The sequence below is a fragment of the Sminthopsis crassicaudata genome, chromosome 1 (genome assembly GCF_048593235.1).
Source record: "Sminthopsis crassicaudata isolate SCR6 chromosome 1, ASM4859323v1, whole genome shotgun sequence".
NCBI classification, from domain to species: domain Eukaryota; kingdom Metazoa; phylum Chordata; class Mammalia; order Dasyuromorphia; family Dasyuridae; genus Sminthopsis; species Sminthopsis crassicaudata.
The window spans coordinates 71530757-71667804 of record NC_133617.1 but is presented as its reverse complement, the minus strand read 5'-3'; the positions used below and the strand labels follow the sequence as shown (position 1 = coordinate 71667804).

Here is a 137048-nt window from a genome sequence, read left to right as displayed (position 1 = left end):
AGGTGAAGAAAATTCTATTATCAACGTATTGGTCTTTGTAACTTATGGTCTTAAAGAGTTTTCTTAGAGTACTAAGATATAAGTGACGGGCCCATATTCACGTAATTATGTGTCAGAGATAGGACTTGAACCTAGGTCTTCCTGGTTTTGATACCAATTTGATACCAATAAAGTACTCTGCCTCTCAATAAGTAATGAGAATAATTAGGTAAAATAGTGAAGAACCAAATGGTGCTGTCCACTCCTACCACCCCGAACTCTGACTGCTCCCCTGCCCATTCCAGACCTATTCATTCCCTGCCCTTGCAACTGTTTCTCCAGTGTCTGTAATTCAAAGTCTCCCAACATCTCTATCTGCCCCACTTCCCGGCATTTGAATGACCTTAATTATAAATGATCAAAGATGAAAAAAAAAGATATAATTCCTGTCCTTGGGGTTTGAAGTATGGGACAAAACATTTCTGAAGAATTGATACTGTTCATTAAATCCTGGCAATGAATGACATCCTCGCAGACAACTGTCTGACTCCTTCCACATTTTTATTTTAAGCTTCTTGGCCGTGTGATCTCTTAAGTGTGCTGGGATGTCTATGGCAAAAAAAAAATATATATATATATATTTTTTGATGATGATAATGATGATGATGATGATGATCCATCATCATACTATTTCTACCTGGGGTACACATGGGCAATATTAATAGGCTGCAAATTGTGGCTAGCTGCTGTTGCTGGTTGTCATGGAGTCTAGAAAGCCTGAAACCAAATCCAGAGTTGTGTCCCTTCTGTTCTGAGATTCCTTGGTTACAGGCTTGGGGCTATCAGATACAAAAAGGAATCTACACCTATCCTCCCCCAAAGTGTTGATTGCACAGATACTGGTAGATTTGGAGTCCTTGATTATCTGTGCTGGTTCCTGGTGGATTATAGTGAATGTTGCTGGTGGAGACTTGTGGCGAGTGGGCAGTAGCGGAAGATTCCTCTGGGGATTAAAAATTTATCACCCTGGGACAGATCTCAAAGAGCAAATCCTGAAGCTGCTTGCTGCTGAAGTGATTCCTGACCTCCCTGCTTGGGGTGAACAGACTTGGGCAAAATGAAATATCAATGATCAGTGACGTAGGGATGCCCACTAGGAAAAAGAGCTCTGAATTCTCAGTGACTTATATTCTTCCTTAGGAAAACTGCATCAAGGAGAAGAGGAAGAGGGGATGGTTTTGGATTCCTGACAGTCAAGTTTCAAAATATGTAGAGATGCATGTTGGATGCAAGCAGGATGCAGCACAGAATCAAAGAAATTTCAGAGAACTGGAGTAAAATGTGTCATCAGAGAATTGTATGCTTGTGTGAGGTATGTGTGTTCCCCATGTAGTTTATGTGTACGTTAACATAGACCGGCGCTCCTCAAACTTTTTAAATAGGGGGCCAGTTCCCTCAGACTGTGGGAGGGCCAGACTATAATAAAAACAAAAGCTCACACTCTGTCTCCATCCCTCAGCCCATTTGCCACACATAACTGCATAAACGTCCTCAGTGGGATACATCTGGCCCACAGGCTGTAGTTTGAGAACCCCTGAATAGATAGTTAAAATGTAGCTCAGGAGAAAGCGCAACATTTTCTCTGTCTACAAGTTTGCCTTCAAGGGAGACCTTGAGAGGAGCCAGAGAAAGGGCCAATATTGGACTAGAATTAAATCTGCCTCACTAAATATTATTATTCTAGAGCAGATGATTATTAGATTCAAACTGCTTCTCTGGCCTCTATCCCTTAAAGGAAAGTAATGCAGTTTATATACAAATGCTTATTTCTGTCCTATCTAATGCTACATAATATTACACAAAAGACCATTATAAACAGTGACTCAGGAATCATCCTTCATCCAACTAAAGAAGAAACAGAAATCAGGGATGTTCTACAAATTAAAATATACTAGACAATCCACAGAATAAATGGGTTCTCCCACTGGGTGTGAGATATCTCAGCTCGACTGAGAGAAAGAGTCCCCAGGTAAGACTGGGAAATTTCCCAAAATCTCTGGGGAGGCAAGCTGCAAATCAAAGACATGCTGGAAGGAGCTGGTTTTTCTCTACATGTCTTCCATACTGCCTTCTTTCTTTCCAACTTTCTCCCTGAAGGTTTGGAACCATTCATGTCCCATCTTGAAGGAGGAAAAAGCCTCCTCCCAATCTTCTGTGACAACTCCTCCCCTCATACTGGCCAGTAATTATTGTCTCCATCAATGGAGAATGATGCAAATAATGCACCAGGTTTGAACCTCTGGTTTTACTCCGAAGATAGGCTCGTCGATTGTCAAAGCACTTTGGATAGAACCTCTGGAGCTAACTTGGGGAGGAGCCAGATAAGAACTGTACCGAGTGAACTGTATCTGGAATCTGATATGACTGCATGGGTGGTGGCGGTGGGATGTTGGAGGACACTCACAAATAAGAGATCACAGATCCATTTAAATAATTTAGTATTTAAGATATAGTTTTGGCAGCAGGATCCTTGGATCCTGTATGACCAGTTTTATGACTTGATGTAACTTTCTTTTTTTTTTTTTAATTTTATTTAGAATTTTTTTCCACAGTATATATGCATGAGTATTTTTTTTATAATATTATCCCTTGTATTCATTTTTCCAAATTATCCCCCCTCCCTCTACTCCCTCCCCCCATGACAGGTAATCCCATACATTTTACATATGTTACAATATAACCTTGATATAATATATGTGTGTAAATACCATTTTCTTGTTGCACATTAAGTATTAGCTTCCGAAGGTATAAGTAACCTGGGTAGATAGACAGTAGTGCTAACAATTTACATTCACTTCCCAGTGTTCCTTCTCTGGGTGTAGTTGTTTCTGTCCATCATTGATCAACTGGAAGTGAGTTGGATCTTCTTTATGTTGAAGATATCCACTTCCATCAGAATACTTGATGTAACTTTCCAGGTTGCTTTCTGAAAAACTTTCGGTAATAATACAGGTGAAAAGTGTAAAAATAATAAGAAAAAAATAACATAAAATAGAGTGCTTGTTTCCTTGGAGTTCAACCAGATTTCATAATTTTTAGGGTTTTTTTTTTAATTTTCAAAGCATTTTAAAGTTCTTTTGATTTCCATTTTTTCTGCATGATAGAGAATGTGGAACAATTTTCTTTCTTTTAATTTATTTATTTACAAAATATATGCATGGGTAATTTTTCAACAATGACCCTAGCAAAACCTTCTGTTTCAACTTTTCCTCTCTTTACTCCCCTCCCCTAGATGGCAAGTAGTCCAATACATGTCAAATATGTATAGGTTAAATTCAATATATGTATACATATTTATACAGTTATCTTGCTGACAAGAAAAATCAGATCTAAAAAGAAAGAAAAAAACCTGAGAAGGAAAACAAAATGCAAGTAAACAACAACAGAAAGAGTGGAAATGCTGTGTTGTGGTCCACACTCATTTCCCATAGTTCTCTTTTGGGGTGTAGCTGATTCTCTTCATTACTGAACAAGTAGAACTGGTTTGAATCATCTCATTATTGAAGAGAGTGTGGACCGATTTTCAAGGAGTAGGTTGCATTTAGGATCATGGGAATTATGGACCACAGAGGCCATCGAATCCAACCTCCTCATGGTATAGTTGGGAAAACTGAGTCACAGATAAAGTTCAGTTTGACTTGTTTTAGGTCACAAAGACAGTCAATAGTATATCCAAACCTAGGCTTGCCAGCAACAGACCTCATACTTCTTTCATTCCATGCTGCTCTTCTCTCCTTTAGACATTAATTCATTTGTGGCTTTGGATCACTTTTCCACTGGGAAAGGAGCATATACTTAGAGGATGCTTTAGTTCTTTATTGACTCTGGACTGCAGGAGTTTGGGGCTTATTTTTTGTTTTTGTTTTTTGCTTTTTTTGCTGAGGCAATTGGGGTTAAGTGACTTGCCCAGGGTCACACAGCTATGAAGTGTTAAGTGTCTGAGGCCAGATTTGAATTCAGATCTTAATGACTACAGGGCTAGTGCTCTATCCACTGTGCCACCTGGCTGCCCTAGTTTGGGGATTATTGTTATTTCGTCAGGCACATTTACAGAAAATATTTCTCTTAATCTGATTCTTTTCTTTCTTTCTTTCTTTCTTTCTTTCTTTCTTTCTTTCTTTCTTTCTTTCTTTCTTTCTTTCTTTCTTTCTTTCTTTCTTTCTTTCTTTCTTTCTTTCTTTCTTTCTTTCTTTCTTTCTTTCTTTCTTTCTTTCTTTCTTTCTTTCTTTCTTTCTTTCTTTCTTTCTTTCTTTCTTCCTTCCTTCCTTCCTTCCTTCCTTCCTTCCTTCCTTCCTTTTTACCTAGAGATATTGCTTTTAAAATCAAACATATTCATGTTGTCTCCACTAATTTCTTCCATTTGGTAAACAAAGAATAATAACAACCATTTTTCAACCTGCACAGTTGAAATACACTGCTTCTTTTTAGCCAATCAAGTCAACATGCATTTATTTCATCCTTCCTAAGTGCCAAGCACTGTGCTAAGTAAGTACTATGTTTATAAAGAAAGGTAAGAGGCATTCCCTACTTTCAGGGAACTCATAATTTAATGGAGGAGACAAAATGCAAATAAATATGAACAAACAAGATACAGATATGATAGGTAGTCTCAGAGGGAAGGCACTAAGTTTAAGGGAGATTGTATTCTTTTAAATAGTATTTTATGTTTCTAAATACATGCAGAGATATATTTCAACATTCACCTTTGCAAAACCTTGTATTCCACATTTTTCTTTCTCTCCTCCCCTTTCACTTCATCAAGACGGCAATCAATTTGATACAGGTTAAATATGTGCAATTCTTCTAAACATATTTCTATATTTGTTAAAACTACATTCTTTTGATGTTTGACAGTCCGATGTAAGCTCAGACACTTCCTAGCTTTATTTCCTTGGACAAGTCATTTAACTCTGCCTCAATTTCCTCTGTAATATGACTTGGAGAAGGAAATGGCAAACCACTTCATATTTTTGCCAAGAAAACTCCAAATAGGGTCATGAAGAGTTGGGCATGAATAAACAACAACTGAACAACAAAAGTTTGTTGTAACATTTTGTGAAAGGTATGAATCTAAACCATTTTCTCTTTTTTATTCAGCTTTTTAGATCTTACAACATTATTTATTGACAGATGATTAATTTCTTCAGCTCTCTTAGCTGAGAGGTACATCAATCTCATACAGATTGGTTGAATTTTCTATTTTTGACTAGAATCAAACCTTTGTAATGTTTACAATGTTATAATTCAGGCAGTAGGGTGAATCCATCTTCACCAATTCTCTGGTCATGGTTTTTCTTGATACTGCCATTTTTCTTATTTTCCATATGCATTTTGTGGCAGTTTTGTATAATTCTATGAGATAACCCATTGGTGCTTGATTAGTTCTATGTTAAAACTATAAAATGATTTAAGAAAAAGTGTTCTCAATTGTTCCCAATCCATTATTGTCCAAATATATCCTCTGACCAATGGAATATAAAGTAATTATTTTTAATAATATAGTTTATACACCAGTTTTTATTACATATTGATATTTTTCTCATAATAAACAACTAATTACTGAGGAGATTCAGGGTTTTTTCCCCTTTTGCCTATTCCAAAGTCTAGTTTTTCAAGGAAATATCTAACCTTATCCAAAAATTTACCCCCATCTAGACCATCTGATCTAGGTAGAGTCGCTGCCCACCCTACTGGAAAAATGTTACCAAAAAAAAATATAATCTGGGTGAAATCCAGCCCTTTGCGTTCTAGTTAGACAGGTCTGAGTGAACAGAATTATATCCGCTAGCCCCTCATTAAAATAGACCTACCTCTTATTATAATATTCATTCTCTGGTCAGAGTTGATTTCCACGAAGGGAACACCCTCTCCTCCAAGGGCATATGAGCATTGAGTGGGTTTCATGAGGTGTCTTTGGCATTTGACCCTTTTTATTAATTCTCCCCTAAAAGGATCCAAACTCTTTATAAATCATAACATGTAAAGTGTGCTTGATCACTGAACTGACTTGACTAAGGTCCTCAGCTCTGACAGTCTACACCTCTGTCAATCTGTCAATCAATGCATTTGTTGTATTTCCTATGTACCAAGCACTTTTCTAAGTGCTGAGGATACTAATGTGATGAATGAAATCATCCCTGCCCACAAGGAGCTTACATTCTCATAGAGAGGACAATAAATAAATATATAATATATACAGTTTAAATATAAAGAGAATATAGACAAAGCAGTTAAGTGCAAGGTAGTCTGGGAGGGAGGGCATGGGAAGTGGGAGAACTTGGAAAAGGTTCCATGCAAATGATACTTGAGTTTCACGTTAAAGAAGGAGAGGGAGTCTATGAAGTAGAGATGAGGAGATAATACATCCAGACATAGGAGATAATGAGAAGAGTCATTTGACCAGATTATAGAATGTAGGAGATAGGGGAAGAACCAGATATATACTACAGAAACATGTATGCAAAAATAGGCAGTTAACAATCACAGATTTCTGATGATTTGATTCTGTCATCTTTTATGACTGTGACCAGCATGTATAAAATGCTAGATTTGGGAGCAGCTAGCTGGTGCAATGGTTAGAGCCTGATTCAGGAGGACCTGAGTTCAAATCTAGCCTCAAATACTTAACACTCCCTAGCTGTGTGACCTTGGTAAGTCACTTAACCCCAATTGCTTCAGCAAAAACAAATAAATGAATGAATAAAATAAAATGCTACATTTGGAGTTACAGACCCTGAGTTCAAATGCTGGCCCTAATATTCACTATTGGGCAAGTCATTTAATCTTGTTGAACCTCAGCTTCCTCACTTGCAAAATGAGGGGGTTGGATTAGATTGTCCCTAAAGTTCCTTCCAGCTCCAAACCTGTGATTCTTGTCTCTCTATATGTGTATTTCTCTTAGTGCCCATTGTCACCTTCTCAAATCCCCTCTCTCACTACTTCTTGGGAATCTTAAAGAGTTGGATCTATTCCACTTTCGATTAATGACAGATTCCAGATTCCATCTGTCATCCTCTGCTTCCCCCACTGTATCAGGAAGCTCTGAGCCTTCTTGAATTCGCCTGCAGAATCTTTCTACACATCTTAGTTCGGGACAGGCAGTTCCCACCTTCTTCCTCTCTGCTGCCAGCCTCTTACATTCCCAAAGCTTCTTGTAACATTCTCCACTCCTTACCACTCCCACTTATTTCCTTCTTTTCTTAGAGTTCTGGGAGCTGGGAGGAAACTTAGAGGTCATGAACCACTCTCTCTAACACCTTTTATTTTTCAGACTCAATGTCTTGCCAAGGAAATGCTCAAAATTCTCCCCCCGTTGCTCTTACTTCTTTGTGGTCCCCCCTTGTTTTCATCTACTCCCACCACAAACCCTGTCCCTTTCTTATGCTTTCTTATGTTCTCTGGAAGAGCCTCCCACTTCCCATCTGCAAAATCATCTCCTGATCTTCAACTCATAGTCAACTCTGAATGCCCTCCTCCTCTTGCTGGGGAAGGAGAATGACTAGGCAGGCAGTACATCTCCTTGTGTCTTTATTGGGGCTTCAATGAAACAAAGATCAATTAATCAAAAAGCAATGACTAGTCTCAGTAATCCAATGATCCAAGATGATTCCAAAAAACTCATGATGAAAAAATGCTATCTACCTCTAGAAAAAAAACCCAAAAAACTTTTAGATTTTTCATTTCTTTCTTTCTTTTTCTTTCTTTCTTTCTTTCTTTCTTTCTTTCTTTCTTTCTTTCTTTCTTTCTTTCTTTCTTTCTTTCTTTTCTTTCTTTCTTTCTTTCTTTCTTTCTTTCTTTCTTCCTTTCTTCTTTCTTCCTTTCTTCCTTTCTTCCTTTCTTCCTTTCTTTCTTTCTTTCTTTCTTTCTTTCTTTCTTTCTTTCTTTCTTTCTTTCTTTCTTTCTTTCTTTCTTTCTTTCTTTCTTTCTTTCTTTCTTTCTTTCTTTCTTTCTTTCTTTCTTCCTTCCTTCCTTCCTTCCTTCCTTCCTTCCTTCCTTCCTTCCTTCCTTCCTTCCTTCCTTCCTTCCTTTCTTTCTTTCTTTCTTTCTTTCTTTCTTTCTTTCTTTCTTTCTTTCTTTCTTTCTTTCTTTCTTTCTTTCTTTCTTTCTTTCTTTCTTTCTTTCTTTCTTTCTTTCTTTCCTTTCTTCCTTTCTTCCTTTCTTCCTTTCTTCCTTTCCTTCCTTTCTTCCTTTCTTTCTTTCTTCCTTTCTTCCTTTCTTTCTTTTTTTGTTTTTTTTTTCCTTTTGGTCTGTGTTTTCTTTCACAATATGACTAATCTGGGAATATGTTTTACATGATCGAATATGTGTAATTTATATCAAATTTCTTATTATCTCAAGAAGGCGGGAAAGGAGGAAGAGAGAAAATTTAGAACTCAATATATTTTTTTAAATGTTAATGATTATATATGTAAAGCCAATATTGGATTGTTTACTATTTCAGGGAAGGGAGAGAGGAGGAAGAAAGGGATAGAATTTGGAATTGACGATTTAAAAACCCACCAATGTTAATGATTATATATGTATAATGATTATACATGCATAACCTATATTGGATTGTTTACTGTCTCAGAGAAGGGAGAGGGGAGGAAGAAAGGGATTAAAAAAAAACTCAGATGTTAAAAATTGGTTTAATATGTAACTAGAAAAATAATTTTTTTAAATGAATGGTAAAAATTGTCTTTACATGTAATTGGGGAAAATTTGATTTTTTTTTTTTTTTTGAAAAAAAGAATGAGAAGCCATTAGAATTTTTTTATGGATATCTTTTGATTTTATATCATCTTTATTTGCAAACGTGTCCTCTCCATTTCCCAAGAGGTCATCTCTTGTTCTAAACAATTTAAAAAAAAAAGCAAAAGGAACAAAATGGTTCCACTTAAAAATTAAATTTGACATCCTTAGTCATCCACTCCGAGAAAAAGGAGGTACGTATGTTTTCTTTTCTTTTCTTTTGGATCACATTTGGTCATTATAATAACACGGCCTGAAACAGAAACCTCTAAAGGTCAGGGAATCATATCTGATTGGTATAGGAACCTGACATTTCGTAACTGAGAAATCACACACTGCTGGGCTTAAGGGTTAGATGGCCTGGCAGTGAGTACTGCCATCTGCCTTTTTGTTTTTCAGGGTTTCCTATTCATTCTAATGATCATCATGGAAGTCATTGAGGTTACTCTTGTTTTGATCATCTTGCCTATCGTAAGTACACACTCTTGAAATGTTTCCAAGAGTTTTGCCAAGCCAATGTAAATATGGGCAGAATCTGTGATTTCAAGAACTGAAGGGGAGCTACCATATAGAAACTTTCCCCACCAAGAGAGAGAATACCCCTGTCATGGCTTAGGAGCCAAATTCTAAGTAACCACCTGAGGCACAGAGAAGGTAGGGGACTTGTTCAACCTTGTATCAGAAGTAGGATTTGACTCCGGTGGTCCTGACTTAGTAACAATAATAATAATAGTTGTTCAGTTGGCTAATTCTTCCTGGGTTTGTTGCCAAAGCTAATGGAATGATTTGCCATTTCCTTCTCTAGCTCATTTTATAGATGAGGAACTGAGGTGAACAGGGTTAAGTGACTTACCTGGACTCACACAGCTATTTGAATTCAAGAAGTTGCATTTTTCTGATTCTAAGCCCAGTTCTCTATCTGCTATACTACCTAGATACTTAATAATAATAGTATTTATATAGTGCTTCAAGGTTTATAAACCACTTTACACACATTATCTCAGTTTATCCTCACAATAACCCTGAGAGAGAGATAGGTTATTATTATCCCCATTTTTACAGAAAGATAACTGAGACAAGCAGAATGTCTGAGGTGAGATTTGAACTCAGGTATTCCCAGATCCCAAACCAGCCCTCTACTATTATACCATCTCGCTGTTTCTATGTATCCCTCTATGCCAAGCTACTCTCATGTATATAACTTGCCAATTTATATCCTTTTTATACAATTTATATACTTTCCTCTAAAGACAGATTCATATTCAGGTGATTTTTTAAAATAACAAGAGCTGTGATGAGACACTATTATTTGCTGAAATGTGACTTGCCAAATTTGGTGAATGTTGCCAAAAATACTAAAGCTTCCTAGAGTCTAGGGAAGAATGGGACTCCACTGAAAAGACTCTACAAAAGTCCTACAGAGTAGGAAGGAATTTTAGCAGTCATTTAATCCAACCCATACCTGAAAAGGAAACCTCCTTCCCACCTGTAGAGGCTAGATTGCTGCAGTTAATGTCATGAAAACCTGAGTTCAAATCCTACCATTAAGACTTGTTAGTTGTGTGATCCATCTTCAGTTCCCATAGTCCTCTATCTGGGTGCAGATGGCTCTCTATCATAAATCTCTTGAAACTGGCCTCAATCATCTCACTATTGAAAAGAGCCATGCCTCCAGAATTGATCATCTCATAATCTTCTTGTTGCTGTGTACAATATTCTGTTGGTTCTACTCACTTCATTTAGCATCAGTTCATGCAAATCTCTCCAGGACTTTCTGACATCACCCTGCTGATTGTTTCTTATAGAACATAATTTTCCCATTTTACAGTTGAGGAAACTAAGGCAAACAGGATTAAATGACTTGCCCAGGATCCCACAACTAAAAAGTATTTGAGGACAGATTTGAACTCAGAGTTTGTTTGTTTGTTTGTTTGTTTTTTTAACTCAGATTAAAGGAACTCTACAACATGGAATATTGGACGTCAGAGCTGAAAGACACTCCCCCTAAGACATACATACAAAGCATAGGATATCAAGGCTTGTAGGGACCTTAGAGAACAGATCATATAGTTTGTTGTGGTTGGGAAAGAATGTCATAGAATAGAACATAGAATGTCAGAATTAGGAAGTTCCTTAGAATGCAGTAACAAAGCTGCAGCTGGGGTTCAGTGATTGGAGTGCTGGGCCTGGGCTCAAGAAGGCTTATGTTCTTGAGTTCAGATCCAGTGTCAGATATATGCTGTTTATGTGATTCTGGGCAAATCATTCAATCCTGTATGCCTCAGTTTCCTCATCTGGACAGGGAATGGCAAACCACTCCAGTATCTGTACCAAGAAAACTCCAAATATGGTCATGAAGAGTCCGACATGAGTGAAAAGACTGAACAACCAGTATTATCTCTGCAAGAAATCTTAGTGGTCATTTATCCCAATATCTCCACTTTATAGAGAAGGAAAGCAAGCTCCGGGGAGGTTCAATTCAATTCAATAAATATTTATTCAATATGTACTACATCTAAAACTTCAGAATCTGGGTACCTGAAGGCATCTAGGTATCCAAGTAGATAAAGCTCTGGAACTAGAAACATCTTCTGTAAAGTGCTAAAGAGCTGAATGTGGAGAACTGATGAGACTCCAGTCCTATTTGTTATTATTTATTAACGAGAGCTAGCAAGCCTAGTGCTAGATTGATCCTTTAGTAGACTTTGTCCTCTATCCCCAATCCAAATGGCCTTTTGGCTTCTACTCTGTTTGAGAAGAAACACTTTAATATTATACATTTAATATTTTAATATTATACATTCTATTTACATTAACATAATTTTTATATATGACAATAATCACTGACGTTTACATTGCTATTGAGTCATTTTCTAGTCTCATCAAGTCTCTGACCCCATCTGGGTTTTTTTTTGGCAAAGATACAGGAATGGTTTGCCATTTCCTTCTCCAGCTCATTTTGCAGGTAAGGAAAATCTTCCTGACTCCAGCCTCCAAACTCTCTCCATTGTACTACCTCACCAACTGACATTTATACACAAAAGGCTTCAGGGTTTGTAAAGTGCCTTACATAAAGCTATTAGAATCCCCATTTTACAGATGAGGATGTTAAAACCAGGAGTAGTTAAGTGACTTTTTTGTGGTTTCAGAGTTAAAAGTCAGAGATTTGAAGCCAGGTGAATTTTGATTCCCAGGTCAGCACTCTAAATACTAGACCAGGGTGCTGAGGGAAGGAGGTCTGGTGAATTGAGAGTCCAGGAGACAAAGCTGCCTCCCAAGCCAGTGGTCCATGGGCCAACCAGAAACAGATGGACAAGACTTTTCCTCACAAAGGGCACTCTGTTCTTTTGTTGGGTTCCAAGCTGGAAGTGATTTTCCTTTCAGTAACTCAAAGATAAGGCAATCAGGCTTGTTTGTATATAGAGAGCTTCCTTTGAAAAGGATCAGTGCTAGAATTAAAATTATCCAGTTCTGTAAACCAGGCTATTTTGGGCAGATCATTTTCCCTTTCTCCCAGAATCTCTATCGGATGAGGAAATCAAATTCACTCATGGAGCTTCTGGCTTGAGTTCTTTGCAGTGTCTTGGCTCCAAATGGGTGCTTAATAAATAATTTCCGACTTGATTTTTTTTTTTTTTTTTACACAATCAAGAAATATTTGAAATTCTAATGGTCCTAAAAATTGACTGAGTTCCTAGAACTAGAGGAACACTAGGTGGCGCAGTGGAGAGACCCTCTAGACCAGAATCAGGAAAACCAGAGTTCAAAATTCATCCTCAGACTAGTTTTGTGATCTTGAGCAAGGCATTTATTTACCCTTAGCTCCCTCATCTATAAAATAGGGATAATAGTACCTAGTTCTCAGGGATGCCTGAGAATAAAGTGAGATAATGTTTTTAAAACACTTTTGCAAGCCTTAAAGTGTTATATAAACATTATTATTATTACTAAAGCTTTCCTGTAGAAAAAGTGCGTCTGGTCTTTTTCTGCTTCTCACCAACTAGGGCACTAAAGTGAAGCACAGTTTTTATCCAGACCACAAGGCTAGTCTTTTTCTCTCTGGGTAATATTTGGTTTTCTGACCCCACACATACTGGCATGTGGTAACTGCCTCTGCAGTTTCTTGTTAGGAACTCAACACCTGGCTTTCACAACTCTTTGGGCAAGCCATTTCCTCTTCTGAGAGGCCTCAGCTTTCCTTCTCTCCTAAATGATGGAGTTGGACATAATGATTTCTTTTTATTTAACATTTTATTTTCCCCAAACAATTTTAATTTTTTTTTTTTTTTAGTTTTGACTTTCAAATTCTCTCCCTCCCTAATCTTCTGCCTCATTGAGAAGGCAATCTGAAATAGATTATACATGTGCAGTCACACAAAACACATGTCCAGAATAGTCATTTCAGGACACAATGATTTCTTAGGGTCCTGTTATCTCTAAAATGTTCTAGACTTTTATGTTATTAATATTTTTATTAATGATATTTTATTTTATTTTTTGCTGAGGCAATTGGGGCTAAGTGACTTGCCCAGAGTCACACAGCCAGGAAGTGTTAAGTGTCTGAGACCAAATTTGAATTCAGGTCCTCCTGGTGCTCTTTCGGCTACATCAACTAGCTGCCCCATAATGATATTTTAAATAATTTGAGTTGCTTACTTGTTCATTAAACACTTATTAAGTGCCTGTTTTGTGCCATGCACTGGGCTAGGAAATGGGAATACAAAAACAAACATCAGTCTCTGCCCTCAAGGAGCTTATGATCTAGACCTAGATGGAGTAGATAATATGTGTGTACATAGGGAATTATAGAGATATGTTATTTTATATATAGTTATATCTCCAATAGAAAAAAGATAATTTTCTGAGAAAGGCACTAGTAGCAAAAGGGGTTATCAAGGAAAGCTTCATGTAAACGGTGCCACTTGGACTGAGCCTTGAAGAAAACAGGGGATTTTAACAGGTAGAGGTGAACTGGAGACAAAGTCCAGAAGCAGGAGGAGATTTATGTTTGGGGAATAGGAAGAAGACCAGTTTGTCTGGGTGTAACATAAAAGGCTGGAAACAGATTGAGGCCAATTTAATTGGTGGACATTGGAGTCAATGTCCCCATTTGTCATCCAAAAAGGGTTCAGAGACTGAATAATATAATGACTAAGTATAATCTTAAAGGATTCATGATGCAACATGTTATCTGCTGCCAGACAGAGAGCTGATTGATTTATATTGCAGGATGATGTCTATTTTCTTCTTTTTTCTCTTCTCTTTTTTTTTTTCTGATATGGCTAATATGAGAATGTATCTTGCATGACTAAACATTTGTGTCATAGGCTTTGTTTTTCTTGCCTTCCCAATGGATGGGAAAGGGAAAGGGGGTAGGGGAGAGAAATGATTTGGAAACAAAAATAAAATAAAATTTAATTTTAAAAAAGTTTGGAGGTGTTAGTTTTTGTGTTCCCCCCCCAAAAAAAAGGCTATGAAGGGGAAAAAACAAGGGGGCATTAGAAACATGAAAACGATGTCATTGTACCCACAGGATGAAATGACGGTCTCACATTCAGAAAAAAAGACAAAAATTCTAACATAATCATGGGTTACCTGTGAAACTGAGGCAAACAGGATTAAGTGGCTTGCCTAGAGTCACAAAACAAGGAAATGTCTGAGGCCAGATTTGAACTCAAGAAGATAATCTTCCTGACTTCACAGCTAGCACTTTATCCCCTGCAGCACTACCTAGCTGCCCCATAGAAAGAAGGGTACCTGAATGAAATGTGTGACAGTCTTACTGTTTTCTGCTCTGGCCAAATTCTACAGGGAAATCATATTCAGTTTTAGGTATTATATTTTAGGAAGAATGTGTACAAGTTGGAATGAGCAGAGAGGGGCATGAGGATGGGATGAGGGGACTGGACACTATGCCATATAAGGGTCTATTGTAAGAACTAGGGCTTTTTAGCTTGGAAGAGAGAAGACTTAGGAAGGAGTGTGAGAACTACTTTCAAATATTTAAAGGAATGTCGCAGAAAGGAGGCAATAGACTTTTTCTCCTGGCACTCAAGGTAAAACTAGCAAAGGAATAATTAGACCAATTTATTCTCAAAGGAAGGAATCCCTTGGAACCACCATAGCACACAAAGCCCTGGGACTGGAGTCTGGGGAACTCATCTTGCTGAATTTAGTTCTGACTTCCAAACACTTATTAGCTGTGTGAACCTGGGCAAGTCATTTAATCCTGTTTGCCTCAGTTTCCTCATCTGTAAAATGAGTTGGAGAAGGAAATGGCAAACCACTTCAGGCTTTTTGCACATAAAACCCCAAATGAAGCCACAAAAGAGTAGGACACAACTAAACAACAAGGAAACACTTCCTAATGATTAATTAGAATTATGCAGAAGCAGAACCAGCTGCTTCAGAAGGAAGTGTATTTCTCTCTTGTTAGAGGTTGTCAGAAGAAGACTAGGTGAGCACTTGTTAGTTATATGGTAGAGGGGATTCCTGTTCAGTTGTGGGTTTAATTAGGTAGCTTCTGAAGTCCCTTTCCACTCTGAATTTTTGGAATTTTGTCACAATTACCCAGCTGAAAACCAACTTGTTCTCTTCCTTTTATCTAATTTCAGGCCCAATTATTGTCCATTTGCAAGTCCTCTACTAGTAGATTGGGGGTTAGATAGTTATAATGGAATTTATTGAAAAGGTAAACAAAGGAGTTTATATTTCACCCTAGAAATCACTGGAATTAAATGAGAAAAATCACATGGTTACAGGCAGGTAGAAGGTACATAACTATGGATCTGGAATCAAGAGGACCTGAATTCAAATCTAGGCTCAGGCATTAATTAGTTATGTGATCTTAGGCAAGCCACTCAATTTCTGGTTTGCCTCAGTTTCCCCATCTGTAAAATAAGGCTAATCATACTACCTATTAATAATAACCTACATAATTAATAATAATCTTTCAGGTTTGCTATAAGGATCAAATAACATAATTATAAAGTGCTCAGCAAAAGTAAGTGCTATATAAATGTTAGTTGTTATTGTAACTGTGACTATGGAAACTTACTCTGGAAGCCATTGTATAGGATGGACATTGTATAGAAGTGGGAAAGAGATTTGAAGTAGGGAGATCTTTTAGAAAACTGTTGTACTAATTTAAGCAAGAGATCATGAGGGAATGAAGTTGGTGGTGGATGTATGAATAGAGAGAAGGGGAGAGTGTGAAAGCTGAAAGAGAAAGATTTGGCAAGTGAATGGATGGATATGTGGGGTTAGAGAGACTGAAAGTCTCAGGATAATGTTGAGGTATAGACTTGTGAGACTGGTGATTTAATGTTCCATCTTTGACAGAAACAAAAAAGTTTATAAGAAGTAAGGATTTGGGGATAAAGAAGTTAGATTCCAATAGTATTTTCACCTTTTCTTGTTTGCTTGATTGTTTTTTCTTTCTCATTTTTCCCCCGTTTGATCTGATTTTTCTTGTGCAGTATGATAAATGTGGAGATATATTTAGATGAATTACACGTGTTTAACCTATATTGGATTATTTGTTGTCCAGGGGAGGGAGAAGTGGAGAGGGAGGAAAATTTGGAACACAAGGTTTTGTAAGGTTAATGCTGAAAACTATCTTTGCATGTATTTTGAAAAATAAAAAGCTATTATTATAAAAAAAGAAGCAGCTGGATTCTGGTTTTAAACATATGATATTTGAGATGTCTCTGGGACATCCAAGAAATGTTCACTAGGCACAATGATGAAATTAGACTGAACAAGAAAAGAGACTGGAACTGCTGATATAGTCATCTGCATAAAGATGATACTTAAACCCATAGGAGTTGTTAAGATGATCAAAAGAGAAGAGAGCTCAAAACAGAACTCTGAAGAACACCCATAGATAGAGGGCAGAAAGTGAGGATAGGATTAAGTGACTTGCCTGAAGTCCCACAGCTGGTAACAATCTGAGGCTGGATTTGCACTCAGGTTTTCCTGACTTCTAGCCCAGAGCTTGGACTGTTCCACCGTTCCACCGAGCTGTCCTTGACATTTCTAGGAGTGTTTTATATTGGGTTGTTGTCAGAATTCCTTCTATTTTCATTTTATCCTCTGGTTCTAAAAGATGATAGCAAATTTTCATTTGTGGTTTCTTGAGATATAGTGCCCAAGTCTTTTTTTTTTGGGGGGGGGTATATATATATGGAGAAGGGAGAAATGAGGCATAGGGAAAAAATATTTTTTTTCTCTTCCATTTTATGTGCCCAATCACCAAGTCCTTGACTTAAGCGTATGTTAACATTTCCTCCTCCACATTCTTGGCTTTCCCCTTCTTTTTTTCTGCTTGTAACAGACAATGGCTAGACAAGAACTATTGCTCTGTCTGCTTTTGCGCTTCGCCCTTTTGAGAGTTTTGCAATGATATATATTTCCCAATAGGTCTCCTCAAGGAACTAACTTGGTTGGGGGGATGCCATTTTTCCTCTATCCTCCATCATTGCTAAAGGAGAGAGGCTCAAAAATTGCTGGATTTGTCATCTTAATCCCCAAGTTCAACAACCTAAGCTTACAGTTGTTCCTCAAATATCATTTCTCACTGGCCCAATTGACCTCTTGTGGCACTTTGGCTTATACCTGCTCCTCCTTTCTTGGTGAGGGGGGAGGGATTATTTTAGATCAGGACTTCTTAAACTTTTTCCATTCGCCATCCCTTTTAGTCCAAGAAATTTTTACTTGGTACTTGGTAAATAGGTATATAAAATAGGTATTAAAATCAAGCACTTACTGATAATAAATTACAAAGAAATTTATTTTAAAAGAATTGGTAAACATATCATTTTACCATTTATTAAAGATGAAAGCAAAATTGCACACTAATGTGATTTTATTTATTCTTTATTTTGACATAATTAAGTTACAAATATTTGATACCTTTTACTGTTACCAAATTTTTCACGAGCCCCCCCACCCCCCATTCATTTATATGATCCCATATGGGATTGAGACCCATAGTTTAAGAAATTTTGTTTTAGAAGGGAGAAATGTCAGAATTCCCCTGCCAAGACCCCTTCTCTCCCTTTTTATTATTGATAGTCTATTTCACCTCTTCATTTTGTTTCTGCTCATAAATGAAGATAATTTTTGGCAAAGAAAAGGCCCTTATGAATTTGTTACATATGAATAGTTACTGAACCCCATCATTTGGTACCGCACCCCAATATTTGTGCCCGATCCCAAACTCATCATTTGGTGTTGAAACTGCTTTCTTGAATCATCACTAGTAGGAGACAACGTTTTCTAGAGCTAAGGTCCAGCAATCAAACTGTGCCATGAGTTTGGCTTAACGACAATACTTTGTGCTCACCCTCTGGGTAACTCTGTTGCAGCAAAATCCCAGAATTATTTCCCTAAACTCCCTGAAGTGCTTCCTGAGCTCCGACAAGCACCTGCTTGTCCCAATCATGTCTCTTCTAATGAATCAAACTTGCATCATTGTTGCTGTTACACCCTCATTGCCACACTGCAGTTCATTGAGTAACTGTCTAGCCACTGCTCCGTGTACCAAGACTTAGTCTTATCGCAGGGGGTCTCCTTAATACCAGAGCAGACCCAAGTGTCCAGTTTTCCTCACTCAATGGAATATTTTATTTTTCAAAGTTAATAGTTGGCGTAAAACCTCTGTGAGCTCTTTGAATTTTCTAGAGTTTGCTTCATAACTTCTGCGGCTCTTTGGTCATTTATTTTCTAGTTTTGACAATTCTTTTCTCTGAGGATCTCTACTTGTTTGCTGTGATTTTGCTCCCATTCTGGGTTTTTCACCTAGGCTTTTCTCCGTTCAAGGTTTTTGTTCTTTGTATTTGCTGGGCTTTTTTCCCATTTATTTATTTTTCTAGGTTGGGAGTGTGTATTCTAGCTTCTGAAAGAATTATATGGCTCTGCCTCCTGCAGGACACTAGATGTATTTTTTGTATAGTAGTCTTAGATTGGAAGGAGGAATTTATAACTGATTGTCTTTGGTTTGCATTTTCATTGTTCTTTCTGGCACATTTCCAGAACTTTTCTGGGATATCTATGTGAGAACCTACATCCTCCAGGTCCTAGTATTTATATCGTCAGCAAAAGAGACTGATAATGAGCTATTTGTAGGAGGAGAATCAGGGTAACCAGTGTCAAGAAAATTATGAGAAGAAAGTATTCTCCAAAATAACAATTAAGAGATCAGTGGTAACTATGGAAAGAGCAGTTGCCATTGAGTGATGAAGTCATCAACTAAATTGCAAAGATTTAAGAGAGTGAATGAGAGAAGAGGAAATGGAGGAGGGGAATGTAGTCAGCCTTTTCAAGGATCTTGGCTGAGAAAAAGGATAGATAGAAGAGGATAACTAAAGGAGATGGTAGTGGCCAGTGAAGGGTATTTTTTTTTATTTGTTTCTGTGATCAGAAGGATGATTTCAGAGAGGGCTGGAGAGATTTACATGAACTAATGCTAAATGAAATGAGCAGACCCAGGAGATCGCTGTACATGGCAACAGCAAGATCATATGATGACTAATTCTGATGAATGTGGTTCTTTTCAACAATGAGATGATCCAGGCCAGCTCCAATGATCTTGTGATGAAGAGACCCATTTACACGAAGAGAGAACTGAATATGGATCACAACATAGTATTTTCACTCTTTTTGTTGTTGTTTGCTTGCATTTTGCTTTCTTTCTTATTTTTCCCTTTTTGATCTGATTTTTCTTGTGCAGCAAGATAATTGTATAACTATATCTATACATATTTTTAACATATTTAACATATGCTGAATTACCTGCCATCTATGGAAGGGGTGAGGGGAAGGGGTAAATTTGCAATACAAGGTTTTGCAAGACTTAAAGTTGAAAAATTATCCATGTATATGTTTCAAAAATAAAAAGCCTTAATTTAAAAAAATTGTTATCCACCAACCCTCCAAAACACATTTTTATATCCCAGGGCTATCTGTCCCCGCAAGAAATTCGAGGTTGTCAGAGCATTCTAGTTCACTTCCTGGGGCTAGTTAAGTCAGCACTCTAGGAGGGTTTCCCTGGAGAGCAAGAAAAACTCTGATCTTAAAATTTTAGAGTGTTTCCCAGTGGAAAGCTACTTCCAGGGAGCTGAAGGTTAGTGATCACCTTTTTGTTGAAAATGGAAGTGAACACCCAGGGAAAGAACTGTGGGGACTTAGTGTGGATCATAACATAATTTTTTGTTTCCTACTTACATTTTCTTTTCTTTCTCATTCTTTTCTTTTTGACCTGATTTTTCTTATGCATATTGATAATTGTGGAAATTTGTATAGAAGAATTGCACATGTTTAACATATATCGGATTATTTGCCATTTAGGGGAGTGAGGAAAGGAGAGAAGAAGAAAAATATGGAATGCAAGGTTTTGCAAGAATGAATGTTAAAAACTATTTTTGCATGTGTTTTAAACATAAAAATCTTTATAAAAATTTTTTTTAAAATGTAAGTGAAAATAATACTTTTCATACTACTTCAGGATCCAGCTAAAACAACAGGGCACCAGCCCATCTGAGACATTTTTTTTAATTAGAGCTTTTTATTTTCAAAACATATGCACAGATAATTTGACAACATTGATCCTTGCATAGCTTTGTGCTTCCAATTTTCTCCTCTCCCCCCACTCTCCCCTAGATGACAACTCAATATATGTTAAACACGTTAAAATACATGTTAAATTCAATATGCATAAACATATTTATACAATTCTTTTTCTGTACAAGAGAAATCAGATAAAAAAAGAAAGTAAATGAGTAAGAAAACAAAAGGCAATTGAACAACAACAAAAAGAGTGAGAATGTTACTCTGTGATCCATATTCAGTTCCCCCAGTCCTCTCTCTGGGTGTAGATGGCTCTCTTCATCACAAGGTCATTGGAACTGGCCTCAATCATCTCATTGTTGGAAAGAGTCACATTCATCAGAATTGATCATCATATAAAATTGATGTCGTCATTGTGTACAATGATCTCCTGGTTTTTCTCATTTCACTCAGCATCAGTTCATGTAGGTCTCTCCAGTTCTCTCTGAAATCATCCTCCTGATCCATAACATTTATGTACCATAACTTATTCAGCCATTCTCTAACAGATGGACATCCACCCATCTGAGACGTTTTGATGAAATGTAAACTAAAGATTGATTATCCAAAGCATCTGCGCCCTGCAGCTGGTCTCTAGGAAAGAAGACAGGATCCTAATAATATTTAAGTAAATCTGCTTGTTTGTTTCAAGCTTCTTACCCTAAGTAAATTAAGGGCCATTACTATTTGTTAGAGAGAATTCTGGGAGCAACTGCATCACAAGGAAGACTCATCAGAGAAGCCTCCTGAGTTTTATGGAGAGGGACTTTTCTTCAGAAGACTGAAAAGTCAGTGATAATGATAATCAATTATATTAATCTAGTATTTTACAGATATTAGCTCCTTTAAGCCTCAGGTCAATCCTATGAACTAAGTACTGCAGGTACTCCTATTCTGTTTTACAAATGAGGTCATCCAAGCTCAAACAGATTAAGTGACAAACTCTGTCACAAGCAAGACTAGAGCCAGGTTCCTTCTCCCCCAACTTCCAGTTCCATGCCCTTTTTTCATTATTGGTGGCTTCTCCCCACCCCTCCCCTTAACCAGAGCAAAAACTGAAGCAGGTTACACCTTGGTGCCTTGGGGCACTATATTTAGCTGTGAAGCCCTTCACTGATATAAAGCCCAGCATCAAATTATCAAGAATAATTAGCTAAAATAGGAAGTGGCCAGACTGAGGAGGAAGAGTGAACATTTCTTCGATTCCTTCCATCCCCGTGTGGCCACCTCTCTGGCAAGGGGTGGTCCCTCTTTTATCCCCCCAAAGGCTGTGTCTGACTAGCCATATTCTGATGGAAGTCATGCTTCATGTTACTCGCCCCAGCTGGTGTACGGCACTCACCCCTGGGGCAAGAATTCCTGACTGGACCTTAGACAAAGAAGAAATTAATACAGTGAGCATCATCATTTCCTAGGGCTTACTTGATGAATCAGTGTGTGATCCTTGTGCGTTTAGACAACATCTGCACACTGAAAATCTAGTCAATCAACTAGCATTTATTAAGAACCTATGCTGTTTTGCAGTTTCAATAGACTTGGGATGGAAAATGTCATCCACATCCAGTGAGAGAACTATAGGGACTGAATGTGGATTGAAGGATAGTATTTTCACCTTTTGCTTGTTTGTTTCTTTGTTTTTTCTTGTGATTTTTTTTCCTTTTTGATCTGATTTTTCTTATACAACATGATAAATATGAAAACATGTTTAAAAGAATTGCTTATATTTAACCTAGAAAAACTATGTTTCAGGAGCTGTACTAATGCAGGAAATAGGTGAAAAAGAAGGAGGAGAAGAAGGAGAAGGAGGAGGAGGAAAAGGAGGAGGAGGAGAAAAGAAAGAAAGAAGAAATATCTCCTCCATACCCCTATCCATCCATTCTCTCCACCTCCCACCTTCTTACCCCCAAAAAAACTGCTTTTGCCCTCAAGGACCTCACAATCTAAAGTATGCCAGAGGAGAATCTGGCATGATGAGAGAATGCCTGAGAAACCTATAACTTTTCCTTCTAGCCCAAGCTCTGGTCTTGTTTAGTTCTTTTGGTGTGGTAGGAAAAATGATGGACCTGGCTTTTCTCCCTTCTGTTTCTCCCTATGTGATCTTGGGACAAACTCAGGTCTCATAAGAAATTGTACTAGATGATCCCTAATACACTGGACAGCCCAGTGGGTAGAGCACTGGACTTGGAATCAGGAAGACTCATCTTCCTTTTTTTTCAAATCTGGCCTCAGATATTTACTAACTGTGTGACTGTGGGCTCTTTACTTATCTCAGTTTCCTAATCTGTAAAATGAGCTGAAGAAGGAAGTGACAAAACAAGTCCAGTATCTTTGCTAAGAAAACCCTGAATGGATCATGAAGAGTTGGAGACAATTGAACAATAAGTCTCCCCCAATCCTAAATCTAGGATTCTATTCCCAGGGAGTTCCCAGCTCTAAAAGGAGCCAGTGGTGCTGTTAGAAGATGGTGGTGGTGGGAGGTGAAGGAAAGGACAGAAAGAGAGACAGAGACAGAGAGAGATAGACAAACTCAGACAGAGTCAGAAACACACAGAGAAAAACAGAGATACACAGAGAGAGAGAGAGACAGAGAGAGAGACACAAAGAAATACAGAGAGAGAGAAAGACAGAGAGAAGAGAGTCTTTCAAAAAAACCCAGAGGGTTTTTTTCCAATTTTTTTTAAATTAAAGCTTTTTATTTTCAAAATTTTCATGGGTAATTTTCATGGGTAAATTTCAGCATTAAACAACAAAATCTTGTGTTTTAAATTTTTCCTTCTCTTACCCCCACCCTCTTCCCTAGATGGCAAGTAATCCAATATATATTAAACATGTGCAATTATTCTATACATATTTCTACAAATATCATGCTGCACAAGAAAAATCAGATCAAAAAGGAAAAAATGAGAAAGAAAATAAGATGCAAGCAAACAACAACAAAAAGACTAAAAATACTATGTTGTGATCTACACTCAGTCCCCACAGTCCTCTCTCTGGGTACAGAAGGCTCTCTTCATCACAAGATCATTAAAGCTCTCCTGAATCATCTCGTTGTTGAAGAGAGTCACAGCCATCAGACTTGGTCACTGTATAGTCTTGTTGTTGCCATGATCTCCTGGTTCTGCTCATTTCACTTAGCATCAGTTCATGTAAGTCTCTCAAGGCCTTTCTGAAATCATTCTTTTGCTAGGTTTTTTGACTTGTAAAAAACAAACAAACAAACAAACCAAAAAACCTCATAAAAACAAAACCAAGCAGTTCCCTAGTTGGACAGAAATTATATAAGTTCTTAAAAAAAAAAAAAAAAAGAGAGAGAGAGAGAGAGAGGTTGTAGCTGAATGACTGTAAAGATTGTCAACTTGGGTAATCAAGCAGCCTTTTGTAAAAAGGCCAAGCCCCCTATATTATCAGGAAGGAGGAATACCTTCTTTCCTCATTCCCTTTTCCCATTTTGTGATGCAATTTATTTATTTATTTTTTTGAGGCTGGGGTTAAGTGACTTGCCCAGGGTCACACAGCTAGGAAGTGTTAAGTGAGATCAGATTTGAACTCGGGTCCTCCTGAATTCAGGGCTGGTGCTTTATCCTCTGCATCACCTAGCTGCCACCTAGCTGCCCCCTTGTGATGCAATTTAAATGCTCCTGGAATTTCATCCCCGACACACACACACACACACACACACACACATCCCCACCACCGTGTCTGTATTACAGTTGCCAGAACAGTGTGCTCCCTTACCGATCTATGCTAAACTGGGGTGACAGAGACATCCAGGGCCATTCCCCCAGGCCAAGGACTGAATGGATATTACCATCAGCTTAACTGGCTCCAAAGCCATGCTTTTCTTTTCTTTTATTATTATAGCTTTTTATTTACAAACTAATATGCATGGGTAATTTTTCCAACACTGACCCTTGCAAAACCTTCTGTTCCAACTTTTCCCCTTCTTCCCACCCCCCCCCAAGCTGGCAGGTAGTCCAATACATTTTAAATATGTTAAAATATATATTAAATCCAAAATATGTATACATATTTATACAGTTATCTTGCTGCACAAGAAAAATCAGATCAAAAACGAAGGAAAAGAAAAACTGAGAAAGAAAACAAAATTCAAGCAAATAACAGAGTGAAAATGCTATGTTGTGTTCCACACCTTGTTCCCTCAGTTCTCTCTCTCTTCATCACTGAACAAATGGAACTGGTTTGAATCATCTCAATGTTGACAAAAGCCACATCCATCAGAACTGATCATCATATAATCTTCTTGTACAATGATCTCCTGGTTCTGCTCATTCCATTCAGCATCAGTTCCTGTAAGTCTCTCCATACCTTTCTGAAATCATCCTGCTGGTCATTTCTTACAGAACAATAATATTCCATAACATTCACATATCATAACTTATTCAGCCATTCTCCAGATGATGGGCATCTATTCAGTTTCCAGTTCCTTGCCACTACAAAAAGGGCTGCCACAAACATTTTTGCACACGTGGATCCCTTTCTGGCTTTTAAGATCTTTTTGAGATATAATCCCAGTAGAAACCCTGCTGGATTTAAGGGTATGCACAGTTTGATAATTTTTTGAGCATAGTTCCAAATGCAATGCCATGCTTTTCAAGACTCTTGGTAGTCAAAGTAAAGAGAACACCAAACAGGTCCCCAATAAGTGTATTTTTAAAGGAGAATTTTTCATATGTGTGTAATAAAAACTATTCCAAAAGCCCTTTCCACTCATGAATCTTTCCTCCCTATCCTCTGCTCCTGACCCAGTTTTTCTTCACATTCTTACTGGAGGGCAAGATTGTCAAATACGAATGTCCAAACTGAATATTGCTTCATGAGTTCTAGTTCTCCTCACAATAGAGGGCTTGAAGAAAACAGTTTCTAAATTAGAGAGGACACAGGAAACTTATTGGGCCAACTTGGCTCTTCCTTCCCTCCAGATGTTTAATATTAGAAAGACCAAGTACATAAATTGATGCAAAAAAAGTTATACTTTTACTTAGAAATAAAAAATGTATCTCATCTCTATTTTCTTTTGCCTTATGGATGCAGTTTGGTCCTTTAACTGACCACAGCTCTAATAAACTAGAACACTTATCAATGACTAACTCGTAGTATATTTTTAACAAATATTTACTGACTGAGTGAATACTTGGCACTGGAGAAATAAAAAGTACATTCTTCCTAACCTCATTAAGGATCTCATTAAGGTCTCATCTTACGTAGCTAGAACACAGTCAGAGCATGACCTTACCCTCTAAGGCAGAGCCAGTAACAAAATACAGAAGGAAGGAGATTAATTAGGAAGACAGAGTTTTCCATCAATTTTTTTTAAATTTTCCAAATGTATTTTATTTAAAGAAACAGAACAAGCAAAAAGAAAAACAGAAAAGAAATACAAAAAAAAAAAAAAGAAACAAAAGAAAACATTATCATGTGCCAGCAGAACATTAGGGAGGATGTCAAATATTAAACATTTTTGATAAGGGTCTAATATCCAAGATACAAACAGTGGCAAAATCATCAGAAGAACTTAATTTACCCAGAATTGTTATTTTCAAAAACTAATTCTTGTTTCATTAAAAAAAATTAAAAGTAAATAAAAATTTCAACTTTTCTCTTTCTCTATATGATACGGTCATTAGTTGTTTACCATCTCCCTGGCTGATGTGAAACCCCCAGGAATCACAAAGGATAGAAGTACATATATAAACATATATGTAGGTATGTTTGGGTACACAGATGATGTGTAGATAAACAGGTAGATAGATACTTAGATAAAATGATTTCAACTCAATTGCAATCACCCATTGCCAGTATCTGGGATCAGGAACTAAAGTGTACTAGCCGCAGTACCATTAACCTTTGCTAGTAATGGAGGTTTTTGCCCTGTTAAAAAATGTAAACTTTTTTAAAATAAATCTTTTCAACAAAGGAAAAAGGAACAACAACAGCTAACATTTACATAGCACTTACAATGTGCCAGGCACTGTGCTAAATACTTTAAAATTATCTAATTTGATCCTCACAACAACCTTGGGATATAGATGTTATTATATTATTCCCATATTACAGATGAGGTAACTGAGGCAAGCAGGAGTTAAGAAATTTGGCCAGGGTTCCATAGTTAATGAGTGTCTGGGGCAGAATTATGACTCGGATTTTCCTGATTTCAGGTCTAATACTCTAAGGAAAAAGATAATTTAAGCAACTCCTGTCTCATAATATAAAATTGATTTAAAAAAAAGAAAAAGAAAAGAAATCCAAGCAAATTAAAAATAACAGCTGCAGACTGCTATCGTGTAATATCAGATTTAAGTGGGTAGCATCCCAACCCAGTGCTCTAAATGTAACTCACAGTTCAGAATCTGGTTCTCTGCTGGGTAGACACCCCCCCACACACACACGTACAATTTCTCATCTGTGTCCTTGCAGATATCTTTAAAACAAGACAAGAAGGGGATGCTCAGTACTACATGATAAAAACCCACAGTCACATTCTAAGTAGCAGTGTCAACACTTTGCCACCCCCTCTCAGTTCACTCCCTCTGTGCATTAATTATCACATCCCCAATTTATGTGGATAGTTCATCCATCCTTGGTAGGGCTTTGATTGTTGCTTTTCAGCTCTGCAATGCAGACTCTCACTACTCAGAATCCTCTGCCATTGTTTTTCTTTTCTTTTTTCCTTCTTTTTGTTACTTTTGGCGCCCATATTCATGGATTTGCTATTACCACCTACTTGCACTGCTGTAACTTTGTCTTTTTTCTCTTCCCTTCCTCTCCCTCTGCCTTTCCCCTTTCCTTACTTCAGTATCTCTGCCACAAAAAAAACCCAAATGGGGTCACAAAGAGTCAGACATAACTGAGAAAAACTGCATTTACTGCCTGTGTAACTTTGAGCAATCCTGGCTCTGTTTCCTCATCTGTAAAAATGAGGGGGTTGTTCTTATCCAGGTTCCTTCTAGGTCTCAATCTGTGATCCCTATGTTACTTTTTTCTTTTTGAGATTGTGTAGATTTTTGAAATGGAAGGGATCTCAGAGATGCTCTCCAGTCCAACTCATTTAACAGATGAGGAAACTCAGATTGAGGAAGGAAAAATTACTTGCCCAGAAGTCACACAAGTACTACATATATGAGGAGGAACTCATACATGTATGAACTCAGATCTTCTTTACTCTGATCCAAGCATCCTTGTCCACCCCAATTCCCCCAATTGGATTTGTAAACATGGCAGTCAGAGATAAGAAGGGAAGGAATCTGCTCATAGGTTTTTCTTTCCTCTGATTGTGGGGAAACAGATATTTTTCTTGTGGATTTCTTTGAATGTAAACTTGATGAAGACACTTCCTGTCGGATGTATTTAAGAATATATCAAATACTGAAAATATTTTTTGATGTTGTAATCATATTTTGCCTCCCTGCCCAAATGAAAAGATAACTTTATTTTGATGGGGAGAGGGATAAGAAAGAGGTTTTTGTAGAGTTTACAGCCTTGATGGATGTGTCAGGCTAGTTCCCAAGAAACACCAGTTGGACAGTAAAAGACAGCCTGTTGTAACCAGCTGGCAGAGCTGAGGCAACGGGGCCTGTTCTGACAGTGCTGTTTTTCTGCATAAAGGAAGCTGCAAATGCCTTGGGGTAAACATTTCTCCCTCAGTCTCCAAGCTCCCCAGACCACCCTAGCCTCCTTTTCCTTTCAGCCCCAATGGCTCTTCCCACAGGGAAAATGGGCCTCCATGGTTCTATAGTTCTCATTATAGACCCAGGAGAAAGCTGTTAATAATTCCACTAAATGTTTTCACTAACTGACCTGACCTTAGCTGTAAGAATCAGCGGTCAGCAGAGACTGTCTGTTGCTTCTAGGATTAAAAAAAAAAAAAAGGCCTTGATTAGCCTGACATTTAAAGCCCTGCACAATCTGATACCCTCTTGTTTTTTTCTGGCCTATCTCAGAGTTTGCATCTCAATATCCTCTATATTTTGGTTAAAAGACACCACTAGCCTTTCCCTAATTTAATTGTCCTTTTTTCAACATCTACAAGTGGGTTCATCATGTGCCTGGGTGACAATGATACCTCCCACCTTCCTATTGAAATCTTTCTCTCCTTTCTAAGGCCAGCTCTGGGATCTCCTTGCTCCATCCCATAAACTGGAGTTTGCTCCTTATATTTGCAGTCTAATTATTTGTGAACATGCTATAACTTCCTTAAAAAATTGGGAGCTCTTTCAGGGCAGGGACATTGCCACTTTTTAGCATAGGACTATTGTCCATAGTAGGTGCTTAATTTTAAGTTGGCTGAATCAAATCAAATTAACAGCAGACCTGGCATATCACATTGTCTATGCCAAGTACATCGATTGATCCTTATGCATTTATTGAGCACTTAGTATGTGCTAGGGTCAGTTGGGTGGTGCAGTAGGTAGGGTGCTGGGTCTAGAGCTAGTCTAAGACAGAGATAAAAATCTGGCCTCCAACACTTACTATCTGGGTAACCTTGCACTGTTTGCCTCAGTTTCCCCATCTGTAAAATGAACTGGAGAAGGAAATGTCAAACCATTCCAGTATCTTTGCCAAGAAAATCTCAAATGGGGACCTAGAAAGCCGAATGCAGCTGAAAAATAACTGAATAACAACCAGCATAACAGCAGTAGCAATGTGCAAGGCACCATGCTAGGTTGGGGATGGGGGGGGTGGGGATGAAGGGGAAACAAAAACCAGTTTCAGCCCTTGAGGATCTTATTGTCCAGCCCGGAGAGACAACTTTACGTAGCTCCTTACAAAGTAATTTGGAGGGAGCCATTTAGCTCTTTTATGGCTTGCAAAGAAGTTTGCATGTACTATCTCCTTTTATTCTTTCAAAACTATTATCACTATTTTAAGGATGAGGATATTTTTGCAGACATAAATTAAGTGGTTAATCCAAGGTCACACAGCTGGTATTTTAAACTGGATCTGAATCCAAGTGTTTCTGACTCCAGGTTAGAGTTCCATCTATCATGTCACTGTTGGTCACTAGCAGCTGGGGTTTAGGAGTGGAGACAAGGAGATCAGAAAAGACCTCAAGGCCATTTTCAATGGGAGCCTAAATTTAAGCTTGGGATTCTTCACCTTTTTCTGGAATTAGATTCCTTAGATACTTGATGATAAACTCTCTCAAAATAATATTTTTAAATAGTTGAATTAAATAATTGCTCAATTACAGTTAGAGATTAATGGAAAAACAAAGATGCAATTTTCCCATCCAAGTTCACTGACTCCTTGGAGGATTATGAACCCTAGGTTAAAAAAAAAAATTAGCCCATAAACTATATTATGATTTTAACCACACTCCCCAACATCTGCTATGAACAGGAAGAAACAGCTCCATCTCCCACAATGGAGCATTTGTAAAGCCAACAGTGGGTGTCCAAGGAGAATCATCCCACATGAGGCTATCTGCAATCTCTCCTTTTTCCAGACATATTCACCAGCTGTTTGAAAGCTTCAAACCCATCAACAAATTGGGGGGGGGGGTGTCCACCCCAAGCACGGGAGACTTCCTCGAGGAATCTGCAGGGGAGAATAATTTGCTCCAACAGCCACGAATCAGGTGCTATGGAACACTTAGAGCTTGGTCAGATACCAAAGACATCAGAATCATCCACTGCATGCTGGGCCATCACCAGTTGTCCCGAATTTTGTCCTGCCTTTGGCCTGATAGCTCTGGAAGACAGATCCAGGCTGACAACTTGGTGCAATTCTGCCTCATTTAAATCTTACTTCTGTCAAGTGAAGAATATGACATCCCTGGTCCTCTTTCAAATGAATAATGAATGCGAAAATTCTCACTTTTTAGAGATCTTCTCCCCTTTAGGTTATTACCCATTTCTTTAGAATGTCCCAACTAAAAACTGTACCCTGAGAAAATCAACCTAAAGTCCTCTCCAGAAAGAGGTGTGGTTCTGTCCCTTTGCCCAAGCAGACTTAGGAAGAGAAATGGTGGATGTTTATAAATTACCTCTTCCCTTCTCCGCTCCCCACTTGGAATGAGAACAGGATGCTGTTTCAGGCAAGTCTTTTTCTGCAAGGAGGAACTCAGGGTGTTCCCAACAGGAAGCTGCGAGTCCCACACCCTCGGCATAAAGCCTAATTTTCCCCCATGGATCATAGATTTGGGGCTGGAATGGTCCTTGGAGTTAATTTTATTGAACCCTTTTATTTTGCAGGTGAAAAAACTGAGGTCTAGTGAGGCTTCATAGCTTGCCAAAGGTCCCGCAGGTAATTAAATGGCAGTACTGGAATTTGAATTCAGGTTTTTTGATGTTAAAATCTGGTATTTTTTTCCTATTAGCTTGGGTACACTCCTGAGAGATGTGCGGACAACTAGTGGGTCACATATTCTTATAATTTAGAGGTGGAAGGCAATTACCCTAATGGGTCTGAGACACAACTAAATCATATCTGAAATTAGAGACTGAACCAGGTGTGTGTTGGAGACAGCTGGACCTGATTTGCAAGAGCTAGTTGTTAAATTCTCAGCATGAGCCTTTATACCTCAGAAATTAGCAAATGCTCCAAATCAGTTTGGTTTATTATTTTTTTTTTTTGGATAATCTAGACTTAAAAAAACAATGGTGAAAATATTAATAATTCAGATAAACAAAGTGTGCTGTGTAAACATTTTTTTTCTTCTGGAGAATTAGTTATTTTTTTGGTCTAATCTCTCTTTTTAAATTAAAGCTTTTTATTTACAAAACATATGGATGCATCATTTTTCAACATTTACCCTTGCAAAGCCATTGATCCTTATGCATTCCAAATTATCCCATGCTTCCCCCCAGCCCCTGGGGGTTATTAAACATTTATCAGCATCTTCTTTGATATGCCTGACATTTTTACTGGGAGGAAAATAACTAAGACTTTTCTTCCACCCATCCTCCAAAACACACCTTAACCTTTGTAAATCTGCACGGGGTATTCTCCCTCCTGAGATTATATATGTTTAGAAACTCCCTGAAGAGAAGTTTTAGGGGATTTTTTTGTCTCCCTATCCTAGTGCCTAGCACAATCTCTTACAAATCCCTTCAATAAAATGATTGCGAAATGATTTGAATTAAAGGCAGGCACCCATGCTCAGCCTTCCATTGGACCTACAAAGGGGATTATGTCTGGTTTTTACTAATCCTCAGGTTCTGATGGATAGCCAGGACAACTCTTTCTCAATGGCTCAGAAGAGCTCCTGTGCATTCTTCATAAACATAATTTACCCAGGGACCAAGGGGAACTGCCAGACCTTTGCTCAATTTCCTTTTCTGGTAGGAAGTAAAGGTTTACAACGCCCAACTGTGCTGGGACCAAACTTTCTGGGGCCCCCAAGTCAAGTCCGAGGTCTCCATCTTGCCTCTGTAACTTCACAGTCTGTCAAAATGTCCATTATTTTATTAAACTCAAGACGTACGATAAAAATGTGATTTTCCACATTAACACCATCAATGGTTCTATAATGAAATCTTCAGTGGGGTGAGGGGGACTGGGGAGATGGGATGGAATGAAAGCAGGACCCTAGTAGGGACAAATGAAAACAATTGACAATTCTGTCAATTGAAAGGCACTTTTCATGTCCCCGAAGTGAGAAGAAAGCACTGGCCAAGCTTTTCCCTTTTGGGTTTCCAATGTTCTAGAGGAACTAAAAAAAATTGACTTTACTGCTCTGTATTTTCCCAAGCAGTCGGGAGGATCCTTGGGACGAGAGGGGGCAAAGGCCTAGGGACATGTGCTCCCATCAGCTTCTCCACGGAGGATACTGGTCCAAGGGCAGCCAAAGGCCAGGGTTGCTGCCTCTTCTGGTCAATGGGTTTCCTCATCATAGTGATCCCTTTGAAAATCCAAGAGGAGGCCCACTACCATGCGGGACTTTCTGGTGGATTTAGAAAATGCTCCTGATTGATGGTGGAATGACTAGGGCCTTCCTCCCCTCTCTGGGCCATTCTCCCTTCTTCCTCACTAGCTGTTCATCCACCTGGCTGGGGACACAGCTGTAGCTTGTTAAATCCCGCCTCCATCCCACCACTCCCCCCAAACAAGGAAACGTCAGGTGCACATCTGATCCCCCCCCCCCCCCCCCGGGGCTTTCAGTCAGTACCAGGCTTGCAGCCAGCACCAAGACCCGCTCTTCACAGGGCTCCAGGCGGATCCCTTCAGTATAGAAATAGGAGGCGGGCCGGGCTCTCTGGGTGAATGGGCAAGGAGGCTCCTAGGGAGAAATAAGGAGCAGAGTTCTACAGGCATGGGGGACAGAAGCAGAGGCCCTGAGCGGGGCTGCAGCCCCCTGTTTGTGAGGGGCCCGGGCTGGCTCTCACTGCTCCCGACTTCCACGGCAGCGGTGGAACCTGGCAGGAAGAGGGGCAGGGCCCCGTGTTAGCAGCTGCAGCTGCTGGCCTGGGCAGGGGGCCCATCGCTGAGCGTCGCGCCCTTGCTGTTGCCCATGGCTCCCGACCCCGCTTCCAAGCTCTCGTTCATCTTCTCACAGATGATGTCCACCAGGCGCTCAAATACCTGCTTCACGTTGATGTTGTCCTTGGCACTGGCTTCAAAGAACTCAAAACCTGCATCGAGCCAGAGAAGGCTGGGGTGAGACACCGGTGCAGGGAGCCCCCTGCCCCTCCCGAGGCAGCTCTGAGGGGGAGCTGCCCGGCCCCAACAAGCGCACTCCCGGACAGAGAGAAGGAGCCACAGGGAACAGAATGTTGTTCCTGGGGAGTCAGACACCCTACTTCCCGGCTATGACTCCGGAGGCCATCCTCTGAGCCTCCAGAGGCAGGGCAGACTGGACCAGAGATGGCCTCCCCCTAGGGGGAAGGGGAGAAGCCCATTATGTGGCAACTTCCTCTTTTAACTAACCCTTCTTACTGAGCAGGGGCCAAACTCTGCTCTTTCTACACTTCAGGAGGACAATTATTTTCACTAACTTCTATATGTGGGGCACCCTAGACAAAGCCCCAGTTAGTCCACCCTAGTTACGGCCCTGACAGTCAATCATTAGCCAGTAGGGAGGTGCTCTGCAGGGGAGTCCGGAAGACCCCAAACCAGGATCAAACCTCAGGCCCATGCTATCTGTGTGTTAGTGATTTGATTTCTGTTTGCCTCAGTTTTCTCATCTGTGAAATGGCAATAGCGTTTGCCCCTCAGGGTTGTTATGAAAACCAAATGAAATGACAGTGGAAAGCACTATATAAAGGTTAGTTCTGACTAACACTTGGGGGAGGGTGTGACAGTCTCTGAGCCCTGGCCAGATCACACTGGGGTCACACACCCATCTGGCCAACATGTTTGAGGAAGAATAGCATGGCCAGGAGAGAGGGGCCTGAATGGCAAGAGGGAGAGCCAGCACAGGCAGGGATTAGCAGAAAGAGCCCTTTGGTCTAGATAAGGGAAGGGGAGACAGGAGGGCTGTGGAAGGCCAGGAATATTCCCTATTTTATCTTTGTATCCCCAATCTTCTACGTGTACTGTTCAGTCAGGTCAGCTCTTCTGAGCTTTTGCCTTTTTCTTGGCAGAGATACTGGTTTGCCATCTCCTCATTTTACAGATGAGGAAACTGAGGAGAGAGTCGTCAGATGATTTGGTCACAGAGCTAATAAGTGTCTGAGGTTGGATTCGAATTCAGATCTTCCTGACCCCAGAATTCTACCCACTGCTGCTTCATATATGACTTGTCAGAGATATTGTAGAAGAGGGTACCACTTGGTTGTGGGTCAGACTAGGTGACTAGAGGTCCCTTCCAATTCAGAAACTGAATGAATGTATGAATTATGGGCAATATTCCAACATTTATTTACCCAGATATTGATTACCTACTGGCTAGCTCCTCCTGCCCCACCTCCATTCTTGGAGCTTATTTCATTCGTTATTCACTAGATTGCTGAATAATGTTAATGTTAATATGGGAGGGAAGGGGAAGGACACACTGTCCAGTTCTATCACTTGATCAGGGTTGAGAATTCCCTCCATCTTCCATCCCCCCATATATGCATACACACACACACACACACACACACACACACATATATGTATGTATACAGACATATCTTTTAAAAAACATGTTACAAAAGGATGACTCATTGGCTAAGGGAGGAGAGGAGGGAGAAAGAGATTCAGAAGCGAAAGGGATGTAAAGACAAAAGAAAGTGACAAAAATAGGATTGAATCAAACCTTATAGTCAGGGAGTTGCCCAAGGCATATGAGTGAAGGGACTCGCCCATATATGTGTCAGAGGCAGGAAGCCAGGGCAAGCCCTCTACCTATTATGTCAGTCTTAAACTCAATGGTAATATTTACCTGAGTAGAATGAAACTAAGAATGCTAGTTAAATATATTTCAAATGTTTAACATGTATTAGACTACCTGCCATCTAGGGGAAGGGAGTGGGGGGAAGGAGGGGAAAATTTGGAATAGAAAGTTTTAAAAGGGTCAATGTTGAAAAATGGCTTATGCATATGTTTTGTAAATAAAAAGCCTTAATTAAAAAGAGAGAGAGAGAGTGAAAAAAAAAAGAATGCTAGTTAAAAGAAAAAAAAAAGTTCATAGAATTAGATTAGAACACAGAGAACATGAAAGATATTATCTTCCTCTGTATTATTCTCAATTTCCAGAAATTCCCAGAGTTTTAGGGGGCAGATATAATTCTTATCCCAGAGAAATTACTACAGATTTGTATTGAAGGAAAAATCAAGAGTAGAAATAGTTGTACAGGCTGTTTCTCTAGTCAGGCTTGGCCCAGAGATTAGTGCAGTGGGAAGTCAGTTTTGGGGTGCAGGGGTGGGTCATCTGTCCCTCCAACCATCACTAACCTAGGTCATCAGCGAGGTGCTTGCCATCTTCTGTGGACACGACCCGCTCATCTTCCAAATCACACTTGTTCCCAACGAGGATGACCTGGGCATTATCCCAGGAGTATGTCTTAATCTGTGTGGCCCTGGAGAGGAGAGGAAAGCAAAAAATATTTCTTCTCAATGACCGTGTCTGCCCCCAGGACAAGCCAGCCTGGCCAGGGCTCTGAATGTCTATCCCTGGTCACCCGCTCAGTCTAGTCAAAAGTGGGTTAGGGAGATACTCATGAGTGGACTGAAGAAAGGACTGACAAAGTTTAACAGCAGAGTTCACTTTTTGCAGCATTCATTCACGGCCGTGGCTCATGCCTTAAGCTGGGTGGGAAAGGACCATCTTCCTCTTCCCAAGGGCTCTGGGGGCTTTGGGCCTGCTTCATTTGTCCTTTTCAGTGCAAGGAAAAGAGTCTCAGACTGAAAGCTTGAGCAATGAGGACCTTAGAGTTCTAGATTCTGAGGCAGATGTTGCTACCTGTCCCACAGAGAAGGAGACAGGATCAGAGGAGGCAAGCAGGCAGGGCTTTGGACGTGGAACCTGGTGAAACCAACAGCTGTGTAGGATTTGACCTAAAATTGTGAGTTTAATCCTTCTCTCCTCCCCAGACTTGGGGTATGAGGCATTAAGCCTCCTATGTGTCAGGAAAAAATAAAATATATTCTTGTTGTACCTTAAAGTAAATATTCCTTTGTAAAAGCTAAAACAATAGCACTAGTGTTAAGCAAACAACTCTGAAAGACTTAAGAACTTTGATCAGAGTTTGATTCTGAGGCTGTGATTGGAACACAAGGTTTCACAAGGGTGAATGTTGAAAACTATCTTTGCATGTATTTTGAAAATAAAAAGCTGTTATTAAAAAAGAATATCAATAAAATACTTCAAAAAGGAAAAAAGCACTAAAACTTTTTAAATGGAAATTGAAAAAATCTTAATATCTTTAATCAGCATTTGAAAATGAAAAATCAAAAACGTTAAAGTAATATTAATAAAGCATCCTAAAGAATAAAACAAACATTTCAATATCATTCACAAATTATATTGTAGAGGTTCGAAAAAAAAATGAGGAAAAGTCTGGTGGTCTACATGACTTAAGAAGCAGCACCTAAAATTAAGCACCATTCTCTGTGAGGCTGGATTGAGTCCCCCTTGTAGGCAGACATTCCCATCAACTAACAGACACCCCAGCAAGGAATAGGACATGTGAGTCTAGGGCCTGGCATCTGGCATTGAAGAAAGGGAGAGAAGGGCAGAGTGACTTACCAGTCCTGGACAGCATTGAAGGATTCCTGGTTTGAGACATCATACATTAGCAGGAAGCCCATGGCACCCCGGTAATAGGCAGTGGTGATAGTCCGATAGCGTTCCTGCCCCGCAGTGTCCTGCAAAACACAGAAATGAGGTAACTCCTCATCCTCACCCCTGCTAAAATTCCCAAGCCTAACACATCTAGCTCCAGTGCTACCAGAATCCCAAGGTTCCCTCATATCAAGGTTCCAGAGATGGCCTCACAGCAGACAAATCCTCTGCAAATAAGAGCCTCGTCTAATGTAAGAGCCTCCTTGTACCTATCCTCAAGCCAGGTGAGGACAGCCTATAGAGCAGCCTTAGAGGGATCTTGATGACTATTTTTTTCTTTTTTTTTTAATTATAGTTTTTTATATATAAAACATATGCATGGGTAATTTTTCAGCATTGACCCTTGCAAAAACTTCTGTTCCAACTTTTCCCCTCCTTCCCTTCACCCTCTCCCCCAGATGGCAGGAAGTCCCACACATATTAAATATGTTATAAAGTAAGTATATGATAAATACTATATATATACATACACATATTTATACAGTTGTCTTGTTGCACAAGAAAGATCAGATTTAGAAAGAAGGTAAAAATAACCTGAGAAAGAAAACAAAAATGCAAGCAAACAATAACAGAAAGAGTGAGAATGCTATGTGGTGGTCCATACTCATTTCCCAGTGTTCTTTCACTAGTTGTAGCTAGTTCTGTTCATTACTGATCAATTGGAACTGATTTGGATCCTCTCATTGTTGATGGCTATTTTCAAGTAATTAAAGGACTGTCACATGTAAGAGGAATTCTTGTTCTGTTTGGCTTTAGAGAACAGCCGAATCAGGAAAAACAGGTGAACTGGCAAAAATTAAGGCAAATGCAGGCTTGATATCGGAAAGAACTAACGAACTTTTTTTTTCTTTTTCTGAGGCTGGGATTAAGTGACTTGCTCAGGGTCATACAGCTAGGAAGTGTCTAAGACCAGATTTGAACTCGGGTCCTCCTGAATTCAAGGCTGGTGGTCTATCCACTGCACCACCTAGCTGCCCCAGAACTAACGATTACAGTTGTTCAGAATGGAATGACCAGCCCCAAGAAGTGGTGGGTCCTGTCCTTTGAGATCTCTGAGGAGAGCCTGAATGGACTACTTCATTTTTGGATACACGATGGCTGCTGAGGTCCCTTCAAAATCTTGAGTTCTGTGATAGAACTTTGAGCTTAGAGAGCCCTGATCTTGGGGAGATGTGATCTAAATACTGGAGCCCCCAGTTTGGGGGCTGACAAAGTCCATGTTCCCAGGGGAATGCCCAGTAAAGGGAGTGGCCAAAGTTCTGGGAAATCTCCTGTTGTGGGAAGGGTAAACATGGTCTTCTATACCCCTCAGCAATCCCAAGGAATCACAGAACTAGGGGATTTCTCGCCCAACCATCAGGTGGAAAGGAATCTCCATGAATTTCATCCCCTCCCAGCTAAAGCTCTACAATCCTGTGAAACTCCTGAGGCAGCCCACTCCCCTGTGCCTCATCTCTAATTGTTTTTGTTTGTTTTTTTTTTCTCAACAATATTCTATTTTCCCAAGTACATGTAAAAATGATTTTTAGCATTTATTTTTGTAAGACTTTGTATTCAAAATTTTTCTCCTCTCCCTTACCTCTCCCCTACCCAAGACGGCAAATAATCTGATATAGGTTAAATATGTTCAGCTGTAATTGTTAGGAATCTTTTCCTGGAATGGAACTTAAAATTGTCTCTTTGCAGCCTTCACTTCTTACCCCTAATTCAACTGGCCCTTGGGATCAAACACATGACAGCCCTTTCAGGACCTGAAAACAGCTATCTTGCTGCCTCCTGCCCTTCTCTTTTCTAGCTCCCTGAACTTCGAGGAGAGAAAGCTTCCCTAAACTCCCTGTCTGAGAGTAGAGACAGCTTCAAGCATCAGATTGCTCCTAACCTGACGGCAAAGTCACGTCCCCTTAGATCCAGGGAAACTCAAGACATACAAACCTTAAAAGCCTTTCACAACATCAACAAGCCCAAATGTAAAGGATGCCCAGAGATACTCTGAGAACTGGGTAGGAGGGGTGAATGTTTCCGACTTCAGCTTATGTTTATTCCAGGAAGCAATGATTCCTGGGTACTTAGCCTCCCCCCACCCCCATGCACGAACACACACACACACACACACACACACACACACACACACACACACACACACACACATTGAGCCAGGCCTCCTCCCAGCACCTACCACACACCCACAGCCCTGCTATTTGAGCAGGAAGCTCTGGGTTACTGTGGCAACCCCTGCCAGCCCCAGAGAGAGGCTCCAAGGTACCCCACAGATGGGAGAGGAGGATGCGGAAACTAGAGGATGGACTGATGGCTCCTCAGGTCCTTTCTGGAGGAAGAGGAAGGAAAGACCGTGCAGGGCATGAGCCTAATTTTACAGTCCCTGTCTGAGCCGGGGATGAGAAAAAGGAATTCCCCATGCCCCTTTTCAGCCCCCACTTATGACTGTGGTCCAGAGTCCTTTCTGCCTTTTCAGGCCATGGCTGCTGAGGAAAAATGGGTAGCCTGGGCAGAGGTCTCACATCAAACAAAAGGAGGTGGAGGAGGGAAAGGCCCTCCAGGAGGGGCAGGGGGTCTCGTTCCAAACAGAGAGAACACTAATCTATGCCGTGCTGCTGGCATCTCACAGTGGTCCCCAAAGCTCTGTTAATTTGTGAGTCACCTGGACATCACCCACAGCCCTAGAACACACACATCTCTGACAATAGCCATCTGGCACTGCTGGTGCTGTTGCCATGGCAACCAGGCCAGGGTGACAGAGACCTGGGAGCCCAGGACTGCTGCACCAGCTCCTGCCAGGGAAACAGGAGAGCCAGTGAGGGTATGGGACTGACTGCCTTTTATTGGCTTAATTCCAGGTTTCAGTTCTGCTTCTGGGTATTGCTGGCAAAGTAAATTAGCTGTATAGAGATAGGGCCTCCAAGTCCCTTTGTCAGACATGGAACTCCCTGAGGGCAAGACCCAGGTCTCCCCACTCAGATTAGGGGCTCCATGAGGACAGGACCTACTTATGGGACTACAAGGCCCATCCACCACACCCCAAAGGCACACTCTGACTCAGCAGTCACCTGGTTAATTCTACTTCAGCCTTCCATTTCCATAGCAACTTCCTGTGATGGGGTGGAGTGGTGGCAGGAGGTGATATGCCCTCCTAGTGGTCACCTGGCCAGGCTCAGTGCCCCGGGCCCTATCTTTGCTTCTCTCTCCTCCTCGGGGACACAGGTCAGTCACCTTCCCCTACACACACACACACACACACACACACACACACACACACACACACACCCTTGTACTACCCATTGGTAGGTCCCATCTCCCTGCCATCGTGGCTTCCACAGAGTCCAGTCACCAGGCTGGCACTCACCCAGATCTGCAGCTTGACCCGCTTTTCATTTCGGTAGACAGTCTTAACTTTGAAGTCAATGCCCACCGTGCTGACGAAAGCCGAGGTGAAAGAATCATCAGCATATCGGAACAAGAAGGAGGTCTTCCCCACGCTGCTGTTCCCAATGATAAGCAGCTTGAACATGTAGTCGAAATTCTGGTCAGCAGCATCTTTCTGGGCAATGTGGGGGTCTCCAGCTGAGGCCATCTGAGAAGAGGAGAAGGCTTCTTTTTAGCTGAGGGACCCCTGGCACAGACTTCTATTCCAACCCCTAGGAGAATTTTCACAGGGAGTGATTTTTCCCAGTGGTCAGTGGGGAGACACCCTCTGGTGTGACCCATCGGGACAGTGAGGGTCAGGGGACAAGAGGACTTGAAGGGGGTGTGACCAGCGTGGACTTTGCCCCCAGATACCCGGATGTTGCTACCTGGAAAGGTATAGAAAAGGGAAGAGAACCAGCCACCTGGCTTTCACCATCCCTCCCCCCAACTAGTCTCCCCCAGTCAGCAGCCCGACTTTGTATTGACTTTGGCACCTCCTACTGCCACGATGATCTAGGCAGCCCTTCCGGCCTCTCCATCATCAGCCAGGTAAAATTCTCCAGGACTTTAACCCTTCCCTACCACCAGCCATCCTCCTGCTATCTTGCCCTACTTGAGGGAATTCAGTTTTTCCTGCTGAAAACCCCCCTTTTCTATTTCCTTGCTGGCATCATTCTCAGCCATGTTTCCAAACTCCCCAACTTGGTTTTGTCAGAGACTGGCTCCTCATTCCTTTTCATCTCTGACTTCTTGGAAGATACAAGGACTTCCTTTAGAACCCGCTCATTTCCTCAGAGATTTCTCAGAGCTAGAGAAGCTCTCTCCTCAGAGGCAAGGCTAGGTAAGGCCGCCCACTACTAATCATTCAAATGAGACTGCACTTCCAGGTGTCCATAGTTATGGAGATTGCCAGGGTGCTCCAGACTAAGAACTTTCTCCCACCCCTCTGCCCAAGGCACTAGACTTGGGTTGGGGGCTGGGAATTGGGGAGGAGGCAAGAAGATTTTTGAGTTTCCCAGAAGTTTCACTCCGTTTCTCCCCAGGTTAGGTGAGGCTCCTGATGATTTTGTTCTTAAAAGAGGGATGGTGATTTTTTCTTGAGCCATGAAAGGAGGTCTATGTGATGAACAGTTTCTAGTTATTACGATTGTAGCTATGGATATATTCCCCCTGCCCCAGGTTGAATGTAAGCTCTTAGAAGACAAGGTTGGTTTCATTTTTTTCTTTCCATCTCCAGTACGTAGCCCAAGCTTTGACATACAGTAGATGCTCGTTGTTTGCGGACGGAGATGGGGGGTTGTCCCAGGGAACACTATGCCGCTCACAGGAGCCCGCGTGGCAGTGGAGACTATCTATACCGCTTCATCCCACTCACCGGCCCAGCCGCTAAAACTCAAGGCCCAAGCCCTCCCAGGGCCAGGCAGGACCTGCTCTCATCTGGAAGAACCAGTTTGTAGAGAGAAAGGAGGGGATGGAAGGAAGAAGGAAACCTCTAAGAGTCTGGCTGGAGTCAGTGCGTCTCATGCCCTTCACCCGCTCCCTCCCAGAGCAGACCCTTCCTGCCCCCGCCGGATGACAGTCTCAGTTACACCCCCAAACAAGCGCGTCCCCCCCAGACTTTGTCCTTGTCGCCCTCCTCCCCACCTCCACCTGTCTGTACTGCGCTCCTGGGGAGGTCTCCCTAGCAGAAGTCTGGAGTCTGGGAGAGGAGACGTCTCCCGGTTTCCCCCACTCACCATCCCTGTGTGGTACCCCCACGCAAACGGGGCTGGAAAAGGGGGATCCTCGGTCCAGAGCCCCTTCCCAAAGAGGAGCCCCGCGCCTGCTCTCCCTCGGACGGTTTCAGTTTGCGGACCTTTGCGCGGCTGCAAGCGGAGGAAGACCCTGCCCCAGTCACCTCATACAGGGTCTAACTGCCCTCTTTCCCCCGCCCTCTGCCCTCAAGTTCTAGCAGCAGAACCAGTCTGGCTGTCTGGGATGGTCCCAGCCTCCACCGGCCTTCCAGTCTAGTCCGGAAAGTTTCTCGGCACCGCAGGGGCAGGGAGGTGCGGGGTCCTCACCTCTCTGGGGGCCGGTCGGGGTTCGGGTCGGGGCTAGGGGCGCCGCGGACACGCCGAGCGCACCCTCCGCCTACTCGGAGCACGATCAAGCCAGCCCAAGCTCCGCAGCCGCCGCCTGCTCCCGGATCCCGGCTGTACTCCCAGCCCGGCCCCGCCCCACCCAGCCCCGACCCAACCCAAACGGGAAAGAGGTGGCGGGGAGGACGGGGGCGGGGGAGCGGGGGAGGGCCCTCCCGGACAGGCCCCCTGGTGGCCAAGCAAAAAGGTCCCCCAAGATCGGGGTGACGCGCCTGCCTCCCCTGGCTCTCGGCCCAATCAATTTATATCGACTATAATTAGCTCAGCTCTAAAGCGCTATGAGATTTCCAAGAAATTGTGTTCAGAACAACTAAGACCTGGGGAAGACAAGTATTATTACTATGTGTGGTGTGTGTGTGTGTGTGTGTGTGTGTGTGTGTGTGTGTGTGTGTGTGTGTGTGTGTGTGTGTGTGTGTGTGTGTTTTAAACAAGTAAGCGAATTGAGATCTGGAGAGCTGTGACTTGGCTAAAGGCACAGTCCGAAACCAGAACGAGAACTCGGGCCTTCTGAAAAGCCGGCGCCTTTTACATCACACGGCCCAATTTCATTTATGGACTTCAGCCTTAATTTGTTCCGTCTCCCTTACCCTGAACCTGGGAAGTAGTTTTCATCCCTGCGCATCCCATCCCACTTTGCCCCAACCAAATCTGCCTACTATCCTTGGCCTTGGTCCCCTTCTCTGCCCCGATACTCAGGTCTGTCCCTTCTGGCCACTTGTAAGGTTCCTCAGCCAGACCTTCGTCCATGTCATTGGGGTGTGTCCCCAGGCCCCATTCTCCAACCTCTTATCTTCTCTCTACACTCTCCCACTTGGTGGTCCTTACAGCCTTTATCTTCTCTGTGCCGATGAGTCAAAGATCTCTTGGGCCATCTTGTCTACATCCCTGTTCCCACTTTTATCTTCCCTCATTAGACTGTTAGGCTCTAACCCTGGGAATCCAGACCCAATAAGTGGGGTTTTTCCTTACCTTGCCCAGAACCAGGCCTCCAAGTCACCTTCCAACCATCTTCTCCTGAAGCTGCCATGCTCTTCATTGCCCTCTTCTCCCTTTCCAATATCATTTGTTTTGTCTAATATTAGAATGTTAAGTTTCTTGAGAAAAGAAACTGTCTTGCTTGTGATTGTATTCTCAGTACTTAGCACACAATTAGTGGATCCTCAATATGTGCTTTATGTATCCTTTTGCTTTCCTGAGCTTTGGTCATCATCAGCAGTCTACTGGACACTTCCAATTGGACTACCCTCTTGGCATCTCAAATCAAAAATGGATCTCATTGTTATCTTCCCTGTCTCCCTTCCCCAAACTTCCCTATTTCTGTAGGGAGGAACATCTCACCCAACATATCCAGTCAGTTGCCAAATCCTGTTTCTACAGCCACATCTCTTGAATATCCTCCCTTCTCTCAGCTCATATCTCCACCACCCTCATCTGGACTCCTACAACAATCCATCTCTCTGCTTTGTCTACCCCTACTGAACCCCATCCTTTGGATAGCTTGCAGATCTGGCTCTATCCCTATTCCCCTACTCAGCAGACTTCACTAGCTCATTCTTTCTTGTATAGCTGGAAACAAGCTAGACCCCTTACCTTTCCACACTCATGCTGTGTTCCTTGCACAAACTCTTTGGTCAGATTGTCTTTGCTGAGCATATACTTCACCTCTAATCACTATCCATCTTCCCATTTTTCCATGTCTGAAATAAATGCTTCTCTAACTCTTGGAGTCCTTGGCTTCCTTCAGAACTACTGTTCTCCAGCTGCTAGTGCCTCATGTCCCACTCCCACTTCATCTCTTATGTTTTGTATACACAGTTTCCTCCTTAGAATCTAAGTTCCATGTGCTTTTTTCCCCTTGTATTCCCCATTTTCTCTTGAGGAGAAGGTGCTTGGCACAAAATAGGGGTTTAAAAAATTCTTGTTGACCTGGATTCAAATACTGCTTCTGTCACTTGTAGCTGTGAAACTTTGAGTGAGTCACCGCCTTTCCCAGCTTCAGTTTCCTAATCTAAAATTGGAAGAGAGAAACTCAATAGTTTCTTTGAGAGAGAGGGGCTCCCTCCCAGTTCTAAACCATGCATGACCTTTTGATTTTCCACCTTCAATTCTCTTCTTCACCACCTCCTCTAGGAATCCCAAGTTCCCTTCAGAGCTCAATTTGTGCAAAATCCTACATGAGGACTTTTTTTTTTTAACTCACCCAGTTAGAGCTTCACCATATTTTCCAAAATTAAAATAATATCTCTTTTCTATTTATTAATCTGTGTACAAGTAGTGGCTGTACCACTCCTCAAGGAATTGAGGGCAGGTAATTTTTTCATAGTCTCAGGCAGTGCTTTAGTGCTCAGCACAGAGTAGGCACTTAATAAATACTAGTTGAATAGAAGTAGGCCTCAAGTCTGTCTAGCTATTAAATGAATGCATTTGGATTAAATGTGTATCCTTATACGTGGAGGCTTCAGAAGAATAGGAATTGAATTTGAAGGATGAATCGGATTTGATATAGTGGAAAGAATCTTGGCTCTGGAATCAGAAGTCCTGGGTTCAAATTCTACCTTTGAGATTTACTACGTGTGACCTCAAACAAATCACTTAGCTATCTTTGTGCCTCAGTTTCTTTAAGTATAAAATGAGGGGGGTTGGACTTACATGACCTCTAAAGTCCTTTCCAGCTGTACCTCTCTTTTTCAAGATCCCTTTAAGCTCTGAAATTTTATGATCAAAAGACCAGATCGCCTGGAGCCATCTCTCTGTTAGGCTAGTGCTTGGTCATATTCTACCCCAACCAGGACAAGTGACCCAGATTAGATAATGAGAAGATGCTGTTCTGCTGTGAGGGAGGGGATGTTGTATATACAATTGTCTTCCCTAATTCTAATCTTAGTCAAACCACAGGCAGTTGTGAGAAACCCTTTTTTAATAGGAAATACATGATACAGAATCACAGTTGCAGAAAGTCTCCCATTCTGGCCCAGGTAACAAGTGCCACATCCAACACCTGGAACAGCCAGGGGAAAGAAGTAGAGTGTCCTGAATCAGAAAAGGCAAATAGCAGCATGACAGGAATTTGAAGCCATGGCCCTGGAAGGACAGAGGATAAGGGAGGAGGCAAGACCTCCTCTTTCTTGGCTGCTTGATCCACAGAGTCAGCTGAGCAGAGTCCAAGTGAATGTGGTCTCTGTGGGTTAGATCTGGGCCCACAGGGAGCTGGAACCCCTCCTCTGGGCAGTGAGAAAAGGTTCTACTTCCTACAGGCTTTGGAGGTGCAGTGCCAGGAAGGCAAGGCAGATGCCATTGCTAAGCAGATTCCCCAAGTTGCAGAGGGAGGAGAGGCCATGATAGTGGAAGAAGGTCTGCCGAAGGGCTCGATACTTGGGATCTTGCTCTCGGAGCCGCCGATAGGGGTCTTGGCCTTGGGCCTGGGGAGGTCCTGGAGGTTCCCCACCTAGACCTCTCTCCTTCTCCATTGCTTGCAAGGCCCACATAGCAGCTGTAGTCTTGGGCTCTAGCCATCGAGCATTCAGGCCCGACAAAGACAGGCTCAAAGCCAGCAGGCCCAGCTGGAAAGGAAGTACAGTTAGCTGGGGGGCTGGCCCTGGGACACTGGCCAAGGCCCAAGGTCAGAGCTGAGGCCAGCCTCGGGGATCAGTCTTCCAGGGATTTCAACACAGCAAGACAGGAGAGAGAGGGTGAAATCCTGGGTCCTGCCAACCACCATTATTTACATAATTTTAGTCAGGCAGTCCAGAAGCATTATATTACTCGGGGACAAACAAGAGAATATGTGCCCTATACCTGGCAAGGTAAATACAGTAACTTCAGCAAAAAGGAATTTGGAGCACTATCTTGGGCATTTGAGAAGGCGTAAGAGGAAGCAGCCCGATTTCCCCCTCACTCCCATCAGGCTTGAGAATGAGGAGCCAGTGAGTGGGACCCACTCCCCCAGGGAAAGGCCTAAACCCTCCTGCAAAGACTTAAGTCCCCAGCCAGGCAGGTTTCAGAACAATGCACTGGGTGAAAAACTGAAGCCAAAAACGAGGCTCAGTCATCAGGATCAACTCCAAGAAAGAAAAGCTACATAAAGTGGGAGCCAAATGCTTGAAAAACTGCAATGTCCAGAAGTCTCCCCAAGCCCATGTTTGCTAGTCTTCAGCCTCCCAGGTCTCCAGCCCCCGCCCACAGCCACATGTACCTGACCAACTTCTGCCAGGGTAAAGTTGAGCTTCACCAATGGGTGATGGAACAAGAAGATACCCAGGCTGATGGCGGCACAGACCAGGGAGACGTGGAAGTAGAAGGGGAAGAGTTTGCTCTGGACTAGTCCAAAGGTGTGGCGAGGCAGCCCCCGGAACAACACAAAACCTAGGGGTAGATAGAGTGGGAGAAGAGTGTGGAGGAGGCTAGTTGGAGACTATAAAGAACACACTCTGACTTTGCAGCTTGGTTCTTTGTGACTGGGACAAGTCATTTTCTCTGAAACCTTATCCTCCTCTTTAAATGGAAAGGATTTGACAAGGGAACAGGTCAGCTTCAATTCCTGGAAATTCCCATCTTTTGCACCTAACCCAGGCTCTCAAATGGGAAAGAGAAGGAAAGGTTAGGAAGGAACAGGTAAAAATCCCAGAGGCTTTTACTCCCGGGCCTCACTTTGCTGGGGGATTAAGGATGTGCATTGTTGCAGACAAGTTCAGAGGAGAGTGAGGCAGGAGGTTGGATGGGCTGGGTATGTTCAGAAATGACTGAGGTATAAGTGAAAGGAACTAATTAGAACTAAACTAAGGTGGCTGGAGGCTTAGCATGGGACCTGGCACACAGTAAGTATAAAGAAATTCTAGTTGATCAACTGTTGGAAAATTCCAGTTAAAGGGGACCTGGGAGGAGGGGGGGAGGGGAAAAGGTTACTCGGGGGTTAATTCCCTTTTGAACATCCCTGACAGATGATCATACACCCAGGTACTCCTTAAACACCTCCACGAAAACATTTTAAACTTTTTTTTTAACATATTTTAAAAACCTGATTATTTATAATGCAGAATGCGCATTATATGCAGGTCTGAGGCTTCCTACAAAGGCTGCAAAGTTTTGTTTCCCCCGCTCGGACTCTTCCCTAACTCCGGTTCCTTCCAGCTCCAAGCCCCGGGAAGCCGCGAACTCCGGAGTCCCCCCTCCCTTCCCCGCCCCGGCTCAGAGTCCAGGTCTGGGGGGAGGGGCGCGTACCTGAGATGAAGGTAACCCAAACCTGCATGCCCCAGGCGCCGGACAGGACCAGCACCTGGGCCACCTTGGCCAAGCCTCCCGGCTCCAGCTCGGAAGCCATCCCGCAGCCCGGCTCCGCACCTGGGGGACAGGGAGAAGAAAGAACTGGGCTCAGAGTCCGGCGCGCCCCCTCTTCCAAGGAGAGAGCCGGGGTCCCCGGGAGGAAGAAGCCGAGGCCCGGTTCCCTGCGCCGACAGAGGGAAGAGAAAAGGCCGGGCCGGCGGCGGGGCCGGCGCAAGGAGAGATCTCCCGGGCCGGGGTCCCGGGACCCCTCCCCAGCTGTGCGCGTGCAGGGGGACCTGGGACGTCCCGGGCTGCTCGGAGCCAGGTTCTGTATTCTATGTTCCCCACCTCCCCCACGAGGGGCGCCCCGTCCCGGGACAGGCGGTACCTGAGCTCCGCTCCTGCCCCGGACCCCGAGCCTCAGCAGCAGCAGCCCTTCCTGCCCCACCACCTTAATGCTTCAGCCCAAGCATTCCTGTCCCGCCTCCTCGCCAAGCTTCGGACCAGTCTCATCGCGAACTCTGCAGCGTTTACCCCACCCCTTTGTTTTTTGACCAATCAGTAAGAAGAATATCTCCATAAGACCCACCCACCTTGTTTCCTACCCCACGGCCCCTCCTCTTATCTCTTCTACGACTCAGGGATGATCCAATCACTTTTCGCCTCAGCCACTGATGAAGAACACAACCAATAGGATTTCGGAATCGCCTCCGTGGGGGTAGAGCTACACACAAAGGCTCCGCCCCTCCTCTGTGACTCTTGACTCTACCAGAGTCTACCCCTACCTTAGCTCTGTATGGTGTCTCCACTGGATCAAATTTCATCGCTCCAGCAAGGGACTTTTTTCGTGGTCCCTGATGGGCTTAGAGTATGAGCAACTGGTAGGTATTTCAATTCTGTGAATATTTATTGAGTGCCTGCTGTGTTCTAGGCCCCCAGCAGGAGGAACCCAGGGCAGTTTTGCCTTACCCCCAACTCCCCCCCCAGCAGGGGCCACGCAATGAGGACTCTATGGACCCGACTCCCCTCCAGATGTTCTCTCCCAGGTGCAAACATCTGGCCTTGGCATCCCTAGGATGGAGTTCCATCTTAATGGCTGGGTCGGGAGGGGGCGGGGAAGAGCGGGAGGGGACAGAATTCCTGTTGTGGGTTCCAGGGGTGCTTCCAGATGTGGACAACTGTCTAGGGCTGGGGGGGGATGGGAAGAGGTGGCGGAGCAGGTGGGGGGCGCCTCCTCCGTCCCCCTTACCCACCACTGAGTCTTCTCCTCCTCCACCCAAGTGACTGTGTCCTGGCTGGAATTCCTCGGGATCCTGACAACTCTGGAGTGTCCAGTCACTCTCCATGCTCATCCTCCTCAAGGGAATGTGCACTGCAGATTCATTCCAAGCCTGACAAGCTGGGCGTTGTTGGCTTTCCCTCTCAGAAGCCTTGGGGTTTGGGTAAGTGGGGGGCGCAGCTGGGGGATCTGGGGGCCCAGCATCTCGCTGCAGTGTCCTGGGCAGGGCTTTGGGAATGAACGGGGAGCGTGGCCTGGAATGGGCGAGGTCCTGGCGGCTTGGAAAGAAGGAGCCCGACCTCTCCCAGTAACTCTTGAAGAGTGATGAGGGCCCCTTCATTGAGTTGATTTTGACTTAAGGGTGGGGGGTAGTGATTCCTGAAGAGTCATTGATAAACCCTGTGTTATATACAATGACAGGTGTGGTTCATAACATCAACTCAGATTCCCAGAAGCTGAAAAATGATAAGAAGGACTCCCTGAAGGATGGACATCTCAGTTTCAAGGTCATCCCTTTGCGCTCTCAGAGTCCCACCTTTCTGTGTCACGTAGTGTAGTGGGGGGACAGCTTGATTCACATCCCAGCTCTAAGATGACATCCAGAGGGTCGGTCCGTGGTAACTCGGCTCGTTGGGTTTCTTTCTCTGTAACATGGGCTGCTGGAGATGCGGCCCAGCCTTGAAGAAGGTTGTGAGAAAGCGTCTGTGCCCTTACGCTGCTATAGAAGTGAAAGCTGTTAGTTTAGAAGCAGTGATTCAGTAGGTGAGAATCGGGCTCTTAGAGCCACAAAGTAGCTATTTGAACCTGACTGAGCCCGGGAACTCTGTGAACCTCAATCAGTTTCCTAGGACTTAGTTACTGTTACAGAAGGGAAAGGCCTTTGATCTGTTTTGGGAAAGGCCCATCCCCACCCCTGCAAAATCCTCCCTTTCGTAGGGTTGGAGGACTGGGGCTGCTGGGATGGTCTGTGATGTGATTATGTCGTCCCGACCCTGCAGAAGTGGCTGATCTCTGAGGAGACTGTTTCCTCAAACCAGAAGCTGAATGGCAGTTCAAAGGGGAATGCGACCAGGAGCCGGAATGGGAATGGGAATGGGAACAGAAACCGGAGTCGGAGTAGGAGCCTGAGCCCGAACCCCAGGCCCCCAATGGAAGCCAGTGACCAGGTAGATGCATGTGTGGATAAGTCCAATGGGTGCCCACATATGTACACCAATAAATGGCTCACGGGCTTCTTCAAGTGCAGCCTAGTTTCTCTGCCCCCATGCCTCAGTTTCCCTCCTGTGATGAATGAATGAGGAGACCTTACAGGATTTAGGGGGGGAGGAGAAATTCAAATTGGGATAAAGTTGGGCCCTAGAGGTTGTTGAGCCTTGGGAAGTAGTTGGGCCCACGGTCTAATATGCGCTCTACCCTTTTCCCCCATGATCTACCATGCTGGTCCTCAGAGGAACTTGGAGACTGACAATTCTAAGGCCCAAGGTAAGGTAACCTGGGACCAATGGAGTAGGGAGGATGAGGTCAATAGTCCAAGGAACTGGGGGAAGCAAGGGCTTTTTTTTTTTCTGTGGAATAGGGAAATTCAGATTGCTCTCTCCTTTTCCAGAACTTAACTTGCCTGATGGGATGAGATGGAAAATAGGCACTGTGATCTCCGATCCCCCAGGCAAGGTGTCCACCATCATGATTCCTGACACACAAAAGCTCTTAAGGATAGACTTGGATTGTCTGAAAAGTCAGCTTCTAGCCCAGACCAAGGTGAGCAGCACATCTCCTTCCCTTTTATCCTTTCTGATGTTGACCCTAAAACTTCTGATCCTGCTTTCGGACCCTTCCTGTTTCTAGGCCTTTGAGTTCTTGAACCACTCTGTGACCCTTCTGGAGAAAGAAAGCAGCCATCAGAGGGTTAAAATTCAGGCGCTAGAAGGTGAGGTTGGGTCTGAGGAGTCAAATCTTGAAGATTTGTAGGATGGGGAGGGGTTTCCAGGGCTTCATACCCATCCCCTCATAAAGTAGGTGTGGGATTTAAGGGAACTTCACAGGGTGATCCCCTTTCTTCCTGGAGGGCTTTATAGAAGGAGAGTCGGAGAGGAGGCCATGGTCAGGAGGTAAGGGTCAGGCTAAGATCAATTATCACACTCTCCATTCTTCTTTTGGCAGAAGTGATGAGCCTGTCTTGCTGTCCAACCCAGGATGACCTCATGAGACGAGGGGCAGAATTAGGGAGGCAGGAGCTCTGGCGGGCACTGGCTCGGGGCTTGCAGGAGGTGAAGGAAAATCTTCGGGGGAGTGAGGAGGTCCAGCGGGGCCGTACCACCCGTTCTCTACTACAGCTGGGCCAGGAGATTCGGGAAAGGTGTGGATCCTGGCTGGAGTGTGTCTCTCTGTGTGTGTGTGTGTGTGTGTGTGTGTGTCTCTGTGTGTGTGTGTGTGTGTGTGTGTGTGTGTGTGAGTAAGAGAGAGAGAGAGAGAGAGAGAGAGAGAGAGAGAGAGAGAGAGAGAGAGAGAGAAAGTGTGCTGAAAGATTTCTGAGAATAGAGAGACCTTAGAGTGAACAGGAGAGCTAAGGAAGGAAGAAGAGATGGGGAAGTTGTGGGAGGTTGAGTTGGTAACTCTGTGATTGTTCGTTCATTCCCTCTCCCCAATCTCCCCCCACCCCCAGCAAGAAGTTCCTATGGGAGGAGCTGGAAATGCTGCAGGAAGAGGTGACCTACATCCAACAGAAACTCAGTATGTCTCCCCACCCCCACTTATCACCCCTTTGTCCCCTTCCTCCATCGCTTTATCCCCATCTCCCCTTTGTCAGAGGGCTCTAGCTTCTGGGATGAGAACAGAGATCTTCAGACCCCCCTCCATCCCTGAGGAATGAATGGAAATTAATATTGGTTCAGTTTTTCTCTTCTTATACCTTCAAGATCTCAATGGAGGGAGGAGAATCTTACTATTTCCTGAATCCTCCTTCATTCTTTTCGTCTCCATACCTTTATTCAGAATCACAAGAAGAAGAAATCACCAAAAACCTGGTGAATATCAAGAAAATGCAGAAGAATCAGGTGAAATGTCGAAAGGTGAGGGAAAAGTGGCTCTGGGGGTGAGAAGGGACGATGACCAGGGAGGAAGAAAGCAGAATGTCTATAAATCTTTATTTAGGGATATTTCCCTTCTACCTCCAGCTGGGCCAAGTCTGAGGGCTGAGCTGAGAATTTCTGAGGTTTGTGGGGGAGAGAAGGTGAGGAAAGGGCCTTGTCTTGGCCCCTTATCCACTTCCCTATCCTCAGGTCCTAACAAAGATGAAACAGCAAGGGGGCATGGTGGTATCTGAGGATGAAAGTAAATCCAAGGACTGGTGGGGACAGGAGGAGTTGGAGGAGGAGCTGAATGACATATGGTAAGGAAGAAATTCAGGATGGCAAGATCCATTCCTTGAGCCCAGGTTTTCATAAGGTCTCCAAGGACTTGTATTCCTTCAGATCCCCTTCAAGTCCCTAGTTAATGCCAACTCTTAAATAAGACAAGTTACTCCCTCTCTCCAAGTCTCATTTCCTCATTTCTAAAATGGGGGGAAGGAATTAATTGGGCTAAATGATATCCAAGAACTTTTCCAACTCTAAAACGTTCTTGTGAGCCTAAGACATATTGGGAGGTCACGTGATGAAGAGCCCATTGTTGGAACTCTATTATGACCTGGGTCTCACACCTTACTACTCACCCTGTCCAGATTCTGGGTGCTTATTCCAGCCCTTTCCTCCACTAGGTCAGCCGTGAACACTCTTCAGAATGCCATTGAAAGTTTATCCCTGACTGGAGTGAAGCACCGTGGAGTCCTCAGGAGTGAGTGCCCAGGGGGAGGAGAGACTCTGGAGAAGAGAAAAATACCTTCCCCCAAGACTACATTCCAAATACCCCTTCTGGAATTCCCTGGCACAGGCCGGAGGGTACGACGATGTGTGACTCCACCGCCACCACCAGCCTGGGCAACAGATTCGGATTCGGATGCCAACCCACCTCACAGTCCATAGCCGATAGCCCCGACCCATGCAAGACTCCTTCAGTATGGACCCTGACAAACTCCCACCCCTGAACCACCCCCCCCCTGGCCCCCAGCCCTAGATGTGGCTTCTTCAGGACCTCTGACCCCAACCCTTGTTCTCACCAAACCCTTCCTGCCCCGGCCTCTACCCCAGCCCCTGCCATTGCACCCTACATCTCTGAGTAGTTAGGATGAGGTGCTGACCCTCCCCCTCACAAATCTCTGTCTCCACAGGCTGAGCTGCTGGGACCTGCCTGATCAAGGGAAGGGAGACCTCCTTGAAGGGGCCTCAGCCCCCAAAATCCCCTAAGAGAGAAAATAAAATAGGAATGGCCCCTTCCCCAACACCGTCTCAGTTCATGCTGCCCTTGCCTGCCCCTGCCCCTTCTTCCTCGCTCTAGAAAGGGTAATTCGCTTGGTCTGGGCTCAGCGGCCAGCCTTAGGATGGAGTCAGAGCTAAAGGGAGCTTGAGGCTGTGACCTTGGTCACGTTAGAACAAGGCTCGGGGAGCCCTGGCCCAGAGCTCAAACTGTTCACACAGCCAAGAGATGCAGCCTTATCTGTACCTGGACCCCCACCCCGCCGGGCACAACCGTCTCAGTCCGGAAAACCACGGCCCCTGCCCCCTTCCTCTCCCCCATGCAGTGGCCGAGCCAGAGCTCCCGTTCATTCATTCAGCAAGCGTTTGTTAAGCTGATGTGTGCCGGGGACTGCTGGGTGGGGATGCCCCGAGAAAAAGGAAATGATCGCTGCTCCAGTGGGACCATTCTGGGGCCGTCTCCTGCCCTGGATGAGTGCTGACCGCCAGATGTGCATTCCGAGGCCGGTGGGGGGAGGGGGGGGCTAAGGGGGAGGTGGGAGTTTGGGGAGTTGGGGGGGGCAGGGAGCGTTTTCACGGATGCCCCGCCCCAGGGCCGGCCGGGTGCTAATGAGCCGGCGCACGCCTGGCGCGCTCCCACCGCCCTCCATCCTCCCTCCATCCTCTCCCTGGGTCCCTGCCGCTGTCTCCGGCGCCGCTCCCGAGGCTTCGGCTGCCCAAGCCCGGCCCCTGGAGAGCCAGGGCGAGGCTGTCCTCCGCCTCGTCTGACGCCGCCTGTCCCCTGCTCGGCCCTCGCCACCTGGACATCGGAACCAAGGCCGCCGGCTGGGTCTGGGACTGGCCTCCCCCTTCGAGGGACGTGGATCGGGGCCATGGAGCAGCCGTGACCCAGGTGGTGGGGATGGGGATTGGACCGTGATACGGGGTTCTCCGCGGGGCGGGGCGGGAGATGGAGAACTGTGCTCTGGGGTCGTGGGGGGAAGGGAGCTTGGGACCGCGGGGTGACGATGGGGAGAGGTGAGGGGGAGGGGGAGGCACCGTGTGTGTCTGCACGCCTGTGCGAGGGTTCGCCCACTCTCTCAGGCTACCCCCACACACACAGTGCCAGAACGACCAGTATAGCAGGGTTGGAGCTGTGGGGGAAGGGGAGCTGGCATGTTTTAGCCCTACCGACTCTTTGCATGGACAGGTCACAGCCCCTTGGAGGAAGAGGAGGCTGGGAAGGAATAACAAGCCAGATGGCCCAGCCCTTCCCAGTCTTTTCGGGTTATTTGAGGGGAAACCGGCCCTAGCTGGGCTTTGCCTCCAGCTTCCAGCGGCAGTCTTCTCCAAACACAGGCCTTTAAATCTGGGGGTGATCTCTGAGACAGCCTCAGAGGGGGGCTAGATTACTGGGGCACTTTCTGATAGTGGGGGGGGAGTGTTCTTTCAAGGGATGCCCTTCTCTCCCAGGGAATAGAAGAATAAGAGAGACCAAGGCAGGCGGGCCAGTGGCTGGACTGGTTAGACATAACAGACCCAGTAAAACCTTAAGAGGTTTGGGGTGAGGGAGAAGATGAGTCTACAGTGCCAGGAGATTGCAGGATGAGAGGCTGACTGAAGGGCACGTCTGAGGGCCTGTGTGACTGGGCCTCTCTCCCAGGCCCCCCGCCACTTCTACCCCCATCCCGATCCTGCCATGGCGAGTGGGCGGCCAGACCTGAAGAGGAGTTTCTCCATAATCCCCTGCTTCATCTTTGTGGAGGTGAGGACCATGCAGAGCAGCACAGAGGGTCTGGGGGAGAGGTTTCTGGAAGAGAAAAGATGCTCTCAGTTTGACTGTTTTCTCTTCCTGGGTCGCAACTTCTCCATCTCTGTTCTTGTAACTTCTCTCTTTGTCTCATCTCTTCCTTTTCCTGCCTTTGTCCCTTCATCTGTTCCTTCTTCCTCGGGCCCCTCCCAACCCCCCTTACCTGGAGCTCCCTCTCTCTTTCCCGGCTGTTTGTTTCTCTCCCCTCCATCCCGTTCCTGTGTCCCGCCACCCGCCCTGCCCCGGCCCGGCAGTCAGTGCTCCTGGGTGCTGTAGTACTTCTCGCCTACCGCCTGGAATACACAGACACGTTCCCAGTGCACACGCAGGGCTTCTTCTGCTATGACAGCACTTACGCCAAGCCCTACCCGGGCCCGGAGGCCGCCAGCCGAGTCCCGCCGGCTCTCATCTACCCCCTGGTCACGGCGGGGCCAGCCATCACGGTAATTCCCAAGCTCCGGAGGATGGGGGTTATGAAGGAGGAGGAGAAGGATTAAGGTAGGGCTGCCATTCCAACCTTGGTTTCTCCTCCCAGATCCTCCTTGGAGAGCTTGCCAGGGCCTTCTTCCCGGCTCCAGCCTCCACCGTGCCAGCCTTGCGGGAGAAGACCATTGTGTGTGGGGACTGCTGCCGGTTCAGCCCAGCCCTCCGAAGACTGGTCCGCTTCCTGGGTGCGGGCTTCTATTGGGACTTAGCGGGTGGGGGCAGGCGGGGCTTAGTTTGAAGGGTCTGGGGGAAGAAGGACAAGGCAAGGGCTCCAGGGCAGGGGGAGCCACTGCTCAGCCCCGAATGGACACTCATCTCCCTCTCTGCCTCCCCTTGTAGGCGTCTATTCCTTTGGCCTCTTCACCACATCCATCTTTGCCAACGCCGGGCAAGTAGTGACAGGGAATCCCACTCCACACTTCCTCTCGGTCTGCCACCCCAATTACACAGCTCTGGGCTGCCCCCCACCAGCCACTGACAAGCCTGGACTGGACCGGTATGTCACAGACCAAGGGGCCTGTGCAGCCGGCAACCCTGCCCTGGTTGCAGCTGCGCGACGTGCCTTCCCCTGCAAGGATGCGGCCCTGTGCGCATTTGCAGTCACCTACACGGCGGTGAGTCTGAGCTGCAGCTCGAGAGAGCTGAGCAAAGACCCAGACTTGGGCCCAATTTGAAACCGGGTGGTCCTTCCCCTGACTGCCCCCTCAATTAGGTTCAATTTTCCAATCCCAAAACAAGGGGTCCTGTAAAATGCCCCCGTGATCCTCTTCCTGTAAAATGCCCCTGTGATCTCTTCCTTTCCTCCTCCAGATGTATGTTACCCTGGTGTTCAGGATAAAGGGCTCCAGGCTGGTAAAACCTTCCCTCTGTCTGGCTCTGCTCTGCCCGGCCTTCCTGGTGGGAGTGGTCCGAGTGGCTGAGTACCGGAACCACTGGTCGGATGTGCTCGCTGGATTCCTGACTGGGGCAGCTATTGCCACCTTCCTGGTTAGTCTCTTTGTGGGGCTGGGCCTGGACCTCCCCTGTAGGATGCTAGTGGGAAGAGGGGTAGATTGCATAGAAGAGAGGGAAAATCCAGCCTTGGCGACAGAGATAGGATCCCCCCCTTTCCCATTTTCAGTTCTGGGTCTATGCCAGGCTTTGGTCTCTGGTGGGTAAAAGATTGGTGGCGCCCTTTATTCCTGCTCAGGTCACCTGTGTTGTCAACAAGTTCCAGAGTCGAGTGCCTCTAAGCCAGCGCACATTCAGATGGGAGGGCCTGGGCACAGTACCTGCCATTGAAAACCCCCTTGAAAAGTTAAATTCAGTCCAGGTAAGGGGCAGCTGACTGTGCCTCCCCCACATTTCTCAGTTCCTGATTTCTCTACCCAGCTGGTGAACTAGAACCTTGGGCTTCTTCCCTGGTGCCTGGTGAAGGGCAAGCTAGAGGCAGACAGTATCTTGAGAGTAGAGGTCCCCAAGTGACATTAGGGAAGCTTGAGATGGGGATAGAGATGGGCCCACTCCACCCAGTTATTCACAAACATGGTAGGAGGAGGGGGGCCCAGGTATACTACTTCTGGTAAAGGGGTGTTTTCTATATTATGGAAGTACTAACCAAACAGCCTCCTAAGACTAGTGGGGAGGGGGGTTCTGCAGATGGTTGGAGGAACAGCCATAGTATAGTGGAGAGAGAGTCAGAGGTCCCAGACTCAAATCCTGGCTTTGTTATTTATTAACTGTTTGACCAGAGGCAAATTACTTCATCTCATCAGGCCTCGGTTTCCCTATCAGTAAAATGAAGGGGTTAGACTGATTTCTAAGGCCTTTTGCTTGCCCACTCCCATCCCTGCTCCCATTTGGAGATCATGACCAGTGACCTCTAACTTGGGATCCCATCCTTGAAAAGGATGGTAAGGGGGGGGGGAAGTATGGTTAATGCTGGAAACTCTTTCTCTTCCATGTGCCCCCTCCTTTCCCATTCTACCCCCTTCATTATTGCCCTCCTGGTGTCCACCCTAACTGCGGGGGGGGCCCTCAGTCAGCTCAGGAACAGAAACAGGAGCCGCCGGGACAGGGCCAGGGGCCAAGGCTGGGGCCAGCCGGGCCACTAGCCCGCTCCCTCTGCCTGTCTGTCTCAGGAGCCCAAGACCACTGCACCCCCGCTGCAGCCTGCCCGACTCACCCCACCCAGTGAGTGAACTGCTCTTCCCCTCCCCCAGAACCTACCCGACACACCCAGCTGATATGGTCCCCCTAACTGCTCCCTGGGACCAACCCCCTCCAACCAGCCTCCCTCCTTCTCTGTGCCCCCCTTTTTTAGCCTCCACTGGCTCAAATGATGGAGTGGAAAGGGCACTGACTTGGGAATCACTCTGGATGGTCCCTAAAATACTTTCCAGCTTAAAATCTGAATAGGTTCAGGATTATTGTCAGAAAACAGCCTGGAAAAGTACCATCCCCCTCCCTCTCATCTCTAGAGCTCTTTCTATGAGTGGCTGCCAGCCCCAGCCCTATTCCCTGCTCCCTAAGCCTTCTGTGCTTTGGAGATTCCCACCCCAGCCTTGCACTTGCCTGTTTTCCCAGAGTTGCAGAGCTGTACCCGTCGGGGCCACCTGATCCCCAGCTGTGTGTCTTCCCGGGCCCCCCCGATGTGTTCTTCCCCTCGTGTTCCCCGCGCTCGAGTGAGGTCTGAGCCGACATTGCCTGCCATGACCCCTGGGCCCAGCCAGGGCCCTCCACCATCCCCTGGACCATCTGTGGCCGGTGGGGGCGGAGGTGGGGGTGGCCGGGGCCGAAAGTTGCTGCTGCCCACTCCTCTGCTGCGGGACCTATACACCCTCAGTGGACTCTATCCCTCCCCCTTCCATCGGGACAGCTTCAGCCCCTACCTGTTTGCCAGCCGGGACCACCTGCTGTGAGCTCAGGTTCCTAGATCCTGAGAATTTCTGGCCCCAGAAACCCCCTGGAGTCAGATGTTCTCAGGCCTTGTCTTTGTGTCTCCCGTGTGCCTGTGTATGAATGAGTGTGTGTGGGTGTATGGTGTGTATGTCCCCACTAGTCAATCCCACCTGGGGATGGGGATAGATAGAGAATTTAAGGAAAGTCCAGGTCAGAGTGGGTACCCCGTCTAGCTGGATGGGCCCCAGAAGAGTCTTCATCGCCAGATCTGGGGAAATTTAGGACTGGGAAAGCTGAGAGGGGAGACCCTCCATTGTCCCAAGGTCTGGGGGGGGGGCAGAAGTTCCTCTTTCTAGACAAAAAGTTCATAGAAATAACCTTCGACCTCTTACTGTATCTTGAGGGCCTCCATGTCTCAGAATTGGAATGGTGGTTGGGACAGTGTGATTCCAGCCAATGAGAAAGTCCATGTTTCTGAGACCTGAGAATGGGGGAAGGGGACATGGGGAGGAAGGCAGGACACCGGCAACTGAGTGTTCTTGGTATCTAAGAATTACAGGGAATCTCGGTGCTTGCCAGGGTGGAGCCCTAGACATCTCAGAAGCCAATAATGGGTAATATTCCTAGTGATGGACCCTAGGTATCTGGACATTCTTGGGGCTGGGATTGGGGTACAGGGAAGGCAGTTTCAGCCCATGGGAGCCTCTTCTGACTGTTCTAAGACTACAGCCCTCTTTAGACAGCAGGATGAAGAAAGGAAGCGGTGAATCTGACCTGGTGGGGTGGCATTGGATTGTCAGCCACGTTTCTCATTTTCTTCCCGTTGCAAGGTCCTTTGAAGGGGCAGTTCCTACCCAACCCTGATAGTCTCCCCTACCCTCCCAGCCAGGCTGGGTACTTCACCTTATTCCCCTCCAGAGTCCCTCAATTCCAGTCACCTTAGTGACCCTAAACTCTGAGTTCTTCTCTAGCCACCAGTGCTTCTTCTCTGTGCTCTGGGACTAAAGTGGGGAAAAGGGAGAGGGGGAGCAGTCTCTGAGGTTGGGGTTTTGTCTCTCCCAAGTGCCCCATCCCTCCCTTCCTGGATTTGTTGGGGTTAGGGTTGAGGGAGGGGATTCACTTTTTGCACCTAAGGTCATAGTCTTGTGATGGAGATGGGAGAGAAGGGAGTGTAGGATACCTCCACACTGCTATAGCTTTTATGCCCTGCTTCCTCATTTCTGCCTCCATAAAAAAAACAAAAGCAACTTTTTCCCTTCCCTGCTGGCTGTGCAGTCCCAGAGCACACTGCTCCCAGCAGGCCCGCCCCTGCCCAAGGGAAGCTAAAGGGGCAGCAGAGAGACCTCTCCTCCACTCCCAGTTTCGAAGCCTTTAATAAAAGATCTGTTTGTATCAGAAACACCCCAGCATCTGTTTCCTCTGTGCCACAAGAGTACCATGTGACTATTCTCTCAACCGTGCGCCTGTGTGGTGTGTGAAAATGGCGTGTGAACAAAAGGGTCTGGAACAGACCTGAGCCAGTGAGGAATGCACCCCCGTCCCTCCAGACTGTCCCCGCTCCTAGTCAGCCCTTCGGCCATGAAGAAACGTCCTGCTGTCCTGGCCCCTGAGTCTGTCTCCTCCAGCCTTTACTGGGAGCTGCTCCAAAAGCAAAACGTGCTCTTAAGTCCCTATTGTAAATGAACCAAGCTTCTGCAGGGGTTTTTGGGGGCTTTAAAGTGAGCTGCGATAAGGACAGATGTTGCCCCCTCCCACCTGATGTGGACCACTCTGGGCTCCTGTAAAATGAGAGACTGAATGGCCCCATCTCCTAGGTCATTCTGACTGAAGTTCTAAGCTTGTCAGGTGGAAGTTAACAGGTCTCTGCCTTTGGGAACCCCATCCCACCTCAGTCTCACAGTCTCTGTATCTCACCCACCTAGGTCTTAGTCATGTGCAGACCTGGACATCCCCAAAGACGAGGTCACAGTCACAGATACAGAATCACCGATTTTGGGGGGAGGTGCTTGGTCTGTGCCCCACTCCACATTACCAGGGCTCCTTGATTGGGGATGGGAGCAGGAAGTGATTGAGGCCCTGTTGCTTTGACCTGCCACCCTGGCGGGCAACTAGAACCCATGTGCATAGCCTTTCTTCCCGCCCCCTCCCCCGCCAAGAAAGGAGGCGCGGGGGCGTGGCCAGGACAGGCGTGGGAGGTGGAAGGGAGTAAGCCTTACTAGGGTCAGGGCAGCCTCCCCAGGCCCGGCGGTCCGGGCTTCCGGAGGCTGCTCTGGGCCGCGCCCCCTTCTTTGAACTCGGGTTGCATGATTAAAGGCAGACTGACTTGGGGGGATCAGGAAGGGAGAAACCCGTTTGGGTTGGAGGCTTCCCGGAGATGAGGGTTATCAAGGGGGGGTGCCCTCTGTGTGGTCTTCACCTGCGCCCCGAGCCCAGTTCCAGTCCCTCAACTATAGGGCGGGGTGGGGAAGGAAGAGGAAGGGGGCCCTGTGGTACGGCGGCTTTTCCAGAAAACAGATTTCTGGAGGGAGGGTGGGGCGGGGAGCTGGGCCGGGCCGGGAGGGGGCAGCTCAGGATTCTCCCGGGATCCGAAGACAAAGGGTGAGTTCGCCCCCGGCCCTCCACTCATCCTGACCCCACGAACCCACTCTCCCAGGACCTTGGTCCTTGACCTCAGAATCCCCAATTTTCTATAGCTTGGGCCTCTTCTCAATCAGACACCGAACTTTTGCCCCCCTCCCAGAACCAACCCCCTCCAGGCCTTGATTCCCCTAACTCAGAACTTCCCAGTCACTGGAGTTTCAGAATCCGTCAGGGTCCTGGCTGGGCCTTCCCGCTGGAGCCCCCTATTTCACGGAAGGCTAGAGTGAAACCTGCCCCTATTCTGAAGTGCATCTCTGCATACTTTTCTCCTATTTGAACCAAGGTTTTCTCTCAGTTTCAGGATTCCCCATGTCTCCTCTCCCTTCCCCCCCACAGTAATTACCCGGACTTCTTTCCTCCCCTCTCTTCCTCTCCACTGCCCCTGTCCTATCGAGATCCCTCAGTATCCTCCCAAGTCCGGGAAGGTGGAGCCGGGAGCTATCCGTGGTTCTGAAGTCGGGCCCGAGGCTGGAGTAAGGGTTGCGGGACTGCCCCGCCCTTGTTCACAGCTCCGCCCCCAGGGTGTCCGGGGCCGGAGATTTGGAGAGGGCTAGAGGTTCGAAAGTCTTGGAGAAATATCTTGGGTGATAGAAAAGGGAAGGGGGACTCTGAAAAGTTGGACTAGGTAACAATGCACTGTAGAGGTTCTGGGGATGAAAGATATTCCTTTTCAGACATGAGTTGGACTGAATTTCCTCTGAGGTCCGTTCCAACTTTTAGATTCTGGATCTCAGGGCTTCAGGAACCAGAAGGGAAAGGGTTGGCCCCTGGGGTCCTGGAAGAGAATTCCAAGGGTGAAGTGCCCATCTGATTAATTGCTGAAGGGGTGGGAAGGAGTGGGAGTGAGCCTGGTTTAGCCAGGAGGTCTGGGGATCTGGATAAGAGGTCCTTGGGGCCAACGTTCTGAAGTACAACTGGATCCCAAGGTGGGCTCTGGGTTCCGAAGTCAGATTGGGCTTGGACCAGACCCAGTTTGCATTGTGACCACAAGCTTGCAGGGGCTCAAAGCTGCTATTGCTATTGCCACTGACCAGTGTGGCCAAGGAGAACTCCCTGCCCAGGCTCTCCCCCACTGGCTGGTCCCCTGCGATGACGGGTATTCTTGGGTAGATAATACTGATGGCGCTGTTATTGCTTGAGAATACACGATGTCTAGGGGAGACATCTTCACCGACCCCTGAATCCCCAGTGCCCTCCAAAAAAGAGAGAATCTGGTCAGGGAAGGAGGACCTAGAGGGTGAGGTGGGATGTCTTTCTAATCTTTATATCTCCCTCTCCATTTCCCCCTCCCCTCTTTTCCACTTTCTCTCCATCTCCCACTGCCAACACACATATTATTCTCTGCAACTTCCTAGCTTCTTTACCCATTCAGAGTAAAAAATCCTTGCCATGGCTTGGGATGAATCAAGAAATAGCAGTCTCTGAGAAAGGAGAAAGAAAGGGGAAGAATGAGCGCCTTTCCTCCTCTAATACATTCCTGTTAACCCACCCAAAACACATCTATAAGAGGCTGAGGGTGTCTGTGTATGTCTTTTTACTTCTGTGTATCTGTGTGAATGTAGGTAGGGGGAGGAGAGCTAAACTTGCAGGCTGAGGGTATTGCCCAGGACTGGGCATGTGTGAAGGGGGGGGATGGAAAGAGGGAGGCTGAGCAAAGCCTTTGGACAGAGGGTGTCTCAAGGCCCACGGAGTGGGAGATGGGGTGGTAATAGCACTGAGCCTGTAGATTGTTGAGGGGTCCTGATAGAATGTGTGTTTATGTGCTTTGTTGCCACTGCTCTGCTGCTGCTGCTGCTGTTTCCTGGTCTCAGAAGCCTCCACCCACCTGGGATCTCCTAGCAACAGCCTCTCTGTGGTTGCCAGGCAATAGTGCTGGGTTGGGGGGTGATTGACAGAGGGAAGATGGACAAGCTGAAGCTGTGGATGATGCTGGGCAAAGAAGCTGAGCCAAAACCATTCGCCTATCTCTCTTTCATCTCCCACTCCCCGGGGCATTGGAGTGCTGTTCCAGTCTGTGGTCTACAGTCTCTAGGATTTCTGGAACATAAAACATTCCTCCCATCTGCTCCCAGAGCCTGGAACAACAACTTGTGTCTCAGAAAACCATCCTCACACACATACATTTATTCACATGTGCCTTACTGACCATTAATATCTGGAATGACCCCCTTTGCGTGTGTACACATATGCACATATATATATATATACATATATATATATATGTATATATATATATATATATATACATATATATATATGTATATATGCCCCAAGTCAAAAGAATTCTAAAACCATATAGTTCCTGTAGCATGTATGATAGGATTAGAATCTGGAAGAGAATTTGAGGACCACTAGTCCCTCTCATTTTACAGATGAGGAAAGGGAATAGGGAAAGAATTTGTTCAAAATCATACCATGAATCCCAGCTCTGCTGTTTTACTTGTGACCTTGGGAAAGCCACACTGGCCCTTCAGGGACCTCAGTTTTCTCATCTGTAAAGTAATAGCTTCTAAGTATATTGTGTCTGTGTGTGGTGAAATAAGTAGCAAAACTCAGGTCCATTTTAGGTCATTCAGTCCATGGTACTGATGGGCCAAGGAATCCCTGGGAACAGAACTCTGCTCAGAAATCATTCTTGTCCATGAGTGGGGAAAAGGAAAAGAAAAAAGGGAGAGAGTAGAGAGAGGAATGGGAAGACAAAAAGGAGAAAGAAAAGAGAAGAAACTCAGTGTTGGAATTCAGAGACTCCTCATCCAATCCATTCCTTACATGAAATCTTCTCTATGACAGTCACTCCAAAATGGTGAATAAATCTAATCCTTTTTCATTAAGTACTTGCATTCAACTTTGGTTATCCCCAAGTCTTTCTTCTCCAGGCAAAACAGTCCCAGTTGCTTCAACTGAGTTGTATACATTGTAATCTATAATCTCTTCACCTCCTCTCAATTTGTAAATTGATACCAGAATTGGAAACAATATCCAGATGTGATTTGACTAAAACAGATCTCTACTTCCCCATTCCAGACACTATGTCTTTATGAATGCATTCTCCCATTGTCTGTAGAACATATTTTTGTCTTATTTCATGACTAGTTCATTACAATATAGAGATCCTTTTTATATTTACAGTTGCCTAGGTATACTTCTTTTAACCAGTTCTTGGGCGTTTGATTTTTGAAGCCCAAGTCTAGGACTTTACATGAAATTTCATTTGTCTAAATTGGGTTAATTGTTCTAATTTGTTGGGATCTTTTGAGATTCTAATTTTATTATCCAACATGGAATTTTCCTACCAGCACAAATATTTTCTGAAATAATACAAGTCATTATTTAAAGCACTGAATAACAAAACGCCAAGGACAGAACCCTGGCACACAAATACATTAAGGGCTATTTTTTGGGTCTGGTTGTTCAACCAGTTCTAAATCCAACCAATTATAAAAATCTCTAACCCATAATTCTCCATTTTGTCCATAAAGTCAGCATGAAACATTGTCAGATGCTCAGCTTGAAATCTAGATGCAGCATTCCCCTTTTCTGCCTGCTTAGTATCCCTCTCAAAAATAGAAATGTGGTTAGTCTGGCATGACCTGTGTTTGATAAAACTATGCCATCTCTTAATGATCATTGCTTCTCTTTCTCACAATCATTCCTTTAATGTATAACTCAGGCGAACATAGTTATCATCCTGTGTAACACAGGACATTGAAGTACTAAAGCAATTCTCAGTCACCTGTTTTGCTTTCTTAATAATATCTTATTACTATCATGGATATAGTGTCTTCTATGTGCCAGTGACTGTGCTAAGAACTTAACATAAATTATCTAATTTGATCCTCATAACAACTCTGCTAGGTAGTTACTAATATGCCGATTTTACAGATGAGGGAACTGAGGCAAATAGAGGTCAAGTGACAGTAGTAAATGTCCATGACTGTATTTGAACTCAGGGTTTACTGACTCCAGGTTGCTCTAGCCCCACTGTGCCACCTAGTTGCAACCTATAGGAAGGCAGGATATTATTAATTAGCAAATGAGACAACGTAATATGTTATTTTCCCACCAGATGGCACACTGTTCTAGCCAACAGTCAAGTGGTCACGGAAATGAGGCTCCCATAAGTAGGCCTGTAAGGCTTCATTTGAGAGTTCAGAGTAGCTTAAACACACACACACACACACACACACACACACACACACACACACACAGGATTCAAAATTCATGCTATAAAAGTGAAATGTTGCTAAGAAAGATATATTTTTAAATGGTGAAGTACAATTAAATAACTATACTCATAGAATTTATAGAATTCATCCTGAGTTCTAAGTTAATCTAGGAGTATGTTTGAAAAGCTTCTCATTAATTAACAAAATTACAGCATAATAAACCAAGCTCAGAATCTCCAACAAAGTTCATTAGGTATTTAATGAACTGAATAAACTTATTTTCCAATAGTAATTACATACCTATATATTAAATCTCTTGGATTAAATAAATATAAAAGTTAACAAATATGAAATTGGTAATAAAACATAGTTATTTACATTGACTTCTCTTCATTTCTGAGAATACGAACTCATACCACTTATTTTATTCGATGCTAAATAAGTATTCTCTTCACGAAAATCTTCATCTTTATAAGGTAAAGATTATTATAATCAGAAACAAAGATCCCTCAATTGTGTTTCTCTATGTCTAATCCAGTTTCTGTCTAGGCTCATTAGCTTTTTTCAGGCCGTAATCTGAATGTTATCTTAAAGCTGCCATTTCCACAATATTTTATTTGGGTCTTAAGAGTCTTTTGAAACATATGTTACAATAGAAAAAGCTATGGTTTGCCATGTTTCTGTCCCATATGTGAAATTTCTTCCTTGAGAGAACAACTCTTTACAATGACTTTGAGATCACATACAGTTCTCTATATATGACTCCATGAAACCTTTTTTTGCCACTTAGTTTATTTAATATAGCAAAAATCCAAGGAAAAAGGTTTTAGTGCTTTTACATTAACATTCTTCTTAAACCATACCCTTGAACTCCTCTTGTACTCACAGATGAGAATTTAGGAAAGGAAAAATTTACATTACAGTTGATCCCCAGATAGGAACAGCAAAAGCAATGGAAAAACCAAATGTGCTGGAAGATGAAGGTTTCCCCCCCCAAAAAAAAAAATGTCCAGCTTTGTCTACTCAATCACGTTATCCATTCAGTCTGACTTGTGGAACCATCTGGATAACCTTGCAGCATTCATCTCAAATAGTTAATGTCCCCAGCAGTTGGATTCCCAGGCCCAAAGTAACCCTTCTTGTCTCTGGTATGTCTCAAGACAGGCACTCTGTCCTTGTCTTGGATCATGGGAAATCCCTTCCAGGAATTCTCAATTCCAAAGGAAAAGGCAAAAAAAAGGTAAAAAGAGTAAAGGTAGTATATGCCCCCAAATAGAAACTCAACATTTTCTTTCTCATTTTCCTCAGTTCAATCATTTTGTGAACATACAGGGTAGTCCCAGTCTTTTTATGATAGGGTTGGGATGAGAAAGCTTAGTGATGGTTCCTGAGAAATATTGCCCCAGACACTTACTAGTTGTGTGACTAAGGTCAAGTCACTTAACTTCTGTCTGTCTTGGTTACTATCACCTAGGTTCTGCAATGAATAACATAAGAGATGAGTGTGTAAGATGAATACCAACTTACAAATATACTCTAGAATTCTGACAGGAATCAGGGTTAATATGGGAGAGTTTGGAGTTTAAGCCTTTTGAATTTTAGAAACATAAGCCCCTCTACAATCCTGCATCATCTCTCAGTTTTTTTTTCCATTCTGTTTAAAAGATCATTGTTCAATAATCATATCTGATAATTCTTAAAAAAAAAAAACCCTTGGGTATAGACCATTCAAACATGGTGACAAATTCATTGAGGACTGACCAATGTTACCATGTTTCAACATCTTGTAAACCACATGTATTTTATATTTTCCAGTTTGAAAAAAATTTCTTCTTAGAGAAAACAGAAGCAAAATGAGAGTTGGTTATTTCTTCCTTCTCTTTGTTATTCATGTCCACTTCAAAGAGGAGTTTTATCCTCAACCTAGCCTTAAAGATTTAAAGAAAAGAATATTATTAACCACATTTTTGAAGATGGTATGTGTTCATTTAAAACTCATTTAATTTTAATTATGGGGATAGTGCTGCATTCAAATTTGGAAAACACAACAGTGGCCATTGGTTTGAAAAACATCCATTTACATCCCACTCCCCAAGAAGACCAATGCCAAAGAATGTTCAAATTATTAAACAATTGAACTCAACCAAGATTATGCTTAAGATTCTTCAAGCTAGGCTTCAGCAATATGTGAACCGAGAATGATCAGAAGTGGCTGGTTTTCTTTCTTTCTTTTTTTTAAATTAAAACTTAAATAGAAAATAGAAAAAGAAAAAAACAACACTATCATGTGCACAACAGAATACAGAAAAAGATTCAAAATATGTAACAATAAATGTTCATTTTAAGAAAGAGAATATAATAATAAAGCACATTGAATTCCACCTTTCTTATCTTTTCTTTGCTTCTTTATATGTTTTCTTTTTTTCTCTATTGTACATTTTTTATTTTATTCTTTTTTTTCCTTTCTTCCCCCCAACCTCCCCCAAGCAGGTTATAGTTATTATGGATGTATTTATGTACATCCTCATATGTGTATATATATATATATATATATATGTATATACATATATATATACAGACACATAATACACACATATATGTATGTATGTTGTATCTATCTAACTGCATTATCTCTTGTTACCTATCCAGCTAACTCTTCCACTTTACTTCTACTGCTCACCTGTCTTGCTATTATTAAACATCCTCCCTCTCTTCTCACTCCAAGATCCCTCCTATATCTTCTCCTTATACCCTCCTTCTGTATTCCTTTCCCACCTTATCCTATTCCTGAACTCTTCTATAGCATGTTTTATCCTATTTCCTCCCCCTCTTATTTCTTTATAGATTTTGTAGGTTTATTTATCCTTCTTGGTATATATGCATTGTCCCTCTTTAACCCATTCCCAATGTGACTAAGATTTCAGAAATATCAGTCCTCATTCCCCCCTCCCAATTCTTCTGTGTTAGTTCTTACTCCCTCACCTCATTTATATAATGTAATTTCTGCTTTTACCTTTTTCAACACGGTTTTGATTTTTATAATTACATCATTCACCCTCCTGTAAGTGCCCCCCAATCAGTAGCTTCCTTGTCCCACTGTTTCTGCATTCACCAAGCCTGTGCTGACCCAGGGCTGTGTCTCAGCAACCCAGCTGGGCCTGCATTCCATATCAGAATCTTTCTGGGCTTAAACCTCGACTCCCTTTGCTGTTTGGGAGCTGAAAGTTCCTGTGGCTGGAGCTGAGGCTACCTCCTGAACCCAGCTAGTCCTAAGGCTCTTTAAGTGGAGGTAGCCTGGAGTGTTTACACACCATAAGTTGTCCTGTGTTCTTTCTCAGGTTGTCCTAGGAGGACTCCTGTTTTGCCCCAAGGCTTATTTGTTTTTCACAGTTCTAGAGGCACAATTTTATTTCTTTTGTGGGGGAAATCTGGAGAGCTTGGAATTTTCTGACCTATTCTGCCATTTTCCCAGAATCCTCATCCCAGATTGTTTTTTTTCAAAGAGGCAGAGGAACTAAAAGCCAAATTATCAACATTTGCTAGATTATGGAGAAATCAAGGAATTCCAGAAAAACATTAATCACGGCTTCATTGACAATACTAAAGTCTTTGTGTGGATCACAACAAAATATGGCACATTCTTAAAGAGATGGGAATAAGGCAGAAGCAAAATGGGGGAATAAAAGAAAGAATTCACCTGAGCTCTCCCACAAACCCCTCCAAATGCTTTTACATAATGATTCTAAATAAATTCTAGGGTGGCAGAAACCACAACAAAAGAATAAAAATATTTTCTAGCCCCAGACAAATTAGAAGGTTGGCAGGAAAGATCTATTGAGAGTGGAACACAGCCCAGCCCACAGCCTCCTTCCCAGCAAACCAGGAGCAGGCTTTCCAAGCCATTGAATCAGCAGTGGAAGCGGCAGCTTCCAGAGCTCTGAGGTCACAGATGGTAAAGGGGTTGAACATCTGGTCTTTTTGTTAGCACCAACCAAGGCTGGATCCTGTTGATTTGTCCATACTCACAACCAAATCACAGTCCTCAGTGGCAGTCCAGCACTAGCACACCAGAGATTGGGGACCTTTCTCACATTCTAGGGCAGAAAGGGGAGCTTATGGCAACTCACAGACCAGAGCACAGGCCAAGAAAGTAGTACACCTCTCCTTAGATTATACCACCTTGGAACAACTGAAAGTCTCCAGGTCTCTAGAAGTATCTTTGAAAATGACTGTACAAAAAGCCTTGAAGCTTGAGACAGTATGCCTTCCACCCTGAACGTAGAGGCCTTCTTTAACAAAAAGTTAAAAGTCAAGTAATAGACTAAAAAATGAGCAAACAAGAGAAAAATTTCTAGCCCTAGAGGTGACATATTATGGTAACAAGGAAAATCAAAACACTCAAAAGAAGATAACAAAATCAAAGTGCCTACATCCAAAGCTTCTAAGGAAAATATAAATTGGTCTCAGGCCATGAAAAAGCTCAAAAAGAATTTAGAAAGCCAAGTAAGAGAGGTAGAGGAAAAATTGGGAAGAGAAACGAGAGTGATGCAAAAAAATCATGAAAAAAAGAGTCAACAGCTTAGTAAAGGAGACACACCAAAAAATACTGAAGAAAATAACATCTTAAAAAAAAAAAAAAAGACCAGGCCAAATGGTAAAGGAAGTACAAAATACCAATGAAGATATGAACACTTTAAAAAGTATTCCAATAAATAAAAAAAAATGAAAAATAGAAGATAATGTGTCCCATCTAATTGAAAAAAAAAACTGACTTAAAAATTAGATCCAGGAGAGATCATCTAAAAATTATAGGAAACCTAAAAGTTATGATTAAAGAAAGGACCTACAGCATCTTTCAAGAAATTATCAGGGAAAATTGCCCTGATATTCTAGAATCATAGGGTAAAATAGGAGTTGAAAGAATCCACATTTCAAAACTCCCAGGTCAAGGAGAAAATATTGCAAACAGCCAGAAAAGAGCAATTCAAGTTTTGTGGAGTCACAGTCAAGATAACACAAGATTTATGAGCTTCCACATTAAGGTACTGGAGAGCTTGGAATACAATATCCCAGAGGGTGAAAGAGCTAGGATGACAATCAAGAATCACTTACTCAGCAAAACTGAATATAATCCTTTGGGAGGCAAATGGATATTCAATGAAATAAAGAACTTTCAAACTTTCTTGATGAAGAAAGATGAAAAAACAAAGCTGAGTAGAAAATTTGACTTTCAAACACATCAAAAGGTAAATAGGAAAGTGATTTAATAAAGTTAAGGTGTTTACATTCCTACATTGGAAGATGATACTTGTAATTCATAAGAACTTTTAACAGAGGGGACAGGTTTGAGTTAAATATAAAGGGATAATACCTTAAAAAAATAAGGGGAGAGAGAGAGAAAGGGAGAGGTAGAATAGGGCAAATTATCTTACAAAAGAGGCAAGAAACATTTTTTACAATGGAGAGGAAGAAGGAGGAGGTGAGAGGGAATGAGTGAATGTTATTACTTACTCTTACCAGAACTGGCTTAGAGAGGGAATAATGTGCACATTCATTTGGATACAGAAATCTATCTTACTCTACAGGAAGGTAGGAGGAAAAAGACATTTTAAAACAGGGAAAAGGAGAAGGGAATGGTAGAAGGGAGAGCAGATTGGGGGAGAGAATAGTCAAAAGCAAAATACTTTTGAGGAAGGACAGGGTAAAAGGAGAGAGAATCTGATAAACTGGAGAAGGGGAATAGAATGGAGGATAAAAGTAACTGTGAAAAGATTTTTGAAACAAAGTTTTCTGATATAGATTTCATCTTTCTTACATTCAGAAAACGAAGTCAATTTTAATAAAAATAAAAGCCATTCCCCAATTAAGAAATAATAAAAAAATGAAGTTTTCAGATGAAGTAATCAAAGATATTCGTAGTCATCTGAAAAAATATACTTTAACCCACCATTGATTGAAGAACTATGAATTAAAACAATTCTGAGGTACTACCTCTGATGGAACAGAAAATAAAGGTAACAATGTTGGAGAGGATATGAGAAAAATGATACCCTAATATACTCATGGTGGAGTTGTGAACTGATTCAACCAATCTCTAGAGCAATTTGGAACTATGGCCAAAGAAGGTATTAAAACCATGCACACACATTAATCTAATGATATCATTACTAGGTCTGTGTTCCAAAAGAGATTTTTTTAAAGGAAAAGGACCTATATGCATAAAAATATAACTGCTCTTTGGGGGAATGAAAACAAATTGGAAATTTAGGATCTGCCCACCAAATGGGGAATGGTTGAAGAAAGTGTGGAATGTATTTATGATGAAATATTATGGTACTACAAGAAGAGGATGCCGTCAGAAAATCCTGGAAAGAACTAATGCAAAGTGAAATGTACTGTATACAAAGTAACAGTAATAGTGTAAGATGATCAGCTGTGAACAACTTAGTTATTCTTAGAAATACAGTGATCCACCACAACTCTGAAGACTTGGGATGAGATCTGATGGAAATGGATATCTTCAACATAAAGAAGATACAACTCACTTCCAGCTGATCAATGATGGACAGAAACAACTACACCCAGAGAAGGAGCATTGGGAAGTGAATGTAAAATATTAGCACTACTGTCTATCTACCCAGGTTACTTATACCTTCGGAATCCAATACTTAACGTGCAATAAGAAAATTGGATTTACCCACATATATTGTGGGTACATATATTGTATCTAGGTTATATTGTAACATATGTAAAATGTATGAGATTGTCTGTCATCTAGGGGAGGGAGTAGAGGGAGGGAGGGGAAAATCTGGAAAAATGAATACAAGGGATAATGTTATAAAGAAATTACTCATGCATATATATTGTCAAAAATGTATAATTATAAAATTAATTTTTAAAAAAATTTTAAAAAGACTTAGGATGAGAAAGGCTATCTAATATCGGAGAGAGAGGACTGATGATATCTGAATACAGATTGAAGCATACTTTTTCTATTTTCCTTTTTTACCTTGAGGGTTTTTTCTTTGGTTTCTTTTTCATAACATGACTATAATGGAAATGTTTTGCATGACTACACATTTATAACCTTTATTGAATTGCTTGCCTTTTCAATGCAGAGGAAAGGAAGAAGGGTGGGGAAGGAATTTGAAACTTAAAGTTTTCAAAATTAATATGAAAATTGTTTTTAATATATACTACTACTAAATAAGTAGTAAATAAGAAAAAAAAAGAAAAGGGGGTACCATATTATTTTACTTGTTTCCTAAGGAACTTATATTCAGGTCAAGAAACAATAGTTATAACTGAACATGGAACAAGTGATTGGTTTAAGATTAGGAAAAAAAATATGACATAGCTGTATTCTGTTTTCTTAGTTTTATGTAGAGTACATCATGCAAAATGTCAGGCTGGATGAACCAAAAGCCAGAATTAAGGTTAGTAGGAGAAATATCAAGGGTCTCAGATATGCAGATGATACCACTCTGATGACAGAAAGTGAAAAATTCTGAGAAAGCCTCTTAATGAAGAAAGAAGAGGCAAATGTAAAAACTGACTTGAAGTTTAACATCAAAAAAAGTTAGATCTTAGCAACTGACCCCATCACTTTCTGTCAAACAGAGGGAGAAAAAATGGAAGTGGTACAAGTTTTGTATTCTTAGGCTTAAAGATCACTATAAATGGTGAACAAAGCTATGTGATTAAAAGATACCTGCTTCTTGGAAGGAAAGCCATGGCAAATCTGGACAGCATATCAAAAAGCAGAAATATCACTTTGCTGATAAAAATCCATATAGTCAAAGGTATGATTTTTCCAGTAATAACATTTGGCTGTGAGAGTTGGATTATAAGGAAAACTATAAGGAAAACTGAGTGCCACAGAATCAACACTTTTTTTTGGAGACAAATGTCTTTTGATTATACTCAAATATTCACACGAGCTCATGGTCTCATCTATGTGGAATTTCCCTCCAATGATGCAAATTACCAACTATCCATATCTATCTATCCATGTTTCCCCCTAAGTTTATCATAGTGGAGTCTATCCAAGGCACCAGAAACCTTCTTCACTTTCTCCTAATGTTTTGAAAAGAGAGTAGAATACTTGGTCATCCATGGGTTTTCCACCACTCTTGCTTCATGAGAATCAACACTTTTGAATTGTGGTGCTGTAATAGATTTTTAAGAGTCCCTTGGCTAGAAGGCCAAATCAGTCCATATTAAAGAAACTAATTTAGGTTCTTCATTAGGATAAATATTAAAACCAAAAATTAAATACTTTGATCACATAACAAGAATTTAGGGTTAGGGTTAGAAGAAACTCTGATATAGGAAAAGATTGAAGCCAAAAGGAAAAGGGGAATGGCATTTTTAATGTTAAACTTTAAGCTAGCTTTTACATTCTCACCCTCATCAAGAAGCTTCTTAGATCTTAATCTTAAATCTTCTTCACTTTCTGCCATTAGAGTGGTATCATCTGCATAGCTGAGATTCTTGATACTTCTCCCAGAAACCTTAATTCCAGCTTTTGAGCCATTCAGCCTTGTATTTTGCATAATTTCAGTCTGGCATTTTACATAATGTACTCTGCATGAAAGTTAAATAAATAAGATGATATTATACAGTTTTGTCATACTCCTTTTCTTAAACTTCTATGTTCAGTACTCGCTGTTGCTTCTTGACCTGGGTTCAGGCTCCTCAGAAGACAAATAAAATGATCTGACACCCTCATCTCTTAGAGGATATTTTGCTGTGATCCACACAATCAAAGATTTTTGTATTGTCAAAGAAGCAGAATTCTGGAATTCTTTTGCTTTCTGAATAATTCAGCGATTGTTAGCAATTTGGTTTCTAGTTCCTCTTCCTCTTTGAAAACCAGTCTGTACTTCTGGTATTTCTTGGTTCACATATTGCTGAAGCCTATCTTGTAAAATCTTTAAACAGAACCTTGATGGTGTGTGGAATGAGTACAATTGTTTGATGTGTGTAGTTAACTGAGTCAAGACACTCTCATGGGAATGTAGCCTTAAAGTATACCTTAATTGTGATTTTTATGCGGCCTGTCGGGTTATGACAAATGGGCTGAGAGGTGGAAACAGTGTGAGTTTTTGTTTTTACTATAGTCCGGCCTCCAACAGTCTGAGGGACAGTGAACTGGCCCCCTATTTAAAAAGTTTGAGGACTACTGCTAATAACAAATAAAGCTATAGCTAAAAAAAAGTTGCAAGTGTTTATCCCCTCCTGTTTCCCACCATTTCTTTTTGATATCGTAGTAAATTAATTTATTTTTAATACACATTATTTTATAATCATGTTGGGAGAGAAAAATTAGAGCAAAAGGGAAAAAACATGGGAGAGATTTAAAAAAAGAGAGAAGTGAACATAGCATGTGATGATTTATATTGTCTCCTTAGATCTCTCACTACCTCTTAATTAGCATTAAGTACCTCTTTTTTATTCTCTTATTTCTGGGTTAGATTTCTTCGATTAGAATGTAAGCCTGGACTCCTCCCAAACAATGAGAAAGAAAAGGCAAGGTTTGGGGGAGGGCTTCAGGATCGTATGCATTCTGGCTATTTAATCTTGTGTTTTGCAGTTTTTAACTTTGTGCTCCTTTTACTGACAAATACCTTGTCAGATGGGAGATGCCCTTTCTCCAGAGACCATAATAAGCCCCCTTTTTCTTATTCTGAGACTCTCTGATTGTTTTTGTGGTTGATACCGTTCCACACACATTCAATAATTTGAACATTCTTTGGTATTGCCTTTAAGATTGGGATATAAATTGATGTTTTCCAATGCAGTGATCACTGTTGTATTTTCTAAATTTGCCAGCATATTAAGTGCAGTGTTTTAAGCACATCATCTTTTAGGATTTTAAGTAGCTCAGCTGGAACTCCGTCACTTCACTAGCCTTACAGTTTATAATGCTTTCTAAGGCCCACTTGACTTAATTGGAGCAATGATTTACAAGTACTGAGAAAACAAATCCATGATCGCTAAGAATCAACCTGGATTAAGCAAGAAAAAAAAATCTTAATTTTCTTTTATTTAACATGATAAGTAGTTCAGTTGTTGACTTGGAGGGAATGTCCCAGAGAGGTGTCTTTGGCCCTGTGCTGTTTCAAGTTTTTTATCAATGACTGAGATGTCAGGGTTATAAAATTCATAGATGGTAGAGAGCGTAATTAACAGGTTGGATGACACTTAGGACCCAGAAAGTTCACAAAAGGCTAGAATATAGGACTACATTTAATAAGCTAAATGTTGAAGCTCAAAACTTGAATTCAAAAAAATCAGATACACAACTAAATAATGGGGGGTTGGGGGGACATGGTTAAATGAGTCATATGGAAAAGAACTGGGTAGGGAAATAGTCAATGTTAAAGGATTGTGGAAAGATGGGTATATTTCTAATACACTGTTAGTGGAATAGCGAATTAATCCAATCATTCTGGGAAACAATTTGAAATTATGGAGAGAAATTAACACAAGAAAAATAATTTAGTAAGCACTTACTATGCATAAATATGGTGCTAAAAGGTAGGAATATAATTAGAAAAGAAGACCACAAAGAAAGGTGCTTTTAGCTGCAGAACTAAAAGTCTCTAAAACGTCCAAACCCTTAAACCCAGAGACTCCAATTCTAGCATATACCCCAAGGAGGTCAATGATAAAAAGAAATTCATCAAAATATTTGGAGCAGCACTTTTTGTAGTAGCAAAGGAACCAGAAACAATACTGATGTCCTGATGTCTCTCTATTGTTCTAAACTTTTTCTTCTCTCCTTCCCATGTCACTATCCACCCCCACCACCTCTTGGCTGAGTTATACATCTTGTACTTCCTTCCCCACAAACTGAGGGGCTATTCATCAAGAACTCAGTCCTCTTCATCAAATATCTCTCTTATGTCAAATGGATTCCAAATATCCTTCGTCTCCTGCTTTACTCTAATTTGGAGTGCCAGACTCTAATGAATTGTCAGGCTCAAGACATGAGGTAGTTCTTTGGCTTGCCAAGGCCAGATCTCTTTAATTCCATCCATTCCCATCTTCTCCTGAAGATTACCATTATTATTATCTTAATTTACCTGCTACCATCTCTCCCTGACTATTGGTTCTTTCTCTGCTTCTTACATTCATTTCACTTGTCATCAAAATTATTTTTTAACATCTCTATTCCTTGTTTAGTTCAGAATTCTGCCCCTAGCTACAGCTAAGAAACTCAAGCCTGACTTGATTTTCTTATAATCAAACTTAATAAATATTTATTATGTAAATAAAAGGACATGAAGGAAGAGGGTAAGTGAGAAAATGGAGAAAGGTGAAGGAGAAGGAAAAGGAGAGGAGAAAAGACATTATTTACCATCCTATTTCTCTTCTATCCTAATCCTGATCTAAAAACCTTTCAATACTTTTTTCTACATGTGCTTGTTCTCTGTGGATCTTCTCATTTATTAGCTCAAAAACATTAATGAAGCACCCACTATGTGTCTGAAAATGTGCTCAAGTGTTGGAAAATACAAAACGAACTACTCCCTCATCATAAACATTTTACTCCTCTATTCAGGGTGAGAGAGGATAGTATGAAACATGATTACGTCAATGAAGCACCTATTATGTGTCTGGAAACATGCTCAGTGCTGGGAAATGCAAATAAAAATGAAATAGTCCCTCATCATAAAGAGTTTATATTCTTCTCCTCTGTTTGGGGTGAGGGAGAAGGAAAGTATGAAATACTACTAGGGTAAGTCAGCACAATAGATATGTAACATTTTTCCCAAAGAGTAAGGACAATTTTAAGTCCTAAGGGGACTACTAGCTCAAGCAGGTGTGGCCATTGTTCATCTTGCTATACCTATGTGAGCCATTGGGTGGCACTCACGTCACCAGTTGTTTGTGTTTTTCTCTAAGGCACACAAGCAAATAACCTTGTAATATCACTCAAGCTTCCACACCCTGCTTAATACTTTCTTTCAGGGGTCTCTGTTCCAATCTGGAGCATAGATGAATTCAAAAAATATTAAATTCTCAGACCTCAGTCACATCCTTTCTCAGGATATTCACAAAGAATTCAGCAATTGATCTATAGACTACATCTGTATTTATTCTTGTAAAGTGGAAACAAAGGCAGCTAGCTGGTCCAGTAGGAAGATTATTGGGAAGATCTTGAGAGCAAATCCTGATTCAGGCACTTACCACCGGGTAACTCTGGATAAAGTCAATTAACCTCTGTCTTATTCAGTTTCCTCAACTGCAAAATGGGGACAGAGTCTATCTCCCAGAACTTGTGAGAATCAAGTGAGATAATCATTTGTAAAGTGCTTAGCATAGGCCCTGGCACATAATAGTTACTATTTCTTTCCTGAAACAAAATAAAAGTACACAGGAATCAGGGGAGCACAGACACTTTGGCTGAGTTTGGGTTACTAATGTGTGTGTGCTCTTGTGTGTCCATCTGCTTTGTTTTCACAGGGGGAGCCGAGACAGATGCACTAAAAGACCTTTGTAGTCTCTTGCTCTCAAGGTCACAGAGAGGAGAGAAAACAGTTTATCTCTCACAGAGAAAGAAAGAAGGAAAAAGGGAGGAAAGATAGAAGGAAGGAAGAAGGAAGGAAGAAAGGGAGGGAAAGAAGGAAGGAATAAGAAAGGAAGGAAGAAAGGAAGGAAGAAAGGAAGGAAGAAAGGAAGAAAGCCCCTTGTAATTGCCATGAAAGGTTTCAGGAAATCCCCTCCACACTTCTTATACCCAGTGATTCCCCAGTTTTATACTGGCAATCAGAATCAACCAGGAAGAGCAAACACCAGAAGAATGACCAGAAGTAAAATCTGCAAAGGACTGTTTTATCTTTCTTTAAAAAAAGAAAAGAAAAAGATCCTTCCACATGGTGTTGGTAGAATTGTGGATTGATTCAATTATTCTGAAAAGCAATTTATAATTATGCAAAAAAAAATTAGGGAATAGGGGCAGCTAGGTGGTGCAGTGGATAGAGCACCAGCCTTGAATTCAGGAGGACCTGAGTTCAAATCTGGTCTCAGACACAACACTTCCTAGCTGTGTGACCCTGAGCAAGTCACTTAACCCCAGCTTCAGGGGGAAAAAAAAATTTAGAGGATGAGTAAAGACTAAAATCATATCTTTGACCCAGAGATTACACTACTAGGCATATACCACAAAGAGGTCAGTGACAAAGAAGAAAGATTCCAAATAACCAAAAAAATTATATTTGAAAACACCAAGCAAAGAATTGGAAGCAAATTTTATATATCTATTGATTAGAAATAGTTAAACAAATTGTAGCATATGAATACAATGGAATATTACTGAACCATAAAAAACAAAAGATGTGAAAAATTCAGAAAAGTATGAGAACACATATGAACTGACAGAATAAAGTAAAAACAAACAACACCTACAAAAACTGCACCAATAAGTTTGAAAGAAAAAAAAAAACCAAATGTTGTATATTTATAATATTTATGCTTGAATTAGAGAAGAATTAAGAAAATGCATTTCTTTGCAGAAATGGCCATGGAATATTTCATATGTAATGAGGGACTAGCCAATAAATTCTCAGTCCTTAAAGAATGCATAAATATACTTTACTTAATATCAATCCACATGGAGGCTTTGGTAAGCTGCTTCCTGAACTAGGTGAAGCAGGGACCCTTTTTTTAACCCTTTACAAGATTTGACCAAGGGAACTTTCATTTCCTTCCCTGATTATTTTCTAGTGAGGAGGAAAGGCCCCCTCAATAATAGGAACTAAGAGCAGCCACTTCTCTGTCTGGGGAGGAATACCCTGAAAAAGTCTGCCTAACCTAAAAACTAAAGGGTTGCACATCAACTGGGGAAAGGCTGAACAACTTATGGAATATTATGGGACCATAAGAAATGATAAAATGGACAGTTTCAATGTCAGTTCAATAAATTGATGTGACTCAAAATTATAGGACAATCAATTCTGATGGGCATGACTTCCAACAGTGAGATGGTTCAGACCAGTTCCAATGATCTTGTGATGAAGAGAGTCATCTACCCCCAGAGAGAGAACTGAGGGAGCTGTGGATCACAACATAGCATTCTCACTCTTTTTGTTGTTTGCTTGCATTTTCTTTATTTTTTGATATGATTTTCTTGTTCAACAAGAGAATTATATAAATTGCATAAATATGTTTATACATATTAGATTTAAATAAAAATTATAAAAAGTGTGAACAAAACTAAGAGAGTAATTATATGGTGACAATGACACCATAGGAAAAGTATCTTTAAACAATTTGAAAACCCTGATTTGTGCAACGATAAGCCATAAGTTCCGAAGATGGAAGATGAAACATGCCATCCACATCCTGTCAGAGAGGAGACATATTTTCAGGTATGGTCAATGTGGGAAGCTGTTTTGCTGATCTATCCATATCTATTTTGGGGATTTTATTTTTTTTTCAAAATTGTTCAATGTGGAGGCACAATAAGGAAGAGAGAAAATAAATACTTGTGCTAAAATAAATAAATTATTTTTAAAAGTAAAAAAAAAACCAAAAAACTGATAACCTAAGTCCTACTAAATCAGCATGACTGCTGAGAAATGCTGTTTACGGTAGTGCCTACTTCAAGAGGATTCAGTTCTATATTTCCATCTCTCTTGGATGCCTGAAGATCTGGGGGTGAGGGGTGAGGGGTGAGGGTGGAAGGGAGGGGGGATGTGGGAAACAGGAAGAACAGCTACAAGGCCCAAATAGAAAGTTGCCTCACATGCAAACTAAACACAAAGTAATTTTTGAGGAGAGCCATGACAAATGTGAGTGGAGAGGGAGGAATCAAGAAAGACTTCTAGAAGTAGGAAGTATGTGAGCAAATGCTTAAAAGAAACAAGAGAATCCAGAAGTTGGGGTGAAAGGGGAGTGCATTCCAGGCACAAGGGGACAGGCTGTCCAAAGCCACACTTCCTAGACATGGAATGTTTTGCATGACAAAACAGCACTTACGTCAGTTTGGCTGGAATGTAGAGTGTGTGAGGTGGAGTGAGGTGAAATTAGACTGATGATAAGATCATGAAGAGTTTTTTTTTTAATAGTTTTTATTTACCAGATATATGCACGGGTAATTTTACAGCATTGACAATTGCCAAACCTTTTGTTCTAATTTTTCCCCTCCTCCCCCCCATATGACAGGTTGACCAATACATGTTAAATATGTTAAAGTATAAGTTAAATACAATATATGTATACATATCCAGTTGTTTTGCTGTATAAAAAGAATTGGACTTTGAAGTAGAGTACATTTAGCCTGTGAAGGAAATCCAAAATGCAGGTGGACAAAAATAGAGGGATTGGGAATTCTATGTAGTGGTTCATAGTCATCTCCCAGAGTTCTTTCCCTGGGTGTAGCTGGTTCATCTCATTGTTGGAGAGGGCCACGTCCATCAGAATTGATCAGCATACAGTATTGTTGTTGAAGTGTATAGTGATCTTCTGGTCCTGCTCATTTCACTCAGCATCAGTTGATATAAGTCTCTCCAAGCCTCTCTGTATTCCTCCTGCTGGTCATTTCTTACAGAGCAATAATATTCCATAACATTCATGTACCATAATTTACCCAACCATTCTCCAATTGGTGGACATCCATTCATCTTCCAGCTTCTAGCCACTACAAAAAGGGCTGCCACAAACATTTTGGCACATACAGGTTCCTTTCCCCTCTTCAGTCTTTCCTTGGGATATAAGCCCAGTAGTAGCACTGCTGGGTCAAAGGGTATGCACAGTTTGGTAACTTTTGGGGCATAATTCCAGATTGCTCTCCAGAATGGCTGGATTCTTTCACAACTCCACCAACAATGCATCAGTGTCCCAGTTTTCCCACATCCCCTCCAACATTCATCGTTATTTGTTCCTGTCATCTTAGCCAATCTGAGAGTTGTGAGTGGTATCTCAGAGTTGTCTTAATTTGCATTTCTTTGATTAATAGATCATGAAGAGTTTTAAATAGCAACCAGAGGTCTGTGAATTTTCTTTCTTTCTGAGGTAATAAGAAGTCTCTGAATCTTGAATAGGAGAGTGACAAGTTCACATCACTTTAGGAATATTTAGGAATATTCATCGGACAGTTCTTAAGAGGGTTGGGCTGCAGAGGAGAGACCAGTTAGGAGAGTACTTCAATAGGCTAGGTCCCAGTTTTTTAAACTGTGGTTCGTGACCTCACATAGGGTCTTGTAACAATGTGAGGCTCACAAAATATGATTTATTAAACTTTTGATTTGTATACTTTTTTACATACTAATATATCCAGGGTCTCCTCAAAATCTCTTGGGCAAAAAGGAGTTGAGAGGAAAAAATATTTAAGAAGCTCTGGCCAAGTTCAAAGGTGATAAAGACCTGAATTAGAAAGGCTGCTGAGATTTTATGGAAGGAAAACCGCTAAGACTAGTTGTTATTGTTTGTCCTTTATTCTGAACTCCCAAAGTGGGGGGCTGCCATGATCTACAGCCCCCCCTTCTGCATTCATAACCAATACCAAGAGAAGTTGAAGCCATTATTGCCACCTTCCAGAATGGAGCCGCGTGAGCTGGAAGGGAGATGAGAACCATCTAATCTGTGGTTTGTCCTTTGTTCTTGCAGACACCACAGGTAAACGAGCTGTGGAGTGAGCGAGGGCTGTGCAGTCACCGGCCCCACTCTCTCCTCCAGAGCCTCTGGGGCCAGGGCCAGACACACAGATCGGGCGGCAGGAGATGCCCCCGGACGCAGCGGGAGAGCGCGGCTTTTTAAGGCTTTCCCAGGTATCCTTCTGACTGAGGCGATGACCAATCAAGTTGGGGCGGGTGAGAAATAGGGCAGAGGGAGGACTCTTTACCGAGTCAAAACCAAAATCAGCCCGGGATGGACCTGGGAAGTCAGGGTTTCAGTCCGAAATAGAAGCCATTGTCAGTTACTTTCACTCCGAGCCATTCAGGGCCCACTCACTACGCTAAATTCTAGATTACAAACGTCACAGTCTCTGCTGTTAAGGAGCTCGCATTCTAAGTGGGAGACATGGAGGATTTCAGCTGGGAAGCATGTGGAAGAAACTGGAGAACGCGAGAGCAACCGAGGAACCCTTTATTAAGGGTCTCCCACGGGACAGGGACACAGTCCCTGCCCTCAGAGTTCATGACCTAATAGGGAGACAACATGCAAATATATGCAAAGCAGGCTAAATGCAGGAAAAACAAGAAATGGCTCCCGAGGGAAGCGCGGGAGAAGGAACAAAGAGGAGGGGAAGGAAAAGAACTAGTGGAGCTCTGAACCTAAGAGGATGCGGTAGGAGGCGCCAAGGCAGCCAGTGCCCCAGATTACAATCGGGTTGGGAAAAACACGTGGAGTGACCATCCGCTGGAGGCGGGGTCGGACCCATGCAGAGGTTCTAGAGGAGTTTTAAGTGAACTGAGTCTGAGCCAATGGAACGTTGACAAGGGGTGGGATCAGCGGAAGAGCAGTGTTCTGATTGGTCGCGTATGAGGCACGGGGGGAGGGCTGAGCGCGGGCATGGAGGCTCTGCAGCTGCTGCTGAGTCTCGGAGCAGGGGCCGGCGGAGACGGTAGTGTCACTAGGGAGGGGCCCGGCCTTCTGCTACTAGGGGAGCCGGGTTCCGGGAAGACGGCCCTGCTGTTCGCGGTGGCCCTGGGGGCAGCGGGGGAGGGCCGGGGCCCCGTGCTCTTTGTGGCTCGGAGGGCCCTCCAGAGCCTGCCCCCGGGATGGAAGGCCGGAGCTGCTAGGGACCCGCTGCGGCTTCAGGTAACTGGGAGGCGGTGCTCTGGGTCGGGAGGCGGGGCTTCGGGATAGGGGGCGGGCCCGCCAGTGGGCGGGGCTCTGGATAGAGGCAGGGTTAATGTTTGGGCTTCACAATCCATCCGCCACCCGGCACTGCGCTTCTTGTGGGGGTGCAGAAGCAAAACATCGGCCATAGAAGAACCTTCCAGAGTCTCCCTCCTCACTCTGTCCTGCACAAAGCAGCCAAATCACCGCCCCCAGACCCAAATCTGACCCTGTCACTTCCGCTTTCAGAAGTCTGCAGAATTGCACACGTTTAACGGATATTGGATTATTTGGTCTGGGGAGGGGGTGGGGAGAGGGGAGGGGGAAAGAATTGGAGCGCCTGGTTTGCCTGGGGGATGGTGAGAATTAGGCATGGTTTTTAAGCTTTATATAAATAATAACAATAAAGTCTCCTAGGAGGGAGCGGCTTCTTCCTCCTTGTCCAAGGGCTGCGGCAGCGAGCTCCCTGACTGACGTGTGTTCTTGGTATCCCGGGAAGACCGGGCCTTTTTTTCCTCAGACCTGACCCTCCCCGCCATCTTTGTTGGAGGAGGGGCCTTCTCTCCGCCTCAGTCTCCCCGTTGCGCTCTTAGCCACTCTGGTCACCCTTAGTCTTCCCTTGACCCCCCCCCCCCCAGTCATCATTCCTCTGCTTCTCCTTCTCTGCTAAACTCCTAGAATCGTCGCCAGTCATTTCCTTATCCCCCATTCACTCCTGAACCTCGGGCCTCTAACTTAGGAAAACACAAAGAGCAGCTTCCCCCTGGAAAGTCTCACTCTGGTGGTAAGTGACGTCACTGGTCACCGGCCTCCCCGGCCTGACCTTCTGTAACCAGGGACGGTGCTCCACCCGAGCCTCTCGCTCCTCCCCCTGCCCGGCTGTTGTTCCTCTCGGTCCTGCTCATTACTGCCCATCCCCCCCAATGCCCTTCCCGCTCCCCTCTCCTGGCCCGATCCCCTTTCCTTTTCTCCTGTGCCCTCGAGTGAGTTTAACTATTGCTTTTTTTGTAGCAGGCTCTCAAATCTAGATCCCCCGGCCTCATCTCTGGATTCCCTCCCACACCCCCAACCGCCTCCAGCACATCTCTGTCTGAACGACTTCCAGCGCTCCAAAACGCCCCCCCTCTCCCCATTTCCGTTACTAGCAGCAGCGACCTTTCCAGTCACCTGCTCCCCCACCTTGGAGTCCCCTCCCCCGAGCCAGTCAGTGCTCAGTCCTGTCAGTGCTCCCTCCACAGTATTTTGCTTTTTTTTTTTTTTTTTTTTTTTGCTGAGGCAATTGGGATTAAGTGACTTGCCCAGGGTCACACAGCCAGGAAGTGCTAAGTGTCTGAGGCACATTTGAACTCCTGACTTCAGGGCTGGTGCTCTGTCCACTGCGCCCCCTAGCTGCCCCCACAGTATTTCTCTTTATTCACCCCACCCCCTAGTGCCGCCCCCCCTCCCCATCACTGCTCTCACCTGGACCATGGAAGTCGGTCTTCCCTCCCTCACTGCTCTGGCCTCCCCACAGTGGCCAAAATAATCTTCAGTGTACCAGTCCAAGGGTTCTCAGCCAGTGTCCAAACTGCCAGCCATGTGTCTCACTGTCTTGTATGCGAGTGACCACTGGCCATTCCTCGGGCTCCTTCTTCTTGCCTCTGCACACTTTGCGGTCTGGCCCCCATTCCCGAAAGGGTTTCCCCGCTCCTCCCTGCTCCCCACCCCTATTCCTCACCCCTAAAGTGGGAATTACTTGTTTCTAGCTTTCTCTTTCTTTCCCCCTTCTCACTCTGAGTTGAATTGCATGCCATCTGTGCACAGGTCCCAATCTCCCAAGTGGAATGCATTCCCTGACATTTTTTTCTTTGGATCTTCAAAATCTGCTCCCCTGACTTGTACCCAATAGATGCTTAATTAATGTTTATTGAATTGACTGGATAAAAATATACAGATGGTGATTAATATGTGTGTATGGTTAAGGAGACCAACTCAACTTGTAAGCATATAGAGCATGTCCTTGTGAGCTGGGGCGAGGGATTGGCGAGGGTTTGTGATCTCTGCCATGAAAAAAAAGGACAGAGTTTGGATTAGACTGAGGAAAAATGAAAGAAGTTTCTAGTGGAAGGCTGGATCTAAATTTGTGGGAACTGTGAAAACCCGAGGCTGAAAGGGAGACTAAACATTGCCAGGCTCTGCATGCCCAGCTGAGAGTTTGGGCAGGGCTCGCTGGGTGATTAGGGACCATCAGAGGCTCGGGGGTCAGCGCTCCCTTGCAGTTCTGACACTTGGGATTTTTCCCCCTTCTGGCTTGTTCCAGTTATTTCCTGAGGCACCGTCTCTAGGGGGCTCAGCGGGGTCAGATCCTGACCTAAGGGCTTCCTAACCGTTGGCCCTCCTCAAGCTGATCCCATCAGCCTCCTCCCAGGAAGATCACATCTGTAAAGTGCAAACCTTAAGTGCTACACAAATGCTGGCTATTATGATCTTCCCCCTTTGCTGCCTTTCTTTCAGAAAATCCACTTCCTGTATCCTCCCTCCCTGCGGGAGCTGCTGCAGCTCCTGAGTTCCATGCATGAAAGGACAGCCCCGCCTCCCTCCCTCCTGCTCCTGGACGGGCTGCACGAGTACTTGGCGGAGACCTCGGGACCCCAGGCGTGGGCCCACCTGGCAGCCCTGCTGGTGGACACGGTCGCCTACTTCTCCGTCTGCTTAAGCAGGGACTGTGGGCTCCTGGTCACCATGCGCAGTCCCACTGAGGCCGAGACGGAGGCAGCTGCCCTCCAGCTGGCAGTGCTCCAGAGATACTTGCCCAAGTGCCTCTGGCTGGGCCCTGAGCCCCCGGACCTGGCACAGGCGCGGCCTCGGGACTCTGGACACTGCTTCAGGGCCCGCCTTTCTACTGGGCCCGGCTCCCCCAGGCAGGAATGGTGCTTGAGTTTTGGACACGACGGCAAGATGGCCATTTCCCCCGTGACCCGCCAGGCATCTGAGCTCTCCCCTCAGAAGCCTGAAACCAGCAGCTCCAGCTGAGGATATCGGCCTGGGGACAGGGGCAGCCTCTCAGGACGTCGCCTCTTCCCCGCCACATGGCCTTTGTGTCTGAGTGCGGCTGCTGGAGGTGGGGAAGGCCTGGCGTGGGTCTGGCCCCTCTCTCCACTGGGGGGCAGAGCACTGTTACACTCTCTGATGATAAAGCTTTCTAGGCCGGGCCCAGGAGGTGAGGAGGGGCCACCATGCCATGCTCTGTACGGCTTCTCCCTGCCCGGTGCTGTGGCCAGGGCTGGGGACGGAGCTCTGGAGCTTGGGCAGTGGAAGGGGCCGGGGAGAGGAAAGGAGGGCTGACCCCTCTCATTTACATTTCTCTTCAGAAGATAAAACTCACGTGGAAAGAAAATAAATTTATTACAAAAATATATATCTAAAAGGGTAAAGAAGAGCTTGTGGATAGTGATTTTCCCTCTCCTCCTCCATCTCAGAGGCCACCATGCCCTGCAGCCACCCCTCAGCCTGGGCCTTTTGGAAGGAGCAGGAAGGAAGGGGGGAGAGTGCACTCAGCCCCCTTCCTCTCCCTCCCCAGGAGAGCGCCAGCCCTGGTCCCCGCAGATCCGCCTGGAGGGGAGGCACCCCCTAGGAACAAGTCACGTAGCTTGGGGGCAGAGGCTCGGGGCCTGGCTGGAGGAGGCTGTTCTCATACAGGTTGGTGTAGGGGCCCTCAGGTGAGCTGCCAGGGGTGCCCTGGGAGGTTCCTGAGCTGTAATCTGCTGAGATGCCAGAGTCTGAGACCACCAGATAGAGGTACTTGAGGTCAGGGGGACTTGGGGGTGGGGCGGGCGGGGAGACTCGAGGGCAGAGCAGCTGAGAGCCAGCATCCAGGACGGTGTACTCAAAGTTAGAGGCTGACGCCCGTTCTTGCTGCTCCGATTCGAGGACCAAGGCCCCGGACCTGGCACTTGCTTCCCCGGCTGGCTCCCCTGGGGCCCCGCCGTCTGAGGTTCGAAGGCCCCAGGGGCCCCTGCCCGGGGGCCCAGCAGCCGGACTGTGGGGCTGCAGCTTTGTGTCCAGCACGAGGTAGTCGTCCTTGGCTCCCTGGGCCAGCCAGCGGGCCTCTGGCCCCAGCAGGGGCTCCTCCTCCCGGGCTGGCTCGGCCTCCCGGCAGTGTTCGGAGAGGACTTCCAGCCTGGCTGGTGGCTTCTCCAGGTAGGCGCCGAGCGGCCCCCACCACAGGCAGGCGTTGCTCTCTTCCAGCCATAGCTGCAATGACAACACCCACCTTAGCCCAGGGAGTCCCTGGGGGCCTGGCCATGGGACAGCCCTAGCCCAGCAGCCTTGGGTCTCCCTGGGAGAGAGCACAGCCTGGCCCAGGCTTCGCCACCTACCTGGAAGTTGCCTCTGTGGATGGTAAAGAGGTCCTGGAACCCGTGCTCCGGGCTCGGGATGCCCGGCCAAAGCTTCTGCTTCAGAAACCTGGGGGAGGGAGGCAAAAAAAGCTGCAGGGGCCTGTCTGGGCCCACTCTAGAGGCCCTGGGGAGCGGTCCCCTCATTCTGCAGAGAAAAAACAAAAACCTGAGGGTTAAAGGGCTTCCCCAAGGTTGCAGAGGCCAGGGCCAGGGGAGAGCAGGGACGGGGCTTACCTGCGTTGTGAGAGGAGGCCCCCAAGGACCAGCAGGAGCAGAATGAGTGTCAGTATCACAGACATGCCCAGGATCAGGGGGTCCAGTTCTGGGCAGGGAAGGAGGAGGAGGATGAGGCCAGTGTCCTCTTCACTCCTCCCTGGCCACCCGCTGAGGCCTCCCTGTTCCCTCCTCCCTCTTGGCTCACCACTAGCAATCAGCACTGTGACCGGCTGGGACCAGGAGCTCCAGTAGCCACTGTAGCTGGGCTCTGCCATCTTTGCCCTGACTGCAAAGGTGTAGCGAGTGTGCCCACGGAGGTTGGCAATAACACACCCTGTCCTGCCTTCCCGAATGTCCATCTGCGGGACAGGGACAAAGCCTTGAGGAGGGTGGGCAGGGGAACGGGCAGGGGCTGGACGGCTGGGGACGGGCTCTCACCCTCTGCTCCATGGTGCCAGCTGCTTCTGAGTACTTGACCTCATAGTGGATGTCTTTGGTCACCTGGGCCATCGGGGGTGGGAGCCAGTGAAGGGCCACCTGGCGGGGGGTCTCTGTCTGCTGCACCGTTAAGCCGGAGGGTGGATCCAGAAATACTGGGGGGCACAGAGTAAGGAGCATGAGACATAGGGAATCCAAAGGTCCAGTTGTTGGCAGATGGAGCCGGCCCTCCCTGGGAACCAGAAGCAGGGAGGGGGCCAAAGAGCCAGATGTGTGGTCCTTCGGGCACGGGGCCGGGGCCCGCTGCAAGCCATACCTACTTCATTGATATAGATGGTCCGGCGGAGCTCTGTGCCGTTGGGGGTGGCTGTGACCTTCAGCTCCAGGGGGATGAAGCTGGAGGCGTCCGACAGAGGGAACGGGCAGGTGTAGCGCACGGTGCCCCTGCCTGTCCAGCCCACCTTGAGCACACAGGGTTTCCATAATTCCTCCCTGTTAGACGCAGGAGGGACACTGTAGTCACCAAGGGGGGAGCAGCATCCCCTACCCCCTCTTCGCCCTCCGACCACCCCGTTAGGGAGGAAAGGGTGGGAATGGGACGGACAAAACCCATGCTGGCCCTCACTCTAAGTGGTAGAAGAAGCTGTAGTTCCTGGGCCCCGGGCTGGCCATCTCTTCCCAGAAGCAGACCAGGTCCTCCAGTCTCTGGGTGAAACATATGGGCTTCTCCTTCTCTTCAGCCAACAACAGAGTAACTGCAAGGGGGAACAAGGGAAGAGCTGCGAGGCTGGCCAAAGGAGGGAGTGGGCCTGGGCCTTTTCCATTCCCACCCAGCAAGTTTTCTGTGTCCTCGATGTCAAGCCCATGGCCCCGACAATCTCCCTGCCTCCCCTTGAAATGCAAACCCCACATTCTGATCCTCCCAAAGTTCAGGTGGCTTCTCGACCCCTCAGTACACTCCCGGGGCTTCTTGTAGCTTTTGTTTTAAGAACAAATACACACGCCAGCACTTAGAGCAGTTTCCCACTCACCTCTAAATGACTCTCCAGCCTTTTTACCCCCCCCCTGCCCCCTCCCAGAGGGGCCTTAGCTGACCGTCCCTTTGACCTCCTTTCTGTTCCTCACACATGACACTCTTATCTGACTCATCAGCTCTGTCTCCCCGCCTCTGCATTGCCGTCCCTGGTGCAGGGACCCCTCCTTTCTCTCCTGAGTTTCCCCTGGTTCCCTGCAAGGCTACACTTTCTGCAAAAATCTCTTCTTCCCTCCCCAAGCTACGCTGTACTTGTTTCTGTCTTGCTGTCCCTGTCGTCCCAAACCTCTCCCCGCAGAGGGTGACAGGAGTTTAAGGGCCAAAATCACATTTTGTGGAAGTTGACATTTGAACTGGGAGGAAAGAGCATTCAGAGTGATGACTTTTGTAAAAGCGGAAGAGACTTTTATGGTCATCACTGGACAGAAGCTAGAGAAGCCAGAAAGAGGACGAAGAAAGCTTTCCTGATGGAATTATTTCAACCGTTATCTTGTGAAGAGGATGATGAAAATGCTTAAGAGACTGTGCTTGACACTTTGTGAGAACTGTGGAAACCGGGAATTAAAAAGTCATCTGTAATTGAAGGTGACCTTGGCGGTGATGTCTCACAGTTAAAAATATAGTGGTGACTATGCAAGTCTTGTGCTGGTAGGATCACTCTTTAATTCATCCTATGGTAACTTATCAATAAACTCTGGATTTCTCTAGAACTCAGGATGCCGTGAATGAACACGGTAGTAATTTAGAATCTGAGAGGCGATCAGCGCGCAGCTTTGGGCTACCTATGGATGTGGTCCTGTGTGCACGTGTTATTTTCTGGGTAGCTGGGCTGTTCTTGCAAACCCCCGCGATTAGCACAGCCTGTGGTCCCCGGGAGATGGTTTTGATTAGTTGATTAATTGATGGCAGCCCCTCAAACCCTACAGTTGCTGCATATGGGAGCTTCTCCCCCCATCATCCTGACTCACTTAGCCCCAAGCGCCCCTCTGTGTCTCATTCAGCCGCCCCCCTCCTCCACACGCCATGTGTCCAGGCTGATAAGGAAGGCTGAATGGAAGAACCTGTTCCCCCTCCCTCCATCTTCCCCCCCATCAGAAACAAGCACCGTCCCCCAGTCACTATGACAGCAGACCTTCCTTCCTACATCTGGGAAGCTGTAAACAGCAGCAGAGGTAGAGCTCCTGCCCCCCGGGACCCTCTCCCGGGCTCTGAGCCCCAGAAGGTACAAGCTCCACCCCACCCCCACGCTTCATGGCAGAGCCCAGGCTTATTTCCTAGGTTCCCAGTGCCTGTCCGGCCCGCCGGACCTCTGACTCCACCCTCTGTCCTTGCCCTTTTTCTGAGTCTGGGCACAAAGGGAGGGCTAAGCCTAAGAACTGCTCCCCAAGCAACGGCCTTTCTGCCAAGAGCCCGCCCCTTTGGTACCCCTCACTCCCCCCAATCCCAAAATACAATCACACCAAGCGGAAGGAGCTTGGAGATAGTGCGCGGGGAGAAACTGAGGCACGAGGGGGTGGAGCACCTCCCAATAAAGAGCAAGGTTCCCCTCTCCCAACCCGCAACCCCCAGACTTTGGGCTTGTGGCCGCATGACAGGAAGGCTCACTCTGGAGAGTGAGTGAGAGGGTTCTTATCTCCCACTTTTCACAAGGGGAGCTTGCTCTGGGAAGAACACGGACTGGGCTGGCACGGAACCCCCCTGGAGCTGGGACTGCAGGCCAGGGCTTGGCCGGCACAACCTCCTAGAAAGCCCCCAAACTGATTCTTGGAGGGGGAGGAGGCAGGAAGGTCCTATCGGGGCCCACAGGCTCCCTTTCCAGCCAGATAAGGCCAACAGCAGAGCTGAAGAAAGGGCCCCGGGAACAGGGCACGCCCATCCAGAAGACATGCACTCACTGTTTACAGATTCCCCTCCTGGCCTCCTCACCCCTTTCCCCACTTAAGAAGACTAAGGCTTCTCCCGGAGAGCCTGCCCAGTTCTGCCAGGCTGGGGGCAGGGGAGGGCACGGCCGGGGTCCTGGTCTCAGGCTTCCCAGTGCCACCCATCCAGGAGGGAAGGAGACTGCGGGCAGCGCCAGGGCTTACCTTTGCTCTCAAACAAGGGTCCTTCCAGTCCTGGCTCAGGCTTCAGTTCCCAGTGGGGCGCAGGGGCTGCCCAGGCGGCCCCTGCACTGAGCAGAACGCAGAGGGACCCGATGCCAGGCCAGTGGGGGGGCCCGGGTCTTTCCATGGCTCTGGCCCCCCGGGCCTGGCTGGCCATCTCCCCTCAGCTCCTCTCAGAATTTGAGGGGGGGGGGCTATTCTTTCTTCTGTCTCTACCTCCTTGGAGGAGGAGGGGGATGCAGGAAAGTTTCTGCCAGAGGCCACAGCTGGAGCAGCAGCTGCAGCCACCGGACACAGCTGGCAGAAGTGGGTTCTGTGCTTTTGGAGGGCCTGGGAGAAGTGGCGGGCAGTGACAGGGGGCGGGGCCCTAAGGGGAGATAAGGGGAGCGGGCGGTGGGGGAAGGGGAGGGAGCCCCAAGGCACCCTCCTCCCGGAGGAAAAGCTCCCCTCTGACATCTGACAATCAATTCACTCTATAGAATTTAATAAAAATGTCTACTCTGTGAGTCCCTTGTCGGGTTTGGGAACTCATAGTGTTTGGTCCGTGGGAAGTGCTGAGTGTGTGGGTGGGAAGAGGGAGGCAGGATGACCAGTACAGCTAGCCACAGTGCACAGCATTGCACCCTAAGTGCACACCTTTCAGAGCCCCACATTTGGATTCCAGTCCAACAAGCTGCTTGGGGTACCACGGACAAAGTACTGAAAATTCTCCTTAAAGGTCCAAACCTGCTCTTCTGACCTTATCTCCCTGGACTTCTGCTCCTTTCCTCCTCCCTATTTTCCACTCACTGTGCCTCCACCTGGATTTTCCTCTGCCGGGACGCCCACTCATGGAATACCCCGGTGAGGGTGAGAGCCTGGCGACCCATCAGAAGGGCAGCAGGATTCCAAATGCCATTTCAGACTCAGAGGCAGCACATTAACTCCCCAAGGCCATGGTGTGTGTGTGTGTGTGTGTGTGTGTGTGTGTGTGTGTGTGTGTGTGTGTGGCGGGGTTCTCCTAGTATCACAACGAGTTCCCTCCTAGATAAAAACTCCCAGAGGTGGGAATTTGGTGAGAATTTGGTGCAGGAAGGGATTTGGGAGATAAAACTCAGCATTTTGCTGCTAGAGGAGACTCAGAAACCAAGCTAATATAGGTGACTTACCCAAAAGCAAGGAGATAAGCAGCAGTGGCAGTATTAGAACTCAGGGTTTCTGCCTCCAGGCTTACTGAATCACAGAATTTTTAAGTTGGAAAACAACTCTTTGGCTATCCAAACATAAAAGTTATCCACGCTATTACTAATGGTCATCCTCTCCACCCTAATTTCATACTTTGTGCAGGACTGTAGGTGCATTACATTCATGAAATTCAGAATTCTTTGCTAGTTGTAACCAGCTAAGTCCTCCAAACATCATTCTTATTCTAATCAGTTCTCCTCCTCCCTTCATAGCTCTCTTCTCCACTCAATTCCTTTTCCTCTTCCAATAACCTCCCTTTGTCTTCATCTATCCCAACCTACTTACTCTCCACTTTCCCATTCCATCTTCTCCTTAATTTGACTCCCAGAACTAAGAGAAGAGGCAAATTCCACTATTTTGACTATTCTTTAACCACCAACCATCCTTTGGTTTTGAGGTTCCTGAAATCTGTTTATATCTCCTCCCCATTCTTGCCATCCACCAACCTTCAGGACATTTCCCCACATTTTCAGTGAATTCTGTACATATGTCATGTTCTATCTTTATACCATCCCCCATAAGCACCTGACTGTACAGATCAGTGACCCTTCTGCCAATCTGACCATACAATTCCTCAGCTCCAATCAGCAACCTCCTTCTCCCCCTTATTCCAGACACATCACCTCCAAGATTCAGAACTTCGGGATTCCCCTTTCCAGTAGCAACTTCCTATTTGTACACAGTAAGGATAGTGAAGAGAAAAAGGACTATTGTCCAGTACAGGGGATTCCAGGATGAGGAAATTACTCCACGGATGCAGGTTAGCACCTTCTCTGCAACTTGGACCCTTGGAGTTTTCTAGGGCACTGAGAGGTCACATAACTAGAAAAAGTCAAGGGCAGGACTTGAAAACATTTTTCCTGAGGTCAGTTCTCCATCTACTATGCCAGATGGCTTTTCATAAATTTTTAATTGGTCTATAAAGGAGGTATTTTTACTCCCCCCTCTCTCTCTTATTTTAAGCCACTCTCCACCTTCATGGTGACTTCTGCTCTTTAGACCTCTGGTCCCTTACACTTCTAGTTCATCTTTCCCACTCTAGCCTCCCCTCCTTTCTCAGCCTTGACTCCCTGGGCTGCCAATTTAATGTTTTACTCATGGTTACCCCCATCCCAACCCCCACCTTCAAGCATTCCTAACTGGCTAATCCTCATTCCTGGGGTAACTGCCACCATCCAGATCTCACATTCCTACCCAGAGGCTATTTTCACAGGAGAAAATAACAGAGGTGATTTCTCCTTCCAAATCCAGGACTGGGACCTCACTGAAGGCCGTTGCTGCTCAGAGATCCTTCTCCTCTCTTTTTATTGATGTGCCTGGAGAGCAGCAAGGCTCCTGCATCTGGTCCAACCCATAGCACAAAGAAACCCCGACCAGAACACACCCACCAAGGGGTCATCTGCTTAAAGATCTTCAGGGGGGAGGAAGCCCCCATCAATTCTGGTTTTAAACTGCTCTAATTGTCGGAAGTGTTTTCCTGACTTCAAGCTTCAATGTGCCACTTTATACCAGAAGTCTGCCCATGGGTTCCGCCTTCTGATGTCCCATAGAACAAGCCCAATCCCTCTTTCCACAAGTGCTTCAAAAAAGTTATGTCCCTTCCCTGGTTGTCACCCCAGGCTTTTTCTCCAAGATATACATGATCCTCCTATGAGAGGGATTAAAGGTCCTTTACTGCCTTTACCCTCCAGACATTTCTACAATAAGAGCACCCCAAAGTCCATACAAATGTCCTGGTAAGCTCTGAGGAGGGAAGTGTATGGGGGATTATCCTCATCTCCTTCTTGAAAGTTAAATAACCCAAGATATCACTAGTGTTTTTGGCTACCACATCACAATGTTGATTCTCACCATCTTCTCTCAGCTTTTCCGTAGATTCCCTGATTCTTTCCCCATAACTGATCTAAACCTTTTCCTTTCTTCTCTCACCTCGAAGGAAAAAAAAAAAAAAAAAAATTAAGTGCTTATTATTCACCCGGCACTGTGTTAAACATTCAAGATACAAATATAAGCAAACAAAACAGTCCCTGCCCTCACATCTATTCTGATAAGACAAGACAACAGAACAACAGAGAGAGCCAGAATTGGAAACAAGAGTGTACATACAAAATGGCATGGTGGCCGAGTTCTGGACAACATCAGTTCAAAGCTAACTGATAGAGCACAGGTTCCCAAGAGAAAAGAGAGTCTTGGGAGAAGGAAGAGGAGGTCCAGGAACCTTCCAGTGCCTCCCAGGTCCCCTAGAATTATAGTCCATGCTTAGAATCCTACTTCTCTGAGGTCATCAGACTAATTCAACTCTTCTCCTCTGTTCCATAAAACTTCTCAGTATCATCACTCTTTTCCTGCCATCTGATCAGAGATGGGTTCTTGTAAGCCTTCATTGCCATTTCCTCTAGCTTCCTTATGCTTGATCGCTCCCCCCTCCCTCTCAGCATCTTGAATCTTTTCTTCATTGGCTCCTTCCATTTGCCTGAAGACAAGCTCACACCTTTCCTATTCTAACATGGCATCTCTGGACTTCCCAGCCAGCTTTTGTGTCCTCTTCTTGGTTTAAAAAAAAACCAAAACAAACAAACCAAAAAAAAAAAACCTCTCCACCCAATGCCTTCACCTCCTCACTAACCATTTTCTCCTTAAGCCCTTTCAAGTAGGCTTCTGCCCCTTCTCAGAAATTACTCTCCCTAAGGTCAGCAGTAACTCTACTCATCAAAATCCAAGGACCTTTTCCCAGTCTTCATCTTTCTGGACTTTCCTGCAGTATTTGACCTTGTGTGGTTAATCTTTTCCTTCTCAATACACTCTTCTATTTTGGATCCAGAAACACAACTCTTCTGTTTCTCCTCCTATCTCTCTTCCTGTTCAGTCATTTAGTCTTGTGAAACTTTCTATGGTTCCATTTGAGTTTTCTTGGCAAAGATACTGGAATGGTTTGACATTCCTTTTCCAACTTATTTTACAGATGAAGAAACTGAAGCAAACAGGGTCAAATTACTTGCCCACAATCATCGTGTCTTGAGGTTAGAGTTGAATTCAGATTTTCCTGGCATCAGGCCCAGTGTTCTATCCACTATAGCACTTAGCTGCCTTTACCTAACTTTAGATATACAACATCTAACCACTCCTTTTGTCTCTTTATCTACTTTCTGACCTCTTATGCCAGGTATTTTCTGCCTTGACTCTCATATTTCTCCCTTAGGCATCATATTCTTTTATTTTTAAACAAATTAAAATACATTAATTTCTAATTTTTTTTTCAAATGTTGGGTTCCAAATTCTTATCCTCTTTCCCTTCCTTTGTCCCTAAGAAGGCAAGCAATTTTATATATAGTATACAGATGCAATCATGCAAAATCCTTTCCATTTCCATATGAGTCAAGTTGTGAGAAAACCCCCAGATATTACACACACACACATTAAAAAATATGCTTTGATCTGTAATCAGCTTCCATCAATTTTTTTCTTTAAAAGTAGATAGCATTTTTCAACATTCCTTTGGAATTGTCTAGGATCATTGTATTTCTGAGAATGGATAATCACTTATATCATCATATAATAGTATTCTATATAATTACTCTATATAATATTCTCCTGGTACTGCTTCCTTCACTTTGACATCAGTTCATATAAGTCTTTTCAGGTTTTTCTTAAAACATCCTGCTTGTCAATTTTTTATAATACCATAGTATTCCATCACAATCTTATCACAATTTGTTCAGCCATTCCTTAATTAATGGATACCTTCTCAATTTCCAATTTTTGGCCACCATCAAAAGAGTTACTTTAATATTATTGTATAAATTGATCCTTTTCCTTTGTTTTCAACTTCTTTGAGATTGGACCTATTAGTGATGAATATAGCTATATAAATAGTTCTAAATTACTCTCCAGAATGGTTGGATCAGTTCATAACTCCACTAACAGCACATTAGTGTCTCACTTTTTTCCACATCCCCCCAACATGTTATTTTTTTCTGCTAACATAGCCCATCTCATTGATATGATGCAACCATTTCACTTAATGTTTCAGATATCTCTAAATAATTCTCTCTCTCCTTTCTGACTTTTCTGTGTTCTAAACCTCAGCCAGTGGCTCACATATCATCTTCCTTGACTGATCCCTGAGTAACCTCAAACTCAACATGTCCCAAACTACTAATTATCTTCCCCTCAACCTGGTCCCCTCTGACATCACTACTTCCTTCCTACCTTCTCTCTTTTCCTCCAATTCTTTATACCAATAGCAGAAGTCCTTAGGCATAGAGCTGATCATGTTACTTTGCTCAATATAACAAAAATGGCATTCAAGGCTCTACACATTCTAATTTCTGCCCTTCCTTTCCAACTTCATGTCATAGTTTTCCTTCCAATCAAATTGGACTATCCTTTATATTCTTTCTATTGGCTGCGTCTTTCTGCATGGAATGTTCTTCCTCTTTTAACATTTTGAATTTTTAGCCCAATTCAGATACAATTCCCATGAAGACTTCCCCCATTCACCCCGGTTGGTAATAACGCTTGCCTTCGAAGCACATGCAGTTCTTACTTTGTATACACTTCTCAAATTCACTTCTATGAGTGTTTACCTGTCTGTGTATGCTTTCCCCTACCTCCACAGGTCAGAGGGCATAAAGGTAAAGGAGGATCAACTTAGTATTCAGAATTCAGTATCGCTGATTACCAATAGATGTTTGCTTATAGATGAAGCAAAAACAAAAGCTTCTGAAATTGTGAGCCCATCTTCTTTTCCCATCTTGGTCTGTGAGATACAAATTGAAAGTGAATTCACTTTGAGTTGTGCTATTTAAATGATTTTATTTGCATTAATTCCAATTTGCTTTCCAATCACCCAGGGCTGAGTGAACTCCTCTTTTGGCACCTCTTCTGAGGGTGAGAGGTGAAATCTCTGGATTGCTTTAATTTGCATTTCTCATATTAGTGAATCACAAGATACTTTTACAGGGTTTGCTAATAGTTGGCAATTATTTTGAAAATTATTTGTATCCCTTGAATATTTATCTATTAGATAATGGCTTTGGACCCATTCACTTTTAAATAGCTCTAATGGTTAGGAAAGTTTGTTTTCACATGTAAAAGACTGCTATTAGCAGCCCAGTCCTTGGGCCCAAGAGCAACCTCCTCTGTCTGATGCAATTTCTCAGGTTGATGTTGTGAGCCTGTTTCTGTAAGTTAGTGATAATGTGGAATGAAGGGGCCCAATTCTCTGCTTCAGGGTACATATGGGTATTTCCTGTCTATTTACTGTTGTTCCCTTACTAGATGGTGAGAAAAATTTTATTAGCTCCTTGGCAAGAAATGAGAATTAGAACAAAATACACTAATAAATCAAAATGATTTCTTTCTGGCAGGGGTTAAAGTAAAGACTTCTGGTAAGCCTCTGTGGAGAGCAAGAGAAGTAGTATCGGCAGCCTACTTACCACACCCAGGTCAATACATGGTTATGAGCATGACAGACATTTTTCCTCTCTATTCTTTCCTGAAAAAAACAGGTGAGGGTATAGTAGAGACAGTCATGTACTTAGGAGCTTTAAAAGGTTAAAAGCGGGAACCACAGAGGGAGAGCTCACACCAGAGTTTGCCAGCAATCAAGCTCTACATAAATGGGTTTTCAATGAACAATTGATGGAAGCTATGGTTACCTTCCTGTGGATGCTTTCCATCTTGGGTCTTTTCTATAATATGGTGCACAGAATTGAATATGAGATATATTCATTCTGGGGCAGAAGTCCCATGATTGCCTTTTTAATGCAAGTCTTAATCTCTCAATGGAATCCAACACTGAAGTGCTCTTTTATGCTGTCTCCTCATAGAGATTTCTATTGGGCTTGCAGTCTACTAAGATCATCAGATATTTTTCATACAAATTGTCCAACCGTGAATTCTTTTTTTTTTTTAACTTATAGGATGCTTGTTTATTCTAATATTTATTCTCCATTAAATTTCACCTTATTCAGCCCAGTGTTCTAGTCAGTCAGGATCTTTTTGGATTCTGATTCTATCATCTGGTGTATTAGCTATCTTTCCAAGATTTGTGTCATCTGTAAATTAGAAAAATTTGCCACCCACTGCTTTATCTAAGCTAGTAATTAAACAGGCCAGGGTCAAATACAGCTTCCTGGGGTACTTCAGTGAGACAAGTTGAGATGTACCACTAATAACTACTCTATGGGTTTATCCAGACAATAGCTCTGAATTTATCCAACAGTACTATTCATATTCACCTCATTTAAATTCCAGTTCTAGTGGGAGAACATGACCCTCCTATGGAAGAATGTAGAAATCATGGACCTCCCTAGAATAGAAGATGCTATGCTTTCTACTAGCCTAGTTCAGGAGGGTATATATCCCACCCTTCCCCCCAAGTGGGGATCGCTATGATCTACAGCCTAATTGAGGCCTCCCTCCTTCTGTATTCACAGCCAAGTAGATTGGAGCACCAAGAGCAGCTCAAGCAATTATCCCCAGCTGGCCAGAATCAGGGAACCTGAGCTGGAAAGGGAATCAGAAGCCATCTAATCAGTTGTCCTTTGTTCTCCAAGAGGTCTGTGACATGCAGTATGTGATGCCATGATGTTCCAGAGAGTGGATTTAAGTGAGAGGGGGCTGTGCAAAGTCATCAGCCTCCCTCTCTCTTCCAGAGCCATCTGGGTCCACTGTAAGATACAGATCAGGATGACTGGAGATGGCCCTAGATGCAGTGGGAGAGCTTGACCATCTAACCTAACACCTAGCTGGACTCACATGTCCCACAAGAGGTCATCCATCCTTTGTTGGAAGATCACTAATGAGGCTAGCCATTGCTTCCTGCAGTAATCCATTTCTCTTTGAAGTAGTACATTGCTAATTATTAGAAAGCCTTTCTTTACATTAAGCTTAAATCTATGCTGCAGCAATTCCCTCCCCTTTCCTAATTCTGCCTTTTGGAGCCTCTACAAAAAGGGCTGACACAAACATTTTGGCACATACAGGTCCCTTTCCCTTTAGTATTTCCTTGGGATATAAGCCCAGTAGTAGTACTGCTGAGTCAAAGGGTATGAACAGTTTGATAACTTTTTGGGCATAATTCCAGATTGCTCTCCAGAATGGTTGGATTCTTTCACAAAGTAGGACAAATGTAATCCTTCTTCTACCTGAGAGTTCAGATGCTTGAAGATAGTTGTATCTTCCCTGCAACTTCTTTTACTACAGAGCACTCAGACTCAGTTCCTTCAAAAGGTACTTATCCCATGTGATCTTAAACTTTTCACTTCCCTGGAATGGACTCCAACTTAGTATTATTCCCCAAATGGTGCAACCAGACCTGATCCCAGTACAAAGGACTATCATCACCTTCCAAAACCTGAAGACGGCGCCTCTGATTTAATGATGTCTTTCACCTCTCCCAGTTGTTCAGAGGCGGGGGCAAGCTGTGAGCCTCCTGGACACCATAGTATAAAGGAGCCCTCCAAGAGTGGAGTTTGAGGAACACATACTCTGTTATCCTCTCCTTGCCCATTTAAAAATAAGCATTATTGATTTTTGACAGGAAGTATTAAGAGTACTAAATGGGGGGTGGGGTGGTGGAAAGAACCTTGAATCTGGAGGCAGCAGATGGAGTTTCAATCCCACTGCCACTTAGTACCAGTGTGGGTGTGGCTTTGGGCAAGTAGTATTAAACTCAAGTTTCCTTGGCTATTAAATTTTTTTTAAAAAGGCAGAACAATGCTTTGCTGCCTACCTTGGTGAGGAAAGCATTGTCCAAACTGCAAAATCCTATAGATATGGGAACTAGTGTTCTCCCTCATCTCCTTCCCCTTCCATGAGTCCTGCTGTCCCTATAGTTGTGATAATCTCTCAGCTCCTGCAGCCTCTGCCCTATGAGGTTCAGGTCTTTATTATTGAAGTGGCTGCCTCTCTCTTCCCTCAGTAGCACCTATCTTTTAGGATGGTTGTGAAGATAAAGTGAGATATTTGGAAAGTGATTTGCAAACCTTAAAGTGCTATGTGCTACCTATCCTGAAGTCAGAAGTTACTTGGGTAGTGAATGGTTGGAGAGGGAAGAGAGAAGCACAAGACTTTTCATCTGTGAAACGAGAAATGCACTGAGACAAAAGGAAGGTGCCTTGCTCAGGGTTATATCATATCTGGAGCAAAAGTATCAGGTGGTCTTCCTGACTCCAGGCCTGGCATTCTTTCCACTGTACCCCTTAATTTCTGTGACTGTCTTGTTTCTACTTCATTTCCTCCTAAATAAAGTACAAGTTCCCCGTCCTGATATTCAATTACTTTGCTTTATCCTCCCTTTCCAGCCCTGTTGCACATTCCTCCCTTTCACTCAGCCAAAATGAATTGTCCTAGTTCACATTTCTATAGGGCTTACTAGATGGCAGGCAAGGTGATGGGCACTTTACAATTATCTCGTTTGGACTTGCCCTGAGGTAGGTACTCTTAAGATCCCCAATTTACAATGAGGAAATGGAGGCGATTTTCTCAGCTAGTAAAAGATTAGAAACTAGATTTGACTCGGGTCTCCCTGAGTTCAGGCTGGGTGTTCTGCCTGCTGTACTTACCCAGCTGTCCCTTACCAGGAAGGAGCTTCCCACATCAGTTCTCTTCTCTTCCTTCAAAACCAAGCCCAAATGCCAACTCCTCCACAGTTCTCTTCTCTCTTCCAATAATCTCTCCCTCCAATATCTCATGACAAATTTATATTTAAAGATTGTACTTTCCTATGACCACTTCTTGGAGTAAGTAGAATAGGAATTGATCCCCATGAGTTTTGGGGTATGAGGAATGCATCTATTGTTGCATGTTAGCATTTTTTTCTGCGGTGGGCACTGAGAGGGAGGTTAAGGAACTTCCTCAGAGTCACTCAGCTGGCAAGGATCAAGAAGCCAGCCTTGAAGCCAGATCTTCCTGGCTGCACAGCTGAGGCGCTATCCATTGAACCACATGGCTTCTAGCTGTACAAATATTCTCATTTTACCAATGAGAGGCTTAAAGAACTTAAAGCTAGTCTTTTGATATTACAGGTTAAGTTTTGAGTTAGGCCTCTGCTGATTTCCACGCCCTTCCCACTGTCCACAATGTATCGGGCACTTTATTTCCTTCCTATGCTTAGTTACTGTTCTTCCCTCCGTTAGATTGTAAGTTTTTTGAGAGCGTGTGGTCTATGCTACTTTGTATCATCTGTCTTTGTATCACAGACTCCCAGACAGACCCTTAATGTTGGAATTTGACTCCGGATGGGCCTCAAGAGCAGGGAGAATGGATCCAGAGCCCTGGATGATCGCAGTGATCTGGATATCCCCAGTAATGGACATCCCATTCTGCTTCATGGCATGGCTAGGGAGATGGCGGGTAGATCACTCAGGCTTCGGAAGGTAGGAAACCTAAGACTGGTGGATTGCTTGAGCTAGGGAGCTCTGGTGGACTAAAGCCAACCTGTATCAGTCCTCATTGCTAGTATGGTGAGCCCGGAAGCATGTGTTATGTGTCAGGAGGTGTTGTTGGCACCCAGCTGCCCGGAGTTCTGGCTCAGGTCACAAATAAAAGTAGGTCAAAGCTGCTTTACCCATCACTGCAGGGGAATCTGGCCATGTGTAGCTACTGTAAACATAGCCTGAGTGAGACAAGGAGATTCAGGGGAAAAAATTGTGGAAAAGGTGGATCAAATTGGTGCTGGGTCCATTGGTTTAGAGGATGGTGTGGTGAGTTGGAATGGAGAACAACTGCGGTATGAGATTTAGAACTTTTGTAAAACCAGTAAATAGCCCCTTAATCAAAGGCTCCAGACAGCTCCCATGGGGAGTGCTGCTTTCAGTTCTGGGTCACCCATAGGGTTGTAGATTTGGAGCTGGCAGACACGTGGGAAATTACCTACACCCACATTTCATAAATGAGGGAACTGAGGTGTTTGTCCAAGAGAAGAGTCAAGATGTGAAAGCCAGGGGCACTGCTACTACAGCATTTGGATTTTTCAATTCTAGGGGAAAAAAGCCACTGCCAAGGTCACAAGGGCACCCTGGAGGGTGACTGGGGGATGGGTCCAGGAGGTATGTGAAGGAACTGGGGAGGTTTATCCTACAGAAGAGAAAATTTAGGAGGCACATGATCACCACATACTTCATTTTGACTAAAAGGCTGGCACATGGCAAGGTTAGACATGCTCTGCTTGGCCCCATAAGGCAAATTTTGGAATGACAGAAGGTTCAGGAAGGCAGATTTTAAATTAATGTAAAGAAAAATAGCCCCAAATTAGATCAAGAACAAAAAACAGAGGCTTTGAAGGAGGAGTTGGGGTGGGAGGGCTCCCAGGCAAGGCTGAGCACATTTTAGGAACATTATAAAATACATTCTTGCTCAGGGACACACTGCCCCCGAAGCTCTTTGCAGTGGGAACCTTTGTCTCCTCTCTGGGGACAGAACTCTGGAGCCGGGCTCCTGGGTCAGGCTGGAAGGCAGCTTCTGGCGGCTTCTTCTTCTTCTTTTTTTTTTTTTTTTTTTTTTTTTTTTGCTGAGACAATTGGGGTTAAGTGACTTGTCCAGGGTCACACAACTCAGAAGTGTTAAGTGTGAGATAAAGATTTGAATGCAGGTCCTTCTGCACCACCTAGCTCCCCCTCAGCTTCTGACTTCTAATCCTGTCTCCTCTGGCTGATTTTCTAAACCAACCCCAATCTTGTCTTTTTCTGCAAGGGACTGGGATTAGAAGGGATCTGTGGACCTAATGGGTCATAAAGAAGATGAAAGCAGAAAAAACCCCCCTCAAAAATGGATGCTGGACAATCCCAGATAAGACCCCTGCCCTTCCCACCCCAAAATGAGGTCTGGGTCCCAATGTGCACTAGTCCCATGGCGCCCACCCCCAGACACCCTGCCATCTAGTGGCCAGATCGAGGGCCCACACGTCCCGCCAACCCCTGCCCCTCCACTCGTCCTGTAGTTCCCAAGAGAGGACACGGAGACAAAGGTGCGGGACACCGAGATCATGTTGGGCTTTAGGTCAGCCAGACGCCCCCTCGGGATGGCCCAGGCTCGCTCTCAGCCTCGGAAAGGTCCAAGCCTGGCCATCCCCCCCATCAGGGTGGGGAACGCGCTCCCTCCTTCCTGCGCAGCACGAAATCCCCGGGACTGGCTGGGCTCATGGCATAGAACACGTTGGCGTTGTCTGGGATCAGGAGCTCTGCGGGTGGAAGGCCCACATGGGATCAAGTTGCATCGAGCCGGTGTGCTTATTCTGCGGCCTTTCCTTCCTCCCTGTACTATTTTTTACTTATGTAACAGGGAAGTGGGGTCTGAAGATCATAGACACAGAGCTCTTATTTGACAGAGGATGAACCGAGAGGGGGGCCATCATCTGAGCAAGCTCCTAAAAGGGGGTCTCTGGGTGTCTGGGGCACAGACCCCCCTCTGCACTAGTGACTTAGAGACTGGCACTAACTCCCTCCCCCCAGTGGGAAGTAGCTTTGTGCTGGAATTGTTTGTCCTAGAATGTGAGAGACTCCGGAGGAGGGCAGGGCAAGGCAGGGCCTCTGCCTCCTCAGAGGGTTGCTGGGAAAGGGGACACTGGCTTGGATTCTGCCGGAAGCCCCCCTGGCAGGGCTGGAGCCCCTGCCCCACCCCCAGCCCCCAGCCTCCATCCCGAGCCCTGAGGCACCTACTCACCCCGGTCCCCAGGCAGGACCTGGAACAGCTGATAGTCACGGGGCTGTGGCTGCTCGAGGTGCAGCTTCTGTAAGGCTCGGAGAACTACACCTGGTACTTTGTCCTGGCTAGTGAGCTGGGGGTGGGGGCGGGGAAAGAGTTCATGAGAAAGAGAAGTGGGGGAGGTGCTAGGGAGGGAGCACTGCTGCGGGTCAGAGAGAGGGAGGACACAAATGGGGTGGGAAGACAGCCTCTCACAGCTCCCCCCTTTGCTCTGTCCTCACCAAAATGCTCCGATAAAGGTTCCCAGGATCGTTGTCGATGCTGACTCTGATGACACAGGCATCTGGGGTCTGCTGCCCTGGGTGGGGAGCTCGAGCGCTGCTCCCAGGGGAGGCCGGGGCTGGCGGCAGCTCTGGGGCTTCCATTCCCAGAGGCAGCTCCGGGGGGCCCTGGGCAGGGGGAGAAGGGGCAGCCATCAGCAGGGTCCAGTCCAATCACACGTGCATCTGTACAACCCCCCACGCTCCCTCATCAGATGTTGGGGGGGTGCTTTTCCAGGAGATGATCTGCTCGAGATCATATGGTCAGCTGTAGGGTTAGGGTTAGAATGCAGGTCTCCCAGCTCTCAGTCCAAGTAGTTACAGCAGTAGTTTCCCCTCTTCACACAGATATGATATTGCATATATAGATAAGGTCATGCACCTTGTGGCCCAGACCAGTTGCCCCTGGGGATGGAGGAGGACTCAGGCTCAGGGGGTCCCCGTCTCCAGGGCTTGGTGGGTAGGAACCTGAAGAGAGACTAGGAGACACACAAAAATGAGAGGTGCTATTATTCCCTTACCTCCTGACCCTAACCTTGTCCTGAAACCCTCATTCTCTCCCCATCTGTCTTACCTGGGGCCAGGAGAGGGAGGGTCCCCGCACTGGTGGCTGGGAGAGGAGCCCCTTTCCCGAGACAGCTTCCTAAGAGTTGGGAGAGAGGCGTCAGATACAGCTTCAGGGGAAGTCCATGTTCCCCCAATCATTCCTGCTATAACTTCCACCCTAAGATTAAAATTGACTCACGCACTAAGCCTCTTAGTGAGACTTATCCTTCTCCGGATTCTGGGGGAGCTGGGACAGGAGGCAGCGGGGGGCTCAATCACCCGGGACAGGCGGTAACTGGGGGACATGGGAGTGAAAAAGGGGGACCAGAGTCAAATCACAGACTGGATCAATAGAGATGGGAGTCAGAGAGATGGGGCCAGGCAATAAGAATGAGGTTCAAAATTAGTCCATTAATTCCTTTATAACAATCCAATCGACATCCCTTATTTCTGCTCCAAATCCTCAATGTCTCCCTGCTGTCTAAAGGTCACTCTACCCTCCAAACCAAGTAAGGAAATCTCTGCACCGCATATGCCCTGTACCCCCCTTCTTTACCTTCCCCTTAACTTTTTCCTGTTAAATTCCCACCCATCCTTTAAAGCTAAGCTCAAATGCCGCCTCCTTCTCCAGGAAGTCCTTCCTCAATCAGAAATAACCTTCTCCTTCCTACCTCGGTAGTACAGTGCTTGCATCTCTCCAGTATAAGCCATATTTGTCTGTATTTATGTATTATCCCTGAACAAGACTGGGAGCTCTGTGAGGGAAGGAACTTGCCTTATCTAAGACTACCGAGAGCCTAGGATAGGGCTTTGCACTTGCTTAGCTGAAGTGTGTTTAGAACAAACCTGCCCAGAAACCCTGGGAAGTCTGTCTTACATCTGGCTTTTGGAAAACTAACTCGAGATTTGAAAGTTACAGAGCAAATGCTGATGCTCTGCTTTAGTAGGACTGGACACTCCCTGTCCCAGAAGAATCAGACTTAGACACCAGAGACAAGGACCATTTCGGAAGTGCCTCCTTGTATTCTGGGCACCGTGAGATGGATATAAGTCGGGGCTGGCTCTAAAAGAGCTCACAACAACCCAGCAAGGAGAAATGCACCACTTGGAAGGTGGAGGAAAAGGCGGGGAGAACTGGAAGGAGCAAGGCCAGAGGGGGGAAAGAGAAGGGCCCTAATAACAATAATATAATAGTGTGAGCTCGTTAAGCAGGTAGGTTAGGGGGACCCAGGGTCCAGACTTGATTCACAGGAGATTGTGATGCTGCAGGCAGTTGTGGTCTCCTCATGGAGCCAAGGAGGAGGAGGAAGCAGGGGATCACACACGTCACCTCTGCTCCTCGCTGAGGGGACGCTGGGCACGGAAGGCGGCAAGAACAGGCGGCCTCGATGGCAGGCTGTAGCTCCCACAGCGACGCTGAAGATGCTGGATCCGGGACAAGATCTCCCACTCCTTGGAAAAGGGAGGTGGGGTTCTTTCTGCTGGGCCTTCCTTCCCCCTCCCCCACCTCCCAGACATTCCTTCCACTGTCCCCCTCTTCCCCCCTTCTGCCCAGGCCCTCTTACCTTACGACGTTTCTCAAAGTTGATAAGATCTCCCTGGGGGTAGTGGAGGGGAAGCAAGACTGAGCCCAGAACTGAGCTCAGAGTTCCCAAGACAGCAAGGGACATGGGGATCATAGGACTCAGAGCTGGAAGGAACTTGAGACATCTAGACCCCCTCAAATTTACCCAGGAACCATCTGAGACCCAAGTGGAACTGCCTAAATGTACATCAAAGCCAAAGGTCTTACTACTCGGGATACGGTGCAGGGAAGGGAGCTCTAGGCTTCTGGAAAGGTTTCAGGAACAAGGATGACAGTGAAAGGAAAGGAGACTGGCATTGGGGAGTGGGAGCAGGGGTCAAGCTTTCACCTCCAATAGGTCAGGCAGAGCTGTGTCCAGCATGACAAGGTCAGTGAGGAAGGTGCCCAGGTAGGGGATAGGACCAGGAGGCACTTTCTGGAATGGATCAGAAGCTCAATCAATTCCCTTGGGCAATATTGTCCCAACCCTGATCCCACCTGTTCTATCATGTCTCCAAGTCCTAGTCCCACCTCTCCCAGAACCAGCTTCTCAGAGCCCTCCTCAAGTTCAATATAGTCTCTTACCAATGGAAGGACTCCTGGAGCAGTCTCCTCTTCAGGGGAAGATAAGGGGGCTTCTTCCTGGGATAGAAATGGGGGTAAAGAAAGAATCCCAAAGATAGAATCCTAATCCCTACTTTCAACAATTAAACTAGAGCCCCTAGGAGAAGAAAACCTACGTTTTGTGGAATGAAGGTTTAGCCACAAAGGTAAAAAATGTTGGGTACTGCAGGAAGAAGGTCTGTTTAGTGGAAAAATCAACAAATTTGAGGACAGATGAAAACTTCAAGGATCTTTTCTTTAAAAAGGCCAAATGAGGCAAGGGAGAGAAACACGAGGAACCCTGAGGGCTTGTCCACTAAGGAGTCCTAAAGTGGCCAAGGCTGAACTTCAGTGCTGGACAATGGGAAAGTATCAATTGTTTTCTGCCTGCCTTTGCATCCCTTCTAGAATTCCCAGACCCTCATCCCTGCTTCTAACTTAAGTGTTTCTATTCACACCCAAAAAATATTGCTTAAGTGCACTGCTAACTAAGCATGTGTCTACCGCCCTGAGCTATGCCTCCAGACTCGTCTACATTTATTATTTATTTATTAAACCCCTAATATGTGCCAGGCTGGTAACAAAGTACTTGGTACCTTGGCAATACCTGGGACCATGATACTCATTGTCCTCTAGATAGCTCCCTTCCCCTTTCAGCTGGAGTAGTCCCACCTCAGGAACCCCAGTGTCCAAGGCCCTTCTGTACCTGGGAGAGAATCTCTCGGCTATTAAGGTGATTGTTCTCATCAGAGAAAATATTGGAGAGTTTCCGGTATATGGACAGAGGTTCCCTAGGGAACAGAGAAAGAGTGAGCAAGGTCAAGATTGAGATAGCATCTTTATGAAGTCTCTGCTGGTCGGTTTCTATAGCCACAGCCTCTCAGAAGGGATGTCCAAAGTAATCTTCATTAGCTACCACCTGTTTACAACATCTGGGAGGGCCTTTTCTCTTTGAGTAGCTCATTGTATTTTTGCATGGCTGGGATTGCAGGGAAACTTCTCAAATCCTAAATCTTCCTCTTAGCAACCCAGTGTTCTTAGTTCTATCCTCCTCTGGTCCACATTCCCTGAAACAGTTTTCCAGTGTCCTTGCCCAATCCCATCTATCCCCGTCCTCGTTCCTCAGCCTAGTCTTGGATTATGTTAAGAAGGAAAGAGGTTGCCCGCTCTCTCTGGCTCACTCACAGCCCTCCCTGGCCAAGCCCTCACCGGCTCACAGCCGCCCAGCTCCTCTTGAGTCTGTATATTGGGTTGGACTGCAGTGCTGAAAGGATAGCCCTGAGGGAGGAAAAGTTCCTCAGCTTCCTACAGTACTGGGTGAGAAAAATTAGGCAATGTTAGATCCTGTTAGTCCATGCTGAAGACCCTTGGAGTCCCACCCATGGCCCCCTGGCTATTTTTAGCCCCACACCTGAGCAATGAAAATCCACTTCTCCAGGCGTTGGGCCCGATGGGGTGGGGACAGTCCTGGTCCTGCCAGCACAGAGCTCAGGACACAACTGGTTACTGCATTGAACTGGGCCACAGTGGCTCGAACAGAGGGGGCAGTCCCACGGCCCCCAGCTTTATCCCTGTGAGACCACACAGAACCCAGGCACTCCCAAAGGCATACTCGAGAAAAAAGTTCCTACAGGTTGAGGTAGAGGTGGGGAAAGATACAAAAGCATAAGATACAACCTCCCTGCATTGTTGGTCTCCTCACCGTAAATTACCCCCAATCTCCCCTGGGGCTCTAAGTCTGGGTAAGGGGGTAAGGGACCTCAGAACTATGAGGTCCAAGCATGGGGATGAAGAAGGTAAACATTCTTGCCCTATATAGCAGGTACAGATTAAGGAGGAGAGGGCCAGGGAAGTGTCCTTATTCTATCCTGCAGGATCAGAGAGTTGGAGACAGAGGTTCCTGCCCATGAGAGTAAGGGGGAACGTGTCCAGAGTGTACCATCCTTCTGTCCCACAGGATTGGGGGAAGGAACCAAGGTCAGGTGATCTTAGTCAGAAAATACCTCAGGGGTCACCTAGTCCACATCATACTTAAATCCCTCTATGATATATTGGTCAAGTAATTGTCTAGCCTTTGAAGACCTCCAATGAGAGGGAACTCGCTTCCTCCTGAGGCAGCCCATTACACTTGGGGACAGCTCCAATTGTTAGGGCAGCAAGTCAAATCTGCTTCTGCACATCCACCTATTGCTCTTAGTACTTGCCCTCTGGAATCAAGTAGAATATAGCTTGTCCTTCTCATGACAAATACTTCAATGATCATAGGTTTGAATCCTTCTGAAGACTAGAACTTCATACTAGAAGAGAACTCATTGGGCAGAGAGCCCACCCCCCCATCACTTTCTAGATAAGGAAACTGGGGCTTAGAGGGATTGTGACTTGCCTATGGTTGCAGAGACCACCAAACTGGAATTTGAAACCAAGACTTTAAATCTAGCACTTTTTGTACTATATTCCAGAAGACAGTAACATGTTCTTCCTGTAATCTCTTTTTCAGGCTAAATCTCCCTAATTCCTTTAACTGATCTTTTATGGAACAACCTTCAGGTCCTTAGTGTGCCCTGCTTAAATAATAACTCTGGGCCAGTTAGGGGATGCAGTGGATAGAGCTCTGGACCTAGAGTCAGGAGGACCTGAATTGAAATCCAGCCTCAGACACTAATTTAGCTATGTAACCTTAACCCCTCCCTCCAAGAAGCCAAACAAAAAAATGATTGTTGGAATCGCATCCAGATGTGGGACAATCAGAGTACAAATCTTGCCCCTCTCTCTGTGCTTCTAACTCCTTAATAAGTGGGCATATCATTTAACCTATCTTATGCTTCTTTTTTCATCTCTAAAATGAAGGCATCGGACCTCTAAAGTCCTCCCTCCAGCTGTAATCCTATCATTTGTAATCCTGGTGGAAGCTACCTGGTGCAGTGGATAGATTACTGGGCCCAGAGTCAGGAAGACTTTACTAAATTGTATGACAGTAGGCAAGCCATTTAACTTCTCTCTGCCTCAGCTGTAAAACAGGGATAATATTGGTACTTGCCTTCCAGGGTTGTTGAGGAAATAAAATGTTATATCTGTGAAGTACTTAGCAAACTTTAAAATGTTATATAAATGCTATTATCATCTTAGGATATTGTGATAGACTCTTAAAAGGACAACTAGGTGTTCTATTATACTCTTTATTCTACTCGTTTTGGTTTTAAAATCTCTACAAGTTATTTCTGTTCCATAGTCTGAATATCATTCCCTTTGCTATGAAAAACTGAAAAGTTGAGTAGTTTTGCCCTTCTTCAGAGAATCCATTATCTTCCCTCTCAAGTAATAGTTCTATACCTTTCTCTTTTTTTTTTCTTTTTCCCAGAGTAGTTAGGAAAAAAAAAAACCATCCAAATGTATACTTGTCCCAGCTGTTGCTCATTCTGAATTTTTTTGTACTCCAACACTATTAAGTGACTTTTATATTCACTTTCTGTTCTCTAGCTATCTTCCTATCTTTTCTGAAATTTTTCTAATATCTCAATTGGTCAAATAATTTCTTGTGCATCCATTCACACCCGTCTCTATAAACATGCTCTTTTCCTTTTCAGTGGCAATACTTTTCACTGGTTTTTCTTTGAGTCTTCAGAATTCCATTTCTTACTAATATTGGGCTGTTTTCTCTGTCAATTTTTATTCCATGAGAGCCCATCTTTTTTTCTGAACCTTTTGACATTTGTTCTCCCCAAATCTAAGGTGCATATTAGATCCCATCCTTATTCTAAGCAGCAGAATCAAGAGGAGCTGGAGGCTACCCTTACCATGTCCATCAGGGTCAGTTGCTCAGCTACCTCATCCACACTGAAATCCAGTAGCTCTGGGCCCTTCTTTATATGTTCTTCTTCTTCTTCCAGAGGGTTTTCTGGGCCTGGAGACCCTATAAGAGGAGTTAAAAAAGAGGCAAGAATGGTCCTTCCCCCTTTTAGAGAGGGGTGACATGTCAGAAGTGATCTCTGGTCTCAAAGTTCTCCTACAGCCATGGGAAGACTAGGAGAAGTGGTGTGAGAACAGGGTAAGAGAAGGAAACCTTCCTTTAGCCATAACTGGCCTTCAAAGAAATTCAGTCTCTAACATGGATGTGAGCCCCAAGAGACAAAGAGAAAGGGGGACATGGGAAAAGGAAAGAGGGATAGTAGGGGATTAGAAGGGAGGTCTGTGTCCCAAAATACATAGAAAAAAAGAGTCTACTGGACATGGAGTCAGAAGAGCTCACATCCTAGCTCTACTACTTCCTACCTGGGAAATAGAGTAGCTAAGTGGATGGAGTGCCAATCCCAGAGTCAAGAGGACCTGAGCTCAGACACTTCCTAGCTGGGTAAGGCTGGGCAACTCATTTAACCCCTGTTTGCCTCATCTATAAAAATGAACTGGAGAAGAAAAAGGCAAACCTTTCTGGCATCTTTCCTAAGAAAACCTCAAATGGGATCACAGAGTCGCACATAACTGAAACAACTTTTTCTTCTTCTGTCTGTATAGTGCTTTAAGCTAAAAAAAAAAAAATTAATATATATTTATTGCACTGAATCAGATCTGTAAAATGGAGGCACTGAACTGCATAATCATAAAGGCCCCTTCTAGCTCTATCCTTGGATAGAGGATAGAGGATCATAGGATCTATGATTTCAGCCTGGTTAGAAAAGGGAGTCTTTACCTTTCAAATAATATTAGTAATAGTAATATAAAATTCCTTAAGTACTTTTAGCAAAGCCTTTTCCTCACTATAACCTGGTGAGGTAAGGAGTAAGAGGCATTGTCCCCATTTTACAGATGAGAAAGCTGAGGTTCATGAGAGGTAAGGTGACTTAGCTAAGGTCACACAGCTAAGGTGTATCAAAGTTGGCACTGAAATCCAGGTTATTTATATGGCTCAGTTCTTTCTACTATGCTCACTCCTCCCAAAGGCACTCCTGGGGAAAAAAAAAAAAAAAAAAAAAAGTCTCCTTCCTCCTTCCCTGCCTGCCCCTTGCAGATTGGATTTGGAGTGAGCTGGCAATGCCCTTTTTCCAATCACTTAGGATGGCCACACCACAAGCAAAGAAATTGGTTGGGATGGGGAGGAGGTACCATAGTGGGAGGGTTCTGGAACCTCTGGGGCCTCCTTGGCCCCTGCTTCCTCCTCCTGGAGCTTCTTGGCCACCTCCTCTTCTTCCTCCTCTTGGAAGTGCTTCAGCAACCTTTCAGCTGCTTGGCTTTCTGGCCCGCCCGGTGCAGCCCAACTCAGAAAGGCACAAACCCGGACCAGGTTGCAGTGGGCAGGTGGATCTTTGAAGTCCTGGGGGTGATCCAGCAGCCAGGAGCCCAGCACAGACACCAAAGCCCTGTAGCCAAAGTCTAGCCTCAGATAGACCTCTGAGGCCCTTCTTATCATCTAGCGATGGACCCTTAAAATCAAACCACTAATTCTCTGAATCCCGGACTTCTCAAACTCAACCTCCAGTCCAGTCATTGACCTCTTACCTTTCACCCCCCAAAACCCCTAACCCAGCCTTGCATCCTCAGTACTTGGGAGACTCATCCAAGACTCATGGTGATGGTGGGAAAATGGGCACCAACCTGGACTCCTGCTCCTGGCTCAGATCCAAGTGACCTTGACCTTGTTCCTCCACTCCTTCCCTGAAACACCCCCCCCCCAGAAAGTATCAGTAAATGGAAACTGGAAGGGGGAGACAGGGTAAGAGGGAGACAGGTTTCACTAATTGGAGGATAAGGAAGTGTGTGGATGGAAGGCCAACAGGAAAGACTGATGCTAGAGGATAACAGGAGCAATCTTAAGGGTGACTGAGGGGTCATTGGAGTTGGGGAAAAGGGTAGTTACTGAAGGGGGGAAGTGACCCGAGAAGACAAGAGTAAGAGGGGGGAAGTACAGGAGGGAGACTCCAAAAGGAGACAAGAGAACCTGACGGATGGGCAGAGCGCTACAGAGATGGGGGCGAAAGGGGACCTCACTAACCCTTGGGGTCTTGGGGCCGGCGGCAACAAGAGACCCAGTACAAGGTCGGTGGGGACGAAGGCACGGTGCGTGGCCAGGAAGGCGGGCACAAAGGCTGGGTCCTGTTCATGATCCCCACGTACCAACTCCAGCACCAGCCGCTCCAGGGGCGCTGCGCGCAGCGCCCGAACTTTGCAGGTGCGATAGTGCACGAAATCTTCGGAACGCCCAGGATCCAGAGCCTTGAGGCGGTAGCCTCAGTCAGCCCCTGGCAGTGAGCACCCCAAAGCCCCTAGGATCCCGTCCTGCCCCACCTAGCTCCTATTCCTAGCTCCCAGACTCAAGCCTCGTACTCCCCCTTCACTACAGGCCTCCACCCCCACCTCCCTGCCCCCTGCCCGGGTCCTCACCTGGCCCCACCCCCTTGCCCCCTGCTCGGGTCCTCACCTGGCCCCACCTCCTACCCCCTGCGGGATTCTGCACCGGGCCGGGCCCCCTACTCGCAGCTGGGGTCCTCACCTGGCCCCGCCCCCTCCCTCGGCCCCGACTCGGGCCAGGCCGCTGGCTGCGTTGCCTCCGCAGGGTGACATTGTACACGGCTCCGTCCACCTCCTCTTCGCCCCATTCCTGGAGTGGCGCCTGTGGGGATCGGGAGGAGATTTGGGGTCTGCAGGTGACTTGAAGAAGTCCGAGGTCAGACTCAGCTTCCTGACCCTCTGGATGTTCTCATCCTGCCAGCCCCCTTGTCCCCGTTACCAGGGCGAGTTCCTTCCCCGAGGGCCGCTCCATGACTCGGACACCTGCAGCTGGCCACGCTCCGACTCCGGCTCCGACGGCGGCGGGACTGAGACGGAAGAGTGGCCGGAGCAGCTCGGAAGCGGAGCGCTCTGGCTCCAGCCGGGGGCGGGGTTGGGAGAGGGGTCTGCGAGGGGGGACGGCGGGGGAGGGGCGGGGGCGGGGGCTGGGGGGAGCTTTGGGACGAGGGCCTAGCCGCACGCCAGGATGGGGGTCACAGGATCAGGCGCTTAAAACTGCGGGCGGGGGGCGGGGTTGGGTGCGCCCCGATGACTGCCTAGGGTAGGTGGGTGCTGGGCGGGCTATTTCCACAACAACCATGATGGGCACACGGGACAGGAGGCCGGTCAGGAGGCGGGGAGTCCCAGCCACTGCCCACCTGGCCCAGGCCAAAACGGGAAGTACTTTCCAAACTTCCAGGAGCCTCTTTGTGGGGGGCGAGGGGGGATGTGTGGGAGGAAAGGTGCCCTTCAAATCCACACACCTGGAAAGCACCCCTCTCCCCACCCCCACCAGGACCTGAAACTTAATCTTTCTGTCTTGGCCAAGGTCTCCTTTCAGGCAGTCCTGGCCAATTTCAGTTTCTCTAAATCCCTGGTTATCTGTCTCTACTTATCTGTGTGACTGTGGGCAAGTCACAATCTCTGTGCCTGCTTCCTCATCTGTAAAATGGGCTTAACTACATTCTACATGGCTGTTGTGAGGATCAAATGGGATAATATGAAAAATTCTTGGTAAATCTTACAATCCTTTACAAATGTCAGCTAACACTGTGTGCTTCTGCATCCCTCCCTCTTTCCTTTGGGACCAGAGCCAGAGACCCTTTCTCCCAGCACCAGAGGCCCCTGACAGGCAGACACAGGAACACAGCTCAGGCTCCTTTGTAACTTTTATTGCCTGATTTAAAAAATGACCACTGGGAGGCGGGCAGTGAACCCTGAGTGTAATACAGGGCCTTTGAGACCTTCCCAGTCCTAGGAGATTTATGATTGATGGTGGGAACAGTCAGGAACTAGGTCCCACCTCTCCTAAGCCAGGCCAGCAAGGCCCCCGAGCCTGCCTCCCAAGGGACAGGAACATTGCTACTCTCCCAGGCCTTAGGGGTGGGAAAAGGCTCCAAACCGTTCTTGCCCAGCTCTGCAGGCTAAAGCTTATTCCTAGGTAGGAGGGAAGCCAGATCATCTAGCTAGGTCGTGAAGAAGGGGAGAGGAGCCAAGTCCACCATTTGGGCCCTCCAGAAAGAACCTGGGGCTGGGCAGGGCCATGAGATGCTTTAACTGGCCCAGATTAGGGTTTGCGACTGCCCCCCTAGAGGGGCGCTAGCAACCAGGCCAGGAGGATGTGGCGTCTATGACCGCCGGCGGGATCGACCTCGGCCTTTCTTCTTGCTTTTGGACTCTATGAGCTTCTGAGACTGGAACTTCAAGGATGCTCGGGTCACTATTTCCCCAGTATCATCTTCACTCTCTTCCTCATCTGGGGGAGACATGAGTAGGACAAGGAGGCATTAGGGCACTTCCTTCCATCATATCCACGTGCATTGCTCCTTGCCTGCTCCAGGCTCTTTGCTCCAGCCCTCTCCCCACCTAATCCAGGCTGACTCACCAAAGAACTTATCCTTGGCAGTGGCTGTGGGCAGCACAATGCGGGTGTTGCGCAGGGGAAGCTTCCCCTCCAAGGTGGCATAATACTGGAGAAAGAAAGGACAGAGTAAGGGGCTGCTAGGGGAAAGCACGGGAAGGAAATAATGCATTTTCTAAGCAGCTACTTTGTACCAAGCACTGTGCCAAGTGCTTTACCAGTATCCCCACTGAACAATGTGGAGGAGGGATTTAAAACTCCAGGAGCAGGGGGGCATGATGGAAAGAGGGAAAATCTGGAATAGTTCCCCATAGAAACCCTTGCCGGGCTCCTACCTCCCGCTCAGCAAGCTTTTGCAGTAGTTCTGGTACATTGCGTTCCTCCATTTCGCTCTGAAGCTTGAGCACCTTCTCCTCAACCTGAGCCATGAGGTCCAGCACATAATCTGGGGCACTGGGGTTTAGCTCCTTTTTGCTTTTCTCCTAGGAGATGTGGTTGGGAGAAACCGAGGACTCAGGAAATTTGTGGCTCATGCCTCAAAAAGAAGAAATGACGGGGAGAAAGGAGGGACTGGGAGCGTCTATGGGATATCCAGGGAAAGTGGGGGGTATTAAGCATCAAGGGGTAACTTTTGAAGTTGGACAAATAGGAGCCTTGAAAGGCTGGGGTAGGGCAAATCTAGGGCTTGGAGGATGGATTTGTATGTATACCACAGGGATATGCTGCAATTTTTCAGCCAGGTGCTCAATCCCAGCCTTGGCAGTTTGCAGTGCAAGAATAGTATTTTGCATGTCCTCCTTAGCTTCTGCTACTTGTTTCTCTTGGGTGTCCAGATTTTCTTGCAGCTCCGAGACAATCTGCTTGTGCCTGGTTTGAGGGGGAAGGGGAAGAATAGGTGTGGAGGGGCCTTGGGAAATCCTAAAGTGTCCCACCCAATCCCTGCCCCATCTAGCAGTCTCTCCCTTCCTTCTGACCTGATGGCCTTGGTCTCGCCAGAATACTTGAGCTGAGTGAGCTCTTGCTGCAGACGCTTCTTGTCGACTTTCAGCGTGGTGAGCGTCACTTGGTTATCTTGCTTCAGGGTCTCCAGATGAGTGAAAGTCTCATTCTGGGCCAGGAACCTGTGTACCACAGACTGCCCCCCAGCCCCATCTGCTCGCTCAGGGTCATAGACATACCTAAGAGAGCCCAGCCTACATTCCTTCCCACCTGGTTAGACATGGATTAGAAATAGAATTGGTCTCAGACACTGGAACATATTGGCTATCTAACCTACCTACCCCCAGGGTAACAGGGCATGAGACACAGAAAGGGAGAGACAGAGACAGGACACAGAGAGACAGAGGATCAGAGCTTCATGAATCTTCTATAAATCTTCTAGGCTATTCTACATCTTGTCTAGAGTTGAAGGTGTCCCTCCATTTATGGGTGCTTATTTCCTCATGTGTTTGGACCCCCAGGGAACTCTACAGCCTTAAGTCTTATTTCCCCCAGCTAGAGTACCCTTCCCCAGTTAGGTAGGGTCAGTGGACAAAGCCTCCCCTTCCCCTGTGCAGTGACTCACACTGGGGTCAGATATGCCGGTGGCAACCTTGATCTTATCAAAGGCAGCCTCTGTCTGGTACGTTTCCCAGCGGTTCTTTAATTTGCCTTTTTTTGTCCCCTGGGCGTCTGTAAACATTTCTTCAGACCGAAGAGCTACTTGATCTCGCTGCTGAGTCTGTGGGTACAATAGGTAGCATGAAGGCAGGGTCTTCATTTCTCCTGCCATCCCCGGCCTCCTCTGAAGCTGAGTCTACACACCTTCCTCTCAATCCGCTCATTCTGAAGCTTCTTCTCTTCTGTTCGCTTCTTGGCTTCCAGCAATACCCTGTCTCTCTCCTTCTTATCTCTGAATAAGTTTTCCTCCAGCTTCTGAAGTTCACTCTGGGTGGGGAAGAAGGTGGCAAGAATATCAGTGAGAGGATTAGGCAGTTCATGGGAGCCGAGTGACAGGGTTCTGGCCCCTGGAACAAAGGAAAGGGTCTGTTGCTCACATACACATGGCCCTTCCTCCAGGACCAGCTTTGGCACCAGGAGCTCAGGAGGCTGGATTCACCGGCTTATGGGGTCTAAGTGTGTCTCAGAATGAGACTACGGCATACCTTAGCAGCATCCCGAGCATTTGTGGCTTCCTGGGTCACAGAGTGCAGCTCTGCTAATTCACGCTTTAGTCGAATGACTTCAGCCTCCATTGCATCCAGTCTGTTCTCAAAGTTCAGGCTCTCATCCTGGGAACCGGGAGAGGGGAGGGCCAGGCTGGAGTGCAGGAGCCAGGGAAGAGGGCCCAGAGTCTTCCCCAATCCTCACCAGAGAGCCAAGCCCCCCCTAACATCATCTATGTCTACAATGCAATTTCCTCACACTAAGGTTCACTTATGGGACCCCACCACACACACATCTAGCTGATTCGTATTCATTCTGCCTCATGTTCCCAAGGCCGCACCTGCATATAAGCCTTCAGCTGCAGGTAAACTCGAGTGATGTGTTCTGCTTCAGCAGCCTTCAGCTTGGCCTTTTCCAGTCGATTTTCCAGGTTTCGAATAGTCTGGGGGAGAGATGGCAGCGATTGGCCCCTTCTCTCCAGATCAATGATGAACTCTCTGGTCCCATAACCCAAAGCTTTTTAAAGAGACCCCTTATAGGATAACGAACATGGAGCTCATGAGAAATTTGGCAGCAGTAAGGAGTATCAAACATTTCACCAAGATGCAATTCTTTATGTAAAAATAAACAAGCATGTTCTTCTCACTAGTAAAACATATCTCTCTATATACACACCAAAAAGTTTTTAAATAAAATTTTTATGATTTATTATCAATAAATGTTTGAGTTGGATGTCTATTTTATATACCTGGGTCAAGTAAAAACTTCTCAGGAAAAAGGAGTGGAGAAGCCCTGCCATAACCCACCCATGTTCTTGCTCCCGTGTGCTTTGGTCCTGCTGGACCTAATTCCCACCTTTGCCACCTCATTGTCAGTGTCTTGAAATTCATTTGTCTCCAGCTCTCGAAGTGAATATTGCAGCTGGAGTTCTGCTATTCGGTGCTGCCGCTGTTCTGCCTCATGTCGGAGGGCATTTAGCTGTTTCATCTTCTCATTTAGCCGGTAATCCACAAGGGCAAGGGCGCACTGCGGGGTCAAGATGGCACGGAAGATGTGTAGACAACTGACACACACATGTACATGTACAGCATGGATACACATACAGCCATACATACAATAACATACATACATCACACCCGCACACATATAGCCCATGCACAGTACATACACGGCATGTGTTACACGTGGGTGTGGCTACATGCATGCACCATCATGTTATGTGCTGCATGAGTGGAAGTGCATGAGTGCATTGCGTGTGCGCACGTATGCATGTGTGTGCATTGCGTGTGCGCACGTATGCATGTGTGTATGTATGCATGTGTGTGCATGTATGCATGTGTGCGCATGTGCGCGTGAGTGTGTGCATGTATGCATGTGTGTGCGTGGGCGTGTACATGCACGTACATTTCACATTTTAGATCTGAGTCAGGATCTGTAGCAGGAGCTCCTGGGAGCCTGCAGGTGGCTGTCCTGCTGTGTTCCCCCTGTCACCTACCTCCCCATCCTTGTTTTTCAGATAGGGTTTTTCCTCCGTCCACTCTCGGATGATCCAGCGGACCACTCTCTCCTCACCCTGGGAAGCCAAGAAACCAGAAGCGTTTCTGACCCCTCCCACCCCGCGCTTGTTTCCCTACAGGCAGGGGCGTCATTCATGTGGATGTCCGAGTGCCTGGGAAGCAAAGTTCTCCCTCCCCGCGGAGAAGAACGGGAAGGAGCCTCGCTTTCCTGACACAAGCTGCTCCTGTGACCCGGGCCGTGGTGGAGGCCGCCGTCAGTGGAGCATGGGAGCCTCCTCCCCCTTGCTCCCCCCACCCAGGCCCTTCCTTTCAGCTCCCTCAGGTTCAGCCCTCACACTGAACAAGTCCGCCAGCTTCTGGTACTTTATCCTGTTCTCTTCTCGAAGACGTTTAATAGTTTCCTTGTTCTTTTTGATGGTCCATTGAGTGCTCTCATAGACGGACTTACGGTCGCCCTCTGGGGGCAAAGTGGAGTGTGAGCACCCCCATCCTCCCTCCTCCCCTCCCCCACCAGCTCTGGCCCCACCCCAGAGACCCCATATTTCCTGCTCCTGGATCTCTCCTTCCGCCTCCCGTTAGCTGGCTCCTTGCCCTTCTCTCCCGCGCCCTTCCCCACGGGATCCTCCGTGTCAGCGCCCATCCTTGGTCCCCCTCAGCTGGGAACTCCACGTTCCCTCCCCCGCCTTGCCTGACTCCTTTCAGACATCCCGTCCTACCCATCCTTCCCCATCCCCGTCCCCCTCTCTGCGGATCTCTCCCCCTGATAGCCTAGTCCATATCTCCTGTGACTGATTCTGCCCGGGACCACTCGGCCGGCCCGCTCCTCTTCTCCTTGTCCCCTCCGCGCTTACCCAGCATTTGGATTTTCCTGTGCAGCTCATTGATCTGCACGTGGACTGGAGGCTTGACTCCAGGGTGGATGGGCGGTGGGCGGCTCTGCGGAATTTTTGGCGGACGCCGGGACCGCGACGAGAGGGAGCCGAGCTTGGGGTAGGGGGAGGGAGCCGGGGAGTGCAGGGGAACCATGCTTAAGCCTTGGCAAAGGAGTCCTCCTTAGCCTCCGGATAAAGGGCAGGATGGAGCCTGCCCTGGGGGAGGGGCAGAAATTAGCCTGTAGAGGGGAGCAGGTTGTGGCCAAGCGCGTGGGACTTAGAAAATGGGGAGCGTGTCCCGGGAAGTCAGAGAAGAAGCCCAGGCGAGAGAAGGGGAAATAAAGGTTGAAGTTCCGGGTAGAAGAGAGGGTTTCTGAAGGCTTATTCCCAGGGTTCGGGGAAGGGCTGTCCCCGGACAAGAGGAAACTATGGGAAAAGCGAGCGCCTGGACATTCCTGGAAGGAGCTCTGCTGGCGCCTGAGGCTCAGATTCGAGGGTCCTTGGGACTCCCACCCAGACTACGTCCAGATGGAGCCTCTCAGCATCTGTCTCTGTTGCTAGGAAACCCTCTCCCCCTTCTCCCGCCAGCCGCTACCATGGAAACCGGCCGCGTCCCACGCGATCGTTCCCATTGGCTGATGCTGCTTCACGGGGACGGGAAGTGGGATCAGCCTTAAAATTGGGCGGGGCATTCTGGGAAAGAAGGAAGGAGGGAGGGAAGGGTGGCGGGGCCCGACTGCCAAATGATCTCGGGTCTCCAGTCTTTGGAGATTGAGCCAGAACTATCAGTGATGCCAGGGGAAGAGGACAGAGGGATTTTTCATTCATTTCTGCCTTTTCAGCTCCGCTATCAAGATGGCGCCTACAGCCGCCATTAAGCGCGAGACCCCTCCCCCTCTCCCCCGACTCTTACTGTCCTACCCAAGATGGCTGCTAGGGCTTGAGATTCATTTCCGCCACTCTCAACATGGCTGCCAGAGTGCTCGATGCCGCCCCTCTTCCGGGCATTCGGGATTGGGCAGCAAGCCGGAACTTCTGCTGTTCCTTACTTCCGTTTCCTGTTCCTGGCTAGCGCCGGATCGGGCGTGTGCTGGCGAGCAGGGGCGCTCGAGGGTGACTTCTGGCTCCGGCCTCGCGTAGGTCCCCCGGCTGGATGGGTGGGTGGGAGGCTGATGAGGGCCTGCATTTGTGGTGAGGGGCCTACATCGGCCGAGGGGGAGGGAGGCGGAGAAGTGGGGACTCCCATTGGCTGAGAGGGAGTGATGTGGGACTCCCATTGACTGGGAGGAGGGCGCCGGACTTTCCGTGACTGGGAGGGGGGTGATGGGGTCTTCCATTGGCTGGGGGGGGCTCCCACTGGGCGAGGGTCGCCTCCGGGCCGCAGCGCCTGGGAGGCGGATACGTCCCTGCAGTTAGCGTGAGGTCATTGGTTGCCTGCCTTGTGAAGCTCTTGTAGGAAAGGTGAGCACGGGCGCTCCTTTCCCCGGGCCCTCACCCTCCCCCCCCCCCCCCCCCCCCCCCGTGTCTTTCCTCGTGCCCCAAGAGTTGCCGCTGCTTCCCGGGCCCAGCGCGATGTTTGTGCCGCCGCCGCCGCTGCTGCTGCTGCTGCTGCTGAGCTCCGCCGCCGTTGCCGTGGAAGTCAAAAGGCCTCGGGGCGTCTCCCTCACTAGTGAGTCCCTCGCCAGAGGCTTGGGGGGGGCTCCCCGGAGCCTCTCAGTGGCATTGGGGCCGGAGCCTGGGGGCTGCAGCCTCGCGCGGGGCTGCCGGGAATAACGCGCTGTGTCTGACCTGAGGTGGGTGGGAAGCTAAAGGCATTTTTCTTTGCCCTCTCCAGATCATCATTTCTATGACAAAACTAAGCCTTTCACCTGCCTGGACGGGTCCTCCACGATCCCTTTTGATCAAGTAAATGATGACTACTGTGATTGTCAAGATGGCTCAGATGAACCAGGTGGGGAGGAGGGACCCACGGGAGGAAGGCAGGAGTGCTCCCTGAGTGCTCCCAACTACATCCTCAGGTGGAAGGGAAATGGCTGTATATCAGCAGCAAGGAGCTCTCCTTAGTCTTCCTTTTTTCCTGTTTCTCTCTCAATCTTTTTGTGTACATCTTGGTGACTTTTTAGTCTCTCTGTGTGTGGTCCAGGCAGTCCACATGGCTGGGACTCTGTCTCTCTTTCTGTCCCTCTGTTTCTCCATCTGTGCCCATCCATTTGTCTCAACATCTTCATTTTTCCCTTTTGTGTGTATTGATCTCTCCATTTACTGTCCACTTGTCTCTGCATCTTCACAGACATGCCTGTGTTTGTGTGTCTTTCTGTTTGAATCCATCCATCCGCCTCAGTGTCTGTCCCATTCGTGTGTTGTCCCACTGGTTTCCCTTCATTATTTTTCTGTGTGTTTGTGAAGATGTACGACCACCTTCCCACTTTTGTGTTCACCCGTTCATTGCTGTCAGGCCATCTTTGGGCATCTGTTTCTTAATCTGCGTCTGCCTGTCTGGGGCTAGCCATGTGTGTCTCTGTCGGTTTTTCCTCCCAGCTTTCTGTTTCTTTGGAACTGCCCGTGTCCATGTTTCCATATGTCTGCGTTTTCCTCTGTGGATCCTTGTGCCTATGACAGACACTTATCTGTGTGTCCGTCTGGGTTTGCCAGTTTTGGTCTCTTTCAAGTCAGCAAGGATTTATTAAGTGTCTCCTATGTGAGCCAAGCCAAAGCTATTGCAGATCAAAGAAGGCAAAACCAAAAAATCCTCTGTCCTCGAGACAAAACGGAAACTACTGTGAACAGACAAGGTATAGACAAAGTATATTGGAAATAATCTCAGAGGGAAGACATGAGGATGCAGAGAATTCCAGGTATGGGAGACAGTCAGTGAAAATGCCTGGAAATTGGGAAGCAGAGAGGCAGGAAGGAAGCCATTGAACCTGGATTGCTGAGAATGAGTCTGGTAAATGTAAGAAGATTGGAAAGATAGACAGGAGCCAGCTTATAAAAGGTTTTAAAAGTCAAATAAAAGGATTTTGTTGTTGATCTCCATTCTTGCCTCTCCATTCCTGTGTCTTGTCTGTGTCTGTATTTCTCCTCTGTGTCTATGTTTGAGCCTCTGTGTGTGTCCCCATGTAGTTTTCTTTGTACCTACCTCTGTTTCCCTTTGTTTGTTTTTCTGTCCTCTGGCCTGTGCCTCAGCACATTGCTTCATCATCCACCTTGGATCACTTTATTTCAGTGGGATGTAGTAATAACTTCCCCCTCTCTCCATGACTGTCAGGGACTGCTGCCTGCCCGGAAGGACGCTTCCACTGTACCAATGCTGGCTATAAGCCCCACTATATTCCCTCGAGTCGTGTCAATGATGGCATCTGTGGTAGGTCCTTTGAAAGCCGGGCTAGGGAGGGGGCAGTGCGAGGGCAAACGTCAGGTCGGCCTCACTGGCACTCTGCTCCCCTCCCTCAGATTGCTGCGATGCCACAGATGAGTACAACAGCGGCGTCGTCTGTGAGAACACATGCAGGTATGTGGCTGCAGGAATAGCTCCCTTGTCCCTGGCAGGTGCAGGCCCCCAGTCCCAGTCTTGAGAGTGTACTTGAGTTCTCAGGCACCGGCACACACAGAAGTAAACCAGGTTTGGCATGCTCTCCATTCTCTCCCCATGATTGCGGTTTCTCAAAGCTTGGCTGGAACCCACCCGCCTTGGGGAGCCATTAGAAAGCTGTGAGAAGTTTGGTTCCAGAAATTCTGCTGTCCCTAACCCTCGTATGCTTTCTCCTCATTCACTTTGGCTGTCCCCTTAGGGAAATGGGCCGGAAGGAGAAGGAGACTCTGGAGCAGATGGCAGAGGTTGCCCGAGAGGGCTTCCGGCTCAAGAAGATCTTGATTGAAGAAGGGAAGAGGGGCCAGGAGGAGAAGCGGGTGAGGCAGCGCAATGTTCTTAGCCTAATCCTTGGGGATTGCCCCACGTGGAGAAAGGCCAGGGCTTAAAGTTAACTCCTGAGTCCCAGGTCAACTCCTTCCTGTGTGCTTGTGGGTAAATCCTTTGATATCTCTGGGCATCTGTTCTCACCTATGAAGTGAGAGAGTTGGAAGAAATGCTTCCAAGACCTATTTCAGCTGATTCTGGTGATCCCTGATTGTATCAGGAGCCTAGAGGTAGAGGGGAAGGGAATAAGGATTCTCTCTCTGATGAAAACTATGGGGTCTCCCGTTTGTGTGATTTCTAAAAAGGTCCTGTTCTCCCTCTTGGACTTCTCTTCCCTTTACTTAGCCCCGAGATTTGTTCCAGAGCAAAGCAGATAGAATTGTGGCTGAGACAAAAGAAAAGTTTCCTCAATTCCTCTCTTGCCTTTGTTGAATGAATTGAAGTCTCTTTGCTCAGTTGAATATCTATCCCCTTGCCCCATTCACTTGGTGACTCTGCCCTTCATCTGATTCTTTACTAAAGACATTGAAAACTTCTTTTCTTCTTGGACCCAATGATTGCCCTCCCAATGTGGGGTGTGGACATGTGGGCAGGGACATCTTTCGTGTAGCAGGGTTAGTTTTTTGACCTTTGCCCAGCTGACCTAGGAGCTAGGGAGCTCCAGTTCCTGCTGGAGAGAATGGGATTAGTAAGGGCCAAAGAACTTGGATAATTATCAGCTTGTAGAATTTATTTGAAGCCAAATGGCTGGGTCTGAATTCTCTGTCCTCTCCTGTGGTAGAATGAAGGGATTGCCTTAGAGGATGCCTAAAATCCATTTTAGTTGTGCATTTAGGATTGCTTGGGGGTTTTTTCAGCTTCATCTTCAAGCTGTTTGAATGAGAGGGAGCCAGTCATGGGGACTTTGTCCCTGGCCATCCTGACCCCACTGAAAACTTTCTCTCTCATATAACCAGAGCAAGCTTCTTAGTTTACAAGAGTCGAAGAAGGCCCTGGAGGAGCAAGTGGCAATGCTGAGAGCCGTGAAGGAGGAGGCTGAGAAGCCTGAAAAGGAATTCAAGGAACGGCACCAGAAGCTGTGGGAAGGTAACCACCCCTCATGGCATCCCCTGTGCCCTCCCTCCCAGCACGAAACAAGATAGCGTTTATTCTCATTGGGGATTGTTAGCCACATTAAGGACTGAGAATGGGAGTGGAGCTGGGGGAGTCAGGGAAGGGGTAGGATCATGGGCAGGAGTTGAACCTGGAGGGGTGGAATTGGTTAGCAAACAACTTTCAAAGCAGAAACAAAGAGGACCAGGCCCTAGGGGGAAGAGGGATGGGAAGAGGAGTACCCCTTGCCTCTTCATTCCTCTTGGCTTTGGGAACAGTCTCAACTCCTTGCCAGAATAATAGAGTAATGAAACCGGTTGTTTGTGAACAGAGCAGCAGGCAGCAGCCAGGGCTGCCCGGGACCAGGAACAGGCTGCCAGTGCTTTCCAGGAGCTGGATGACAACACTGATGGAGTGTGAGTGCTGTGGGCTGTGGTGGGTACTGCTTCCTGGAGCTTCCCCCCTGCAGCAAACTCCCAGCTCTTGCACAGGAAGAGCAGTTTGCAGGTTTGCCCTCAGACCATTGTCTCCCCCCGACTTAGGGAAGTGGGACTCCTAGCCATTCAGCTAGGTAAATGGCTCTGAGATTGGAGAAGTCTCGGCTCAGGGTTTCTTAAAAACGTTTTCCACTCTCTTGACCCCTTTTCGTTCAAATTCTTACATGATCTCAGGTAGTAGTATTAAACAGTAGTACATTCAGACATTTAGTGATAATAATTTGGTAATCCCCCTTCCCCCCGCCCTTACATTCAGTTATGAGATCCTATGGTGGGGCCTTAGGTTGCCAGAGATGTTTTTAGCCTTGAGGTTGACTGTCTCCCCACATATTGAATGTTAAATGCCAAATGATGGGCTGAAGACCAGAAAGAAAGATAGTTTTGATATGGGCTAGAGAAGTAGCACATATTCTCTATATTCTCCCTGGATCAAAAATAACAACAGGACCAGAGATTCCAAATTAGAAAGAGACGTTAGAGGTCACAGTCCAGTTTGGTCATTGTACAGGTGAGGGAATCTTCAGGCGAGGTTAACTGATTTGCCCAGGGTCATAGAACTGTCTAAGGCAGGATTTGAACTTTGGTCTTCCTGATCCTGTTTGCTGTGCAGTAGTACCTGACTTCTAAGGTGCCCCGGGATTGAGGAAAAAATGATAAATTCTGATTCTGGGTAGAGGGTCTTGGCTTGGGGAAGTGGCTTATCGGCCTTCGCCAGCTGAATCCATACCACCTCCCCCTCCACACACTAAGTGCCACCAGGATCCCACTCCCTCATCCTCTCTCTCCAGGATTTCAGTGGCTGAACTTCAGACTCATCCCGAACTGGACCCGGATGGTGACGGGGCTTTGTCAGAGGCCGAAGCCCAGGTAATGGGATCCTCTGGGCAAGGGCCCAGAGAGGCTGGGAGAGCAAAGTTTGAGACTGGACTAAGCCTCACCCTGAGCTGTGGCCCAGAGGCCTGTGCATCTTGGAGCAGTGGTACCCCTTGCTTCCTGACTTGGTGTGTGTCTTCCCTTAAAGACCTGAGGATTGGGGATTGGAGGGGCTGAGATGCAGACATGCGTGTCTCCCCTCCTCTCTTAGGCTGGGTTTAGAAAATATTGACCATTCCTCTGGTAATGATGGGGCTCAGGTGGGAGCCCTGTGTTCTGGGATGTGCACATACACCTTCCCAGCTAGTGATGGGCAGTGGAGGAAGCCTTCTCTCCTTCCCTCAGTGAAGCCACAGGGCAGGGGAGCTCCCCCAGGTAGGCACTGCCAACAGGCGGCAGTGCCACTTCAGGGAGCCTCTCCAGGAAGTCCTCATTCTGTGGTGGGGAGGGGGGCTTCAGCTTCACTCCTATTAGGTTTAGGCCTCTCGTCTTCCCATTGTCTGGCTCCCTGATATAGATGAGAGTCCCCAAGGGGTTCTGGAGGGCATTGAAGGAGGGTGCCCTCTTTGCCTCCCCCTGCTGTCAGGGAAGTTCCAATTCCAGATGGTCCTAATTGTGGGGCCTTGGTTGAGTAACATGCCCTCTCAGCTGTTTTCTCATTAGTAAAATGGGGGTGACAACACTTGTGCACCAGCCTTGAGGGCAACTTGTAAGGAAAGCCCGCGCAGCCTCCAGCACTGAGAATAGGCCTTGCTCTTGTTCTCTGCTCCAGGCTCTGCTAGGAGAGGCCTTGCAGGTGGATGCTGTCAGCTTTCAAGAAGGCCTGTGGGCGGCCATCAAGGATAAGTACAGGCAGGAGGTTAGTAGCCTGGGCCAGACTGCCGAGGGGTCCAGGAGGTGTAGGGGCCGGGGTGTGGGGTGGACTCCAGCCAGCAGAGGGAGACAGCAGCACGTGTGGCCAGGCTGAGCCAGACCCCAAGGGACGCTGTGACCTCACAAAGGATCCGCTAGCCCCCGGGAGGCAGGAAAGTAGGCAGAGTGGGGCTAAGATTTCGTTCCCTGGAGCCCATCCATCCCAACCAGCTGGGCCTGGCAGCAGCAGATGCTGCCATTCCTGATTAACAAGGCAGCTGCCACCCTTCTTCCTCCCCACTCACTGCCCTAGCTTGTGGTCACAGCATCAGTCCCTGCCTGCCCCTCCCCCAGGTGGGCCCTCATCTGGCAAGAGCCACACTCCCTTCCTCTCTGGTGATTCAGCAACCCCTCCTCCTCTAATTCTGATTCCTCAGGGTCTTTCTTTGACTTAGGGACTTTCTTAACTCAAAAAAGCAAGGAAATGAGGGCAGAATATGGACCTAAGAACACAAATCACTGGGTGTGTGTTGGGATAGGAAAGGGGGGGAGGGATTGGTAGCCTCCAGACCTGGCAGTGGGAAAGAGAAGGCATTGCTTCTGTCCTCCATACATTTCGACTTGATACTTGCTAGTCCCTGCCCACTGTGCCACCCCTGGCTGAAGCCCCTGCAGAGGAGACACTAGAGGTCCCAGAAGAGCCTTCCCCAGTAGAGGATGAAGATGAAAGTCCTGGGTTGGATGAAGAAACAGAGGAGGATGAAGAAGATGAAGAAGAGGAGAGCCCTGAAGAGGATAAGGTGGGGCTGAGTGGAAGCAAGCCTGGCTTCTGAGGAGCCTGGGGGGGAAGGGAGGTGGGGGCAGACTCTGGCTGGCTTCCTGGAAGCCCATTAAGAAATGGCAATCACTAAAGCTGCTCAGGCTGACTACAGCTGGATACAGGGGAAAGGCAGAAATGTCTCTTTTCCAGGGCCCAGGGGAATGGCTTAAAAGGGATGCTGCTCCCTGGTGCTAGCAGGAATCTGTTAGTTGGCTCTGCCTGCCCTTCCCCTCCTCCCAGCCCAGCCTGGATCAGTCTTTGTTTGGGCTCAGGGCCTGGGTATTAGCAGCCCCTGCAGCGGATGAAAAGGTTCTCTGGGGAGAAAGGTATGAGGTCGGGCAGAGCCCAGGTGGCAAGACCGGGGGCACTTGGGCAGGGAGCCAGGGATTTGGGTTCACCTTGTCTGTCACCTCCCCAGGAGCCCTTGCCCCCACAGTCAGTCAAGGTGGATGAGGAGGTGAAGGACAAGATGCCCCCGTATGATGAGAGAACCCAGGCCTACATTGACGGTATGTGGGGAGGGCTTCCAGGGAGGGGAACATTTGGAGCAGACTTGGCTTGGGGTATTTTGTCAGGGAACACATCTCATGGCCTTTGGCTAATGCTTGGCTCCTGGCTTGCCCCCTCTTCTTGAGGGGGCCTTGTCTAGCATCTCGGGGATTTTCTGTGGACACCACTTAGTGTTTGTTTAGAAAATATTGACCGTTCCTCTTCATACAAATCTTGTGTCCATACCAGGAATGGGCTCTCCTCTCAGGAAGCTGTGTTCTACTTCCATTCCCACTGAAAAAGTTAATTCACATTGCAGGTGTTGGTGCCTGCTCCGGATCTAGGGAGTGGATGTGATAGGCAGCCTAGAGGAGCTCAAAAGAGGGGGGAAATTGCTGGAAGTTTCCGGGGGGGGGGGCGGGACATGTGTTTCAGTCTTAGAGGATTTGGCAGAAATGGAGGTATTGTTAGAGGCCAAGAAACAGAAAAGCTGTGCTCAGCAGGGATGATATAGTCTCAAGCCAGAGGGTGAAGACGTTTTTGAGAAGGGGGTGATGTAATAAAAGGTGTTCTTGGAAAGATGAGAATCCTGATATCTGAGCTAAGAACTTTAAAGGATTTCAAGGAGGTGGGCAGGATCTTAGCAGCCACCATGTGCTGCCCTACCATGTTACAGATGACAAGAAGGTCCATAGAGGAAGTACCTTGTACAGAGAATTTATGACAAAGGTTCCACTAGAAACAAGGCTTCCTGACCCTGGTCCAAAACTCTGCACTAGAAAACATGAGGTGATGAGTACCCGAGAGTGTCTGACAACAGTGGGAGTGAAGAAAGGCACCTCTGAATGACTGCCAGGGTCTTGGCTAGGCTGGCACACATACAAGCTGACATGACTAGGATTGTTGTTACCCTTTCTGAGTATGATGGCTGGGTGGTGTCTTGGATCATTATTGGGGGAGTGGGAAATGAGGGATGGGCCTCCCTTTCACCCAGGGTGGCTTCTTGGAAGGTTCTGGTTTCATGTATAAGCTGAGGGAGGTGGAGAAGGGGATTAGTCAGTAGGGGACTAGCAAGGGAGTACATGGAGAGCATCTTCTAGCTATTAGATAGTACTGTGCCTTGGGCTCTGGAACCAAGACCACGGACACCCACCCTCTGATGAGAAATAGATTTTCCCTATGTAGAGTCCCAGGTAGAATCTATCAGGAAACTGAGAAGGCAGGAATAGTTGTTTGTCCACCCAGGGCCACCTGCCAGGCAGCCATGCCTTACCTTGTGACCCTTGCTGGTTCACATCCCGTTACCTGTAGCTAACTTCTTACTTTCTCAAAGTACCAGCATTGCTCCCAGGGCCCTGATAGTGCCCACAGCCTTCAGAAGGGAACCACCAGTGCCATGCTCAGCTGATTCTAGCTTTCTCTGCTCCTGAGTAGCTCTGAGACCTGAGATAGCTCACTGCCCTCACAATGAGGATGTTGTCCTGACCAACCTGAAGTCCCCTAGAGACACAGGAGGCAATATGCATAGGATGGGATGGGGGGGAGGGGGGCTCTAGTTTGCCCCTTTTGTCTGCCCTGTCTCCCCAGGCTCTGAGCAGGAAGCTGCCTGTGAGTCATGGCCTGAAATGGGAGAGCCTACAATGGGTTGGGGGCAGGGAATGCAGGTAGTGCTGGTGTAGATACATGAGATGATTCGGGGCTAGGTCAGTCTCTAAGACTCGGGGAAGGATGGGAGGCCTGATTTCCCATCTCCCACAGCAGATTATCCCCATGCCTCCACCATCGGCATTGGGGAGAACACCGCTTCTGCCTGCACCAATGTCAGGGCAGCTCTGTGATGTGCCCAGTGCTGGGCACAGCCTAGGGACAGTGGGGGGAAATCATCCCCAGGGGCTGGCCAGATAGGGGGGGCTTCAGAACCAAAGAAAATTATTGAGAAGGGCCCAGGGCTAGCCCAAGGGGGTTGGGCCTGACCCTGGATGTGTGCTGGGAAGCCCCTTAGGGGTGGGGCTTTGGTGTCTCTTGCTCCCCTTTGCTGCCTCCCCATGGGCCCTGGGCTTGTTTGTGAGTCTTTACTAGGCACTCTGGCTCTAGCAGTGGGTGAGGGAGGAGCCAGCAGGGCCCCCCTGGGGAGCCTACAGTGAGCAAGGCAGAGAATTTTCTAGGCCTCCTGCTGAGAAGCCAGGATTGGCTGAAACCCAGGTCCTAAGCTGCCCTGGGCAATGGCACCTCCTGACTTGGGGCTCCTCACCCAGGCTGATTTCCATCCATGCTCTGAGTGCCAGCTGGAGCTGGGGCATTTGAGGGAGTTTGAGCATCCTTGCTGCCTCTGCTGCAGAGGCCTAAACTGACACTCCCTGGGGGAGGGGGAGGGCTTTGCCAAACCTGCCCTGCTCTCGGAGCTTAGAAGAAAGACCTCTGGGCAGAGCATTTCTGACAGCTCAGAAAGTAGTGGAAGCTGTGGTGCCCAAGGCCCTTGGAAGGAGCTGGCTTTTAGCTGAGCTTCCTCTCAGCAGCGTCACTTGGGGGTTCCCAAGAGGGGAGCTTGTGGGCGTGTGCCAGTGTGAGCATAGAGGTCTGTGTGTGTGCAGGTGTCCTGTGATGTGGGCGTAGGGTGGTGAGTAAAACCTGCTGTCCATGATGTCTCTGGATGGCCCTAGGACCCCATCATTCTTCCATCTGGTCCGTCAGATGGAGTGGCTTTATGGGCATAACATTTAGAACTTAAAAGGGCCCGGGAGGTCTCTCAGTCCATCCTTCCCTTTTACTGGGAAGGAAGCTGAGACTCCAGGCAAATAACTTGACTTGTGCTAAAGTCACACATTAGTAAATGGTAGAATCAGCCTTGGACCTCCTGCCTTTGGAGGGATTGTGCACTCACACTCAGGGACTACACAGAGATCCTGCCTGAATAAAGGCATAGTTTTGGAGATCCTGAGAGTGTGAGGAAGATGATTCTTGGGCAGGGAAGCGGAAAGGAGTTTGTGAGAGATGGGGGCCTATCAGAAGAGGCACAACTTTGACACAGTTCTCTCCTTCCTGGGGCTCTGAGAGTCTTGAGGCCTTCTGCCTGAGATGGGGCCCAGGGAGAAGACAACTTTATCAGGATTGGGTGGGGAGTGCTGGCTTTTCAGTCCTGAATGATTGTATTAGGACCCCTCTGGGAGTTAGGCAAGAAACCTCCCAATCTGATGCCCTGGGTTGTTCCCTGGGTTCTGCCTTATTACATGGGTTTAGGGTTTAGGACCTGGGAGGACCCAGAAGATAACTGCAGTGTTGGGGAAAGGATCCCCAGCTATGAGGGGTGAGCAAGTCCTGTTCTGAGGCTCCCATTGCTTTGAGCCTTTGTTCTGTATTTCAATGTTCCTTTGCTCTGCTGTGTTGGGATAGAAAAAAGAGCCTGGGTTTTGAGTTCTGGGGCCCATGTTCAGGTCCTAGTTCTGCAGTCAGGCCTAACATGTGGGAGTGTAGACACCAAAGGGCCACATCTGGCTGGCCGCCCACTGTTATATAATCCCCCAAGCTAACAATAGGGTGGAAAAGTAAAAAAATTTCTCATTGTGTTGATTCCTTCACAGATGCTCTTTAAGGGCCTTCCAGGCCTATGGTTGTCTCCCCTGAGATATTGAGGGGGGGGGGAGATAATTTGACATATCTCCCATCCCATTATCTGGGTGTTTTGTGCCTTCCAGCGGCCCAGGAAGCTCGAGACCATTTTGAAGAAGCAGAAAAGTCATTGACAGAGATGGAAGAATCCATCAGGTAGCTCTCTGGCCAGGGCTCAGAAGGGAGGTGGGTCCTAGTCAAGGATGGGGGAGGGGAGGGAGGGACTCTTTAGAAATGCCTTGAGAGAAGCCTTAAGCTTGCCCTTCTAATGCCCCTCCCCCAAGCCCCTGTAGAAGATTGAGCTTGCCTCCCTCGATCCTTCCTGTTCCCAGGCCTGGGACAGAAAAGGAACAGACTCCTTTGCTGCCAGCACTAGTATTAAGTACCAGGCAGAACCTGGGACTTTGCACCAGGGAGATGGAGACAAGGTAGCACAGAGACTGTTAGGACTTGAGGTGTGGATACACATGGCTGTGGGACAGATGATATCCAGGAGTGACCACTGATCTCTAGTACAAGAGGGGCTGCAATCACTTAGGCCTTTGATCCCCTCCATGTCTTCATGTGGAAGGCGTGAACAAAAGAGGGCCTCTTCTGTTATCCCTAGGCTTGACAAGTAGCTTGGTGTCTTTGTCCTGGAACTTTGCCCTTCTGGTATCCATTCTTTCCTCTTCCTTTCCATGGGGCATTCCACCCTTCCACCAAACCATCCTCTGGGAAGCACAGTGAGTGGGAAACAGCAGTCCCCTGTTTAGGAGGGGAAATTTGGTCTTATTCTCCACGAAGAGGGAGGGAGGGTCTCCTAGCTTTACTGGCTCAAGACCCTTGTGGAGCAGGGTTCAGGCACCAAGAGCTGGGGAGGAGGGAAGGGAGCAGAGACACCCAGATAGGCTCCATAGGATGCTGGGGAGGAGCTTGAAGGCTGCTCTCTGGTGCATTGAGACAAGGCATTAACGAGGGCCCTCGGCTTAGCTGAGTTGCTCTGGGAGGGGGTGGGGGTGAGGAGAACCCAAGCCTGTCACCACCTTCTGTAGGGCCCCAGGGTTCCAATAATTGAGGGTAGCCTTGGTTACAAGGAGGTACAGAGGTGACTTCAGAAAGAAGTCCTGTCCCTGATGATAGAGAAAAAATCATGGCTCCCTGGGGCCTCCCAAGTCAGAACTGGGGCTGAGGGGAGGGCAAGATAGTGGCTAGATTGGAACCCAGGCCATTGGGGAGGATCAGGAGACCTAAAGGCCCAAATCCTGTGTTACTCTAGATTTTAGGATTTGCAGGGCTCTGAAAACAGCAGAAAGGGGCTTTGGGCCCTTGGAATGTGAGAGCTGGGAAGGAAGGAGTCTTACTGGACTAGGAAATGGACCTGGCCAGGATCACATGGGAAGCAGCGGGGCCAGGATGTAAACCCGGTCTCTTCCCTCTGGGGCTCACTGATGATCCTTTGGCCTCAGGAAGGCTCTCTGACCCAAGGTGGGGAGATTGCTAGGCACCCGCCGACCCATCCTGCCTACTCTCCCACTGTAGGAACCTAGAACAAGAGATGGCGTTGGACTTGGGTCCCAGCGGGGAGTTTTCTTACCTGTTTGGACAGTGCTATGAGCTGTCCACCAATGAGTAAGTACCTGGGACTGGCAGCTTTATACTTTGCTGAAAAAGAAGGGGGTTCAGGAAGAGGGACTTGAGGGGTCTCACAGGGCCCATGAGGGCAGGGAGAGCAGCAGAAGCCTGGGGTCCAGCCCCATGGCAGGAGTCGGAATGACCCTGAACGTAGATTCTGAATCTAGGCTCTCCCTGGCCTTGGTGGGGAAGAAAAGGGAGGGAGAGCAAGGGACAGGCCTTCCCTTTCCTGCTGACACACCATTTTGGCTATTTATATCTCATCTCAGAGCCTGGTGTTGGGAGTAAAACCCTGAGGGGGGAAGCTTGCCTGTGTGCATGAGCACCCAGATCCTGGGGGCGGCATTTGGGGAAAGAACCTCCAGGAGATGAGCTCCACTCCCCAAGAGGGGTTGAAAGTGAGGATGTCTACAGCTACCAATCCCCTTTCCCACATACCTCAGAAAGGAGGGGACGGGCCTAGGGCTTAGTCTTTGGAGCTGGCTCTCCCATGAAGAATAGGATGGCCACTGGGGTGCCACAGGAGATCTCAGCCTTGTATTTGGGCAGGCCTTCATGCCCCTCACCCTGGGTCACCTATGCCCTTTTCTATCTGTGCAGGTATGTTTATAGACTGTGTCCCTTCAACCGAGTCACCCAGAAACCTAACCACGGTGGTTCTGAGACCAACTTGGGGTGAGTGTCCTCACTTATTTAGCCTTATCTCCCTACCACCACTATGTCCCAGGACCTCAGCCTCCCCTTCCCTCACCCCTATGCCCCTGACTCTCAGCCTGCCTTCTCTCCCTGCAGCACATGGGGGTCTTGGGATGCGTCAGAGGAGGAGAAATTCCGAATCATGCATTATGAGCATGGGACAGGTTGCTGGCAAGGCCCCAACCGCTCTACCAAGGTGAGGACCACCTAGGGGTTGGGCTGGGTGGGGGGGGGGTAGAGGGGTGTGTAGGGTTGGATGGTGAAGGAACTGGAGTTGCAGTGGACACACATGTTCTCAACCCCACTGACATCCCTTGGCTCTCTCAGGTGAAGCTGGTATGTGGGAAGGAAACCGTGATCACAAGTGCCACGGAGCCAAGCCGATGCGAATACCTGATGGAGCTGGTGACCCCAGCCGCCTGCCAGGAGCCGCCCCCAGAGACTCCTGGGGATCCTGACCATGATGAGCTCTAAGCCTCCCAGGTATGGCCTTAGGGATGGGGCCCTCCCCTTTCCCCTCTCCCCCGAATTGGAGCCAGTCTGCTTATCATTCCTACCCACGCCATCCTGGAAGGAGACTGATTTCCTCCATTCACACTAACTCCCCCAAGCCTGCCTTGTCTTTTCTGACCCAACTTGGGATACCTGCCTCCAGGGACTTGGGGTGTGGGGCCAGCCTCTAGTAATCACCTTTTCTCATTTTTTCTTGCAGAATCTCAGGGGAAAAGTGGATACCTCCAGCACCTGCACACACATTTCCCTCCTAACGTTCCCCAGGCTACATGCCCTTGCCCACCATGGCTCCTTGGGATCCAGTGCAAAGGGCTCTGGCCCTGAATCTCCTTCCTTAGAAGGTTCATTGTCTTGATGAAGAGAGTCTCTGTGTGTGCATCCCCTTGAAGGCCACGAGGCTGCTTTGGATCAGAGTCCTCCCCCATTCCCTCTGGTCCAGCTGCTTAAGTGACTGGGACACTTTGCCTATCAGACCCCCCCTTCCAGATTGGCAGCTCCACCCATTGATGGGTGTCTTGATACCCTCTCACCCTGGTCTTGCCCCCGGCCCAGGCGATACTGCTGGCCATGTAGCCAAATGAGCAAGACCTGTGTGGGCGGGAGAGTCTAACCTTACTGTGACCTTGACACAATAAACTCAGATCCTTCCCCACAGCTGGAAGTTGACTCCTTATTCTCACTGCTGGAGAAAGAGGGGCTGGGGCAGAGAGGGGAGAGGGGTCCTGGGCCCCACCATTGCAGACAGACTGCCCTGCTAGGTAGCAGTGAACTGTGTCTTAAATTCAGATCCTGCCTTAGACTTGCAGATCACTTTTAGGCTTTCTTAGCCCTGGTTTCCTCCTCTGTAAAATGGGGATAGTAGTAATAGGACCTTTATAATGTGCTTTATTGCAAATCTTGCTATAGAAATGCTGGCTGTTATTTCACCCCCCTCACCCTCTTCTTCCCCCAGAGTCTGACTGCCATCCGCCCACCACTGAGCATGGTGTCCCCTCACAGCCCAGGAGGGACAGAGTACAAGTATTCTGTCCCCCATTCTAGATTTGAAGAAATCCAGTGTCTTGCTTACAAACACACCCCTGAGTGTTCGAGGTGGGATTCGCATTTTGATCCCCTTCTACTGAAGGGCATTAACCTCAAAATGTAGGAAAAGGCAAGTTCTCAAATGCATACATACACATCACACAACATATATGCTCAATCTCCTGCATACAAATGGGAGCAGATTGATAGCTTTGCTCTCTTAGATCTCTTCACATGCGTGCATTTACACATACATACACACACAAATACCCCAAACCCATAAGATTCTGAACTTTTATTTTCTGGCATGAAAAGTACAAATAATCCAACGATTCCATGTAAAAGTCTGTTACAGCGTCAGGCCTGTAATCCCATAATAAATAGTCTAAACTCAACGCAAAGTGTTTTTTTTTTTCTTTTTACAGTTTTTTTTTTTTTTGATCCTCCAACATTTACTCTGTCATGATTTGAAACCATCCGAATAAATAACAGGATGAAGTGAGGAGGAGTGGGCAGAGCCCCCTCCTGCCTGCCAGCCCCCTCCAAGGATGTGGAAGACCGAGGGCCCCCTCCCCTCCCCTCTGGGGAGCCCCAGCCATTCTGGGGGAAGGAGGGGGTCTGGTCATGGGAGCCTGGCTGAGTTTAGTTTTAGAAAAAAATATCCCAAGCTGTGTGGGTGGGGAAAGGATGGGGAGAGCCAGGCTGGGGGGAGGGGGCTCTGCCTGGGGAGTGGGAGTTTGGGGGAGGGGGGAGCGGGGAGGGGGCACCTCTCTCTCCTGCTCAGCAGAGCCCGGCCCTCAGGGCCCCCACTGTTCCCCCCCCCAAGCCCCCAGCCCGCCCTTATTGCTCCGAGAAGCCTCAGGACACGCTGCACACACGTGTGCACATACGTGCTCACACGTGTCAAGGGCAGAGGGGGAAAGGTCCCAAGAAACAGGGGGAGAGAGGAGGGAAGAGCAAAGGGCCAAGGGGGAGGACTCCTGGGGCTGGGCCTGGGGGGGTAGGGGGGGGGCCTCTCCTATCCCTCCTTCCCTCAGGGTCCACCCTGCTCTGGGTCTGGGGAGAAGGAGGGTGGGGTTAGAAAATTCACAAGAATAAATAGATCCGTGTAGATAAACAACAAGCTTAAGTCTTCACCAGCTAATAGAATGAGGACTGAAAAAAGTACCCAACAAGACAAGAGCAAAATCATAGAGCACATCGAAAAACCCCACCGAACAACCGCCCGGATCCTGCCGCCCGCCCGCCGCCCGCCCGGGCCGGCCTGGGCACTGGGCCCCGCCAGCCGCTCTCTCCAGTGACTCAGAA

The 137048-nt window shown here is 46.2% G+C and overlaps 9 protein-coding genes across 28 annotated transcripts; 4 read left to right on the top strand and 5 right to left on the bottom strand.

The window, feature by feature from the left end:
- Positions 1-31777: 31777 nt before the first annotated feature.
- On the bottom strand, positions 31778-42255 carry RAB3D (RAB3D, member RAS oncogene family). 5 transcript variants are annotated; one of them, XR_012489371.1, is made up of 6 exons: positions 42085-42255; positions 39963-40190; positions 36506-36624; positions 35212-35336; positions 32166-32966; positions 31778-32071 (listed from the first exon to the last, which is right to left on the bottom strand). XR_012489371.1 is itself a non-coding variant. In XM_074311433.1 (5 exons), exons 2-5 carry the CDS (start codon positions 40188-40190, stop codon positions 32779-32781), a joined length of 660 nt encoding a protein of 219 aa, XP_074167534.1. In that variant the 5' UTR covers positions 42085-42255; the 3' UTR covers positions 31778-32778. The 5 variants fall into 5 exon arrangements, 3 of the variants coding, with proteins under 3 accessions (XP_074167534.1, XP_074167558.1, XP_074167543.1); XR_012489368.1 differs by lacking the exon at positions 42085-42255 and adding an exon at positions 41761-41883; XM_074311433.1 differs by having other exon boundaries at positions 31778-32966.
- Positions 39335-53075, top strand: CCDC159 (coiled-coil domain containing 159). Of its 12 annotated transcripts, XM_074311352.1 has the most exons (16): positions 39335-39419; positions 40000-40573; positions 48353-48467; positions 48703-48863; positions 49121-49206; positions 49699-49866; positions 50149-50182; positions 50307-50458; positions 50546-50627; positions 50861-51056; positions 51363-51430; positions 51692-51768; positions 51979-52088; positions 52455-52531; positions 52628-52751; positions 52965-53075. In XM_074311352.1, the coding sequence occupies exons 3-15, from the start codon at positions 48433-48435 to the stop codon at positions 52717-52719; spliced, it is 1338 nt and encodes a 445-aa protein (XP_074167453.1). In that variant the 5' UTR covers positions 39335-39419; positions 40000-40573; positions 48353-48432; the 3' UTR covers positions 52720-52751; positions 52965-53075. The 12 variants fall into 12 exon arrangements, with proteins under 12 accessions (XP_074167453.1, XP_074167463.1, XP_074167399.1 ...); XM_074311362.1 differs by lacking the exons at positions 39335-39419; positions 40000-40573 and adding an exon at positions 39698-39820; XM_074311343.1 differs by lacking the exons at positions 39335-39419; positions 40000-40573 and adding an exon at positions 48171-48302 and having other exon boundaries at positions 48409-48467; positions 49738-49866.
- Positions 45062-48014, bottom strand: TMEM205 (transmembrane protein 205). Its single transcript, XM_074311471.1, has 4 exons — positions 47810-48014; positions 47380-47499; positions 46355-46524; positions 45062-45722 (listed from the first exon to the last, which is right to left on the bottom strand). The coding sequence occupies exons 2-4, from the start codon at positions 47477-47479 to the stop codon at positions 45411-45413; spliced, it is 582 nt and encodes a 193-aa protein (XP_074167572.1). The 5' UTR covers positions 47480-47499; positions 47810-48014; the 3' UTR covers positions 45062-45410.
- Positions 53076-53670: 595 nt separating the features above from the next.
- PLPPR2 (phospholipid phosphatase related 2) lies at positions 53671-59603 on the top strand. Of its 4 annotated transcripts, none has more exons than XM_074311403.1 (9): positions 53671-53941; positions 54692-54793; positions 55093-55281; positions 55374-55509; positions 55664-55938; positions 56135-56311; positions 56514-56636; positions 57445-57496; positions 57890-59603. In XM_074311403.1, the coding sequence occupies exons 2-9, from the start codon at positions 54728-54730 to the stop codon at positions 58222-58224; spliced, it is 1353 nt and encodes a 450-aa protein (XP_074167504.1). In that variant the 5' UTR covers positions 53671-53941; positions 54692-54727; the 3' UTR covers positions 58225-59603. The 4 variants fall into 4 exon arrangements, with proteins under 4 accessions (XP_074167504.1, XP_074167493.1, XP_074167511.1 ...); XM_074311392.1 differs by having other exon boundaries at positions 53743-53941; positions 54502-54793; XM_074311410.1 differs by having other exon boundaries at positions 53743-53941; positions 54502-54793; positions 57345-57496; positions 57890-58109.
- A 22875-nt stretch (positions 59604-82478) lies between these two features.
- SWSAP1 (SWIM-type zinc finger 7 associated protein 1) lies at positions 82479-86200 on the top strand. The gene is made up of 2 exons (XM_074311264.1): positions 82479-82782; positions 85297-86200. The coding sequence occupies exons 1-2, from the start codon at positions 82534-82536 to the stop codon at positions 85813-85815; spliced, it is 768 nt and encodes a 255-aa protein (XP_074167365.1). The 5' UTR covers positions 82479-82533; the 3' UTR covers positions 85816-86200.
- Positions 86166-91322, bottom strand: EPOR (erythropoietin receptor). 2 transcript variants are annotated; one of them, XM_074311246.1, is made up of 8 exons: positions 90954-91322; positions 88462-88591; positions 88153-88328; positions 87837-87991; positions 87604-87757; positions 87417-87504; positions 87162-87327; positions 86166-87036 (listed from the first exon to the last, which is right to left on the bottom strand). In XM_074311246.1, exons 1-8 carry the CDS (start codon positions 91126-91128, stop codon positions 86413-86415), a joined length of 1668 nt encoding a protein of 555 aa, XP_074167347.1. In that variant the 5' UTR covers positions 91129-91322; the 3' UTR covers positions 86166-86412. The 2 variants fall into 2 exon arrangements, with proteins under 2 accessions (XP_074167347.1, XP_074167354.1); XM_074311253.1 differs by having other exon boundaries at positions 87162-87249; positions 90954-91291.
- Positions 91323-103168: 11846 nt separating this feature from the next.
- Positions 103169-113856, bottom strand: RGL3 (ral guanine nucleotide dissociation stimulator like 3). Its single transcript, XM_074311158.1, has 19 exons — positions 113596-113856; positions 113359-113478; positions 112861-113081; positions 112464-112523; positions 111975-112228; positions 110672-110787; positions 108289-108504; positions 108087-108190; positions 107584-107668; positions 106860-106916; positions 106624-106710; positions 106276-106308; positions 106041-106162; positions 104910-105005; positions 104739-104807; positions 104547-104643; positions 104126-104293; positions 103863-103977; positions 103169-103380 (listed from the first exon to the last, which is right to left on the bottom strand). The coding sequence occupies exons 1-19, from the start codon at positions 113626-113628 to the stop codon at positions 103277-103279; spliced, it is 2157 nt and encodes a 718-aa protein (XP_074167259.1). The 5' UTR covers positions 113629-113856; the 3' UTR covers positions 103169-103276.
- A 655-nt stretch (positions 113857-114511) lies between these two features.
- ODAD3 (outer dynein arm docking complex subunit 3) lies at positions 114512-120332 on the bottom strand. The gene is made up of 13 exons (XM_074311186.1): positions 119729-120332; positions 119213-119334; positions 118856-118933; positions 118216-118386; positions 117701-117802; positions 117360-117485; positions 117019-117141; positions 116780-116935; positions 116190-116350; positions 115926-116082; positions 115551-115697; positions 115240-115324; positions 114512-115110 (listed from the first exon to the last, which is right to left on the bottom strand). Exons 1-13 carry the CDS (start codon positions 119901-119903, stop codon positions 114983-114985), a joined length of 1731 nt encoding a protein of 576 aa, XP_074167287.1. The 5' UTR covers positions 119904-120332; the 3' UTR covers positions 114512-114982.
- Positions 120333-120720: 388 nt separating this feature from the next.
- On the top strand, positions 120721-135371 carry PRKCSH (PRKCSH beta subunit of glucosidase II). The gene is made up of 18 exons (XM_074311172.1): positions 120721-120885; positions 121295-121418; positions 121584-121700; positions 123018-123113; positions 123203-123260; positions 123541-123658; positions 124622-124751; positions 125089-125173; positions 126043-126121; positions 126900-126986; positions 127615-127779; positions 128218-128308; positions 131981-132050; positions 133416-133505; positions 134109-134183; positions 134301-134400; positions 134532-134687; positions 134917-135371. Exons 1-17 carry the CDS (start codon positions 120736-120738, stop codon positions 134676-134678), a joined length of 1782 nt encoding a protein of 593 aa, XP_074167273.1. The 5' UTR covers positions 120721-120735; the 3' UTR covers positions 134679-134687; positions 134917-135371.
- The last annotated feature ends 1677 nt before the right edge of the window (positions 135372-137048 follow it).

Bases quoted from the DNA above. Each gene is read 5' to 3' on its own strand.
- TMEM205 (XM_074311471.1), bottom strand. From the start codon at position 47,479: ATGGCTTCCGAGCTGGAGCCGGGAGGCTTGGCCAAGGTGGCCCAGGTG. The intron at 46,525-47,379 runs GTACGCGCCCCT...ATCTACCCCTAG, and splicing joins TTGGGTTACCTTCATCTCAG to GTTTTGTGTTGTTCCGGGGG. The intron at 45,723-46,354 runs GTACATGTGGCT...CTTCCTTTCCAG, and splicing joins CCCTGGCAGAAGTTGGTCAG to CTGGGCCTGCTGGCTTTGAG.
- SWSAP1 (XM_074311264.1), top strand. From the start codon at position 82,534: ATGGAGGCTCTGCAGCTGCTGCTGAGTCTCGGAGCAGGGGCCGGCGGA. The intron at 82,783-85,296 runs GTAACTGGGAGG...CCTTTCTTTCAG, and splicing joins GGGACCCGCTGCGGCTTCAG to AAAATCCACTTCCTGTATCC.
- RAB3D (XM_074311457.1), bottom strand. The intron at 36,625-39,962 runs GTGAGTGCCAGC...TGTGTTTTGCAG, and splicing joins GGGTCAAGCTGCAGATCTGG to GACACTGCGGGGCAGGAACG. The intron at 32,967-35,211 runs GTTAGTGATGGT...GGCTCGATGCAG, and splicing joins GCACCTCGCTGATGACCTAG to GTTTTGAGTTCTTTGAAGCC.
- PRKCSH (XM_074311172.1), top strand. From the start codon at position 120,736: ATGCCGCCCCTCTTCCGGGCATTCGGGATTGGGCAGCAAGCCGGAACT. The intron at 121,701-123,017 runs GTGGGGAGGAGG...CATGACTGTCAG, and splicing joins AGATGGCTCAGATGAACCAG to GGACTGCTGCCTGCCCGGAA. The intron at 126,987-127,614 runs GTTAGTAGCCTG...GATACTTGCTAG, and splicing joins AGGATAAGTACAGGCAGGAG to TCCCTGCCCACTGTGCCACC.
- CCDC159 (XM_074311278.1), top strand. From the start codon at position 48,279: ATGGGCTTAGAGTATGAGCAACTG. The intron at 48,303-48,408 runs GTAGGTATTTCA...CTCCCCCCCCAG, and splicing joins GCTTAGAGTATGAGCAACTG to CAGGGGCCACGCAATGAGGA. The intron at 50,628-50,860 runs GTGAGGTTGGGT...TTCTTTTGGCAG, and splicing joins TAAAATTCAGGCGCTAGAAG to AAGTGATGAGCCTGTCTTGC.
- PLPPR2 (XM_074311403.1), top strand. From the start codon at position 54,728: ATGGCGAGTGGGCGGCCAGACCTGAAGAGGAGTTTCTCCATAATCCCC. The intron at 56,312-56,513 runs GTTAGTCTCTTT...ATTCCTGCTCAG, and splicing joins CAGCTATTGCCACCTTCCTG to GTCACCTGTGTTGTCAACAA. The intron at 57,497-57,889 runs GTGAGTGAACTG...CTGTTTTCCCAG, and splicing joins TGCCCGACTCACCCCACCCA to AGTTGCAGAGCTGTACCCGT.
- EPOR (XM_074311246.1), bottom strand. From the start codon at position 91,128: ATGGCCAGCCAGGCCCGGGGGGCCAGAGCCATGGAAAGACCCGGGCCC. The intron at 87,328-87,416 runs GTAAGCCCCGTC...TTTTCTCTGCAG, and splicing joins GGCCTCCTCTCACAACGCAG to AATGAGGGGACCGCTCCCCA. The intron at 87,037-87,161 runs GTAGGTGGCGAA...TTGTCATTGCAG, and splicing joins TCCACAGAGGCAACTTCCAG to CTATGGCTGGAAGAGAGCAA.
- RGL3 (XM_074311158.1), bottom strand. From the start codon at position 113,628: ATGGAGCGGCCCTCGGGGAAGGAACTCGCCCTG. The intron at 106,917-107,583 runs GTACAGAAGGGC...TTTCTATCCCAG, and splicing joins GCCGAGAGATTCTCTCCCAG to GAAGAAGCCCCCTTATCTTC. The intron at 103,381-103,862 runs GTGAGTAGGTGC...TTCCACCCGCAG, and splicing joins GGTCCTGCCTGGGGACCGGG to AGCTCCTGATCCCAGACAAC.
- ODAD3 (XM_074311186.1), bottom strand. From the start codon at position 119,903: ATGGTTCCCCTGCACTCCCCGGCTCCCTCCCCCTACCCCAAGCTCGGC. The intron at 118,387-118,855 runs GTAGGTGACAGG...TTGACCCCGCAG, and splicing joins TGAAAAACAAGGATGGGGAG to TGCGCCCTTGCCCTTGTGGA. The intron at 117,803-118,215 runs GTGGGAATTAGG...TCTCTCCCCCAG, and splicing joins CTGACAATGAGGTGGCAAAG to ACTATTCGAAACCTGGAAAA.